We start from the raw sequence: 121,896 nt of genomic DNA, 5'->3' as shown, positions 1-121,896 counted from the left end.
CAACCTGTGGAACTACTTGCCTGTAGTCTGTTGTGAAGGCCAACACTATAACAGGGTTCAAAAAAGAACTAGATAAATTCATGGAGGATAGGTCCAGCAGTGGCTGTTAGCCAGGATGGCCAGGAATGGTGTCCCTAGGCTCTGTTTGCCAGAAGCTGGGAATGGGAGACAGGGGATGGATCACTTGGTTATTACCTGTTCTGTTCCTTCTCTCTGGAGTACGTGGTACTGGCCACTGTTGGAGGACAGGATCCTGGGATAGATTGATGGACCTTTGGTCTGATCCAGTGTGGCCGTTCTTATGTTTGATGCTGCGCCTAGGAGCCAGCAGGACATATGGCTTGCTTCCAGAATCTGCACAGAGCCGGCCCCTGTAGCCAGCTGGACTTTTAGCAGTCTGATCAGCAGTGCTGACCGAAGCCATCAGGGTCCCTTTTCAACCCAGGGTTCCAGTCCAAAACCGGATGCCTGGCAACTCTACCTATAAATGAGAAAGGAGGAGAAGTGATTGAGTAGCCTGCAACTCCCCCTCCTTCACAAATGCAGAGACTATGAACTCAATCCTAGGGCTAGTGAAGTTCCTGGCAGTTTCCCCATAACTATTATTAGGCCTCAAGTACTCATCTGGGCCTGCCCCATGTTGCTTTCCATTTCCCTCTGCGTGCGGGCCCATGAAGACAATTTTTTTCGGAATCCTGCCTGTTGCGCTCTTTCCCGGTGCAGTATGGGAGTTGTAGTTTTCTCACCCCTGCCCGTGCTAGCTCTGAGCGAGTTCGGCGGCAGCGAAAGGACTACAAATCCCGGGATTCCTTGCGCGGGTGGCGGGCGCATCCGCTCGCGCCGGGCGGCGGCCGGGTCGCTGCGCGTTGCTGGGGAGTCAGCTGTTTGCCGGAGAATAAGAGGGCGAGTGGGGTTAACTTGCTACGTTCCTGCTGTCTGTGCGGGAGGGGCGGGGATCCGGCGCGGGCGGGCAGGGAAATGGCTGAGACCATCGCGGACACCAGGCGGCTCATGAGCAAACCGCAGAATCTGAACGACGCCTACGGGCCGCCCAGCAACTTCCTCGAGATCGACGTGAGCAACCCGCAGACCGTGGGGGTCGGCCGGGGCCGCTTCACCACCTACGAGATCAGGGTCAAGGTGAGGGGGGGGGAGGGTCGGTGTCCTGGGGCTGCCAGCGAGCGGGGGTCCTCTTGCTGCCACCCAACGGACCCCTCGCCAGGGTTGCGTCTCCCCCCTCCCCCGCCGTGGGGGTGAGGTAACGTCTTCTCTGCTCCCTCCCACTCCAGGCTGGGACCTTCTCCCCAGCCCCTCTGGGCCGTAACCGTGACACGGCGGGGGGCTGGGCCGTGCTGCCCCCCCCCCCCCGGCAGCGCCGTGTCTCACTTTCACCGTCTTGCGGTTGGGAGGGCCCGTGCTGGCGGGCCTAGGGCCTGGCTACGAGCCCTGCCTGAGCAGCCGAGGTGATGCTGCCTAGATTGGCGCCTCAAACCGCCCCTGTTCCACGGTGTTCGCACCAGCTGTTAAAACTCTGCCTAACCTGTAGTGTAAACCTGCCCTAAGGGGGACACTCGAATCTCCTTTCCCGCCCACCCCACTCTTGTGCGGGCGGCACTGAGAGACCAGCGTGGGGCTTGGCTCCCATGTGAGCCAGTCTGCCTTGGAGGACTGGGGAAAGCTTGATGATGGCCTTTGTATGGCTCAGCTTATCTAACTCTCCGGCTAGTTGGTGTGCGCCGCAGAGGGGTCTTAGTTGTGTTTGTGACAACTTTGCGGTGTTGTAGCTGTGGTGGTCCTGGGATATGTGGGGGAGGGAATATCTTTTATTGGACCAACTTCTGTTGATGAGAGAGAGAGAGACGCTTTCGAGTTTCCCTAGAGCTCTTCAGCTCTGTGTCGCTCCAAGGCTTGTAGTTCTCTCGTCAACAGAAGCTAGTCCAATAAACAATATTACTTCACCCACCTTGTCTCTTTAGTGAGAAGTGACAGGTTTGCTTTAAGGAAGATGTGCAAAACATAAAAATCACATTTTTATTTTTATTTTTTAAGACAAGCAGCTTCTGCTATATAGCTGGGTGTCTGTCAACAGTTTCTCAGGCTATTGAAACTGGAGCTCAGGCCTTAAGTAATCTTCCTGGCTAACACATGCGTATGGATATCTTGTAGGTGTCTGTTTGCCAGGGTGGATAGTAATGACTGAATATGTTGCATTGGTGTAATGGGGCTCAGCCAGTAGAAGCATGGGAATTTATTTTAGATTATAAACTACTCCTGAGAGGCATATGAGAGCTGTGTGATAATGGATCCCATCCTTATGCAAAGCAAAGGCGCTAACCTTTTTTGGGGGGAGCGGGGGGGAAGAGCGAGCTGGATACAGGCTTATTGATGGAAATAAAATACTCTAAATAAAACTGCAACTGGCTTTTTTGCTCTTGACTAAGACAATGAAGAGAATTTGTAAATAAAAAAAATGTTATCTTGTGTCAAAGTTCCTTCCCCACTCTGACTCTAGGGTACAGATGTGGGGACCTGCATGAAAGACCCCCTAAGCTTATTCTTACCAACTTAGGTTAAAAACTTCCCCAAGGTACAAACTTTGCCTTGTCCTTGAACCCTATGCTGCCACCACCAAGTGTGTTAAACAAAGAACAGGGAAAGAGCCCACTTGGAGATGTCTTTCCCCAAGCCCTATACCCCCTTTCCTGGGGAAGGTTGATAAAAATCCTCACCAATTTGTACAGGCGAAAACAGACCCAAACCCTTGGATCTTAAGAACAATGAAAAACAATCAGGTTCTTAGGAGAATTTTAATTAAAGAAAAGATGAGTCACCTCTGTAAAATCAGGATGATAAATACCTTACAGGGTAATCAATTTCAAAACCTAGAGAATCCCTCTAGGCAATACCTTAAGTTACAAAAAGACACAAAAGCAGAAATATACATTCCATTCAGCAGAGTTTATTTTACCAGCCATTAAACAAAAGGAAATCTCTCGCATTTCTAGCTAGATTACTTACTAACAGAAGTTCTGAGACTGCATTCTTGATCTGTTCCCGGCAAAAGCATCACACAGACAGACCCTCTGTTCTCTCCCTCCTTCCCCCTCCCCCCCCCATTTGAAAGTATCTTGTCGTCTCATTGATCATTTTGGTCAGGTGCCAGTGAGGTTATCTTTACAGGTGAAAGGGTTTTGCCTCTGGCCTGGGAGGATTTTATAGCACTATATACAGACAGGTGGTTACCCTTTTTATTTTTATGACATCTTGTAAAGTGTTAATGTAGGTGGATGCTACTCAGATTTTTTTTTTTGCTGCTGCTCTAGTACAGGAGTGGGCAAACTGCAGCTGAGGGCTGCATCCAGCCCTCGAGCTCCTGCCAGGAACTGGGTTCTGGGACTTGCCCTGCTCTGGTGCTCTAGCCGAGGAGTGCGGTCAGGGGCTTTCCCCACTCTGTGTGGCTCCTGGAAGCAGTGGCATGTCCCTTCTCCAGCTCCTATGCATAGGGGTAGCCATGGGGCTCCACATGCTGTCCTCACCCCAAGTGCTGCTCCTGCAGCTCCCACTGGCTGGGAACTGTGGCCAATGGGAGCTGCAGGGGTGGCACCTGCAGACAGGGCAGTGTGCAGAGCCACCTGGCCGCACCTCCACATAGGAGCTGGAGAGGGGACCTGCTGCTGCTTCTGAGAGCTGCTTGAAGTAAGCACCACCTGGAGCCCACACCCTGAGACCCTCCCATGCCCTGACACCTTGCCCCGATCCCCCTCCTGCCCTCCGAACTCCTCAGTCCCAACCCGGAGTACCCTCCTGCACCCTGAACTCCTCATTTCTGGCCCCACCCCAGAACCAACACCCCCAGTCGGAGCCCTCATCCCCTCCTGCACCACAGCCCCCAATTTTGTGAGCATTCATGGCCTGCCATACAAATTCCATACCCAGATATGGACCTCTGGCCAAAAGATTTGCCCATCCCTGCTCTAGTAAATGGAACAGTTGAATTGCACAGTAATGTAATATCAAACTGAAATATATTACCAAACCAAGCGTCTAAAAGTTTCTCTACTTGTACTGTCAAAATAACGGGCTGAAGTAAACTTACATGATATGTTCTTAATCTTCTGAATTACTTAACAAATCCCACGCAGAAATATGCTAACTGAAAATGATGCCCACCTTGACATATGAGCAAAATATTGAATCTTGAACTTACATTTAACTTGCAATTTATCTTTAATGACGAATGGTGTGTATAAAACTGAGTAGGGAGAAACAGAATTTGATACTTCAGTTATCTAGTGTGTATTCTGCATCTCTACTACACTTTCTAAATTGGATTTTAATGGTACTAGAGCCTAAATTCTGAAATGCCTATGAGTTTGGAAGTATCTCATTACTTATTCTTCTATGGAATACCCTCCTTGCTCCCTTTGACTCAGAACTATACGTTAAAACATTGGTCTCACTTGACTTGGATTGGCTAACATACACTTGTGGTAAAATCCTGGCACTAGTGAAGTTGATGGGAGGTAGATTTTTGCCTACAATATTGATGTAGTGCAAGACTTAAAACTGACTAGCTGGTAGCCTAAAATTATTTACAGGAGGGGTGGAATGGGTCCCTCTCGCAAGGCCCAGTGGCAGTGTTCTCCTAAACCCAGCCTTCTGCTGGTTTTGGTGGAGAGGGAAAGGGAGAATGCTGGGAGTTTTACTGGAGTGTTGTTGCTAGACTGTTTTTTGGGCTCAGTTGCTTATAACTGTTTGAGTAGTAAATGGCTAGTGTGTGTCATGTGGAGCTCTACCCCCTCTAGATGCTGGGTGGTAAAAAGAGCCTTGTCTAGTCCTTCCCCTCCATAGCCTCCTGTCTACTGTTAGGGAGGTGGAGGAATAAACCTGTGCTACTGTACTCCTCCCCAGTCTTTCCCCCCCACCCCTGGGGTGGGAGAGAAATCCTCTCTTGTGAATAACTCCAGGTTGCTGCTTGAAGCTGTTCTTGATGGCTTCACTAAGACCCTCAGGGTTATAATTAGAAGTGAAACTAACCATTTCTCTCAATTTTACTCAGCTGCTGTTTGGGTAAGCAGCAATGGTGACACTGGAGTTGCCAGTCTTTAGACAGAGGAAGATAACATTGTCAACCTTGCAAGTGTTAAATGCATGTAAAAGATCTTCACAAACAATGACAAGAAACTTTAACTTTAAATGAAAGCTTTAATTAAGCAGAAGCTGATGGCTTAATTCTCCATAGGCATACAAGAGAGCTTGCTGCCAGTCAGCAGATGAGACCTGATATAGTAGTTTTTGAGGTTTTTAAAGCTTATCTACAGTAGGCCCCTCTTAGAGTTTGGAATCCAAGGTTAAAATTACTCCTGAACTACACTTCATCTGAGAGCTTGGAAGCCTTGGTTGGCAGTGTTTGATATGACTACTTGGTTCTACACAAAAAGAAAAGGAGTACTTATGGCACCTTAGAGACTAACAAATTTATTTGTGCATATGCTTTAGTGAGCTACAGCTCACTTTATCGGATGCATTCGGTGGAAAATACAGTGGGGAGATTTACACACACACACACACACACACACACACACACACACACACACACACACACACACACACACACACACACACACACACACACACACACACACACACACACACACACACACACACACACACACAGAGAACATGAAACAATGGATTTTTATCATACACGCTGAAAGGAGAGTGATCACTTAAGATGAGCTATTACCAGCAGGAAGGGGGGGGGGAGGAAAACCTTTCATGGTGATAATCAAGGTGGCCATTTCTAGCAGTTAACAAGCACATCTGAGGAACTGGGGGGGGGGTGGAGTGGGGGGGAGAAATAACATGGGGAAATAGGTTTAATTTGTGTAATGACCCATCCACTCCCAGTCTCTATTCAAGCCTAAGTTAATTGTATCCAGTTTGCAAATTAATTCCAATTCAGCAGTCTCTCCTTGGAAGCTTTTGAAGCTTTTTTTTTTTTGTTGAAGGATAGCCACTCTCAGGTCTGTAATCGAGTGACTGGAGAGATTGAAGTATTCTCTGACTAGTTTTTGAATGTTATAACTCTTGACGTCTGATTTGTGTCCATTTATTCTTTTACGTAGAGACTGTCCAGTATGGCCAATGTACATGGCAGAGGGGCATTGCTGGCACATGATGGCATATATCACATTGGTAGATGCGCAGGTGAACGAGCCTCTGATAGTGTGGCTGATGTGATTAGGCCCTATGATGGTATCCCCTGAATAGATATGTGGACAGAATTGGCAACGGACTTTGTTGCAAGGATAGGTTCCTGGGTTAGTGGTTCTGTTGTGTGGTGTGTGGTTGCTCGTGAGTATTTGCTTCAGGTTGGGGGGTTGTCTCCCAAGATCTGTGAGAGTGATGGGTCGTCCTTCAGGATAGGTTGTAGATCCTTGATGATACGCTGGAGAGGTTTTAGTTGGGGGCTGAAGGTGATGGCTAGTGGCGTTCTGTTATTTTCTTTGTTGGGCCTGTCCTTTAGTAGGTGACTTCTGGGTACTCTTCTGGCTCTGTCAATCTGTTTCTTCACTTCAGCAGGTGGGTATTGTAGTTGTGAATGCATGATGGAGATCTTGCAGGTGTTTTGCTCCAACCCCTCAGACAGAGGCAATGCAGTTATATCGTTTGTCCTCGTTTTTAAAATGCTTCTCACTTAGCTAGCTAAAAAGTTGGTGGCTGAATTTCAGTTGGAAGGATGAAGTTATTTCTAGCAAGCTTAAACTTCTGATACTTAAGTCATTATGCATTAATCACCCCACTTGCCAATATTAACTTCAAATGTTTCCTAAAGCCTAGAATAAATTCCTCCAGCATCTACAGATTAAAAAAGGAACTGTCTGCAAACACTTGTCAGCTAACAGTTTTATTTGTAAGTTCTCATTCATGGTTTTTTGTGACTAGACAACTCCATAACAGCCTTTCACTTTATCCACTTTTAACATTTCAGTTGCTCTGACCATGACCTTGGAGGCGAATAAGTGGTAGAATTTCATATTTGTTATATTCTTGCAGCATTTCGGTCTTTTCCCCCCTCCTCCCCCCGAAATCCAAACTGGAAAATAATTGACTATACTTGAAGCACATGTCTTTTAATGAGTGTGCTGATATGATGTATACAGCTAGTTGAGCACTTTAGCTTTGAATTTGTGAATGCTTAACCAATGGCTCAGGATGTTTCTTCATGAGCAATCTGCGTTCAGACTCCTGTTGAATCGTACCACTTGATGTTGGGTAAAATATTTAAAAGGGCATAGGTCCCATTGTCAATTGACTTAAAGTGGATAATAATCTGTACTTTTTTTTTAAAGCGTAGGCTTTTTTAGAAAAATAAACTTATTGGAAATTGACCACCTATGGTATGGTCTAAACCAGTGGTTCTCAAACTTTTGTACTGGTGACGCCTTTCAAATAGCAAGCCTCTGAGTGTGAGACCCCCTCCCCCCTATAAATTAAACACACTTTTTTTAATATATATTTAACACCATTATAAATGCTGGATGCAAAGCAGGGTTTGGGATGGAGGCTGACAGCTCATGCATGACCCCCCCCATGTAGTAACCTTGTGACCCCCTGAGGGGTCCAGACCCCCTAGTCTAAATATATTGAGACAATGATTCAGCTTCCAGTACTTCCATTTTTGCAAATGACTTAGGCAAGAAGAGTTTACGTTGTAGACTTGTCAGGAGGATTAAATATGTTGGTACATGTAATATGTCAATAGTTTGAACAATATTTTGGGGATCTGCTCTATGAAATATAGAATTGTAATGTAACTGAGTTCTTTCATAACTAAGCAGTAGTGTTGTCTAGCCTTTATAGTAAAGTACAGATTCTCTGCAAGAGATTGTATCCGAGAATTAGAGAACTCAGTTATACTTGTACAAGGAATGTTTCATGCTGTAAGGGTACATCTACACTACAAAATTAGGTCGAATTTATAGAAGTCGGATTTGTAGAAAGTTTTTAGACAGTCAATTGCCCCCCCCCCCCAAATGCTCTAAGTGCATCTAAGTCAGCAGAGTGTGTCCACAGTACTGAGGCAACTGTCGACTTCCGGAGCTTTGCACTGCGGGTAGCTATCCCACAGTCTCTGCTGCCCATTTGAATTCTGGGTAGAAATCCCAGTGCCTGATGGGGCTAAAACATTGTCGCGGGTGGTTCTGGGTACATATTGTCAGGCCCCCCTTCCCTCCCTCCTTCCGTGAAAGCAAGGGCAGACAATCGTTTTGCGCCTTTTTTTCTCGAGTTACCTGTGCAGATGCCATACCATGGCAAGCATGGAGCCCGCTCAACTAACTGTCACTGTATGTCTCCTGGGTGCTGGCAGACATGGTACTGCATTGCTACACAGCAGCAGTTTATTGCCTTTTGGCAGCAGACAGTGCAGTATGACTGGTAGCCGTCGTCGACGTAGTCCTGGGTGCTCTTTAACTGACCTCAATGAGGTCGGGGCGCCTGGGCAAACATGGGAGTGACTCAGCCAGGTCATTTCCCTTTTAAGTTTTGTCTCATGGAGATTGAGTCCTACCAGCAGTGCACTGTCTTTTAATCAGCAGCCAGCAGAAGATGATGGCCAGCAGTCATACTGCACCATCTTCTGCTGAGCACCCAGGAGATGACTATGGCTAGCAGTTGTACTGCACAGTCTGCTGCCAGCAAGATATATAAAGATAGATGAAGCGGTTCAAAATAAGAAATAGACCAGATTTGTTTTGTATTCATTTTCTCCTCCCTCCCTCCATGAAATCAACGGCCTGCTAAACCCAGTTTTGAGTTCTATCCTTGAGGGGGCCATTCAGTTTCTCACAAAGCCACTCCTTTTGTTGATTTTAATTCCCTGTAAGCCATGTAGTCAGTCACCTCTCCCTCCGTCAGGGCAACGGCAGACAATCATTCCATGCCTTCTCTATGCAGAAGCCATACCACGGCAAGCATGGAGCCCGCTCAGATCACTTTGGCAATTAGGAGAACATTAAACACCACATGCGTTATCCAGCAGTATATGCAGCACCAGAACCTGGCATGGTGAAACTGGGTGAGTAGGTAACATCAGCATGGTGACAAGAGTGATGAGGACACGGACACAGACTTCTCTCAAAGCACAGGCCCTGGCAATGCGGGCATCATGGTGCTAATGGGGCAGGTTCATGCAGTGGAATGCCGATTCTGAGCTCTGGAAACAAGCATAGACTGGTGGGATCGCATAGTGTTGCAGGTGTGGGATGATTCCCAGTAGCTGTGAAACTTTTGCCTGTGTAAGGGCACTTTCATGGAACTTTGACTTGCTTTCCCTTGCCCTGAAGCACAAGAATACCAAGATGAGAGCAGCCTTCACAGTTGAGAAGCGAGTGGCAATAGCCCTGTGGAAGCTTGCAATGCCAGACAGCTACCAGTCAGTTGGGAATCAATTTGGAGTGGGCAAATCTACTGTGGGGGCTGCTGTGATGCAAGTAGCCAACACAATCAAAGATCTGCTGATACCAAAAGTAGTGACCCTGGGAAATGTGCAGGTCATAGTGGATGGCTTTGCTGCAATGGGATTCCCTAACTGTGGTGGGGCCACAGACAGAACCCATATCCCTATTTTGGCACCGGAGCACCAAGCCGGCGAGTACATAAACCGCAAGGGGTACTTTTCAATAGTGTAGCAAGCACTGGTGGATCACAAGGGATGTTTCACCAACATCAATGTGGGATGGCCAGGAAAAGTACATGACGCTCGCATCTTCAGGAACTCTAGTCTATTTCAAAAGCTGCAGGAAGGGATTTTATTCCCAGACCAGAAAATAACTGTTGGGGATGTTGAAATGCCTATAGTTATCTTTGGGGACCCAGCCTACCCCTTAATGCCATGGCTCATGAAGCCATACACAGGCAGCCTGGACAGTAGTCAGGAGCTGTTCAACTACAGGCTGAACAAGTGCAGAAAGGTGGTAGAATGTGCATTTGGACATTTAAAAGTACACTGGCGCAGTTTACTGACTCGGTTAGACCTCAGCGAAACCAATATTCCCACTGTTATTACTGCTTGCTGTGCGCTCCACAATATCTGAGAGCAAGGGGGAGATGTTTATGGTGGGAGGTTGAGGCAAATCACCTGGCTGCTGGTTACGCATAGCCAGACACCAGGGCAGTTAAAGAGCACAGGAGGGTGCGGTGCGCATCAGAGAAGCTTTGAAAACCAGTTTCATGACTTGCCAGGCTACGGTGTGACAGTTCTGTTTTTCTCCTGATGAAACCCCCCACCCCTTGGTTCACTTTACTTCCCTGTAAGCTAATCACTGCTTGCAGAGGCAATAAAGTCACTGATGCTTCACATTCATGCATTCTTAATTAATTCGTCGCACAAATAGGGGGATAACTACCAAGGTAGCCCAGGAGGGGTGGTGGAGGAGGGAAGGACAAGGCCACACAGCATTTTAAAAGTTTAAACCTTATTGAATGCCAGCCTTCTGTTGCTTGGGCAATCCTCTGGGGTGGAGTGGCTGGGTGGCCAGAGCCCCCTCCCCACCGCGTTCTTGGGTGTCTGGGTGAGGAGGCTTTGGAACTTGGGGAAGAGGGCGGTTGGTTACACAGGGGCTGTAGCGGCGGTCTGTGCTCAACCATACGCTGGAGCATATTAGTTTGATCCTCCAGCAGCCTCAGCATTGAATTCTGCCTCCTCTCATCATGCTGCCGCCACGTTTCAGCTTCAGCCCGCCGCCTCTCCTCCAAGTCATTTTGTGCTTTCCTGCACTTTGACATTGTCTGCCTCCATGCATTCATCTGTGCTCTGTCAGTGTGGGAGGACAGCATGAGCTCAGAACACTTCATCACGAGTGGTTGTTTGTTTTTGTTTTTGTTTTTTCACCTTCTGATCTTCGCTCTCCTCTGGGAAGGAGAAGATCCTTGAAACACATGCAGCTGGTGGAGGGGAAAAAAAAAGGGACAGTGGTATCTAAAGACCCATTTGTATAGAACAATGGGTACACTCTTTCACAGTAAACCTTGCTGTTAACATTACATACATAGCACATGTGCTTTCGTTCCAAGGTCACATTTTGCCTCCTGCCCAGCGCATGGCTAGTCCCTCCACCCTCCCCAAGGCTAACGGTGGGGAACATTTCTGTTCAGCCACAGGCAAACAGCCCAGCAGGAATGGGCACCTCTGAATGTCCCCTTAAGAAAAACACCCTATTTCAACCAGGTGACCATGAATGATGTATCACTCTCCTGAGGATAACACAGAGATAAAGAACAGATGTTTGAACGCCAGCAAACATACACTGCAATGCTTTGCTCTACAATGATTCCCAAGTACGTGCTACTGGCCTGGAGTGGTAAAGTGTCCTACCATGGTGGATGGAATAAGGCTGCCCTCCCCAGAAACCTTTTGCAAAGGCTTTGGGAGTACATCCAGGAGAGCCGCGAATGCCAGGGCAAATCATTAATCATGCTTGCTTTTAAACCATGTATAGCATTTTAAAAGGTATGCTCACCAGAGGTCCCTTCTCTGCCTGGCAGGTCCAGGAAGCAGCCTTGAGTGGGTTCAGGGGGTACTGGCTCTAGGTCCAACATGAGAAACAGTTCCTGGCTTTCAGGGAAAACCAGTTTCTCGGCTCACAGCAAGCAAGCAATCTACAACCTCATCATCATCTTCCTTGTCCCCAAAACCTGCTTCCTTGTTGCCTCCATCTCCATTGAAGGAGTCAAACATCATGGCTGGGGTAGTGGTGGCTGAACCCCCTAAAATGGCATGCAGCTCATCATAGAAGCGGCATGTTTTGGACTCTGACCCAGAGCGGCCATTCGCCTCTCTGTTTTTTCTGGTAGGCTTGCCTCAGCTCCTTAAGTTTCACACGGCACTGCTTCGGGTCCCTGTTATGGCCTCTGTCCTTCATGCCCTTGGAGATTTTGACACATGTTTTGGCATTTCAAAAACTGGAACGTAGTTCTGATAGCATGGTTTCCTCTCCCCATACAGCAATCAGATCCAGTACCTCCCATTCAGTCCATGCTGGAGCTCTTTTGCAATTCTGGGACTCCATCATGGTCACCTCTGCTGATGAGCTCTGCATGGTCACCTGCAGCTTGCCACACTGTCCAAACAGGAAATTGAAATTCAAAAGTTTGAGGGCCTTTTGCTGTCTACCTGGCCAGTGCATCCGAGTTGAGAGCGCCGTCCAGAGCGGTCACAATGGAGCACTCTGGGATAGCTCACGGAGGCCAATGTCATCTAATTGTGTCCACAGTACCCCAAATTTGACACAGCAAGGCCGATTTCAGTGCTAATCCCCTTGTTGGGGGTGGAGTCAGGAAATCGATTTTAAGAGCCCTTTAAGTCAAAAGAAAGGGCTTCGTCATGTGGACGGGTGCAGGGTTTAAATCTATTTTATGCTGCTAAATTTGACCTCAACTCCTAGTGTAGATCAGGGTTAAGAATGTTGTCTTTAATTCTAGTTAAGTTACTCCTTTTTTTAATGTGTGTGTGAAAGAGGAAAGCAAAATGTTAACACAATCAGCTGTGGTGGTGGTGATGGTTTACCCTTTTTGTAGGCTTTTCAAAAACACCGATTAGCACAGGAGGAACAAATTTAGTACCTGTTTTTTGAAATTGTGTGACTTCCTTTTATTTCCTGTCTTCTATAGCTTTTTACTTGTAAGTAAAGTTGTAAAACTTTCAATACAACTGCATTCACAACTCTCTCCTAAACTTGTTACAAACATGCTGTTGAAAGGCAAGTGCAGAACTGGAAATGCATTATAGGATACTAGCTTAGGAGAAGTAATTAGAATGTCAACTTCTAAAAGGGGAAGTGGTTTAAGAAATAGTAACTCCTTGTTTCAGGACAACAGGAAGCGGACAAAATATGCCCATCCATTCATTTCTAAATGGTTTGAGTATGAGGAGTCTTCATTAGGAAAATATCTAAATTACTACCTGCATTAAAAATTAGGATATTGAAGTATTGTCCATATTCAGCATAATATAAAATCCAGGCATTCCAAACTTTTAGTTGAATCGCACTTCTTCAATGCCCTTCTATGTGCTCTATCATTATATTGATTGATTTGGTTTACACCAGTTAATGCAGGTCTTAATGGTTTTTTGTGTTCACATAAATACTTCTACTTTGTATGTAAAATGCAGTTTTCTACTCCTAATGTTCTGTGCCATACTGATTAGAACTTAGTAAAATTAATCATTGTTACATTTGTGAGGGTAAGTAGGCATGTGATACCAAAATACTTCAGATCTCTCCTTATTTTAGAGGAGGCTTGCCAAAAACATTCTTGTCAGCTCAAATTTCATACTGTCATATTTCTTTCCCGAAACTCAGAACATCTTATAGAAAATAAGGAAGCCTTGTAATATCAGATGTCCTAGCTAGGACTGCAGCAGTGTCATGATGTGGGGTAGGGAAATGTCATGGATACCATGATTTTCCCATTTGTCCATATCTTATCTGTGTCTATGATTTTAATACTCGCCTTGCAGGCTGGGCCTGGCTCACCACTCTGGGCATTGCCACCTGGCGCATGCGTTCATGGCACAGTTCACACAGATTCAGCCTGGCAATCGCTCAGCCAGGCCAACTTTGAGTGGTGCTGCAACCACTTGTGCCATGTCACGATGCCCAGAGTAGTGAGCCAGGACCAGCCTCGTAGGATGGGAGCCACAGGAGCTGCCCCGAAGGGTAATCTCTTAAAATTTTTAAAAACTAAGTGTTTATGAATACCAAGTAACTTTTACACTAATATAGTTTCTCTAACTCTAGTTAGGAATCTGAGTATCTGAAATGTTCAGCTATGTTTGTAGGTTTATCTTGAATTCAGTAAAGGCATATGAAAATTTCTGACCTGTCTATGACTGACTGGCATAAAACATTGTATAGTTCATAACCTGCAACCAGTGCTCTAGCTTCATATTTAACAGCAATGGGCAGCTGTGTGAAAGCATATATTGTTTGAGCATTATTGAGAATAAAGCATGTCTTGGTTTAGACTGCTGGAGATGCAAACTGCTGCTCCCTTGTGACATAAGTGATGATGATGTCCTTTCAGTCTTTGGATCTCCTGAAAGCTCTTGCTATTTCAATTTATATTTGCCTCATGTAATTGTGCATTGGTGACAATTGTGTATTTTAGAGGAAAAACAAACTTGGAATGAGGCAATAAGAGTAAATGTAGAGTTGATGGACTGAATTCTGCCCTCAGATGTTTGACTTGCACCAGAAAAATAGAGTAGAGTTTGTTCCTCTTTTACTGCACACAATGGTGCTCCCAAAACATACCAAACTATATACAAATAGCTGCTATAAAAGTTTGTTGTTTTCAAATTTGGGGAGCTGATGTAAGCAAAGGACAAACTAAAATAGGAACGAGATGGGTATAATGTATAGATACTCAAGCCTTCTCTTCTGAAGCTAGTGTTGCTAACTCTTTCCTGTGTGGAATAGAGGCAGCTTGTGAGGGGAGACTTCAATCCATGCATATTGGATATGGAGAATGACTTCTTGGCTTGGTGGGTCGTGTGTAACTATGCTATAAAAGCGGCATAACTGCTTTTGTGGCAGCATCGTTAGGACCAGCTTATATGCTTTTGATACTTATCCAGGGCTGAGGAAAAACTTCCAGAAGCCAAACCCACTTGCTATAGGCTTGCACAGAATTCTCATCTGTCAGAGGGAAGTGGTAGGACCTCTAACAGAGGACTATCCCTTCTACCTTCTAGGTGGGCTTCCATCTCCATCCTTCAGTTTCTGGGGAGAAGCTATTTGATAAAATGAAATCATCTGTGAGAACAGTTTTTCTCCTCTAGAGTTCTATTTTACTTCACTGAGCCTCCTTTCTGACCTCTGTGAATACATCAGTGCCTGGCTCTGCTGATCACTCTGCTGCTCCTAAATAAAGTTAAACTGACAATTCTTAGAGTACACTCTCAACAAAGTTCTAATCTAAGTCAGTGTTCTGTTGGTGTTTAAAGCTCAGAGCAGCACCATGGGCACTGAAGTAATCTACAGTCTTAAAGACAACAGTGCATTTGTAAGGTTTATTCTGCAACCAGGTGGACTAGAAGCTTATCTTAAGGGAGTCTCAGTTCTGCAGAAATTGATAGCAAGTAGCTTAAGTCATCAATGGCAAGTTGAAAACTTACCCTGACAATCAGGCGTTGGGTTTTTTCGAGCCCTAGTCCAATGTGCATAGCTTGAAGTATGAAATTCAATAGTAACGTTAGTGGGTGTATTCACAGAATATATTCTTATAAAGTTGAACTCCATATTTGACCTTTTAATTAAAACAAAATGCTTTCAATATAGGAATGTCTTTGTAAGACTACAGCACTGTTTAAAAAAAAAAAAAAAAAAAAAAAAAGTTCTTGTCTGACTTATCGCTTCTCTTTATATCCCATTAAGTGCCAATACAGGGGAAGAAGAGGATGGTGTGATGTAGGTGTGTGTGTGTGTGTGTGTGTGTGTGTGTGTGTGTGTATATAACACTATCTCAGAATGAGCAAGAGCGTGTTCCAAAAAGTATTGAATAGTCTTGCATGCCTTTACTGTACTTGTATCTAACTGTATTTTGGAATCCAAATGCAAGACTTTCTTTTCCAGGGGAGCATATTGTGTAAGGTAACTCAAGTGTAGGGGCAGATCTAAACATCTTGGACAGTAGGGGGGGAACTCCTGGATTTTGAATAACAGTCAATCTACTCTTGAGTTTTTGTTTTGTTTTTTTTTTTCCCAAGGGAGACCTTTTACTGTAGCTTCTGAATTTGATTTAATAACTTGCTAGCTTTGCCTTCCTACTTCAGAACTCTGGTAATGTCAAAATATTCACTAGATGTCTGCCATAACAATGAATGGGCTTTATGTTAAAGCCCTCAATTTTCCAGTTGGCTGGCAGAAGGTAATAAAGGATCACAACTCCAGGCCTGAATGTTACTGCTTTACAGAGTCAGAGCTCCACTGGGATGATGCATGTTTTATTGGGGGACGATGGGAGGCTCTTTTCGTTGTTGAAGACAATGTTCTATTTAGTTTTTACAGGTCTGAATTCAAAGTGCTGATTCACTTGTGTTTTTTCCATAAAATGCAATAAAATCTTTTTGAAAATTAATTGCATTTAAGCTTGGTGCATTTTTATGAAGACCTACTATAGCTTACTTCAAAAGACTGCATCCAAAGAGGTGTTATGGCAACAGGGTAGTTCAATGCTCCTGGCTGTCAAGAGGAGAGTGTACGCAGGGGGACAAGTACTGCAATGTTTTTGAGGAGTTCTATTTGCAGATAGCTTTTACTTTGAATAAAACTGTCCCATACTGAAGGAAATGCAAAATTACTGTTAAGTATCTAACTCATGCAAGTGTGTGGGTGAGCTGCCAGAGCATGCAGAATGATGTACAGATGGAATGTCAGCTTCAGCTTTCCTTCCTCTAAAGTAACCTAAACACTATACAGATTGTCTTAATGTCTTTTGCATGAACATTTTCAAAATGCATACTGGTAATAGGAATGTGAGTGGCTGCTGTGGAAGGGCTTCTTCAGATCAATTGAGTAATTTTAAATACTTTCTAAAAACCATCTAAAGCTTGATTACCTTTACTTCCATAATAAACTTCTATTTACAGGCTAAATGATTAACCCTCTAAATTCAACTCCTACCTGTCTTACCATATGTATAACCTTGGCTAGTGGCTTGCGTTTTTTTTGTTTGTTTTTTGCTTAAAAGCCTGAAGGGGATTAGACCATATTCATGGGCAACAGTTTGCCAAATTTCAGTTTAATGATTAGCCTTTCTAAATTGGTATTCAGCTTTTCATTTACATAACATAAGTATTCTTTTTTTTTTTTTAAAGTGCTTAAATCTTGGGCTGGGCAAAGCTATTACCCAGGGCTAACTTTTTACAACCAAGCTAATGCATCTTGAAAAATTGGGCTCAGAGTATTGTCTTCTCATAACCAAGAGCCAGTTCTGAGATGTGTGGGAGACCTGGAACTCTCATTGAACTTGAAGTTGCAGGTACTTGGAACTCTGTAGGAGTGGGCCAATAAGTCACTGTTTAGTGCATGTGCCGATATCTAGCTTTTTTAAGAGGGGAAATTGATTATTTAAAGTCCACAAACCTGTCCTTGGCCTAAACAAACATTAATCCAGTTCATAGCTATACTCTTCCTACTTGTCATATGCTGCTAGGGAAATGTTTCTGAGCAGTATTAATCTGTTGGAGAATAGGATTTTAGTAAATTCCATTTGACTGTAAACCAGCAGAATGGAGCAATAGCTGACACACAATAGATTGAAATGGGAGAGAGCACTGAAGTGCTAACAATGACAAATCTGATAAATTAAACCCCTTGTTGAGTGAGTGAAACTAAATGATGGTAGCTGGTAGCTAATCTTGGTTATAATGAATTTATTCCCCTTGAAATTCTGTTTGCTCAACCATATCAAACATCAGATTTTTGTTTGTGGTACAAATAAAATTTAATAGGCTTTCCATAAACCCTTCTTGCAACAAAAATGTAAGCACTCTTCATGCTTATGTTGAAACAAAATACAGCAGGTATGACTTACAGCATATTATGTCTTTTTTTTTTATGCGTGGCTTTGAATTTTGTAGCCCTTTCATTGTGTGTAAGTGACTTATTCGTTCTGCAGTTCTCCTAAAGTAATTATGTGTTCCAAATGCTCCAATTGGGACTGGGCATCCAGTGTTCTGAATTCACAACAGTCCTTGACCTCAAAAGTTTACTCTAAATACAGGGTAGATGAAGGTTATGGGAAGGAATGCAGTTTTGTTAATGTACAAAGGACAGTTTGATACCTGAATTAGTGGAGGACAAAGGTGGGAGGGGGCAAATGAATAGGAGTGAAGGATGGGGGAAGTTAGAGCTCAGCAGGGCTATGAGAGTGGATGTTCATACCAATATGATCAGCAAGTAGGAAAATACTCAAGCAAAAAAGTTCCTGAAATTACCTGTTTCTAAAGATGCCTCCATATCTCCCATCATATAGCTCTTAGCTTCCAGCTCCTACCAAGAGGGAGGAGAGTCCTTGTGCCCTGAGGTCAAACTCCACCCTTGGAGCAACATGGGCTAGAGGAGGGGGTATGGGCTACAAGGAGCTGGTTAGGAAAGATCTCCAGAGGCCAAAAATACTGCAGATTTGCATGGATGCAAATTGAAACTCTATTGGTGATAGTTTCTTTAATGGAACTTGTTCCATGAGTTGAAATATAAATTCTTACCATTGTTGCTTTCCTCTTCTAATGGGGGGGGGGGAACAAAGCATTGGCTTGAACAGTCTGATCATTGTGGCAGACACAGGATACTCTGATGGTGTCTTTCTCAAAGTAGATGGATCCAACCAAAATAGACTGGACTCCTTTAGAATCATGAGGGTTAAAATCTTTAGCAGAATAATTCTTGATGCAGTTCTGTTCTGAAGTAACTTGGAGTCCAAAGATGCCTTTGTTTTTCTCCCTCTGTGTTGTCTGATTAACAAGAACTAAAGATGTGGCCGTAGTCTTGCAGAGCCAACATTGCTGTAAAAGAGTGAGCTGGATTACAGTTAGTAACTCCCTCCCTGACTCGAAGTCTGGACAGATTGAAGAATATTTGTTGATTGACCCAGAAAGAATGCATTTGGACTCTGATTCCAAACTGAATTTGTAGGGCTGGCATTTTGCATCTGTATTGTCACTTCAGAAGCATCTGATTACACTTCTAATATTCCAGAATGCTAACTTCAGTTTCTTCTAGAAAACTGTGATGTTCTGTGGAATTGGTCTATAGAATTAATGAATTCTGGCTTCATTGTGATACAGCAATTTTCATAAGAAAATGAATCGTGGAATATCTGTATACCTGTGTATCCACCGCTGTTTGCTCTAAGCTATGCGTGTGTGCACACTCGCACAGATCCTAAACCCTACGCACATAGCGAAACATCACACGCGCACACTTGCATAGAAGCACAACAATTTGCACAGAAGAAATTTTTTGCGCACACAGCCTGTCAAAAATTAGAGGGAACATTGGTATCCACCATTGCTGACGAGCCTGTAACCATGTCTCTGACAGGCTAGATACAGTGGAGAGAAGATACCCTTAATGACTACTCTGGGTTAATAGTTATATTAAGGAGACTGGCTACAGCTGGGAGAAGCCATTTCCTCTAGCTTGCCTGTAAAGGGCTGGGATTTGGAAAGGTGGAAAATTACCAGATGCATGACACAAGGACTCAGCTGTTAGTGGTGGGACTTGAGACTCTCAAAGCCACAAAGGAAATTTAGGGCAGAAGAAGGAATGCTTTTGTAGCAGTAGAGGCTTGACTTAGCTGCAGGATCAACCAAGGTCAAAGCATGCTGGCCGAGAGAGGGGCTCCATAACTAAGAAGAAAACCCATGCGCTGCAGCAGAAGGACCCTAGACAGTCCACAGAGGATCCTGACTGCAGTCCAAATTTTTCAGAGTGGTGAATACTCTGAGTTAGAGAAATGTATGAAGGGGGTATTTCTCATGCTTAAGTAAAGAGCAATGATGTGTTGGATGTCATAACAGACTTTTCACAGGATTCTGTCATATTCCCTGAAGTTAACTATAGACCCTGAACACCCATGTGGATGGGCTCTGGGAGAGGGCGTGTTTAAGCTATGCAGCAGTCTGGGGGGACGAGGGGGGTCAGTACTGATCCTGGGGGCTGGGCAACTAGACCTTGAGGTCTAAACTCTCAGGATTGGGTGCAAGATGGGGAATCTGTCTCTTGAGAATGTGCCTAGGGACCTTAAACTAAACTGTGATCTTCCACTGGTGGTATCTGGACCAGTGATCTGCTAGGTCACTCCAATCCTCAACTCTGGGAGGCAGCCTTACTCTACTCTGCTGTAAGAACCCCCACTCCCAGGCTGTTCATGTACCGCCTCTAGCATGTAAACCGCTCCCAGCTACAGGAGTGAGCACTTCTGGCCAGCCGCTACTTGAATTGTGCAACTGAATGACACTACCCAATATCTCTGGTCCAAGACACAATCCTAGGAACCTCCATCTTGCAGTGTCCAGTTTATGCCTGCTTGACGCTGCAAGCTTATGAGTTTGTCAATTTAACAAAGAAATTGATATCCCAAGGGGAATCTCTGACTCACTTCAAACCAAACGCATACTGCTTCAGGTAGAATAAACAAATGTTTTACTTAATCAACCACAAAAGAGACTTTTTTTATAAGTCAAAGCACAAGAAGTAGATTTTGCTTTTTTCATTTGACCAAAATGCATTCTAAGCTGATCTTAACGCTTTCAGTGCCCTTACAAACTTAGGGCATGGCTACACTGGAAACTTCAAAGCACTGTCTCGGGAGCACTCCCACAGCAGCACTTTGAAGTGCGACAGTAGTTGCACATGAGCGCTGGGAGAGAGAGCTCTTCAGTGCTCCTGGTAATCCACCTCCATGAGGGAATTAGCTGCAAGCACTGGGAGCACAGCTCCCAGTTCTCAGCCTGTTTACACTAGTGCTTTAAAGCACTCTGACCTACTGCACTTAGGGGTGATTTTTCACACCCCTGAGCCAGCAAGTTAGATGGCTATAAAATGTCAGTGTAGCCAAGCCCTTAGATGCTTCTCACCGCAGGCTGGCTGGTTGCCCTTCAGCCATGCTGTCCCCTTTGATCAGCGCTTCAGTCGATTGGTGATGGTATCTGTAGATGGTGGAAGAGAGCATGGCAAACATCTCTCCCTTTCATAATGTTCTTCCCTCTTGGCTTTGATGGGCGGGGGAGGGGGCAGAGTCAGGTGAGCATTACCTCATCACAATCCCAAACTGACCAGCAGAAGGGGGGTGACTCACTCGAGAGTCCAACAGATCCTTTGTTGCTGCCTAGGCCAGTGTCCTTTGTTCCTGTGAGGCTGGGCTGGGTTTGTCCCATCCATGCCCTGATGAGGTGTGAACTGCCCCTCTGCTCCTGGAGAGTTTTTGCCTGGGCTTGTTTTAAGCCATGAGGACGCATTTTCAGCCTCATAACTGTATACGTCAAATTACAACCTATAACATTGCTATAACAATAAAGCTCAGGGCATCATGAGCCTTCCAAAGACACCCGACATTACAAACTTTGCAATGGATACCACACAATCCTATTAGGATGAACATGTGGGTGCAGTGTTTCCCTTAAGTACAGGGTGTCACACAGTGCATGAACCTTGTTCAGACTTTGGAGGAGTAAAACAGATGGAGTGTGATGAGGTGGGTCCCGCTCACAGCAGGCTGGTGAACACTCAAGATGGGGAAGTCTGGTGACTCTGCATTGGATAGCAGTTTGTAAGCAGTAAAGAGCCCCAATAAGTATTTAGTTGACTTTTTGATCCTAGATAGGGAAATAAAACAGTTTAAAAAAGACTTGAATCCCTGAAGTACTTCAGCTCTTGTGGTTCCACTTTTTTAACATGAGCCATAGCCAGCCACCCTTACTGTGCCAGCTTAGACTGAAGCAAAAAAGCTGTTTTCACCTTATTAGACTAAGGTTATTGCTTATTTTGATGAGCTGGCTCACCAGCCTTTATGAAACAACTTAGTGAATTTTTCTTACAGAAATAGTGCAAACTTGTCCTGTAAATAGGAAACAGTTAATTGTAGCTGTAGCTACTGGAATCGGTGGCAATTCTCCCTAATCTCACAGGTCATGATGATCTGTGGCTGTTATGAGTAAGTGAATGAAAGGTTAATCCTGTTGCTGCTCATATTAGCCAGAGACTATTAGGCTTGGTTTGGATCTCTTGCTTGATGGCATTGTTATCTGGTGCCATAGATTATGCCTCCTTGCACTGTCTTAGTAGGATCCCTCTTCATGAGGAATCGATCCCAGCCCTCGCCTGCTGGCAGTTACAGCTTCTGTGTGAATCTTTTGGTACAATAGACAGCTGCCTGGCTAGATCATCTGATGCCTGCTCTTCTTGTTTGTTCATCAGAGGTTGAAAAGGATGCAAAAGCTATTTCACCCCTTCTAATGAGATTCATCTTGGTACTTTGGGTTGCTCGAGCCCCTGTATCAGCTCCTGTAAAGAGGCATATATAGCCCACTTCCACTGGGAATACAAGATAGGTTAACAGAGGCTGTAAAGTGAGAGCAGGATGGGTGAGAAACAGGAAAGCAAAACAATGCTTTCAGTCTGCAGACTTGCTTGAAAGCAGATCCATTTAGATGTATCAAACAGGTGTACTTCTGGGAAATGAATAAGGCTGTATCTGCACTATTTAAAATAGTTGTAACAGCAATGATTCTACTTCAAAAGGAACGCTGCTAGTCCTTTTTCATAGCTTCCTTTAGGTCATGGATTTGAAGTATAGTAAAAGGACACTTTCTGGTCAGTCCACATGACTTCTCCTCATCAATAACTTACATCAAGTATTTCATAACTGAATGTCTAACACATTATGTTTTTCAGGGCTTTGTGAAGTAGATTTAACCAATACCAGTAGATGCTTTCACAAATGCTGAAACTGCATCAATTAGCCACAGGGTATTTCAAAACTGGAGGAACTGATGGAAGTTGGGAGACACAGGAAACAAACGAAGTGCTGAAATAGTTAAACTAATGAGTCAGATTTAATCACGCTTTTGCCAAAAGTTCAAAAGGGAAAATGTGGAAGGTAAAATGAGCTGAACTGGCACTTTTTTACCCCAACATTGTACTTGTAAGCCTGATATGTTGTTTAAAGATTAACTTTATAGACTTCCGTACCCAGAAGTATGAAAAATCTTAGGGAACTCTTTTCATAGGCTTGATCTTAGCATTGAATAAAAGAGCAGCTAATCCCTTTTATTAAGTAACTTGAGAGGAGGGAATCTAAAATGTGAAATCTCACCTGCAGAAAACACTCAATATTGTAAAGGCCTTTCTATCTTTAGACACTTACAAAGACTTAATATTTTAATGCGGAAGGTTGAACTCAGTTAAAAAGCCAATAGGTGAAATCAGAGAGAAATAATCCAGTTCTTTATTTCTGGGAATCCTCATCCTGCACTCTGGGGGACCTAATTTATTCCCTGCTGGGGATAAGAATAGTGTTCTGTACAGAAAGCCAGCATCTTTAAATATAAGCCTGACTTTTAGTATAATAAGAGTCTTGTTAGCTGCATTTTTGCGCTTAGTCATTAGTACAATGAACAATGTTCTTACCTGGGAAAGAACTCAGATGCTTTCAAATGTCCAGTGAGCTCAGATTTAATGTATGAAACATATACAGTGTTATGCACACACCCATCTGTAGAAGGTACATGGGGGTATATGTAAGTAGCATAGTGTAAAAGTTCATACACTTCAGAAAAGCTTAATGCTAAACAGAATTGCTTTACTATATTAGGCATAATACAAGCCCTTATTGACTAGCAGTTACACCTATGTGTGCCGTGACCACTAAATAGGCCTGTTTCTCTTCTATATAGAAGTAGTTTCGTAAGAAGTAGTGCAATTATAGGCAATTAAATTTGTCCTGAGTGGCTTAACTCTTCTTCATTCAACCTCAAAATATCACTTGGGTAGCCATCAAGCTTAATTGCCCCCTTCCTTTCTTAAATGAAGTTGTCTGTCTGAGTTGGGCCCAGAACTTGACCACCGCTTACTAGTTTGTATAGTCAGTAACTGTCAACACACACGTTTCAAAACCAAAATGTTTCATCAGCCCACACTCATCTGTAATTTTATGGTTGCTTATGATGGTGTATGATAGACTAAGGAGTCTCAGCTCTTCCTGTGTAGTAGACCTGTGGGAAGCATACTAGAGGGTCACACGCTTAGTTGCTTGTGTAAGGTGAACTATACATCCAGTTGGAGCAAATTATTAAGGGGGGGGGTACGTGCAGGGATTGCCAGAGAATCTTCTACCTGCAGCGTGGAATAGGCACTCCATGGGCCTGTTTGTTGTGGGTTTTTAAAACTCTTCCTCCCTGTCCCCCATGCCTAGAAGTGGAAATCGGGCTTTTTCCATTGATGCCTAGAACACTCCATGAAATTCTGGGATTGATCAGATGTGTTGCACAAAAAACCTTCAGGCCAAAGCTCATGTGCTTGCTAAGGAGTCAGACTAGATCAAAGATTTCAGAGTAGCTGCTGTGTTAGTCTGTATCTGCCAAAAAAACAGGAGTACTTGTGACACTGTAGACTACATCAAAGATCATTAACAAACTGTTAATGTGTGTTAGCAGGGTGCACGTGGACAGTTGGAGTGCAGCAGGCTAATGGGGCAAAGATACCCAACCATTTAGTTCAAGGCAAGCTAAGGTGTGAATCTCTGCTGGAATGCCCTCCCGTCCCCTAGAGCAGTGCTTCTCATGCTATCTGGTGTGGGGGACCAGCAATCTTTTTTCCAATGTGTGCACAGACTGGCAGCCGATGGCTCGCAGACCGGAACCGGTCTGCAAACCACCACTTTAAGTAGCACTGCCCTAGAGCACCATCCATCTGAGGATATCTAAGCCTGAGAGAATTCACCCTTTCGCTCTCCAGACCAACAAGAGACAGGGGGAAAAAAAGTAAGATTAGTTAGTTCCTGCTGCCTGGATCCCCTCTGCCCCTGAGCTCCCTCCACCCAGGCTTGCAACCTCCACATTGAGTTTTACTCCCCTACCCCCAGAATGCTATTGAATCCTGTTTTCCATCACCACTAAACCCTGGTCCCTTAACTTGGTCATCTCTCTCCGTGATTCCTGTAATTGTTGCCTCTCCGGCCTTGCTCAATCTCCCTTTGCTGCCCCTTGCCCAGCCAAACTGTCACTGCTAAAATTGTCTTCCCCTTTACTCATGTCACTCGCTATTTCAGATCCCTGCACAGCATTCCCCTTGCTTTCTGCATCTAGGGCAGATTTCTCACCTGTAAGGCCCTACCCAGCTCTTCCTGTCTGTCTCCGTCCCCCACTTTGCTCAGCCCAAGCTTCCCTCCACACCATGCCTTTATGCTGCCTTTCATGCCCCTGCCTTCTGTGGGGAACAGTCTCCATCTTTCTGTAGGTCACATCTCAATTCCTCCTTCATATTCCTCCCTACCACAACTTTTGAGATTCCTGCACGTATCGCTTGGTGTGCTCTGTCAGTCTGACCTGCTGACTGGATCTGCACTGGATCATAGTCCTTGGGACAGGAACTTCTGTAGAAGCTGTCACTGGCACACTGCAATTCTGAACTTCTAGTACAAATCTCTCTGCCACTCTGAAATGGAAAATTCTTTATTATGTGGGCTGAGCTGTATACCAATGAGAGAATAGCGTATTAAGCTAAGTGTAGGCAGGAGCAGGGGATGCCAGAGATTCCTGTGTCTAGAGCACCAAATAGGTATTCTGGACCAAACCAGTAGAAATTGGGGTATTCCAATTTGCTAGTTTTTCACAAGAATTCTACCCACTGATGCTTAGAACATTCCCTGAAATTTTGGAATTGAGTGATTGAATGCTATAGTGAAAAGTTATCATCTTAAGCAAAGAGACTGCCATCAGGTTGAGTGTAGGGGGCCTAGCTTTAGTTGGCCAAACCTAGTCATCAGTCAGAGTGACTTATCCAGGGTGGTGGGTGTATGTGAAGTAGCAAAAAGGAGACCAAAATCTCCAGTGTGTAGCTGTCCAGTATCTACTACTGTTCTCAGCAATGAGATGAGCCAGGATTATTGTAGACTATAAAGCAATAGGATTCAGTGAAGTGGAAAGAGCTTTAATTTAACATGTATCTAAATGTTGGCTCTGATCTTGTTGATTGTAATCTCTCGGCATATAAACATACAGAATCTCAAACTGTGAAAGTAGGTTAATAAATTACTCTAATTTAGTAGATCTCAAGCATTGCCAGGTAATATTTCCCTTTGCCAGTTGTGAGCAAGTTGCTCAGTGCATGTTTGTTTGATTAGTCTTGTACATAGACTGTCAAACTTTTCTGCCATGTCCACTCTGTCAAGAGGCCTTAATATGGTAGTGGGAGTCAAGAATTCTCCTTCTGAGGTCTAATCCTTTCTCTGACCCTTACTTGCTATGAGACAGTGTCACACATCTGTCTCTTGTTTCCTCATCTGTAAAATGGATACTAGACTCTGAAGGAATGTCGAGGACTAACATCTCTACAATGATCCAACTATGTAAAGTCCTAAGGGGAAGGTTGTAAGCAGGATGAAGACTTTGGCAGGGGTACCAGAGGAAAAAGTGTCCATTTGCCAACCTTAGAATCAAGCACCTCTTCCTGGGTAAAAATAACTGCACACAGGAAAACCTCTTCATTATCCCTTCTGCCCAAGAGCTGTTGAGAATCCTGATGAACAAATGCATCTTGCTTTTGATCTGAGTTTTGAAAGATGAGGATTCCAGTATTTCATGAAAGTCAGATCTGTAGGTGTGGCATGGCATGCTCTTGAGAAGGCCTAACCAGAGAACCTGTCCTTGGGGCTCACTTTTAGTTTAATGACATATGGAAGTTCTTGACCTAGGAAGTGAGCGCTAATCCTGACCCTCAGTGTCATTGGAAAATATTGCTGAATGTGAACTGATGGAGACCCATTGCTATGTTTTCACATTTCACTGAGCTTAACAATCACAGGTTTATTTATGGTCTTTCCCCCTTCTCTCCTGTCCCTAGGTCACAACAAACTGCCTAAGTGACATTTGCTGCCAAAAAAGTCTTTCATACTAACTAGTAAATTTATGTAGCCTGTTACAGGAGGAGCTGGTGGTGTTGCTTGTAGTTAAGCAACCTTGACTACAAGTATCACAAGACCTTTTCAATTGCTTATAAGATACCAGGCTGAAACATCCCATGCTGGATGTCTGCCTTAGGCTGGATTTTTTTGGGAAAGTTGTGGGGGGTGTGTGTGTGTGGGGTGTGTGTGTTGTGTTTTGGGTTTTTTTAAGCTGAAGCCATCTCGCCATGTATCATATAACTAGGTTTGGGGGGGAATGGAGGAAAATGCCCATGTCAAAAAATCTGTTTCATTGGGAAGCTGTAGTGCTGCCATGCTCTGGTGAAGGGACTTCAGATTTGGCAGGGGTATCACCCTGGAGTCAGATGCACCTCTTTCACATCCCTGTAAAGTCTCTAATTTAGCCAAAGTATAACCCTCTGAAAAATCAGCCGACAAGTGCTTGCAGGCTTGTCAAAAGCTGGCAGCTAAATTCTCTGAAGATTTAGTCTTCACTGAACATGCTTGCTTCCTCCCTCCCCCCACCAGCTTCCACATGTGACTGACTGGTCTGCAAATACTTTATCCCCACAGAGCAGCTGAGCAGGACTTTCCCTGTAATTGCTGCATCTGGCTGAGAGCCATTGTGATGCCAGGCACCAGGACAGAGCAGGGAGACTCTTCTGTTCCTCTTTTAATTTTATTTATTTTAAAGGAATGCTACCGATGTTGCCAAGTTAAGCACTCAAATTTTAGGACATGCTAGATGTAAGGTTCTCTCTGCAATCTTAACTTGTGTGCATTATGATAGTCTCTAATTGGTCACACTTTTTCCACAGGACCACTGCCTCATTCAGTGCACAGGATTGACTCTGCCCACTGAATGGGTAGCTATTTAATATTTTAATTGTTGTCATTCAGTGTGTGGTCCCAGTCCTATTCATGTGCAGAATAGGAAGTTATTAATTGTATCATGGTCCAAAGTATTGATTTGAAACACCCCAAAAAACAGACCCACCTGAAAGGCTTTTGGTTTAAGTGATTTGTCTCGTATTGCATTACAATTCTTTTTTGCAGGGGCACAGATAGAATACAGTGGCATTCAACTGCCTTAACCATGAGATTCCGCTTTCTGTTCCTGGAATCCCCTGTCTCATTCACTACACACCTTCCAATTTCCTGAGGCAGGGGTCATACAAACACAACCGTGATTCTTTCCCAGAGCACAGTCTATCCTGTGCACAAAATGAGACTTGTGTCTTGAGGGGTGGCAGGTGAGGGAAAGTATGTGATCATGTAATTAAAGACTGTATCAATGCATCCAAATTCACAGCTTTAATTCTGGCATTTTCTAACTTGAATGTTTGACTTCGCACATCAGTGGTTAACATTTTTGTTTAACTTAAGAGCAATGATGAGGGAAAAACATTGACTCCTTTCCTCATTTTTAAGGAAGGGTATTGGGGATGTCATGACTCAGAACTTAGCAAGAAACTTCAACCTATTTTTGTCATTTCCCCCCTCCCTTACCCCAACTGCATCAGTTGTTCACTTTGAAAATGTAGTCACTTACAGTGATCGATCTTTGTATTTCAGACAAACCTTCCTATTTTCAAATTGAAAGAGTCTACAGTCAGAAGAAGATACAGTGACTTTGAATGGCTGAGAAGTGAACTTGAAAGAGAAAGCAAGGTGAGTCAAATGCTAAAAAGTAAATATACAAATCTACTTGGGAAAGCTTAATTATCACAACATATTAACCTTTAAATTCTCTACTGGGGTGCTGAAGACCATATAAAAGCTGTAGAGAGGCTTCAGGTTTTAATTCCAAATTTAAATGTTGTAATCTTACTGTCTGACACAAGTATAGAATCGCTTTTTCTATGTGGGTTAACTTTCTTCATTGCTTCAATGTAGGCAAACATTCCTTTTTCACAGCCTAAATGTAGTGTTGCTTATTGAGGTATGTCGGAGGGTGGGTTGGGGGTGTGTGTGTGTGTGTGTGTGTGTGTGTGTGTTGGGGGGGGGGGGGATTAATCTACCTCTACATGCAGTCTGGGGTTATGGGTTACTTTTATTTTTTTCTTTTAAATGGTTTTAGGTTGTGGTACCACCCTTACCTGGAAAAGCTCTCTTCCGTCAGCTTCCTTTTAGAGGAGATGATGGAATATTTGATGATTCATTTATAGAAGAAAGGAAGCAAGGTCTTGAGCAGTTTATAAACAAGTAAGTGTGAGGTTTATTTCTTGGCTTATGAACAAATGAGTTTTATTAGCTCCTTTCCATCTTTTAGTGTTAAAATGTGGCTATATCGTGTTTTAGAACAATAAACAAGAAGCTCAAACCACAAGTTTTAAAACATAAAATGTTAATATCCAATTCTGATGATCATATCCAATATTCAGTATTTACTCATTCAGCCATTCATGTGTGTTGACCAGAGTTCTGTATGTTTTGCTTAGTTAATTTATGCAAATTACTACTGAAATTACAGCATTCAAAGAAGTTCTACTTGCATGATTCTTTTTGGAAAAAGGTACATTCCATCAGACAAACATTTAAGCTTACAGACACTTTGATTGCAGATGTGAGGTATTATCAGCTCATGTCATGGGGCACATTTTTCTTTTATGGTAAAATGTGGTCTTTTGAAGCTGTAAAAACACTACTTGATTGAGACAATCTGATGTATTGTATTTATTAAACTAAATAAATATCAATTTGAAACAATCAGGTTGTCTAAAAGCTAAAATAACCTAAAGGCTTATGCCAGGAAGCAGAGCTGGCCCAACTTACTTTTTTTTTTTCCCCCCCTCTCTCCATGTACTGACCCAAACAAAACTCTTTAAAGTAAATCTAAGCTTTCTAATACCATTTACTGTAAAACTGACTTTCAAAGGCAGTCAAAAGTACTAATTTGTAGGTGGGAGTGCTGTGGGGCTTTTGTAAAGTCTCTCATCTGTTTTCAGAACCAGTGATGACTAAAATTAAAAAAAGTAATCTAGAAGTGATCATTCTGGAAGATGAGCATTTATAAAGGACAACAAACAATTACATTGGCATTTAATGTCACTGAGACCTAAACTGCATGAAACTTTCAATGCTTAGGATTAGCACAAATGTCTGACCCTTTATGGCAGATTGGTTAATGGCTTGGTTTCCTCGGAGGCAAAATGTTGCCCCCCCCACCCCATTGCTGTGTATATATAGATTAGAATACTGCTTTAGAATTTAAACTGCTGAGGCTAGGAACTTTCAAATATGTCCCCTCAGTGAGGATAAAAGCTGAGGTAATGCTTTTGTTAAAGGCATCAAAGTCAAAGATGTATCTGCCAAATTCAGGTGTTCATACTCTCTTTTTTTTTTTTTTTTTTTTTTTTGAAAAGTACAGAACTGAGTCTGTTTTTTAAATCTAGTTGAGACTGAGGCTATCAGAATTTTAAATTTGGGTTTTGACAGATCAAATAACATGTCCAAGATACTTCAGGTTTCTCTTAAGGAAACAGCACTGCTTCTTTTAATCAGGAGACTTTTGGGAATGGGTACTGAAGACCCTCTTTAAAAGCAAAACTATAAATACTTGCATGTCAGACAGGATAAACACATGCTTGCTACACTAGATCTGGACAGTGAAAGGGTGCTTTGTATGTTAGAAATCTGGACTTTAACTTTATGGACATAAACATAACCCTATTAACTATACTACTAGGATAACATGACTTAAAACCTGCAACAACTAGGTTCTTGAGGCAGGCACCCCTACAAAAATTATTCTAAGGATAGCATTGAATAATATAAATAACAACAAGTGCTACTTCCCTGTCCAGGTATCTTGCTACTAAAATGCCTTGCATCATGTCTCGAAGCTCGTTTAAACTGTTTAGCAGAGTGTACCAAGGAAATAGACTTGCAAAGGAGATTGCAAATGGCTTATCTGCAGCTGAATGTTTTTAGCCTTACTAGGTATCCATAGCACAAAGTACCTCTTACACTTTCTTCAACTAACAAAAGTTGAAGAATAGAATTCCATAGCAAGTCACCTGTCTGGAAGAAATGCATTCTAAGTTTGTAAGTGGTGGGTTGAGTGTGATATGTTGAATGTCACATCTAGCTTGTTTTCATTCTAACCTGCTCAAAATGAATTTATTCTTTGCGTTTTTAATTTACAGCCTCTTCCAAAAGTAACATCCAGCTAATTCAACTGCAAGTAGAGTGCACTATTGATGCCCATAAACTTGCTGGAAAAGTTTAAATCCTCTTGAATAGTTAAGAATATATTCTGAAATTGTAGAACAAATTATTCAAGTCAGCTTCCCTTCTTTTGAAAGATAAAAGCAGATTTTTAATGCAGGTATTGATGCCTCTTGAGTACAGCTGGCACAGCAGCCATTACTGTGTAAAACTCCTGATTGCTCTGAACTTGTTGATTCAAGTTTAACATATCCTACTTTAATGAAAAGAGCTGTTTCAGATAATGTGTGCTGTTGCTTGACAGAGAATGACAGTGGTGAACCTTGGGAGTTGGACCCTGGTCCTCTACATTGTAAAGCAGATCCAAATATTAGCATTAGTGTAAAGTACTAAAAAAAACCACCACATTCCCAAATTCTCTTGCAGCTAAGGTTGAGTGTTTCAGGGGAGTCTTGCTAGCACCCAGAGACCACACTTTCCTTACTAGAATTCTATACTTAAGTCTAAATGAGTAGTTAGGGTGTTGGCTTAATGATTATCTACTGGCACCTTCAGCGGGTCACACTACTATCCACACTTTTGACTGCTGGATGTTGAATACAGAGTTTTCTGGTAGCCTGTCTCTGCACAGGTCCATAATTTAAGGAACCAACTAAATGACAGCAGTGTAACTTGACTGAATTACTTCCAGCCATTCAGGATTGTGGCTGGGTTAACCTTGAGGTTGATAGTACCATCTTTTCACAATGCAGTTCTGACACCAATTTGGGACACAGCATTCTGTGCCATACTTGCATCAAGACTGACTAGTTTCACCAGTGTGCACAGTGCAAACATCAACAGTGATGATGCAGCCTGTGCTGATTTAGTGTCTACACAAATTCAAGGGCAAGAACAAAGTGCCTGGTCCAGGTTGCATCTTATTCTGGATGATCTGATGTTGAGCTGTCACACCTTTAACTCTTCCTTGTCCAGCTTGGTGGAAAGACTTTCTCATCCTCCATATAAGAGCAGGGTGACTAAGACTGCTATTACTAAAGAAAGGATTGTCAAATTTCTTGCACAGTGCACCAGAAATGTAAGGCTTGATGCTAGGATTTGTCTGGTAAAGTCTGTGGCCAAACTGAAGCTGCCAAGATAACAGCTTTTGCTGGTAGATTAGCTGACCTACATAGCCAAAGGTCAGTTCAAAATGTAGAAGGATTGCTCTAGTCAAGAATCTTTTCAGAGAACAGAGCCAAGAGCTGTGGAAGGTCTCTTGAGGACATTGACCTCCCATGACATCAAGCTGCTAGCATGCAGTGGAAATGCTGTTATCAAAAGTGTCTAGCTGCATGGGCTGGCAAGTATCTGTCTGGCTTCCGCTCAGATCCAGAAGAAGCTTTGACTAAACTATTTTATTCCAGAAGAACATGTTCAAAAAAAGTACAGGCCGTTTTACAGGAAATGAAAGACTAAGTCCTCTGTAATCTCAAACAATCAATAAAATCCATCTATAATAATCAAAACTCAGATAGGCAAAGTAAGAAATGCTGCCTCACTTATTACTTTGGTATAAGAATATTTACTTTGTATATTTGGACATGTGATGTTGACAATTTGTTTTAACAGTTAGATTCAAAAAGTTAAAGCTTTATAACCTCTATTATTCTGATCCTCCCCATAATTTCCCACACAGTGAAAACTTAATCAATGATGCTTAAAACCCATAATTTTGTGCTATGGTGAAAATGTAAATAGATAATTAAAAATGTTGAAATATTAAAACAAAAAAAAACTTCAGAGCCTAGTCATGTTATAGGTAATCTGCCTTATGCTGGATCTTTTGAATTTCTATCAATTCAAAGAAAAGTTTAAAGATGGTCATTCTGGGGACTCATTCCTTTCCAAGGGAAAAGGGGAATCGGAGCCTTCTGATCCCTGCATGCACGTTCTGATGACAGAATGAATCTCCAATTTTCAGTAGAATAGAACAGCTAATCTTGGTCTGGAGTCCATGCTGCTCAGTAATGGTGGCCTAGTTGCACAGACTCTGAGTAACATGTTCCCGTGACATGAATGATTGGGATGGAGGACGCTATTGTGGAAGGTACCCTAAGATTGACTGATTCTTAGATATGTCTACCCTGCAATAAAATGGCCACAGCTGGCCCATGCCCACTGACTTGGGCTTAGAGGGGTTGAGCTGTGGGACTATAGAATTGCAATATAATCATTCAGGTGTAGGCTAGAGTCTGGGCCTACAACCCCCTCCCTGGGGTCCAGGCTCCAGCCTGAGCCCAAATGTCTACTCTGCAATTCTATAGCCCCACAGCCCAAGTCAGCTGGCATGGGCCAGCCATGGGTGTTTTTATTGCAGTGTAGACTTACCACTGGGATTGGTTGCTATATCAGACACTCTAATCCCTACTGGACTAGAAGAATACCTACATGCTCTGCTAGAATTTACTCCAAATCAAAAAACCTTCCTACATTAGGCTAGGATCAAGTATGTCTAAGGACTTACCTGAGCCAGTGAATCAGTCCTTGTTACAAACTTTGGATTTGGCCTTATTTTTAAGGTACCAGATTGACTGACTGGTCTGTGCAACTGCTGTAATGTGGAGATAATTAATAAAGTAACAAATTAACATGCCTTGCTGTAATCTAGCTGCTTTCCCTCAATGTTTTAAAGACACCTGGCTCACTGGAGAACATCTTGTCATGTGCCTCCAATATATGGTATAAACACACATCCCAGGGGTCAGGATGGGAAATTGAGGAAATACTTGAAGTCTCATTCTTACATAATGTGTTGCATTTTAGACGTATGCATTTCTTATCTGGGGTTGGGGATTTAAGTGTCTTCAGGCTAAGAACCTGAAGGGGGTTTTAGCAAAACATATTAAGCTTTTGTTTCACTATTTGTCTGGAACTAAATTTTTTCTTTTCTTCCTAGAGTTGCTGGCCACCCTCTAGCACAGAATGAACGCTGTCTTCACATGTTTTTACAAGATGAAGTAATAGACAAAAGCTACACGCCATCCAAAATAAGACATGCCTGAATGCTCTAAATATACACCTCAAAATAAATGTTAGCGATTAATACACTTGGTTTAAGAGTTTATAGTTAAGCATGCTGCAGATACTGGCACAATAAGCCTCCACTATACTAATGTGAGTATGCTGCTCAGTCTTTGTGTTAATTTTATGGCAGTAAAGAACTAATTTGTTTTAGCTAAATCACTCAATGAATCTCTTATGATTATACTAGCATTAAAGCTATTTAGACTCCATCCACACTACTGATGGAGTCCTTTCCACTCTTATCTGCAATGACCCTAACACAGTTTACTGAGTTGGCCTTACTTGAACTAGCACTGTTCCAGTGTCACATATTCACTTGCATTTGATTAAATCACTTGACAGTTTCTTGTTACAATAACTGCTATATTATCTGTCCAACTTTTGTGTAGAGACCTGAGGCACTCTGTTTCAAATATCCCCATGTGTAAGATAGACACTTCTGCAATTGTCTTGAAGCTTGTAAAAGACTTTATACTGAAAAATGAGGGAATTATCTTTATATTCTGTAAAAAGTAAAATCAAATTTATATACTAAAATCATTTGTCAAAAGTTGTTTTGAAATAAAAGTGAAAATGCACTTCCAGTGAGTCTATTGCTCTGATGCTGACATTGAGTGGGGGATGGAGAGAGATGCTTAGGAGGTGAAGGAATGTAAGGGAAGAAAACAAGTTGGCTCTGCTCTAATACAGTATAAATTTGATAGTCTTTCCATTTCTGGTGGTATCACATACTGCTAGCCAGTAATAGGTTACAAGTTCTTGCATTACAGTAGTGTACTCATAACAAGGTTGTGGCTCAGAATGCTTCAGCTGTATGAAAGTGAGTAAAAGGTCACATAGAAAACCTAGCCAACTTGAATTGTAGAGTTGGTCACTGGCTCTAGATGGGATCTCTACATTGCATCTGCTGCTTACAGGAGAATGGGAGGGAGCAATGTTTCTACAAGGTTTTCACTATTGCTGAACTTTCCTTGGAAAGGAGGATGAGTTGTGATCAAACTGAAGATGGAAGCCAGTTCATAGTTGGATACAAATAGCATGCTTACTCCTTGTACTGAAAACTTGCCCAGAAAATTTTTTTTTTCAAACCAGTTCCTTTTACATTACTAAGGGAACTAACAGAACTGTATGATAGAAATATATTTAACAAGTTAATGACATGTAAGCTGGTGAATCATGAGTTCTTAAACCCTGCAGTTCTTTGACAGGCTCAAAAATACTGCAATATCTTACCTATCTTGGCAACTTGGACTAGAGTAGGGGCTGGTTCCTACAATCTAGGAATAAATCTGAATTTTGTATACTAAGAATTGCCTATTAGGGAGTCATTTGACAGAATGTCATTGGTGGTTCTCATTCTTTAAGTGTTCCACAAATTCCATTTTAATGTAAATGAATTCTTAATCTTGGTTTGCTGAAGACTGAGTCCAAGAAAAGCTATGAGCTTCAAGTAATACTGTGGACAGTTGCAATGGAATGAGAATACTGAAACAACTGTACATAGTTGACTTTGTTAGTATAAAAACCCAATTTGTGTAAATACAATCAAACTGCAACGCTTGTTGAAAACACTCAATATCAATCCAAATGCTAACACCTGCAGTCAAACATACCTCAGTGTTCTAAGAACACCGAATTGGTTTGTGGTGGCTTTAATTTAACAAAAAAAAAAAAAATCTGCCTAATTGCTGTTCCTTATGCTCCCTCTCTGAAGCTCCTGGACATTCTTTTAGTTGCAGAGTCATTTGTCTATAGAGCATTGTACAAGTTGGGCTGCTTATGAACAGCTATTGTATTACTACATTATAGAGCCCCTTACTGGGAGTGAGTTGCATTAGTCTCGCATTCCCCTCCCCATCCTTCCAAGATGCTGAGGGCCCTTGTCTGACATTGCTCAAGAATTTGGAGCCTAAGAGGCTGAATCCATAGAATGTGTCACTCAAAGCAGTTGCTTCCTTGCTTACAAGTTGTTTGTACATGTAGATCACTGGTAGTAGTCTTTAATATTGGATGCATATTACTAGTAGCTGTCAAACCTTGTTTTCCAATATGGTCAGTTGAGATCCCAAAGGAGTTTAGCTGAACTTCTATTCAGTGTAGTAAAATTATTACTCTTAAGCTGTTAAAGATGCATGTTAAGATGTCAGTATTTAAACTTTAACAGTTTAAGGTGAGTATGTGTTGCTCGCCCAAGGGGGCTGTTCATAGATAATGTCTAAAAGCCCCTCAACACACTTGTGCCCATCTAAGGGATCTTTAGGGAGCTGTTGAAAGCTCTGTCTTGTTCTCCTTGCTGCACAAAGGTCTTCCTAAAGCTTTGCAGTGCTCTCCCAGTGGTTTAGGGGGCCAGCCTGTTAGAGCAGAGCCTCTATATTCTGTCTCTATTCCCTTCTTTTATTGGGGATCTGCTTGCCTTACATATGGAAGGAAACTGGGATGGAATTGATGTATTGGGCTTGTCTGAGACCAGAAGAAAGAGCTGGAGGCTTGAGCTGAAATAAGAGCAGAGGCAAAGTGACTCCTATGATCTCATGGAAATGCTAACTGAATCTCTACCCTTTCTATCCCAGCCCCCTGGTGCTTTAAGTCTCTCAGCACTCTCATCTGGGACCTGCCAAGGCCACTGCCCCCAATCCAAAGGATGGGAGATGGTCTCATTTTCAAAGAAGGACCTTGTCCATCCCATGCCTACCATCATTTTAAAGCCCATCTATATATGAGGGCCCTGGCCATGTTTCATGCCCAGAAGTATGGTGTTTCTCTGGGCTATATAATCCCAAATATAGCCAGGGGAAAAGTCCATCCTTGTCTCCATCTCCTGGCACATAAGGTCTTCTGGGGTGGAGGAAAACCCCTTTACTCTGAGCATGGTAGCTGAACCCCTTTCCCTAATGCCTGAGAGGGTGCAGGAAGTAATAGGGAAGGTGACTGAGTTTGAGCTTTGGCTAAACCTACTTCCTTAGAGGTGACTGGAGGCAGTGCCTCTGCAATAGCTACCTGCCCTGCAAGTTGTTGTTTAGAGGCGCGCTGCCCTAAGAGCTGAGTTAATTTGTTGTGGCCCCTGCAATGTTCAGTACTGCCTCACCTTCCCATCTACTCTGCCTGAAGCTGCATCATTCCCAAGGCAGTCACTTCGTTCTGGGGCCACCATCTCTTCTTCCAGCCTGTGTGTGTGGATTCCACTGCCCTCACATGGAGTGTCTCCTGGCTAAGGGCCTCCTGGTCCCCAAGAGAATCATCAGGGTCACAACAGAGAAGGGGGAAGCACTGATTGATTTGGGGTTGGGAAAGAGTAAAGAAGCCCTTGAGTGGGAGGAAAGACACTTTCCTTATGTGCCCCAGAACTCCACAATTAACCAGGTTTTATGTACAAAAATAAGCAAGGGCCAAATTCAGCTCTCCTTTACAATTGCATTGTTAATGCTATTGCACAGGTTTATGTGCAAATGGAATTTTGTCCCTTAAGTATTTTTATACACCAAACCTGGTGAATTGATGAGTTAGAGTACAAATGTATGATAATGTGGCATTGAGAGTGCCATTCTGTCATCTAAACACTTCTGAATATTGCAATACAGATATAAACATAATTATGAGGTGCAAGACCATAGCCATCTTAAAATACAAACAATACTTGGGGGAAAATCACAACTGATTTTCCTCAATGACCATAACATTTTTACAAAGAAGGATCTCAGGAGGAGTTGTAATGAAAGCAGACTGGGTTTGGGTAAGCTGCTGCTGTGCTTCTTTGGGTTTGGACTCTGGTAAGTTGCATTGTTTTTCTTTTCAAAGGGGAGTTGTTCGTTGCTTTCCTCTAAAAGCGTTAATGAACATAATGTATAGAACTGCAGCTCCTTTTCATGCATATTGTTTAGATACTTCTTACAAATTAGGAGCATGACTTTCTGAATACTTTATATTAAAAAAAAAAAGTTACTTGTGCATGAGTCCCTGCTCGGTTTTCTGTTGCACAATTATTCTAAAATATCATTTAGAAGTTGCAGTAAAACATGCCTATTTTTTTCTCCAATACTATGAAACCGTAACTCAGTAAACCAATGTGTAGGTGCTTTATTATTTAAATAGCACATAGAAGACTTTGTAAATTTCCTTTAGTTTTTCAAAACTTCATTTAACATTAGTTACGGTTGCTCTGATCAATAAACTATACCATAAATTAGGAAATGCAAAGTCAAGGATTTAAAGGTTGCAAAGTCAAGCATGCTCAAGCTAGGAAATGCCAGAATGAATGTTGCTCATGCAACCGTAACTCTCCGCCCTCCCCCCGCCACCTTTTGTATTCATTATGATACAGTCTTTAATTACATGATCCCATATTATCGTTACAAAGGAACACTGGTTCAGTCAGGTTTCAGAGTAGCAGCTGTGTTGGTCTGTATTCGCAAAAAGAAAAGGAGTACTTGTGGCACCTTAGAGACTAACAAATTTATTTGAGCATAAGCTTTCGTGAGCTACAAGTGAGCTGTTGCTCACGAAAGCTTATGCTCAAATTTGTTAGTCTCTAAGGTGCCACAAGTACTCCTTTTCTTTGGTTCAGTCAGTGCATTGGATCAATCTGCTCTGGGGATGAATCAAGATTTTGTATTTATTTGTGTGTGTAAGATTCTTGTCTAGCTTATTGTAGAAGTTGAAACATTTGTAGTAAATGAGATGGGACTGCAGGGAGAAAGGGTGGTCTCATAGTTAGGGCACTTACATGCCACCCTAGAAACTTGGATTCTATCCTTGCTTCTGCTCAGAGTTCCTATGTGACATTGGATAATTCACTTACACCATACCTTTCACAGATGCACTTCTGCATGTAATTTAAAGGATATATTGTAATGCATACTCACAACAGAGCCAAATTAAGGTTGCATGGGCAACATTAATTCTGGCACTTCCAAATTTGGGAGTACTTGACTTTGCCATCTTTAATTCTTAACTCTTTATTTCCTATTTTTATGGTTTAGTTTATTGATGAAAGAAACCTAATTTAAAAAAAAAAGTTTGTAAGTTCAGAGTGCAATTCCAAAATTTTTGGATCCTTCTATCTCCCTAATTACTAGAAAACTAATACTATAGAGCTGGAAAGCCTGAACACCCCCAAATGGAGAACTAGTCTTGTATGCTTCGATTAGGCTGCCATGCAAAAAAAACTTAGACTGAACATCTGGGAAACAGATGAAATCCTAGCACCACTGAAGTCAACGGGTGTTTTTGCCAGGATTTCACCTGTGGTCTTTATTCCTTGACATAGTTTATGTAAACCTCTATATCACATTTCTAATGTATATTCTCTTCATTCACTGATCACCATATGGCCACAGTGCTGTGCCTTCATGTCTACGTTTCTGCCTTTTCTGTTCCCATGCCAGTTTCTTTCTTGCACTCTGGGAATTATGTTATCTGAGCTTTGGATTGTTGATATAATTGCACACCCAAAACTAATTTTAATTGGGGGGGGGGGAAAGTGGTGTGCCCCTCCATCCCATCCACAGTGCCTTGTTAGCTGTCTGGTTGGTTGGTTGGTTAGTTATTGACCATTTTAACATAGGAACATAAGAATTGTCCAGCTAGCTTAGACCCATGATCCATTGAGTCCAGTACTCCTGTCTTCAGAAGAGGTCCATACCAGCTGCTTCAAAGAAAGATTAAAGAAACTCTGCAGTAGGCAGATGCATATTTGAGGAATGTTTCTGTTCTCTGGCAAGCAGTATACAGTTTTACCTGGAGGAAACTAATCCAGGAACTGAGGGAGAGAAGTGAAAGAAACAAAGGAAGGATAATTTAAATTCAATATATTTTTATTTTGTAAATACAATGAGTACAACTTTTTAACTTCACAAATGAGTTAATCCACTTTGTACAAGAAAAGTTTTACTCATTCTATGATAGTTCAAGTGCTGATTTTTCTCAGTGCTAGTTCCTAATAACAAATCAAAATTTGAAAAGTACAGCAGCTATCTTTAAACGTTTTTTCTACATTTTTCATAAGTAGTCATATCAAATAAGCAGCTTATAATGTGTCTGTGTGAGAGAGAGAGAGATCAAAGCTTTAATTAAACCAGAAGTTTTCTAAAAAAGCATTGGAGAGTCTTGGAGACTATTAGCATTGTATCATTGACCATCTTTATTTCTTCATAATTAAGTTCTTTTCATTGTCTTTTGTAAGTTGTTTCACCTTTCTGCATCTCATTGACAGAGTTTGGCCACCATTGCCTTTGGTTTCAGCACTATGCCAATGGGACAGCGATCAGCTCACTGAATCAATCATCTCCATTTTATTTGGTTTTGCTGTTTTAGTCTCTTACTTGACTTGTATTCATTTGTTTGTGTGTGTGTGCACACAAAGCTCTTCTGTCTTTGAGATGTTAACCAAATTACAAGTCATCAGAATTTCATCAAAGTTTACCAGTTCATTTTACAGGAAGGCCTGGTCTGCTGAATCCAAAACATAACTGCCATCATTTAAAATCAGTTCTGAAGGCCACTTTATGATGTATTACAACAGAAGCAATATTTTGGTAACCTGTTTTAGATGTCTAGAATATTATGAACATATTCACCAATATAAGCTACTTTTAAAACCGAACTGAAGGCCACCTCATGACACATTATAACAGATGCAATGTTTAGTTACCAAATGTTCCAAATGAAAGAACTAAAGTACCTTCTTTTTCTCAGATCTGCCAGTTAAATGACAGAATTGCACAGTCTTTCTAACTATGACTGACAAATTAATTGTCACCACCCTGGAGAAAGAGGAGCAGCAAAATTCCATCCAATTCACTTTTTCTGTAGAGCAAAACACTCTGTGCTCTAAATCACTCTGTTCAAGGCAGCAAAATCATATCTAATGGGATTTTTTTTAAAAAATTTCTCAATGAATTTAAAAGTTAAACATTCCCAGGTTTATGCTTCCTGTAGATTTTGTTAGTTGAGGTTTATTCTCCATAGATAAAAGTTCTTATCAAACTGTCCATCCTGATTGTTTTTGTTTTTTTTAAGGTAGTTTATATGTCACTGGATTTGTACATATCTGAAAGCAGTCTTGTAATTGGCACATTCCCAATGGTCTTTTTGAAAAAGACTTCTTCTATTGTAGATGGACTAATTGAACGCAAAGCTGGCAAAAGCAATAAGAGTTTTCCAAAACGGCAGGGTTGTGTGGGGTACCTAGAATACAAAACGAAAAAGAATGTTGTTAAGGTGTTTGTACGTTTCTCCAAACAGCAAAATCACTTCCCTTAATGAGCAACAAAACCCAAATTAAGCAAATTGTAGGGTTTAGTTCTGACTGAGTGAAATCCTACTTGCCTTCTCATAAAAGTAGACATGTTGACTTTATGGGAATGCTGATGTGAGTGAGGTAAGCAGGCTTTGGGCTAATGTTTCCACATTTTGTTTGTTTGATCTCTCAGATGAATAACTTATAGAAGGTCAAACTCTGCCCTGACTTACACCTCAAACAATGACCTTGAATTGGGTGTAACTCAGAAGAATTTGGCCCATGTTCAATAAACTGGGTTTATTAGATTGAACTTGCAATCTACCCAGTATGTTGCAGATGTTTGAGTGCAGCATCACTTTTAATAATTGACATTTTGAATACAAAATTCTGAGTGAGAAGCAACATTTCCTTCCCCCTGAAAATATACATCTATAAAAGGCTATCTTCCATCCTCGTTAGCCACAGAATTCTTCACAATTTCTAAAGATAAAACAGTATGGGCCTAATTCTGATCTTGCTGGTGCTGACTTTTTCACTAGTATAACTCTGCTGACTTTGGAGGCATTCCTCGGGATTTTGCACTGCTGTAAGTAAAACAAGAAATAGGCTCATTATCAGAAACATTTGGAGCCCAATTCTCCAATCTTCTATCACTTTCACTAATGTAAATCTGGAATCACCTTATTGAAATCAAAGGACTTGCACTAGCGTAAAACTAGAATGAGAGCAGAATCAGACCTCTTTCTTCACATGTCACATAATACAAGATGAAATCCTGACTCTGTTGAAGTCAACAGGGAGTTTTCTCTTTGACTTCAGTGGGGCTAGGTTTCATCTACAAAATTTCCAACACTCTTATGAAAATACATCGTACAATGGAAACTTCTAAGATGTTCCAAGGCTATTGCGTTGACAAAAGAAAATAAATCTCCTATGATGGGTCCTAGCTCCATCAAACATGGCCAACAATATTTTTTGTATGTTCACCTTTCCAGAAAAGTGGCATAGACTTTGATATACCTAAAACTGCAGGGGAGGAGGGGAATTATGCTGTTCCTAATTGCTGGCTTTATTTAGACTGCAAGATTTATTTATGGTGTATAGTCATTCACTGCTCTTTACCCTTGTGGTGCAGAGCTAACCATTCCACTCCTGTACAAATACCCATGGAAAAATACTATCTACCTAGTCTGTAGTATTGCTTTGGCATCCATGCTGACAGGCAGCCTCTCTATATTGCTCCACTGCTCTGTGCCTTTTTGTTTACCTCAGAAACATGGATCACTCTGGAACCAGGAGACTATAGATCCCCAGTTCATGCCTGTTCTCACAACCCGTTTGTTGGTTCTCACAAGGCTGGATTCTCCTTTCACGCCAGTGTAAATCACTGATGTAAATAGTTATACTGGTGTAAGTTAGAGGACTTCCAGAGCATTGACTAGTGGGAAAGCTGCTGAGTTTGGAAAGAGGACCATTCCATGTAAAGCAGCTGCTTCCTGGCTTTTTTTTCTCACTGGCTGGCCATGTAACCCTAACTCCCACTGAGCTTCAGTGGCACACTATTCATGTGGAGGGGCTTCAATGTGGGTGGAGAGAGCATGCCACACAGCTGCTGCTTTTTCCTTTTAGTATGTACTGGCTCGTATTTTTATGTTTGCTCAAATCTGCAGTGAAAGATTCTATCTATAGTCTAAACAAAGGATGTCAAAGATTTCTGCCAGTGAGCATCATTGTTTTTTAGAGTAGGCAATTTTTTAATATGTCCTTAGATTTGCAAAATAATTGCAGTCAGTGGTGGAACTTCAGTATAGCTTATAGCTAAGCTTGGCAGAATTCAGTTTTCCCTTACAATGTCAACTGATGATATTAATGTTTGTTTGTCAGTACTTTTTATTTTTATATACTTAAATTTTCACAGTTGCGTGAAATTATGGGGGCCGGGCTCAAAATACAAAGTAAACATCCCTAAGTTAAACTTTGATAAGTTCTCAAGCAGCATTGTTCTTACTTTGCCTATCTGTAAATTTTGGTGGTTATCAATGGAAATATTTTTTCATCGGTTTGTGTGTGTACGGTGAAATGGATATTTATCAATATTTATAGATTAAAAACCTAATCCTTTCAAGGCTAGTTACAGCAGTACTTGGTGCTGATAGGGGGGATTTCCCTAGAGTACATTGTCATCTGGATTGACATGTGTAACTCTCAGATCATTGAATTATGTCCTCTACTGGAGATTTTATTTTATTCTATATAGGTTCTTATACCATGCTCATCACCATAGTATTTGAGTGTGTTAAGCAGTGTGACTAATGTCTGTCATTGTATGTGTGTGTTCTCTCATCTTCTCACCAGGGGCAGAAGTGTGTGCAATGGAGTGTTTTGTTTTGTTTTGGATTTTATTTTTAAATGATACACAACATATACACACAGACATGTTGCTATGTGTTTGTTAGAGAAGGCAAGGTCAAAGAAATGTGCCTTGCACATGGAGCAGAAGGTGATGAGATTTGTGATGCTCCTTAGTTTTTGGGAAAGTTCATACCACAGTCTTGGGTTAGCCCGTGAGAAAGCCCTGTTTCCCACACAGACAGGCTTTACCCTTATTTGTACAGAGTTCCATTGTGCCAGAGGAGAAAAGTTGTTAGTGGAAGTTGTAGCTTTTATAAAATGAGTTAGGTCAAGAAATAAATAGAAATTAGGCTTTGGCTTTACTTAGGCTAAGTATAGAGGAGTTTGGGAAATTGAGTTTGTTAGTGTGAATAAAAGTTAGACAGTAAGATGGGAAAATTGAAATCAACAAGGACATGACCCAGGGTTATTTTGTGGCTGTGTTGGTTAGAACTGGTTTTGGAATGGTTTTTAATGAGCATTTTTGAGAATTAGGAATGTTTTTACTAAAATGCTATGAACACTGATAGCATGGAAAGAACATTGGTGCAAATGTTAATTTAAAGGTGTAATGTGAAGAGCCAATGTAGAGGTAGAAGAAATGTGACAATGGTAATGGATAGGTTTAATGTTAATTAGTATTATCATGTGTTGTAAAAGGAGTAGCCTTTTAAATTGGATGAAGCTCCAATGCTGTGGCTTGCATTGTGCAGGAGGTCAGACTAGATGATCATAATGAGTCTATGAGAACACCGAAAGGGTACTGTTAGGTTATACGATTTATAAGGCTGTACTTTATCTGGTTGTCACTGGACTGATCATCTATTGATACACCATTCCACCTTCAACTGTGAATATAATTGTAGTACTGTGTAAATGCTAATTGTATGCCTGTTTGCTTAACTAATCATTTTTCTCTTTTTAAAAAAGTTTGGTTCTATCATTCAAAGTGTCATCTAGGATCCTCTACTAAATTAAATTGTCTGTAAGTGACCTTGAGGCTCGAAAACTAAGTTTGGTTTATTATATTCTTAACTTTAGTGAATTAACATTTAATTGACAACGTTTAAAATTCAAGGTTACAAAAGTGAGGGGAAGCCCAGATTGACAGCAGTGAGTCTAAGTATTGCCCCTTTTCAGAATAATCATTTAAGAGGAGGCAGTCTGGTGATATAGATCAGATGTACTTCCTTCAATGACCCTAGACAAAATCTAGCTAAAAAGTTTAATATTTCAAGCCGACATTTTGGAAGGGACAGGTGAGAATAGGTGACAAAAAAGAATAGGTATATGGAAATGCAAGACTGGAGGTTAGACCTTTTTTTCTTTTGGGTGTATCTCCATGTCCACTATGGAACCCTGAAGATTCTCCCTTCTCCCCCACTCTTGTGCCTCTACTAAAATTCCACCTGCTCCAGGCCTTGCATTACAGCCAGTTTATTTCTGGCTAAGGACTGGACAAGATGCCTTTCAGAGCTCATCACAATAGCTCCTGAAATGACTGGAGGAATCACTATTGAAGGGTGTGCTTTGCATCTCATTCCTCTCAAAAAAAAAAAAAAAAAAAAAAAAAAAAAAAAAAAAAAAAAAAAAAGAGGAGTACTTGTGGCACCTTAGAGACTAACAAATTTATTTGAGCATAAGCTTTCGTGAGCTACAGCTCACTTCATCGGATGCATCCGATGAAGTGAGCTGTAGCTCACAAAAGCTTATGCTCAAATAAATTTGTTAGTCTCTAAGGTGCCACAAGTACTCCTTTTCTTTTTTGCAAATACAGACTAACACAGCTGCTACTCTGAAACCTGTCATTCCTCTCAGTCTCCTTTCCTCCCCACCCAATTGCCTAATGAATTGCTTTGGTAATAGTCCTCCTAGCCCTTGTGCTCCAAGACTGGAGGATAGTTTTAAAAAGTATTCAAAGCATGATGCTCTAAACTGTGGTCACATTAAGACAACTGCTCACATAGTGAAAATAACAGTGGTTTTCTACATAGCACAATTCACATATTCCTAGTTTTACCCTTGTTAGTTTCACAAGGTGGCGACTACAGCTTTTATAGTTGGTATAAAGGTTTCTGTATCTCATGTTTTATGCCGAACAAGATATATGGAAAACCTCATTTCAAAACTATTATTCTCATCATTCTGGTTAAGATGTACTGAGCTAGGAGTCACAAGATCTGGGTTTTTCTATTTCCAGCTCTGCCATGACTCACACTACAGACTTGGACAAGTCACTGCCTCTGTTTCCTTATCTAAAAAGCGGGAATAATACAATAAAAGATTCTGAGATTCTAAAATTTAAAGCACTGTATGTGATGTTGTTGTTTGTTTAATACAGTAAAAGACATACAAAAACTCCAGTTTTCTGAATGTATTATGTTCCTTTTCAGGTTTCACATACCATGAAAAACTCCCTCTTTTTCATTTTCTCACTTATTTGAATACATTCTATGTCCCTCATTCTGTTTGGATAACCCAAGTTCTACTACAGGCATATGTAGTCACTGTGAACACTGTATGAAATCCTGGCTCCACTGAAGTCAATGGACATTTTGCCATTTACTTCACTGAGGTCAGAATTTCACCCAGAGTGTTTGAAAAAAGTATTCAAAGAAAATACTGATCACCTGGTGTGGATGTAACTGTTCAGAGTGAGCTGAGCTTCATCTTGAAGAGCTGCAATGGCAGCAGCATTTCGAAAACTTCTCAGTTCAGAACCACTGTGTGTAGGTACTGGAAAGCAGATCAGTAACTAGTCAGGTAGACTCTTAAGAAGGTCAAAATATTTAAGATTTAACATAAAAATAAAGATGCATTTTTAAACATTTAATTTGTAATAGTTAAAGTGTAACACTGCCCATCAGAATTCAACAGCAGAAAACCTACTAGCTGATATAATCACATCACTGTTTTAAAATGTCAGTGTAGACTCTGAAGTGGCCAACCAGCAAAATGGCTAGTTATCTTTAAAAAAAAAAAAAAAAAATTCTGCTTACCAGCTTTAAAAGTGACAATGCATTTGAGACAGGCAAATTCAGTAGCATCTAGCCGAAGTTGTCTAAATCTAGCCACAACCTCCTGTAAAGCCTGTATTTCTGAAATAATTTTATTCAGCTTCTGAGAATCTGTATTGTCACCATTCATGCCTAGAATAGAAACATATGAAAAATATTCTATATTAAGGCATTTGCATTAATGTATATTGATTTCTGACAAAATCCTCTGTATCAATATCTATTCAATTGTCACTTAGATATCCAATTCCATGTAAACTGACTATATTGTATGAAAGTTAATATAAAATCTTCTCTTGGATGATAACAAACACAGTAATTTGCATTTAAATGACAATGCAAGCAGTCATGAATACAGCAAAACAACATTATTTGCATTTAAATATAGATTTATAAATGACAGGTATGCTCTATTGTTCAGCGGGAATTTGTTATTCTTTACATGTTGTTCTTTTTTCAGTAATGTATTTTTATGGTAATTTTTATAACAAAGTCATTAAATTGTGCAATTCTTACCAGATACAGCCAGTAGAGTGTTAGCATCAACTGGAATGGCCCATTGTGCTATTCCTAGAACAAACAGTTCTCTCCAAGCATCTTCCAAAAGCATCAGCTGCCATACAATAGATGTACAATATAACATGGTGTATAATTTATAGATTTATAAACATTTTCAATATGTTAATTTCTGTTGTTTTAAAAACTGCTTTAAATGCCCGCCTTTGTATTTTCCCCTCTGAATGTTTTAGCTCTTTTTCTTTCTTTTTGATAAGGTATATGGATAAGAATAGCCCTGGAAGAAATATTAGTATTAATTATTTCTATTACTGTAGAAACTGGAGTCCCCATCCATGCTCAGAGCCCATTGTGCTAGGTGCTGTGCAAACACAGAGAGGGAGAAAGATGGTCCCTACACCAAAGAGCTTACACTCTTCTTAAATATCTACTAATATTTCAAAAGCAGGCTTGCTCAATAAGCGCTCTCTTCTCCTCCTCAGTGTTAATAGACACGTGTATTGAGAGCAGAATGGATGCCTGACCGTTCTTTTAATGATTTCTGTACTATTAGACCTTTTTTACTCTGCAAATATGTGATTTGTGAAATGAGTGGCAGATTACTAGATGGTGGCCTGAACTGACACCACTTGATAGAGAGTCAATTCAAAGCACTATTACACAATGACAGACATCCTCTTATGTACATTTAATCCACTGTTGGTTAAACAAATCTATAGTCTGTTAAAAGACAATATCAAGGTATATTAAAATCTTTCTTGTTTTCCTACTTTTGCTGAAAAGAGCCCTTGAAAGCTGGATACTGAAATCTGGTTACTTTAGAATGTCACTGAACTTTGGGGAAGTTCGAATTCAGGTCCAAACACCTTAGATTGTCCCTCTTCAACAAGGGACGAACCCCAACTCCACAGCAAAACATGTTTGGAGGCTGGAGCCCCTCTGATTTGGATCCAGATATTGCAGCTCTCCATAATCTTTCATCCTGATTTGTTTTTGTAGATTTTTTTTTTCCTTGCGAGGGCTGAGTGGCAGACTCTGTGCCCAGTTTGCTTCTCTGTTTGCACTGGGGCAATCCCATTGATTTTAAGTACAAATACACTGTTAGGCATGAGAGGAAAATTAGGCTCCTTAGGATTTATAGTGGCAAAGCCAGCAAAGAATAATTTAAGTGCACATATGACATTTTGGCTTAGCACACCTCCTTTGCATGGACATGGAGCGTCCTACATTCAGCTGAATCTCATCAGTTCCACAGCATGGTTTGAGGGGCACACCACAGAGAGTACACACAGTAGGGACTTGATGCCTCTTTGTGGTCCACAACAAGGTGGAGGTGACTTTGTGAACAGAGCAGGACAAGGCTCAGGAGGTACTGTCTGGTGGCTCTAGGATGATACATTGCTCAAAACTCCTACAAAGAAGGGAGGCATCACACAAGGGCCTATGGCTGCTACTGTCACCCTAAGACTTCAGTAGCAGTTGCAAAGACACTTCACTGTTATGCAATTGTCAGGAAAAGAGAAGGGATCCCATCCTCAAGCCTCAGGATAACACACGCTTAGATTTATCGTGTTGGTCAAAGATTTTGCTGGGAAAACACTACATGGATTTTGGAAATGCAGGGTATACTGGGAACAAGGGAAGAACACGTTTTGGAGCTATTACGTTTAGTGATGTCACTTTATAACATTAAAAATAGAATCCTTTCAATAGAATTTTGTTTTTCTGACACATCTGAATGTAAGAGATGCATTTCAGTTGCACTGAAATCATCCAACAATTGGAAATTTCTTATCCAAGTTCTAATTTTTAATACCCAGTGTTTTAAGCCATATTGGTTTCAAGTCATTACAGCACTACTAGAGAGACAAGGTGGGGGAGCAGTGAAAGAGGCATCATTTATACTGAAAGAGGTGCTGAGGCTCAAGCAATTTTTTTACATTATAACTGATGCAGCAAGCCCAGGGGTGCTGAAGCTATGACCTGCCAAGCCTAGAAGTGCCAGGGCTGAGCCCTGGCACAAATTAAGCACTGTGGATGAGGTAGTATATTTTACTGGACTTAAAAGGTATTACCCCATCCACTTTGTCTCTCTAATATCCGAGGACCAACACAGCTACAACACCACTGCATTACAGAACTATGACCATCATAACATCAGTTACTTTTCTGTACCATCTACTTAGACTTTGCAGAGCTTTTATTCAACTCTAATAAAGAAATTGTGATTGAAATGGAAATGTGTCTGCACATAATATGGGTTTTAATTAATTGCATTGGCTTTTATAGTAACAAAAACTTCCCAGAGAGATGAAATTATCTGAAGTACCATATCCATCTCAGGTTTCTGGTGAGAGAAACAGAACTTGCACTACTAACCAGCCATTCCCCGTGCCTTATAAAGAACTGATGTTTCATTTAGATATGCAGGTTTCTATGTGGTATAAAGAAATTGATTCTTAGCCATTAATTGGCTTTTGTAAAACTTTTTGTCACTTGTTCATGCAGATGGCAATGAACAATGCTTCCTAGATATCAACACCATGCAGTTAAAGTCAGAAGACTTTAGAAATTAAAGGAACTTTCTCCTCCAACTTGCTAAGGCTCTCCTGGTTCTGATGAATATGTCTTTAAAGCCTCCATGGAATAGCTCATGCTGACCTTAGTGAGGGCTTATAAATGGTCTTCATTCCTCAAAGGAATTAGAAAATCCCAGGCTTTCTAAATGACCTACTTCTGCTTCAGAATCAGGCACTATCTATAAAGATAACCTGCTGTTGATTACTTGTGTTTGTCAACGGATGGGGTTCCACATTTTTCAAGACAGAAAAGTGCCACATAGTTATAGAATTGTAATGTTTTAATTTTTCTAGAGGTGCCCAAAACAAAAGCAGATCCTAGGAAAAGATTTTTGACTCTTTAGCTAGATGTCAAAAGACATCCAGAGGAAATTCAGACATTTTTATCTGTGCCACTATGAAATGAAATGAAACAGTAGTACTATTGTAAGGATCATCTGTCTGATTCTCTAACTATGGAAAAAGGCTATTAAAACAAGAGTTATTTCCTTTGAGATTCTCCTGAATGTGAGAGGAAGCTGAGGAATCATGCTAGAGAGAGGTTCAAACCATAGTTACATATCTGAACCTCTCTGAATTTTGAGAAATGTGGATCCAGGTCTAAAGTTTATAACTCAGACGCACTCTTACAACCTGGAGGGAAAAATGGTGAAATTGACATTAAAACAGATTCAATTGATGTTGCAATTTGCTAACACTTGCCTTTCATTTTAAATGTAAGCTATGTCGATGGCTCATTTAAGATGACAGGATAAACTGATTTCTGTGAGGAATTTAATGGGAAATATTCAACGATATGGAATGTGCATTAGCCATTTCTACTGTATTGATGAGCCTCTCTCTTGAAAGATGTTTCCTTCCTCCCACTCCCTTCACTCCATTCTTCCTGGAGGGATGATCTCTTGGGGAATTTTTACATATTAGACCAAACTGAGCCCTGGCCTAGGTGGATGCAACTGCTGTTGATGTCAATAGTCCATGGCTGAATGTGATCGTTGTGGCGTTATGACAGAGATTGTTTTCTTTGAAATGGCAGTAGTTTTCAAAGCAAAAACCATTTTCTATGATGTCTGTGTAATGAAGTACGCTCTAGGTCTGATTCTACAGGTCCTTCATAAGCCGGATCCAGCTTCCCGATCCACAGAAGCAACTGTATTTGAAGTTGACAGAAATGGCTTGCATGCAGCAGCTGATGAACTAGGCCCACTCCTATTATCTTCCTGTCAGTTGTTCCCTGTTGACTGTTAAGCCTTTGGCTTATGGCAGTTCTGCAGCCTCTTTAAGATCCTACTCATCCAGTGGCCCTGAATGTATATACCTGATTTGCTGGTGAAAATACATAGAGGGAGGTGAATGAGGCTCCACATATCTAACCTCACAAAAGGGCTCTCAAAATCTGGGACTAGCTCTAGAAAAGGGACCTTTCAGTTTATCTAAGCAAAAGTCTTTTTGTGCTACATGTGATATGTAGATCTAGGTAGAAAACTCTATCGTCATCCTGAAAATCTTTTTCTGTTCACAATATGCATTTGTTTATGTACTTACACTAACATGCCACAGACCAACTATTGTATTTTATTTGGTGACTATTGTAAGAGTCTAATACAATTAGTTGTAATATTTAAGATATGACCTTTTTCTTTCTAGTTATTGTATTGCAAAATTAAACTCAATGATATCAAAATATTAGATACATTTTTGTGGTTGGAGCTTGTATAGTTTTTTCCTTTTATTATTGTCTGATTAATTTTCAGAACTAATGCATTATATTAAATAGATCAAGTCCTCATCAAAAATCAAGTCATTACAAAATTGCTTTAGCTACTGTGGTTCACTCACAAATCACTTGAGGCAAAGGCAAGTTGTCACAGAGGAAAACAAGACAAATTAAGGAGGATTTTAATTAGGATTAAAAAAAAGAGTAGGCTGAATTCTGCTCTGAGTCAGATCAGTGTAAATGTGGAATAACTTCATTGAAGTCAGCGTGACTCAGAGAACCATTTGGCCATTGTACACTAGTAGGATTAAATGGTAAAAATGTTTACTGAGAGTGCACTTTTCATCCAGAGAGCTCAAACCACTTTACAAAGGAGAATAAATACCAGTATATTCAGTTTGCAATTGGAGAAGCTGAGGCACACAGAGATTAAATGACTTGCAAAAGTTCAGACAGAAGGTCAAGGGAAGAACTAAGAATAGAACTTGGAGGCGAACTTTTAGCCCCATTTAAGCTGATATGAGCTTTGCCATTGACTTCAGTGGGGCCAGGATTTCATCCCCCATTTCTTTATTTCCAGCCCTGTGCTCTGTCCACTACAACATGCTGCCTCATAATATTTGTCTTATAGCAACATCTGTTTCTTATCGGAGTTTCACCTACACTATAAAATATCCATTTCAGACTGATGAAAATTGCTGTTAAAACAATATATTATTTTAGAGATGGGCCAGATCAAAAACTATGAGGGCCAATTCCTTTGGAAGGGTGAAAAATCTGATCTAGATCTGAATTTTGTGGATCATCTTTAATATGGTTGCCAGGCTAAGGACAATTACTTGTATAAGTCTTACCTGATCTTGTAACGACAGAGTAGAAAAGGCTGGAACGCTCTTGGCCCATTTGATGCTCATAAAGAGAAGCCTGGCAGCAGATTCACAAACAGATTCAGTGGCCACTTCATAGAGGTACATAGGTGTACCATTGACTTCGTGTGGATACTAATATAAAAAGTAAAATAAGGAATAATAATAAAAAGTGACTAAGATAGCCATAGAGTTTAAGATCGGAAGGAACCACCAGATCATCTTGTCTGACCTCCTGTATATCCTAGGCCACCACCCATGCATTAAACCCAGCAACTAAATGAGACCAAAATATCAGCCTCCAGAAGACTAGACTATTATGTGCCACAGGCAGAGAATAGGAGGGACTGAGATCCAGCAGTATCTGAAGCCCCGGCAAGGGCAGGGAAATGATTAAGTGAGATATCCCCAGATAATCCTGGCAAGTGACCCACATGCACATGTTGCAGAGGAAGGTAACTCTTTCCCCCCATCTCTCCAGATCACTGCCAGTTTAACCTTCTCAACTTATAAAAATTCCTTCCCAAACCAGCATATGATCATTAGACCCTGAGAATGTGAGCAAGAACTAGCCAGCCAAGACCCTAAAAGAGAGAATACTCTTGGCCACCTCCGAACCCTGGCTCACCCCAGCCAATGTCCCATCTCCAGCAATGAGCATCCTGATGCTTCAGAGGAAGGATATAAAAACAAAAAATAAAATAAACAACAAAACTAAACCCCCCACCCAAACAAACAACAGTATACATTGGGGAGAGGGAGAATCCTCCCTGCAGGTGGCTGGCTGAAACCCTGAAATGAGCTTTCAGGAACATAAACATAAAACAAAAACCAGAAGTGAGACCTCTGGCTGCTAAACCATTCCCTCTTTTTATTCTTCATCTCAGATATGCCTACACTTCACTAGTCATTCCTGTATATAGATAATTGATGCAATCCCCCATCCTGCACCCACTGAAATTAATAGCAAAACTTCCATTGGCTTCTGTGGGCCCTTTATAAAGCAGGCTATTTGCTTTGCTATCCATGGGGATGAATGGGACCATATAAGCATAAGATCACAGTATGGCAGAATGAAATTCCAACAGTAGAAGAAACCTATTAAAAATGTATCTTGATTCCCGGACCCTGTCTCATTACTTTATTCAGTGTTCCCTGCTTTCAGAGCAGATATAGATATATGTTTGAATCAGTATTTTATTTTGTCACCCCTAATCCACACCCAGATTCAACAGTATATCCCTATTCCTCAAAGCACTTACGCAGGTGCTTAGCCTTAGTCACATACTTAAGTCCCATTGAGTTCAGTTGGATTTGAACATGCGCTTAAGTGGTTTGCAGCAAGCACAGAGTAAAATGCATTTTCTTTCTAAAAAATTTCTGGTTTAATATTTTTGAATTTACATTTATAAAAATAGAAATATGATTCTTACAAGCAAGTTCACAGTGGGTTTCACCAAGCTATAGACCAGGGTTGATTTACAAACAATTTTTCTGTAATTTGTTGTGTACTCTACATACAAATGTGCTTATGAATATTTTGGAAAGGAGAGCATGAAAATATTTGAGTTATCAATTTAAATAACTCATAGATAAGCCTCATCCACCAAGTTATGACAGCAATTTCCTATGCTGCTTATTAAATGTCAAAGTCCAGAAATAAAAAGATAAATATACTTGTGTACCTAGATATTTGGATAGGCTGCGATAATTTGCTCAGTACGTTACAGTACATTGTGGGCTCAATCATTATATTTTATTGTCCAGAACATCAATGATTCTCCAATCTTGGGTCATTTTAATAATACTGTGTCCAAGACTGAAACATGTAGGTTGGTGGGTAGTCTGCAGGTGGCAGTATTTCTGAACTGTTCCACTGTGTGTAGGTCTTTCCAGGGAATGCATATTTATACGTATACTAGAAAAGCTCACAAATGGTGTGTGCTTATGTCTAAAATGCATTGGTGTGTATTTATCTCCATATAGTGAGAATGATTTTAACTTGCAGACCATCGTTCTCTTACTCTCCACCAAAATAGTTTTTTTAAGTATTGAGGGGGCCAATCATAAAGTTCTTATTCAAACACAATTCTCCTTAAAATCAATAGGAGCATTTACACTTCATAGTATTGGGTCTGAATTTGTATTCTGTCATAGAACTGACTGGATCTCACACAAACACACCCTGTGGAGACACTTAACAACCCCAGCTCTAAAACAAGACTTGCCAACCCCTGATTTCAGGACCAAATATTTTTGCCATAATCTCTGAACACTCTCTTAGTGCACTTCATTAGAACACGGAAGGCAGCTCTGACCTTTGGTGTTGGTTGTGCCAGGCCCACCAACGTCTGCCGTTCAGGGGTAGTCGATACAGCAGCCAGCTCTAGATTGTGGGGTTCCAGCTGTGAGACAGCTGTAAAGAAGGTCGGAGCAGGTAAAGCTGCAGAGGGAAAGTGAGGAGTAGCTCCATTCTCGTCCTTATGTCCTCTGAAATACAGCGCAACTTGCTTCCTTATTGTGGATGTCCTTGGGCCTCTTTCGTGTTGCACAGCTGGGAACAAAGGGCTCATTTAGTGAATACATTACCCAGTTGCAGCCTGATCCCAAAGCCCATTGAAATCAATGGAAAGACTTCCATTAACAGCAAAGGGCTTTGGAACAGGCCTCACTGACTTACTCTACTTCATTGTCCTTGGTTATTTACTGGTGCATGTGGAATTAAGTGCCTGATATTGCATACCATATCATTACTTTCAGTGCCTAATATTAGGTGGTTGACCTTAAATGCAACATAAACCTCCAGATTTCCCCCCCAAAAGAAAAGAAAATAGTTATCTGAAAGTTTGTCTGGATTTCATGTATAGGCATTAGTAGCCATCTCTTCAGCATGACAATGTTATTCATTTAGTGGCACAGGCATTTTATAGCCTTGATTTTCTTTTCCTGTGATGTCTTGTTTAGGATTTCTGTGGGGTTCTTTGAGGGGTAGTGTGGTAACTAGTTACTGGGTCATATTATGTTGAGGAGCAAATCTGTAGGCTGCTAAAGTCCTGTTTTATTAGGTCAAGATATTCCACAACTTTGATTGTGCTGTTCCACAGGAAGTGTCTAAAATACAGGTTCAGTTTTGTAATCTGCAGTCAGAAATGCATTAGCCTTGCCTAGATTTTGTTGCCTAAGGTATTATGGGCAGCTCTAGCGAATCTGCAAGGAAATATTTGCTTGTCCCATCAGCAATAGGGTTGCCAATTTTGGTTGGATGTATTCCTGGAGGTTTCATCACATAATCTTTAATTATCTTTAATACCTGGAGACTTCAGGGCCATCCTGGAGGGTTGGCAACCCTAGTCAGCAATGACAACACAATACTTTCCAGACTAACTCTCGCAGGCATTAGAACCCAGCCATTAGAAAACAAACAAACAAAAAGTTTACTTCAGAATTATAACGGGAAATAGCCAAGACTCGATAAGATTTCAACCCAGTGAGTCACTTGGAGTGTTTGCCCGATTAAATTCTGTTGCTGGTCTCCATAGGATCGGAATCGGATTCAAGTCGAGAAAAGTTATGCCAATAACTGTGGCAAGCGCATCAGGAAATCTCGCTGTCTCGGCATCTTCAATGTAGAATCATTGTCTTACATGTGCTAATAAAACAATCTGAGTGTGAAATCTTGACCCCATCGAGGTCAAGCGGAGCTTTGCCCAGGACTTCCCAGGAGCCAGGATTTCACTGTCCTTGTTTCGGACCGAAATGTGTTGAAAGGTTTATTGGGCACTAGAAGACAGTAGACGGTTGCACACGAGGTATATTGAATGAATGCCAAGCCAGGCTGACTGCTCGTGGATTATCAATCGAAAAATTCGTCATTGTTTCGGGCTACTGTTTCCTCCACAGAGACGATCTGTGGCTCATCATATCGTTTATTGTAGGGAAATCTTACAGCTCACAGTTTGCTGACCTATGCCAGGCCTCGCGGCTTCCAAGAGAGGGACTTTAATTGATAGTCTAATTGATTCTTAATTCTAGTATTAATAGCATCTCGAAAAAGTGAAGATGAAAGGCTAATTTTAACAGCAAGGTTCTTAATTCTCTGAATAAAGCACGGGGTTCCTGTCTCCACTGATGGCAGTGGCAAAACTCCCGTTGCCTTCAATAAGCTGAGGGTTTCACCCACTGCCTACACTTCATTAAATTGTTATAGAGCGACTTTTTTTTTTTTTGGTCTGATTGAGACGTTACAACAAGGGACTCGATTGTGTCTAACCCGATCAGCGCCTAGGGCTGTGCAATAACTGGGTCATTCTTACTCGGAGCTCTATGACATTTCTGTTCCCTGCACAAAAATCCTGCAGCTCCTTACCACACGTTGGATCTGGACATTATGGGTCAAATCCATCCCTGGCATAGCTCCGCTAACTCCCATGGATCCACGCCAAGGGCTGGATTTGGCTGAAATACATTAATTGGTGGTTTCATTGCGCTTGTTTCACTGTTTTAGTTGCTTTTGTCATCAACCCAAACAATTTGCCCGGCCCTGGCTTTGGGTCCATTGTACACAGCTGAATAGCAGACGTTCCGATGGGAACGGGTCGGCTCCGAATTGGGTGCATGGGCAAGGGCAGGAGGGCTAAAGGCAGTGGCGTTAATTGCTGGGGCAGGAAAGGGTGCTGGGGCAGGGCGTTGATTGCTCGTTGGCAGGAAGGGGTCATTGAGCTGAGCCAGGCACGGTGGAAGGGAAGGGAGAATTTTGCGGACAGGTGGAGGGCAGCTGGGAGGGAATACTCCAAGCCGTGGGATCCGGGCGCTTACATTAACGATGCGCTTTTCCCATACATGCGATTCATGGTTCATATTACTCAGCCACAAGGAGAAGGGTAAAAGGATGTGCAAATACCATCTTTGTTCATGTTGACTTCCAAGCATTTCTTCAGTCGACACGCCCTGCATTGGTTCCTGTGTGTCTTATCCACGGGGCAACCTCCCTAAAACAGAGAAACTCCTTTCGTTAAGAGATGGGCTTGCACAGGGCATGGGGTGGGGAACTGACAAGCGAACGGCGGGGCAGCTAAGAACCTGCTCAGCGATCACAGCATTAGGGAGTACTAACCTTCCCCCCCCCAAGCACGTGGCTGGTGCCCTTTCTGCTTGTTGTCCGCCTAAGAAGGATTTGTGAATGGAGGGATTTATGTGCCAACGATTTTCCAACCGGAACATCATCCCGAAACCAGTGGGGAGTTCTGCTTTTAAACAGATGCCACCATATGGCCCTGTGTATTTACACTGCGTAACCTTCCCTGGGTCACCTGTGTACACGGCCCTTCCTCAGACAAAACTTCCTGCGACGCCAAAGAGGAGTTTGGCCTGAGCAAGCAGCTCAGACTTGGGCCCTTGGTCAACGAAGCCTGTAGCTGGAGAGGACAGGGGTAGAGTCATTTGGGTTTGCAGGATCCCTTCGCTTCAGCGGTTGGGTTGTAGGCTGTGCAGAAACGAGTTACTTCTACACAAACAGACAAATGAGGGGGAGACTATAGCGTGTGCCGAAGTGTCCCGGTGAGAAACGGAAGAAAGGGCTCGTTTGGCGGGTGTGAGTCCATCCGATCTAGTCACAAAGGGGTTCCTTCCTGGGGAGACTATACCGAGGGTTATACGACTGTGTATGTAGGGTTTAACGAGGCCAAATCCTGTTGGCCTCACTCCTGGGACAGCTCAGGGGAAATCAATAAAGCAGAATCTGATCTCAGTCACATAGAGGGGAAAACCGGAGTCACTCCACAGTGACTCCAAATGGAGCTACCAAGGATTTCCACCGGTGTAAATAAGATTAGAATCTGGCCCAATAGGGCTACTGGAGTGAGTAAGGCGAACAGGATTTGGCCCCTAATAAATGAGTGGGCAGGTGGTTATGGACAAATCTGTTTCAGCACCTCAGACAGCTCCCCACCCCCAGAGGCTCCAGCTGCGCCCCGGAATAACAGAGCTCCCGAGGCCTGCAGGTGCAGCAGGAGCCCCTATCCGAAGAGGAATAGTATAGACTTAGAGCCATCCAGAGTCCCAGAAAGTCACATACAGCCCTCGGCTCAATAAACCAGAAATATCTAGCCACAAAGCCAAACTTCAGCCAATACTGAGGTAGTGGACATGGAGACCTTAAGACGATGGGACAAGATGGATGGGGGTTGGTGGAATTTGTAAATAAGTGTAAATGCTGCTGACAGATATCAGAATTATAAAAAAGTCACGGAACCAGACACACTATGTGTGTGTGTCTGTCTGTGTTTATACTCTAGCATCGGCTATATTCATTTAGCCCCGGAGCCTCAGATAACTTGACTTATGCATGCAAAAGTTAATGGTCCTTCAGTCTGCCCCTTATCCTTTGGTAGTAACTCCGGGCACCATGTGTGGTTATACCGCCATCCCCCCACGCCTCCTGTGCCCTGTGAGACATGATAATGAAGGAAACCCCCTTCTCAGAAAGTTGGGAGCCTGGTATAAATTGTTAGTGTTCATTGTTCAGAAACAATTTGGCTGTAACTCTGCCGTTCTGGCTTGCGGTGTGAGCTGGAAACCAGTTCGCACCTGCCGAGACCCCGTAGAAGTTACACTCCTGCATGCATCCGATGAAGTGGGCTGTAGCTCACGAAAGCTTATGCTCTAATAAATTTGTTAGTCTCCAAGGTGCCACAGGTACTCCTGTTCTTTTTACTCCTCCTCGATCAATGGAAACTCGCCTTTCCCAGAAGTCAGGTTGCAAAGCGAAACTTATTCCGGACTCTTCCGGGGGTCTCCAGCTCCCACTGAAGTAAAATGCACCCACAGACTTAGGTTCGGGCCTGGATTGATGCGCTCTCTTCTCTAGCTCTTCCAAGTGCACTCAAACAAAAGTGCTTCCCACCTAAAACACCTTCCGAAACAGTCCAATGAACAGAAGCAGAGGGCGCCTAACGCAATATTGTTCTGAGTAAGGGGGATTTATAGATGCTTCGGAAAAATCTATTTACTCTCCCTGCACGGTTCCCTTGTGTAGAAGTACAAAGCTGACGCTCTCTGATCAATTTACTTCAATATTCTCTTTGCCATCCGCCTTTTGACTTGACAGCCCTTCCCTTTTTTACTGTTATATATTAGACGATCTTTAAATGTGTGATGGTGAGTGGAGGTGACACAAGTTTCACAACACCCTTGTGGATGCGCTATATAATTGTTGATTCACTGCTGTCCTTGCTCGGACATAGTTCACAGTGAAGTCAGTGGGAAGTCGCCGGAGACAGGATCGTGTTTGTAAACACACAGAGGAGACAAGGAGTAAAGTGAAAATTCTTTTCCGCAGTGAGTGAACGGTTCAAATACTCCGGAAAGGGGAAACCTCGATTCATTATCCTAGAGCTAATCCTTCAGGTATGATACTAAATGCTGTCATATTATTTCCCACCACTCCTTATTCTATTTACAACACAGGCAATGAACCCTCTACTTGAATCTACTAGTTGCCTTTATTATAATATGTTTGCAGCGTTGCTGTAGCCTTTTGGTCCCAGGATATTAGAGATCACAAGGTGGGTGAGGTCATCTCTTTTATTGGGCCAACTTCTGTTGGTGAAAAAGACACGTCTTTGAGCTCCACTGTTCTGAAGGAGAGCTATGCGGAGCTTGAAAGCTTGTCCCTTTCACTAACAGAAGTCGGTCCAGTCAAAGATATTACTTTACCCGTCTTGTCTCTTTTATTATAATAGGTATTTATTAGACAGTTGGTGGGAGCTGGAATTTTTACTGTCCTAAATTTCATAGTGACCTGGAAAAGAAACTCTAGCGAGAGAAGCTTGTTCAAAAAGTTTGTACAAATGTCTTTTCCAGTGAGATGGGCGGGAGGACGGGGTTGTTTTCAAGAAATCTTCCCTGTAACTATGGTATTGGCTTGGCTTGAAGTCATCAGTTCCTCCGTTCACCCCCTCCCTCTCTCCATAACTGCGCTTTTATTTTAATTAAGGGGGGCTAGAGGTAGGGGAGACAAATCAAAAGCTGGGGGGTTGATTTTTCTCCGACTTGGTTATATTTTAATAGCAAAGTTTATATCTGAACATTGTCTTAAAATATTTGGGAGTCTTTGTCCTCTTTTATGCTTAAATAATCTTGGTAGAAGTACGCAGAGTTGGTCTGACCTGCACCGTTATGTAGCGAGGACAAACAGAACCTGTAGCAAGAAAAGGCCACACCAATTTATGTCACTGTAGTTAAGGTAAATTGGTTTAGAGTTTGAATCTATTTTGTCTCTGTGCTGCTGAACAGAGTATTTATATACCTATACGCTTCCACATATGCGCACAACCAGAAAGTAGACTGGGGCATTGGCCCCGGAAAACTGCCCAACCTCATGCTAATATACATTGTGTTAATTGACACATAACAATTTACTCTAATTTTGAACTCCTCTTGCTTTAAGAGGAAAGATCTGACGTGTGGAATCAGACTCTTGGTCCATGAAATCCCTTATCCTACCTCAGTCCAACATCTAACGCTTCAGAGACGGTTCGGTGGCCAGTATATCTGGCGAAACTCCGCCACAATGCAGAGGATGGGGTAGGCATTTCTTCCTGACCACCGCAGGCGATCATTTGGTCCTGAAGCATGAGATTTGATTTTTGATTTGCTGTTTAAATCCAAAATCCCCCCCCCCCGGAAGCTGACTCCTATTCTATTATAATACGTGTCCGGAAGAAGCTTGCGTTAAACATACTGTTAAAATGTGAACATCCTTAAAATGTTTAGCAAACATCCTGAGCTGCTTAAATCTATCACAAGCAAATTCTAGTCCCCCAGCACCACATTTCCAGACTGTATTAAGCTGGGATGGCATCCAGTTGGCAGGATGCATATTAGATTTTGATTCATATTTCGGCATGCCGGAGGGAACTCCGGAGCGACAGTACAATAAATAACTCGTTGGAAGTGGAAGGGAAATGAGCCGGTGCTGTCACTAGTACCTGATTTCCAGATTTGCAGACGTACGTCCTGTTCCTCCTGATGCTCCGTTTGAAAAATCCTGAGCATCCATCGCAAGCGTAAACCCCATAGTGCTTGCCGGAGCTGCGGTCCCCACACACTTTACAAGGGATGTCTAATATACGACCTGAAAAAGCAGAGGCAAGGGAAGGGGGGAGGGAGAGAGAGAGAGAGAGAGAACTAAGCAATCTGACCTCTGAAGGGATTAGCACCAGAGCTGCGATAAAAGCAAATAATGAAGTGGTTTTATAGGCAACCTTCTTTTCCTTGAGCAAGTGTCAGTTTTCTACAATGAGAATTATTCATGCACCGCTACTTTTATTTGGATCTTCTATAATCGCCAAGACCCATTTTGGAACGAAAGATTACAGCAGCAGCAATAGTAAAAACCTTCCTGCTAGGAGAGATAAGTTTTTGCTGGGTCTGTAGTGCCCTTCAAACAGGGGGGAAACTACGTTCTGTGTGTAGGGAGTGGCGAGAACCAAGTCACAAAACCAGCTCACGGTTGGGTTTGTTCCCGCCATTAACTTGGATGTGTTTCCATTACCCTAAAATTTAAGCAAAACTTTCTGCATTAACTGTGGGAAAGTGCAATTTATGTACTATCGAACGTATTTGAAATGCCTGGTTGTTTCTTTCTTCTATCTAATATATCAATCAGTCACACAGTCTGAATTGTGTTTACTTTTCAGAGACTTTTACTGTAAATGCAAATGCACTGAAAGTCATATAAAATGTATAGAGATTATTAAACCCCATTTCAATGAACGCACCACAAAACCCCTACTAGCTCCTTTCTTTTCTTTTTGTTAGCATCAGTTCAAACAGCCTCCTTTCCCCCCCAAAAGGAACTCAAGCTAAAAGTGCAGCTCTCTCACAAAACCTGGCTTTGAGAAACCTGGCCGATTTGGTTTATAGCAATTTGCTTTGCTTTGAGTTAGCTCAGTAAGAGTGTCTTAAGTGTGGTGGTGGTGGGGAGGGAGGTAGGGGTAGAAGAGGGATGGGGGAAGGGGTTGGAAGCTGGATTCAGAGAAGTCTCTTCTGCTCCCTAGAGAATTTAGGAGCCCGGGATGCTTTCAGACATGTTTATCCGGAGGCTCTAAAACAATGCCTCCTGGCAGACAATAGGGACATTAGATAAAGTGTTAACTTAATGATTTTCCCCATTGAAACTCGTTTGACTGCCTCCAATCAGCACAAGCTGCCAGCTTCTCCCCTAAATGAAACTCGACAGCTGCTATATACAACACGGCTAGAGGAATGGGGATTAGGTTAGGGACTGGGGAAGGGAGGGGGCTGAGGAGGGAGGGTAGAGGGGTTAAAGAATAGAAAACTTTTACGCAATTAATAACAAGTCCAGCTAGGAGAGCCACCCGCACCCCTCCCCCTAAAGCCCGTAACGTAAATTGTGGCTCTGGATCTGCAGGTAGGAGATCGCGAGGAGGGTTTGGGGACAAGGGAGTGATTACAAGCCCTCCTTGCCACCTGCCTATTGGGTCACCAGTGACCCGTCAAAAAGAGTAGCCTGGGAATTCGGATATCACACAATGCCAACAGGGGCGAGCACTCGACTCCCCCCACCCCCTTCAGCTTCAGCGTCCACTGATAGACTTTTACACACACACACACATGAAGAGGAGGAGGGTGAAGAAAAGACAGTGAAATTCTACATGCATCTGTGCCATCCCCTGGCATGTAATGTCACCGCCAAACTAAATGCAGCGTTCACAGGCACTTTTGAGTTTGATTTTAGCTATGCAAATCCCAGACTTTCTTCCCCTGGCTGGAGCTTGCAGATAAATTGGAGCTTCCCGCTCCAAATAAACCCGAACTTTGTTTTCAATCACAGCAAGAAATTTTTGAAACCAACCTCAGACTAGGCAGTGAACCAGTGAAATGAAAGAGTGCGTTTATTCTCTTTTTTGAACATAAATAATCCTGATCGGTAGCAGTATATGTATAACATCAGAGCGGGACTTTTATGTAGTGTGAAAGACCGTTTTAATACGGCGCGGTTTCTATTTTGTGTTTTATTTCACCAATTTTTCTTGTGTTATTATTTCATCTAGAGATGATAAAATAATATTTTAAATCCTCTAGACCTAGAGCTAGTAAAAAATGCTAGATTCAGCATTCGTCACTGTAATTGTAAAAGGAGGGGGGTGGTGATGCAAATTGCAGCCAGATGTATAGTAATTTATGTAAAATATAGTTCTATCAGTCGATTTCCCCACTCTCCATTCAATACCTAACTAAACTTACTTCTTCTCCCAGTCCCAACTGTGTCCGTCTCATCTGATCACTTTTGCAATTATTCTGACTCTCCTCCGACTAATCAACACCTTTAGTGAGTGTCAGCCCCTCAGACTATTGTAGACGTAGCTGTTGTTATGAGAAAATTCTTGGGCAGAACAAATATGAAAGAAAGAAAAAAAAGCGAGCGAGACAGAAATGTTAACATGACACGGGGTCATGAGATAACTGATTCCCCCTGTTTAAAAAAGCTCCCCTTTGACGAAGCAGAGCTTGGTCTCCGAAGTCCAACGTTAAGAAAATTGAATTTTGTTGATCTGGGAAACCGTTTTTTAACATCCCTCGACAGGGGGTCCTGTGCAGCTTTTTGTGTGTCATAATTGCTTAAAGATATATGGCAGCTTCGATTACTGTAATTACCATCAGAGGCTGTTGAAAGAAGTTAGTCTGGGTTTGAGGGACTGCGGGATGGGGTCTTGTTGCCACCCAGGCAGAGATCACGTTTGACATAACTATACACTCACTGGAGGGGAAGTGGAGCAAGATCCACACTGCAAACTCAGGCCCAGGAGAAAAGCCACAGTGAAAAAACAAAACAACCTCCCCTCCCCCCCAAAAAAACAAAACCAAAAAAACCCCACCTCGTGCCTGCATCTCCCCGGGCTATACTATCACCAGTGGCTGAGCCTGCCGTAGGTCTTCAGCCGTAGACCGTAGTCCTTGAATGGCTCCAGCAGGCGCTAGCACTCATCCTTTCGGGAACAGTTTGCAGATTTCCCTTTAGATCTCTCTTTCTCTCTCCTGATCTCTCTAAACTAACTTCTCGCAAGAGACCCTTGGATAAAATCTTATAATTTAGACCAACTTGAAGAAAGTGCCAAGAAACCGCGCGGGCTCCTGTCAAACCTTTAACCACACCAGTTACAAGATTATGGTTGGTTTCCTGAAATCATGGGATGCCCCTTTTTGAGCTTTCCTTCTTTACTAACCACCAGCCTCGTGCGCGCATATGGAACAATCCATCCGTTTCCCATGCAATGGTCCCGCGTCCACGCAGCAAATCAAGGGCACAGAAACAGCCCTAGATCTAAATTAAAATGTTGTTTGCTTCCCTGCGCCCCAGAACTGAAAGAGGAAACGGAAAATCTGTCCCAATTTTGGGAAACGAGCTGTTGGGGAGGGGTGCAGCTGGTAACAAATCTATTTCAAACGGCAATCGGTGCAGCCAGCTCTCGCGGGAGGCAAACTGAGCAAGTAACAAGGTTCATTTGAATGGGCTCCAGGGAGTATCGGAGCCAGAAGTCAAAGTGCTATTGATTTCCCGGTGTCAGAAATGAGAAAGGTGATGTGAAAAGGACACAACGATGGGGAAGCTGGCCCAGAACTAAGGTTCTAGATGCGTTGGGTTTTCTCTCCCCCAAAATGTTTTCTATCCCTTCAACCATTTTTAGGGGCACTGGGCTTTTTTCCTGCACGCCTCCCCGGTTTTATTTTATCCTTATCTTTAGAAAAATATGCCAGGAAACTATTTAATTTGCTGCTTTCGCTCCCTCATCCTTTGCTACCCAATTCCCTGGGGATGTGGGCTTCAGCGGGAGTTTTGGGTGCGCCAGAAATGCAAGATCAAGTCCTTATATCTTCTTTTTTTTTTTTTTTTTTTTTGCTCGGCTTTTGTTAGTGACACAAATCAAGTTCCTTAGGGAGAAAAAAAGCCTTAACGCATCTGCAGGAAAATACTTAACGCAACTCTCTGTACATAGACAGAAATCAACTTCACCCGCTCGCTTTTCCAAAAGAAACCCCTACATTCAAGACAGTATTAATTGAAGCAACAACGGCAAAACTCCGAACGAGAATGGCCAGGCCACCAGCAAAAACAGCGGCTTCTCCCTGGATGGATTCAAACCTCCAAGGGACAAAGGAGGATGGGAGGGGGGATAATAGAGGCTAGAGGCAAAGATAACCATCATGTGTGAGTCAGATGTACATGCATGAGTGTGAATGTAGCAGTTATGTACATATTGTCACAAACTCACGTGTACACCCACCTTTCAGGCGCCTGTTTAAATTGCACTCCACCACCATGATCCTGCTCTGCACAGTGCTATTAAATAGCAAGGAATATAAATGTCCAGTCACTTGTCATACATTAAATTGGATTGCGTATTTTTTTCTTTTGTTACTGACTTCATCCACATTATAAACTCCAAAAGTGCCAGCTGGGATTAGACCGATTGAGCCGCTCTTCGCAAGAGCGGTTAGTCATACTTTAAATTCTCCAGTTATGAGGTACACGGATTTAGGATTAAGGAAAATGTGACTTTTAAGTTGTTTCTGCTTTCCTCTTTGCAGGATTATTTGGTATGACTGGAAATGGTGTGCAAAGTATTGCATTTAAATCCTCTTTCAACAGAGTTGTTTAATTTAATGATCTGAGTTTTAAACTCTTTTTTTAAAAATAAAAATATTGTCCTGTAGAAAAAGGTTGAGTGAGGCCCATGAGAGAAGCAGCACGTTTCAGCTCTTTAATGCTGTTTTAAAACCAAACACCCCCCACCCACAAAATCACGCAGACCTCCACACAAATGCTCACCTCCAGGTGGAATATAACTAACACTCGCTGCACGTATAACTGCATTTCAGACATGCTCGACATCAAAAGTGGAGCAAGATTTCATTAGAGAGCTGTACGATCAAAACAAGCTGTTGGAAATGACAAACCCAGCATTTTGCAAGAACTTGTCCCAATCTCCCCAAATTCCATCTGGGGCCTGACTGTGTATTAACTGCCGCTACAGATGGAAATATAACATGCTTTTGCAAAACACCCAGGCTGAGCCAGTTCTTCTAAAGGCAGTTAGAAACCTGCATCAGATATTACCCACTTGTTGATCCTGCCGGCTTGCTCATGCTCGAATCCCTTTGGAAATCGCTAACTCTGGCTAAAGTCTTGCTGCTTTGGGGAGATCTCTATTCTCCCCTTCCTTGTTTTTCTCTCTCAGTGACAGGTGTTTCCCAAGCAGTCAGAAGTCCTTGTCCGTTGGGAATCGACACATCCTCGCGTCTCTTCCCAGCTCTGGCAGCTTCTTGGGAAGGTTTCTTGAGACAGAGACAAGTTTGCTGCGGTTTGTTGTTCCTGCAAGAAAATCCTTCCCGGAGCCGAGGAGAACCCAAACGGCTTAGACGGGGGCTCGCTAGTATTGTCCTAGAAGAAAAATAATACCAGCAGCAATGAAAGGAGAAGGTAGGATTTGTGAGCTGGATTCTGTGCTGAGTGCCTCAGTGCAGCTAGGAGAGATCAGAGCCTGGAAAATAATAGAAGGGGGGGGGGGAGCGTCAGAGAAGGCAGTCTCTGGCTCTCACAAGCTGAATGGCACAAAAAGGGAAAGGTTTCCAGAAGTTCATTACATTGGATGACTTTGTGCTTTGAGCTCCAGGCTGAAGCCCCTATAATATCCCCCGAGAAGCTCTGACAGGCAGGCAGGGAGGAGAATAGGACGCCCCTTGCCCACTTAGCTTCTCCTTGCTCCCCCCAACTCCTGGAGGGCTGTGACGTCAGCCCTGCGCTGGGCAGGGAGTGGGTTAAATGCTAATAATATTAATGAACCCCCAAGCGGCTTCCATAGAAAACGCAGGCGTTTGCCAAGCTGATTTTCCCTTTGGTGTGTGTGTGCATTGCGCCTTTCCTGTAATAAAAGCGGGTTTTTACAAGTGAGATTGGGTTTTTCTCAAAATCCGATTTCCCCTTATTCCCTTCGCCCGGCTGCTGGAGTGTGAGTGTGTGTTGGGGGGGGGGAGGCCTTGCATTGAAGAAAGAGGTGGGATCACTTTCTGAATATAAAGGTGTCAACTGAAGGCCCGTCCCTGGGGATAAAACTTGGCTCGAACACAAGGTAAGTGGACGATCCTTTGCAAGCTATGCACTGGGCCGTGTTTATGGGCGAGAGACGGGCCCGAGAAGGACGAGTGAGTTGGTGGGGTGGGTGGAGGCCCAGTTGTCTTTAAAACCAGCGCGTCCCGCAGCGTGTGCATCCCGCACCTGCCAAGGGCGGGGCTGGCTAAAGCCATCCTTCTCGGGCCTCTCCTGATCTGTTACGAGATTAATACGGGTTTAAATCAAAATCGGAGGCTCTCGCAGCTCCTTGAACTTGTTGCACAAGATCCTGTGAACCTCTGCCAGGTGTGTGGTTTTGTTTGGCGGTTTAGGTCATTCCTTCTCCCGGGCTATCATCCTTCACCCCACGGGAGCTGGGAGATTTAAAGGGCTCCTAACATTGTTTTATTTGCTTGTAGGGGGATGTTCTTTGCCCTGGGCGCCACAGATCTTGCTGTGTATCAGCAGTCAACAAATTCAATTAAATCTGCGACAGTGCCCTAACGACAGAACGAGAGGGGTCGCTGGCTGTACCAAATTGGTCATGGCGTATTCATTCCCCCGGCTTTGGAGCAAGTCCCTTGCTTGGAAGGGGAAAGTTTGGTTTGTGATCAACTCCTTAGGTGATTCAGGTTACTTAATTTCTGCCGGTTCTAGTGGCAGGAATGCAAAGCCCAGGTCATTAGCCCATCGGTGGGTATCTATAGTACACCAAACACGTGACAACGCCTTTCTTTACATAGCCGTCTGGGGAAACCCACGAGAAACGGGTAGAAAGGAACCAGCATCAGACAACTGCTGACATTGTCACACATGTGCAGAAGAGTCACTGAACCTGCTGTTCTGGGGATCACAGCTCGATTTTACATGTGGGGTTGAGTGGGCAGCCTGAAAGGCACAAGCTAAAATCCCAGATTTCAGCATGATCAAACCTACTTTTGTTAAAGTGTCAATAGTTTGCATTTGACTTGGGACCACAGCTTTATTATTGTGAAACCGAGTCAGATTAGCAAGGAGACTAAAGAAGTGGGGGTGGGGCACACAAGCCCCCACCAGCCCTGGATAAGGAACCTAAAAAGGCACCTAGATTTAGTGTAGAAGAAAGGAGGAAGCTGAGAAATGCAAACCAAGGCAGCATGGTTTTAACCTAGCAACTATATTGATTCAAAGTGTGACTTAAAAGCCCTTCCTTCTGTGTTGAAAATTCTTGGTCAAGGTCAAAGCAGAAACTCCACAACGGCAAATGGGCAGAAGGATCCGCCAGAAAAGTTGGGAGGACAGTGTGTATTCAGGCAGGGGAATCAGATCGCAAATCATTTTGATTTAGGTTTGATGTTCGGTAGGAGCCAAGGCCAGATTCTGAAATCGCCAAGCAGTTCTGAAATCTATGTAATGTTACCGAGCAGCACCCTGTTTTCTCCTTCGTGTAACTTTCCGTGGTTTTCTTACTGTTATTGATATTTCATTTGTTAACAGCAGACTATCTTGAGAATGTGATAGCTAAATAAATCGTCCCAAAGCCTAACTGAGGTATTCTGTTTCCAGGCCTTACATGGCACGCGCACACACACACACACACACATCGTATTTTCTCCCTTTACGTCTAGCAATAATTATTTCCCAGTTTTGCATAAATCCCGATGACAATACTGAAATCATAGTCATCACTTTCTGCTCTCTGTTTTTGTACCTGATATGTCAATAACAGGGAGACGCATCCAACAGCGATAAACCAAAAATGACACTTTGTACTATTTAGAGACACCCAAATGGGAATGTTAAGTGAATTGAATCATATGGGGAAGGTATTAGGAGAGACCCAAAACAACAAACAGATCGATCAAGTCATTTAAAGCAAGACTTTCATTCCAGCCCCACACCGTTATTAATTCCGTGCAGTAGGAGTTTCAACCACTTATGTTCTGTCTGAATAGCATATAAGAATAAGCATGCAGGTCCCCAGTTCTATCCACACGTGACCCCAGTGGGGTTACCTGAGTGCAAGCCAGGGTAGAATGTAGTTCAAGGTAGACAGAGAATCTAGGAGTTACAGATTGGAATACAAAAGGTTGGAGTAGCTGCAGATGTCTGATACAAATGAAGTCGAATAGCTTGGAACTCTTCCTCCCTCAGACATCAATAGCAGACGGCACCTACACTATACTCGTCTATTATGAGCAAGCCATAAGCACTCCTACCTCCTGCCTGCCTAGTTAAGCACATTAAAGCAGGATTTTCACTTTACTGATTGTTCATATTCCTTAGAATGCCACCCAAGGCATTTCAGCTAGATTGACATTGTTCGTTTAAATTGGAAACATTGAAATTACAGGCAAAGGCCTTTGCCTAATTCTGCCTATCTGAAACCATGCATAGTCGCAGACATTTACATTTTCGGAATGGGGTTTCTTACAGTTTATATAACCCTACTTGGCAGATACAATAAAATCAACTTTTTCATCTTTGCCAGGTTCACAGCACCCAGCCTTATGGGGCTGAAGGTGTCTTGATCATTGTGTTGTGATCATGAGATGGTAGAACACAAATTGCAGGCAACAACAGAAAAAGTGTTAACCCCTTTAAAAAAATATGCAGAAGCCATTGTACCATAGGTGCAAGCGGGTGAGCGAGCCCCCTCGATGACCTGTAAAGTTCGATCACTTCTCAATGCTACTTACTAATCTTTCAGTCATGGTCACTGGAAATTCCAATAGCTGATATCAATTAAATAATTTAACTTTTCTGTTGTCTGGGGATTCTTTATTGTTTCTCTTATACATTTCAGGGTAGTGCTCAGAAAGATTTAGAGTGCGAGTCTGCTGGCTTTGAAGGTAAAGGCCAAACTCCAATTATTTCAGCCTGAGCAGGATTGGTAGTTATCCTCAGAGAAGTCCCTGGGTGAGATCTCTCTGTTTACCTCCAGTTACTTTGTCTTGACTGCACCAACAGGAGGTAAAGAGAGTTGTCAAAGATCGCAGACAATAGTGTGAATTTTTGACTGAAATGGGAATGGAATAAAGCACTTAAATCTTTAACCCTTAAAATACTAATGTATTTCATCCTTATTCTTTAACTGGATATTTTATTTAGGAGGAAGATAAGCAAAACTGACCACAGCGAGATTACTTCACAACCCTCTAGGCAGGAATATTCAACAAATAGCCTACATTCCTTGCATTGCCTTCCTATATATGATAGTGCCAAAGTTACCTGTGGAAGATGTGTCACTACTATAGAAAACAGCTGCACTCACTAGAGCAAGTTTATGGCTGTAACTGCATATGTGAAAATGTATAAATTCAATTTCATTACATTGCTCTATTAGCAGAGAACTTGTTTACTTTAGTTAAGATTTTAAAAATTGTGTGTGTAATCTCTTGATCTAAAATAATGTAACTGAATGAGTAACAGCTCTTTTAAACCATAAGAAGAATGTGCCGATACTCTAGTTATTCATACAGGCAGAATTGTGCATCCTTGAACACTTACACTAAAATTGTGAGCAATCACAGAAGAAAGACTTGCTAATTAAAGAATCTGGAAATCTTATTGAATCAAGCAATTTTCTGTAACACATGTATCCCTTTTCCTCATCTTTGGTCTGAATTTATTAATACATTGAATGATATTTTAATAGCAAACCATGCTTTTGATAAGTAAATTCGGTACATATCCAGATCACTTCCCATCATTCTTGGAGGGGGTGGGGAAATCAAGAAGAAATTAGAAGAAAAGTTGAGTATCAGATAAAATTGTCATTCTTGTGGATCCTCATGTCACTGCTTGGAGCTATTCCTCTTGTGCAATTATTATTTAGTACATTATTTGGCACAAAAAGCTGTTGTTGTTGGAGGGGCCAATTTTGCAAACTTTTGGGTCAAGTCCCATTGAAATGAATAGGACTGGGAATGGGTGACAGGAGATGGACCCACTTGGTGATTTCCTGTTCTGTTCATTCCCTCTGGGGCACCTGGCATTGGCCATTGTCGGCAGACAGAATACTGGGCTGGATGGACCTTTGGTCTGACCCAGTACAGCCGTTCTTATGTTGTAAGAAAAGATTTGCAGTAATGGGCATTTTTAATGGGTTATATTGAACTATTTGTATAGGTATCATATTGCAGTTTCTGCTTGGGGAGTATAAACAAATAGCTATTATAGCATGAAATTGGGGTTAATAAAGTTTTCATCAAACGTCTTATTGGCCTTCAGCAAAATATAGTTCTTATAAAAGTGATTTCTGACTCTGCTGATCTATAACACCAGATACAAGGCTCTCTGTTATTTGTCAGCAATACTCTTTCCTCTGATGGGGTCGAAGAGCAACTCGTTAAAATCAAGTGCCCTCCTCTAGCCCCCCTGAGCTTATCCGTATTTGCTATTAATTTGAAATGAGTCTTCAACATCTGGAGTGAAAACAGTTCTATTGCTGGGGAGAGGAGTATGGAGGAAAGAGGTTCAGGTTACAACAGGTAGTTTTTCTACTTTTCTTTTCCATTGAGGAAGGGCATGATTAGGCCATGAGAATCTGCCTTCATGGGTGGCTGTGTTTGTGTGTGGTAGACTTGACTGGAAAGTCAGGCTCTTGTTTCTCTTTCTGGGGCAAATAGGAAGGATCAGGCAAGTATAACCTACCCCTTCTCCTTTTTATGGAGGTGATGAGGAAAAAGACTGAGCCATTTTCTGCAGTGGAGGAAGCCAGAACTTCTTTAACAATGGATTAGCCCATGGGAAGCCACACACAGTTCACTTCTTCCTTGGGGGTGTTAAATGGAGAGGGCTACCCCACATCTCCCATAGGACTGAGATCTGTGCATGCAGGGAAAGTTGCTTATAAAAGGGAGCTGGTACCTAGAGGGATGATATTAAGGTCTTCTGGATTCCTATGTGCACTCTGAAGGTTGTGGCTACTTCCACCCACCAGCCTCCCTTCCATTTACACCTCAACCCTAAATTACTCCACCAACAATCCCCATTCATTTTACTATGTGGGAAAGGAATTTGATCATTCATTCCTTTCATGTTCTTTCCAAACATTTTGTAAGAATTTCCCAAAGGTGAGTGGATTATGACAAGAAAACCCCAATATAAGTCCGGACCAAAGGAAAAATATGCAGCAACCCTCAAACAACATTCCACACAGTCACTTACCAATTGTAGTAAACGGCTCATGCAAGGGCTGATAATGATTTGAATGGTGACCATTGCAAAAGTGTCACCCTGGACTGAGTAAGGAGTTTTGTGAGCAGACTGTTCATTTATATCTTCAGCAATTATGGCAGGCCAAAGTACAGATTCTCCAGGACACAGCAGAGTGTTGTTGTATTGGCAGAGGTTATAACTTCAGCCTCTGCAACTGGAGGCACATGCTTTCTCTGACATTTTTCCTCACTGTACTCCAGAACTTCTGTAGCTCAGTTCACTTCCTATGTTCCATACTTGGCTGAATTTGATGTCCTTCTTAGTCTTCAATTTTTGTCCTTTAGTCATATTTTGCTTTAGCTGTGGAGTGGCAACAATGCTTTTCATCTTGAGTCCTGTTATAGTTTTAAAGCTTCTTTCTGCTCCCTTCTTTTTGAAAGCCCCTGCCCCATGATGACAGATATTCATTTTGGAGGATTATACTTTGTATGTTCAGCGTAATACACTAGCTCTGCAACTCACACTGAACAATAACTATTTTAATCTTCCCAACACTCCAGTAGAAATTATCTCATCCAATATGGCTGCCACCTAGGGAGGTCAAGGTGTTGCCTAGCAACACACCCATGTGACCATTTTCAACCTTCTTGAAGTTTTCCTGTGGGTGGGTTATTGAGGAAACTTTGGCTTCTCTTAGGCAATGGCCAGCTTGGAGCCCTGAAGAGCCCCAGTAAGTTGCCTGATGGTTTTAAAAAAAACAAACCCAAAACCATGTAGTGCCTCGTGTTGCAGAATTTCTTTTATTATTTTAAAATGCTTGTGCTATTGTGCAGGGCAAACGTCTTCCTCTTACTTTCCTGCTTTCTATTTTTGCTGGTTTTCTTATCAGTTTTTAGGGTACCTCAAATTTTGTGGCTGAAATCTGAGCCTGGGCCTTACTCTGGCACAAGACTAGGTGTATTATGGAACATTGGTGGCAAAATGAAATCCAAGTGTCTCATGGAGGGAGAGGAGTGCAAGAGAGGGCTGGATATCTCACAGAGCAGAGTCTGGAGTGGGTTGGACTGATCAGCTATTGGGATGTGAAAGTGTTATTTTATTCCTTTCTATGTAGATTCTTATACCGTTCTTATTGCCATAGTATCTGAATGTCCTCCAGTGGTGCATTAAGCAACGTGACTAATATCTGTCATGTGTTTGTTTTCTCATCCTCTCTCCAGTGGGAGAAAGGTGTGCAATGAACCGATCTGTTTTGGAATTTATACGCACATTGGGGTATGTTTATGTTAGAGGAGGCAAATTCAAAGAGCTGCACATTGCGCTTGGAGCAGAAGGATTGGCCTCAATTCCTCTGGAAGTTCCTTCTACAGTCTTGGGCCAGCCACCTTCAAGCCCAAATAACTAGACAGTACAACAGGCTGTGTTTCTCACAGGGGGGACATATGCCTTGCAATGGAAGGAGCCATGTGTCTCAAAGGGAATGCGCATGCTGGAGTATGTTAGAGAAACAGGCATGTGAGGGATGAATACTTAGAGGGTGGGATGTTTACTGTGGGAAGAATGGGTGTCTCTGCTGTATGACAGTGCACAGGGGAGTAGCACGAAGTGGAGGTGTATGAGTCTAAATGGGACAAAAGGCCATCAGCAGCCTCCTCATTATGGTCATGCTTTCTCCATTCTTGGTGGGCAGGGAAGCTGGCTATCAGCTGCCTCCCATTAAATATTCTCTCAAGCAGAGCCTGGTAGTGACCATCACTTCCTGTATTCCTTGCTGGCCAGTAATTATGCTTCTAGGCAAAATCATAACAAGTTAAAGTGAACTGTTATTAATGTGAACAGGAATCATTAGGTCAAATTCTATGACCTGTGCTATGTGGGAAATCAGATTAGATGATCGTGAATTAAATAAAACTTGATTTTTCACATTTAGTTAATCACCCCTGCGACATGTCCAGAATAGCTGACCAAAAGTCTTTTGATGCAAGCCAAGTTTTTTCTTCAGCTGAGAAAAAAAAAATTCTGAGTGGAAAAATAAGTGGATGTGTTGCTTAAGGTTGCCCTGTAAATACTATGCCTGCCCACAGAATATACAAAATTTAATCTTATTTATTATTACATTTGTAAAATTGACACAATGTTCTTGTTGATACCTCTCTGTTTCGATCTGTGGTTGATGACTTTTTTCATTTTCGTGGTTGCAGTGACTATATCACAATATCTTTGCTCATTCTTTTACTTCACTTGTAGTCAGTGAACACATTCCATCTGGTTATCCATCAATCAATAAGCTAAAAACACAAGGTTATACGTATCTGAGACCATTTCCAGTCGCTGCCAATGATAAGGTATTAAAAATTCATAATTCTCTACTGTGCACGCTCAGTTGAATTAATTGATGACCATATTAGATGATCATATATCCTATAAGTATGATCATTGTATATATTATCTGTATATCCTATAAGTGTATGTTTATAGTGACTGAGGGTATATAATATACTGTGCATAAAGGGGGGGGAGTGATATCTAGGGAAAAGACTGGCCACTAACAAAGTTTTCTAGTCATTGAACATTCTCTCATTCTCTTTATTCATAGATGAAGCAGTGCAGGCAATTCAGCCCAAGTTCACTTGCATCAATGAAATGCCTTTATAAAAGGAAATGCCAGGGTTGGCTTTTATGCCCACGTTGGTACCTGACCCCATCAGGACAACGTGAAGCAAAAATCACTAGCAAAGCTGTTCTAATTACAATCTTGATTTACTTGTTAATGAGTTAGAAGTAAATACAAGTATTTTAGTAATCTAATAGTTCCGTTCACTTTGGAGAGAATGGGCCTAATTTTGACCTGGCACTGGTACCTAAATCAGGAATAACTCAACTGAAGTCAGTGGAGTTACACTGGTGTAAAACGAGTGTGAGATCAGGATCAGGCCTAATGCACTCTGATATGGGAAAAGTTAAAATACTATACTTTTAAACTGTGAAGGAACGATAACTGACGACAAGTGGTCCATGTGGTTTGCAACCACACTTCAGCTTTTCAAAAATCATTGTACAAATGTGTTAAAGCAACAACCATCGCTAAGCCCTGAGTTCTTTTTTTGGTGTTGGTAGAGGAGGGGGTTGTGTCAAATATGGCCCTGTTTAATATAGGTTAGCCTGGGATTTTTCCATCTTGTGGACTGGTTTCACAGCGTTGGTTGCAGAACCATATTAATAATTGGATCTCCTAGGCAATCACATAATACACGGCATAATGCCAACAGTGAAGGTCCTTCCAAAGGGCCAGATCCCTAGCTGTTGCAAATAGGTGCAACTACATTGATTTCAACAGAGCTGTGTCTATTTACAGTAGCTGAGGATGTGGCCCAAAGTGTCTAGTTAGGACAGTGAATTTAGAACCAACACACATAAATATTCCCTTAGGAAGCACAGAGCCAGCGTATGGCATTCTCTGCTGCTCAAACAGATTAAGTCAATTTCTGTGTCTGGAGTTTAGAAAGGGTTGTACACTTGTGTGATCGTTAGCAATGTTTACAGCTATGCAGGCTAAAATACAGGTGATCACTCGCTTCACAGAACACAAATTACATACTTCAGGGTATAAAGTGATCGCCTGCAAGGCCAGGAAGAAAATAGCACCATGTACTGCATTGCAGTATTGGTTGGGTGCTTTATGAGGTCACGCAGGGTTTGCCTTCTCCTGAAATCTTGGACACTGCTTCTTTGTATTTGTGATCTGTTTCGGGGCTCTCAAACTGTGGTTCTTGGAGGACTTGCTGGTGGACTGCAGAGAGTTGGCTGATCGCATGGTGCTAATGTTCTAGGATTTCACCTGCTAAATTGCTTTAAAAGAAGCTACAGATATATATTAACGACTTTCCCAGTGTTACTTTTCCATGTGCACAGTTTATTGTAGCTATCACAGGGATATTTTGTGATTACAAACACAAGGAAAGGAGCTCTAGGGGATTAGGAATGGGAGGGAAGATGGTGCATGAGACAATCTCTTTAGCAAGATGTGGCTCACATGATAAAGGCTGAGAACCTTTGACCAGGTAAATTCAAATATTTGATATCTTTGTTGGGAGAGATCCTTCTAGTGAAACACAGATCAGTGTAAGTGGTGCTGGGAATCATGGGATAGTTCTTTCTCTTATGTCATGATTCTGTGAATGGCAATATACAGTATATTTAAACATCCTCTCAGGGTTAGTGTGGATGGTGTAATGGCAATAACTATGGTGTAATGTAATATGATGACGTACATCTAGAGAGTATTTTATAAATATTAATACTAATATTTTTAGTGTTGACCATTTTTGATTATTTATTCTGCTTTGGGGTAGTGATACCAGGGTGAAAACACAGTTGCCTGGCACTATAATATATAGCTATTACTTTACAGTTAGTTACAAGGAGTCAAAATTGGAGATGACGTGTTTTTTGTTCTAACAAATACTTTTTGTTCCAACTAGAAAAGATGGTTCAGAGGGGACTGTTCTAAATATTAAATAATGGTTTATAAAAACCATTTTAATAATGGACAAAATACTCGCAAAAAGAAAAGGAGTACTTGTGGCACCTTAGAGACTAACAAATTTATTTGAGCATAAGCTTTCGTGAACTACAGCTCACTTCATCGGATGCATCCTTTTCTTTTTGCGAATACAGACTAACACGGTTGCTACTCTGAAACTGGACAAAATACTGCACATTTACAGGGAGAATTAACTACAAAGCCACTGCCTGGTAATTAACCAATTTTCTGTTGTCAAGTACATTTGTTTAAATACTATTGACTTTTTGTATGTATTGTCATCTGCCACAAGTAATGGCTCACATTGCTGAAGTCTTGTTAGAGGCCACCTAGAGTTTTTCCCTATATGAGGTTAAGTACCTAATCACCTGATGGATGAGCAAAGAAAAAGTTCTTTCCTTTCACCTTTCACATCATACACATGAGTGTCAAGCTACCCTGCAGTGGCGTAAGATCCTGCATACCAATCTCAGGGCAGACTGTTCGGAAACAGGGCACAAACTCCAAATTGGCTGCAAGTTCTATTTTCAGATTTTACCAACTATAAACTCTTCAGGTACTATAACAACTTTAACATGGAGTCACAGACAATCCTCTTGGGTACTCTGATCTATCTCGCCAACCAGGCAAACTGCCTTTGTGATAAATTCAGATTACTCCCAGTCCCAAAAGCCCAATCACTTAACCCACCTCAGTTGCATGCTAGATCTTACACCAAAGACAATTATTGTAGCCAATCCTATAATAAACTATCTAAAGCTTTATTAACTAGGAAAAGGAAACAAGAGTATTATTTACAAAGTTAAAGCAGGTAAACATATACACACAAATGACAGGTTTCAGAGTAGCAGCCGTATTAGTCTGTATTCGCAAAAAGAAAAGGAGTACTTGTGGCACCTTAGAGACTAACAAATTTATTAGAGCATAAGCTTTCGTGAGCTACAGCTCACTTCATCAGATGCATTTGGTGGAAAAAATGAGTTAGTCTTAATTTTCAAAAGGCGATAGAAGCTTCTCTAATAAGCAAGCTGTATATGTCCCTTAGGGCTAACCCAGGCTAAGCGCTGGGGATATTTTGCTTATGTTTAGTAATCCTTGCCTCTCACAGTCCAAGCGGTATAAAGATATAGTTCCTCACTGTTAGGGCTTTTTATTCCTTTCCCCCTTCTGCTCCAAGTTGCAGATACTGGCACATTGCCTCTTCATGGGGGCTGGGAGTGGGGAGAGCACTCAACAAAGTCTTTTGTCCTGTCATGTTCCACAATAGTTTGTCTGGTGTGGAAGGGCTTTTTTCGTCTGGCAGGACCTAACACCTTCTGTTGGAGACTAGTGTTTCACACTCATTCCTGCTTCTTGCCTATCTGGTGACTTACACAGTTATAGAGGCTTATAATGCAAACCCTCACCTTACAATATGAGATACAGATGTTATCTGTGAGATTAATGCATGGGGCAACATACAAGCATTCAATACAGACTAAAGACTAAGCACATTTCTATAACTCTAATACCTGTTTTGACAATACTAACACACAGGTGAGCCAGGCTAATTCTAGCTCTGTATTTGTCAGTGTTTAGTTGAGACATGGGGCCCTTGACATGAGCTGCCACCTGGTTTGCCAGCGTCACAATGAGTGGAATTGCACACTGTAAAACCACCTGTTTGTATTTCTGGTTTGTAAGAGAACATAAGCAAAGCCATCACCTGATGAGCAAAGTACAGCTCTGCTTATGTTAACTTCATGAGCTTGATTTCCCCTCACGGAGGCAGGGGCTGCTTTCCAGTGCTCTGCCAGGGGAAGACGGCTTTAATTTACCATTGGACTTCCATAGGAATCCCACTGGTGGAGGTTCCCCATTAGAGATGTTGAATAAGCATCTCTCCTGGGTGCCCTGACTGCATTTGGAGTTGTGTTAGCTAGTGCCAGGCCAACTAGCAGAGCTTGCGGATGCCTTGGACCACTGCAACCTCCCTGGACCCCATCCTTAGGTGGATTTTCCATGTCTAGAGGCCCAAAGTCCAGGTCTCTCCAGGAGACATAGCCCCATATTGTCATGATTTTAACCAAAACAATATCTGAAAACACAGGACTTGCTATTAAATGCAAAAGGGCCAGTATTTGCTTTTAACAGTGAAGTCACAGGGTCTTTTTTCAGAGGGTGAGCGAAGTGTTTTAAGGCCTGATACTCTGAGATACTTGGTGCCCTGGGAGTTGAGGGCACTTCTCACCTGTCAGGAAATGCTCAGCATCTCACCGGATTGAGCCCAAGTGAGGTCAGTGTGGGCAGACTGGTTTAAAAAATCAACCCTCCCATCCACACCAACCAAACAACAACAATAAAACTGAAGATAACCACCCCAAGGTGGATATGCCTAAATTGAGCGACCACATGATTGCACTGCTGGGTAACGCTTGCCCTTCCTCAGCTTGTCCCCTTCCTACCTTTTGTCACCCTCCCATTTTGTCATCTCTAGTATTTAGACTGTTCGCTTTTGGGGACAGGTGCTGTGGACCAAATTCACAATCATAAGGAGGTCTAAGTTAGACACACACCCATGCTTACTCTGAGAGCCATATTTTCACTTAAACCTGCTCTACTGATATGCACAAGGCTTTAAAGCAGTGGCTTTGCACCTTTCCAGACTACTGTGCCCCTTTCAGGAGTCTGATTTCTCTTGCATACCCCTAAGTTTCACCTCACTTAAAAACTATATGCTTACAAAATCAAACATGAAAATACAAAAGTGTCACAGCACACTGTTACTGAAAAATTGCTTCTCATTTTTACCATATCATATAAAATCAATTGGACGATAAATATTGTATTTACATTTCAGTGTATAGTATATAGAGCAGTATAAACAAGTAATTGTCTAGATGAAATTTTAGTTTGCACTGACTTTGCTAGTGCTTTTTAATGTAGCCTGATGTAAAACTAGGCAAATATCTAGATGAGTTGATGTACCCCTTGGAAGACCTCTGTGTAATCCCATGGGTACGGGCACCCCGGTTGAGAACGACTGCTTTGAAGGAGTGGAACTTTCCCATTGTGGAGACAGAAGAAGGAGTTAGTTAAAGCTGTCCCAAACATCATCTAACACCTCACTTTATAAGTTACACCCACTGACATTCTATTACCCACCAAAAGAGCAGGCAAAAGCAGGGCTACATGATCTTAAGTGAGTGTCCACCCCTTTACACTCATCTTACACATCACTCTGAACTTGGTCCCAAATTTTTCAGTCTTCTGTGAAGTTCTTAGTAAATTTTTGAGTGCTATAAAATAGCTAATAAGTCAAGCAATGCACAAGTGATGATGGTCTCGAATTAAGTAGATTGTCTTGCCTTATCTCTAGTAGATTTAAAGTGGTCCCACAGAAGAGCCATACCTGTTATCTCCCAATGATGTAATTTCATTTGCTCCCCACAAAAGTGTAGGGCCAAGATAGCTGGGTTAGATACATTTCTACTGCCCCCTCTTTGGTAGGCAGCCTGCCATGGGCCTGTCTCAGAGATCTCTGGTTTTCTTGGCTTGGTTTGTGACACAGAACCCCCCTCCCTCACCTGCCCCCGTGACCCAGTCCACTTTAAGGGCTGTGGATATGGGCTCCTATTACAAAAGAACTACTTACTATTCAATGAATTGGGCATCTTTGCTGAGGATGAGCTCCTGGAATTGGGCAAACTCCATGTACATTTGCCTAATCCTGGGTTTGATACAGTTCCTTGGCATATACAAGGCTGATCCTATGAGTCAGGCCACTGAACCCCTCCCAGCAGTTTCTGGATAAATAGAGGGCTTTAATTTCCAGCATCACAGAGCTTACATAAATGTCACATCCACCCACATCCTATCTGCACAGGAAAGGGTATTATGGGAAGGGAGGTGGAGTCATTGGTGAGATCAATCATGTGTTTCACACTCTCTCAAACTGTTGCTCTAAACTGAGCTTATTGAAACTTTATCCTTGTGATAGCTCTACTTCCTGTAGCGTGTGCATTTCTGTGTGCTCAATATGGTGACACCGCTCCTAAACGCTACCCTCCAGCGGGTCTGTACTCCTGAGCTAAGCTGTGTGCGTGAGTATACTCCTCTGCTTGCATGGCCAGGTGCAAATAGCTGTGTTTTGCAGCCCTAGGGGGCAGATCCTCAGCTGGTATAAATTGACTACAAGGGAGCAATGACAATTTATACTAGCTGCTGAAGACCTGCCCTAGTACAGTGAAGCAGCCCTGCTCCTGAAAAAGACTGCAAGGCTGCTTTGCCCTGGCCCTGCCCCTTGGGCATTCGTTTGCACCAGAGCACTGCATGTGTGAAGTGTTCCCATTCCGGTGCGGTAGCATTTTAAGTCCAATTGGCGCTGGTGTAAATGACAAGCCCGGGGCTGGGCACTGGAGAACTGGGCCAAGCCTGTTGCTCCAGCCCTGCCAGTGGCTTTTCTGGAGTCAGTAAAGCCTGCTTGGCCTAACGCAATGCTGTGGAGCAAGCATGCCAATGGCATGTCAAAGAACACCCTCTCCTGAAGGCTTTCAGAACTCAGCAGCCATACTGAGTGACCTGAGAGCGTGTTAGCTTCCCTGTTATATCCGTCAGGAGATGAATAAGAGCCCCATCCAATCCATTTACCCTTCCCTTGATCTGTCTTGAGGCAAACAAGAGCCCCATCCAGGCCACTTAGCTCTCCCCTACCTCAGAGCCAGACTGCGTCCCTCGCTCACCTCGCCAGGCCAGAGCCACAGTCAGAGGGATGCACCTTTTTTTTTTTTTCCCCTGGTGTGGCTTTTTGCTTTTAGAGGTTGCTGCTGACAAATCTATCTATCTGGGGCAAATTGTCAGTGAGAAACTTCCGCTCGAGCTCTTTGGGACAAAACTGGCTCTTTGAAAGGGCAAATCCCCATTGCACGAAGGGCCGAACAATGGGCAAAAGTGTTGCTGCTGCCGCCGCCACTGCCACTGCTGCTGCTGAGGCCGGGGCTGTGACAAAGAGCGGATTAATTGGTGCCGCGGCTGACTGGTTCGAGATGGCTCCACTCAGCCTGCGCCGCAGGGAGCCCCATTGACTGGGCCCCGAGTCCCACTTCTCACAAACTCCAAACAAAAGTCAATTTCTTTTTTATAAGGGCCGGGGAAGAAAAAAAAATCAGTTCGTGTTTGAGCTCGGGAAGTTGACTTGCTGGATTATAGGGCGTCATGCTCTCTCTGTCTGTCTCTCCCATGCTTTAAAGTTACTTCTCCCCTAAGACAAGAGTGAGGGAAAAAAACAAATGAAAAGACAAACAAACCATCCACACTGGTGTATGTGTGCATGCCAGCAAACCAACTGGGTCCTAGGGCCCTGAGTGTGCGTTCTTGTGCATGGGGGATTTAACATAAGCTCTTGTTTAATGGTGATAAACTTTTCCATAGATTATAAGGCCATTCCTGCAGTTTTCTCTAATGCTTTATGCTCTTTGGATGCAAGGCACTGTATGACGATCATGAATAATAACATGTTCATAGAGGACATCATGGCCTACTAATACTTCTACCATTCTTCCTTTCAGTTATGGAGGTTTTCCCATGTGGAAATGGGCAACAAGCGTTGATTACTTTGTGTCTGACTTTGGTGGTCTCTCTGGCTCACCTCAAAGTCCCACTGACTTCAAGGTGAGATTTGAATGTACAAAGAATGCAGGTTAAGTCCCATACTTGGTTGATTTAATGCATGCATGAAAACTTTGCAACTTATAAAGGAGCAGTCAGAAAGAAAAAGAGAGAGAGAGAGAGGTGATGTATCCTTTTCAAATATCAAGCTACATACAGATCTTTCTAGACATTTCAGATTCCTGCAGTCATTGAGGTTGAGTTCCTCTGTGGCTGAGGTTCTCTGGGAATATTTTGGGGGTAATTAATCACTTTAATGGTTGTGATGATCTCATGACACTTGATACATCATTTCATCATATTCCTTCTTTCAGAAAAGGTGATCCTTATAATACCACACATGAAGAAGAGAGACTCTTATCAGATGGTGTTCTCCTCATTAGAGTGGTATAATAGTATGATATATGCACACAAATATCAACAAAGTTACCTGCAGTTCATTTTCATGTATTTTTTTCTTGTAAGGGAAAATCAGAAATTCGGGTTCCCCCCACCCCATTTGACCTAGTAATCTGCTTTTCAACCTATTTGTGTGCATTGCCTTGACATATAGAGGAAGGCATACTACAACTCAAAATTAGAATTATTCCATTTAAGAGTATTTAAAATAATATTTTAGACATAATTATTAGTAATCTAAATATTAACTTTTATGATAAAATATGTATTAGCTATGCTAATAAATTAGTATTATTAGCTTTGTAACTGATTACAGAGTAGGAAAACAGAACATGAAATAAGGCTTAAGAGTATGAATTGCAGTGATTTTGATTTTTCATGTTGATCTGAAGCTTAAGATGATTCCCATATATTATGTGTTTATATGCTCTGGGCATGAAGTTGTAATTTAAGGTCCACATAACTTACTATAGATTTTATTACATACACTCTTCCAGCAGAAGTAAGGTGTTCTAAAAATGATTACAATTAGGGTTGAATGTTGCATATAACTAAGAGCACTCTATTTTCCAACTTGAAAAGAGCCTTCTAATGAGAGAAGGTAACTAACTTCATCGCTGAATCAGAGGGTGGAATGAAAACCTCTTGAACCTTCTATTCTAACCCATCTATGTGGCAGGATCTGCTTCTACTAAATAGTAAAGCCTTTACTGAGAGTGGCTCCATTGCGTCCACTGCCTGATCCTCTTACTAGTATATTCCCCCCAACCCTATAGGTATCCTGAATTGCTTCATGATTAGTTATAGTTATTGACAACTGAACTCCCAGGCTCAGATAATAATGAGTCTGGGGCAGTAGACAATTAGATTATAATCACAAAAGATTATTTACTGTTTTCTTTTTCCTTAATAGAACCCACTTAGGAGACTGTGAAGATTTTAAAGACTATTTTTTTCACAAGTCTAAAAGAGGTAGGCCTGGCCTTCCCCAACCTGGATCTTCCTGACAGCTGGATTTTGCTCTTAAAATCTTCATGTGGAGCCCATTTAGAGGGCAGAAGACAATATAATAACGAGTCTTATTCATTCTGCCCCTTTATTATCATGATTCTGTCTATTCCGTTACCACTAACTAAACCTAAACATTTTCAGGAGAGCACCCAAACTGAGGAAGGCCAGGCCAGCTCCAAGAGCAGGAATTATCTTTTTTTTTTTTTTTCAAAGGTTTTGGAAAAATCAAAGAGAAAAAGGCTGGGGCATTTAGATCTGACTAAAAGTCATTGGTGGCTTTAGCGAGAGCAGCTGCAGTGGAGTGAAGTGGCTAAAAACCAGATTGGAGAGTATCAGAGAGAAATAGAAGAGTATGGAAGTAAATGAGTCACTTTAAGAGATGAGAGGAGAAAAATGTACTGGAACAACTAGATCATCAAGTCTGACCTCCTGTATATCACAGACCACCACCTGCACCCTAAGCGAAACAATGGAAATGAGACCAAAGTAAATGAGATCCACGCATACAGAATAAGAGAGACCAATCAGTACTCAAGGCCCTGAGATGGCAGAGAAAGAATTAAATGAGATATACTGAGATAATCCTGGCCAGGGACCTGCAGCTCTGTGCTGCAGAAGAAGGTGGAAAAACTCCCAAGGTCACTGCCAATCACAAGAATTGTGAAGTGGATAAGAAAGTGGCTAATGAGGAGAAGGCAATGGATTGTGCTGAAAGGTGAGTTATTGGACTGGAGGGAGGTCACTAGTGGAGTTCCTCAAGGATCTGTTTTGGAGAAAATCATATTTTGATGAATGATTTTGGCAGAAAAAGTAGGCGTGTGCTAGTAAAATTTGCTGATACAAAGTTGTGGCATCATCAGTACAGAAGAGGATTGGAATATTATACAGGAAGATCTGTATGGCCTTAATGACTGGAGTTACAGAAATGGGATGAAATTCAGTAGTGCAAAATTATGCAATTAGGGTCTAATAATAAGAATTAGGGCTGTTGATTAATTGCAGTTAACTCACGCAATTAACTCAAAAATTAATCGCAATTAAAAAAATTAATCACAGTTTTAATTGCACTGTTAAACAAGAGACTACCAATTGAAATGTATTAAATATTTTGGATGTTTTTGTACATTTTCATATATATCTTGTATTCTGTGTTGTAATTGAAATCAAAGTGTATATTTTGATTACAAATATTTGCACTGTAAAAATGAGAAACAGAAGAAATAGTATTTTTCAATTCATCTTATACAAGTACTGTAGTGCAATCTCTTTGTCCTGAAAATGCAACTTACAAATGTAGATTTTTTTTTGTTGCATAACTGCACTCAAAAACAAAACAATGTAAAACTTCAGAGGTTACAAGTCCACTCAGTCCTACTTCTTGTTCAGCCAATTGCTAAGATAAACAAGTTTGTTTACATTTCCAGGAGATAATGCTGCCCTCTTCTTATTTACAAGGTCACCAGAAAGTGAGAACAGGCATTTGCATGGCACTTTTGTAGCCAGCATTGCAAAGTATTTACGTGTCAGGTATGCTAAACATTTGTATGCCCCTTCATGCTTCGCCCACCATTCCAGAGGATATGCTTCCATGCTCATGATGCTCGTTAAAAAAATAATACATTCATTAAATTGGTGACTGAACTCTTGGGGGAGAATTGTACGTCCCATGCTCTGTTTTACCTGCATTCTGCCATATATTTCATGTTACTGCAGTCTTGATGATGACCCAGCACATGTTGTTCATTTTAAGAACACTTTCACTGCAGATTTGACAAAATGCAAAGAAGGTACCGATGTGAGATAGCTACAGCACTTGCCCCAAGATTTAAGAATCTGAAGTGCCTTCCAAAATCTGAGGGAGACGAGGTGTGGAACATGCTTTCAGAAGTCTTAAAAGAGCAACACTCTGATGCAGAAACTACGGAACCCGAACCACCGAAAAAGAAAATCAACCTTCTGCTGGTGGCATCTGACTCAGATAATGAAAATGAACATGCGTTGGTCCATACTGCTTTCAACAGTTATCCAGCAGAACCCATCATCAACATGGAATGTTGTGTGTCCCCTGGAATGGTGGTTGAAGCATGCGCATCTGGCACGTAAATATCTTGTGATGCCGGCTACAACAGTGCCATGAGAACACCTGTTCTCACTTTCAGGTGACATTGTGAACAAGAAGTGGGCAGCATTATCTCCTGCAAAGTAAACAAACTTGTTTGTCTGAGTGATTGGCTGAACAAGAAGTAGGACTAAATAGACTTGCAAGCTCTAAAATTTTACATTGTTTTATTTTTGAATGCAGTATTTTTGTACGTAATTCTATATTTGTAAGTTCAGCTTTCATGATAAAGAGATTGCACTACAGTGCTTGTATTAAGTGAATTGAAAAATACTATTTCTTTTGTCTTTTTACAGTGCAAACACTTGTAATCAAAAATAAATGTAAAGTGAACACTGTACACTTTGTATTCTGCATTGTAATTGAAATCAATATATTTGAAAATGTAGAAAACATCCAAAAATATTTAAATAAATGGTATTCTCTTATTGTTTAGCAGTGCAATTAATCGTGATTATTTTTTTTAATCACTTGACAGCCCTAATGAGAATTTCTGCTACAAACTGGGGGCTCATCAGCTGGAAGCAACAGAGGAGGAGAAGAGACCTGGGTATGTGGGACAAGCTCAGGATGACTATGAGCCACTAATGTGATGCCTTAACTTTGTATCAGCACATTTTATTAGTATACTCCTATTTTTTGTGCCAAAGTCATTAATAACAATATTAAATAAGCTTGGTCCCAATACAGATCCTTGAGGGACTCCACTAATAACTTCTCTCCAGTCCAATAACTCATATTTCAGTACAATCCATTGCCTTCTCCTCTTTATCCACTTTCTTATCCACTTCACAATTCTTGCACTGATCCCCATCTTTCCTAATTTAATTCCTATTTGGTACCATGTCAAATGCTTTACTGAAGTCCGGGTATATTAAATCTACTGCATTTCCCTTATCTAAAAGGACCCATTATTTTCTCAAAGAAGGAAATCAGGTTAGATTCTCATGATGAACCTTCAGTAAACCCAAGTTGCATTACATTCCCGTTACCATTTATCTCAGTGAATTTAATTATTCTTTCCTTCACAATTTGTTCTAAAGCCTTGCATACTTCTGAGGTCAGACTAACAAGTTTATAATTGCCCAGATCACTTTTTTCCTTTTCCTGAATATAGGTACACCATTAACTAATCTCCAGTCATCTGGTACCACCCCATACAGATTATTACAAATTCTTGCTAGCAGATTAGCACTCTCATGTGCCAGTTCTTTCAGTATTCTGGGATGGAAATTATCGGTTCCCACCCATTTGAGTGCATTACACTCTTTAAGATTTTCCTCCCCCTCAAAGGTGGTCATTTCCACTTCTAGACACTAATTTCCATCAGCCATACTGCCTTCAGGGCTATGTTCCCTATTATCATCCTTATTGAAAATTGAGGCCAAGTATTCATTTAGTTTTGGGGTCATACCTAGATATCTTTAATCTCTTTCCCATCAACACTGCATAGAAACCCAACCTCATCTGTCCTTATTTTCTTATTATTTTATAACTAAAAAAACCCCTTATTATTTATTTTAATTTCTTTGGCAGGAGCTAATTCAGCTTGACTTTTAGCAATTCTCACTTTATTCCTACATTTTCTAACCTCGGCAATGAAGCTTTCTTTGCTGATCAACCCCTTTTCCCATTCCCTATAGGCTCTCTGCTTACTCCTAATAACCTTTTTGAGTGGATATTCATCCAGTTGGGTCTGGAGCCTTTCCCTACATGTCTTTTCCCCTTGCTTGGGATGCAAATTTCAGATAGTTTTTTTGTATAGTTGGTTTAAAGAAATTCCAAGCTTCCTCCACATTTAAGTCCTTAAGCTCTTCAGTCCATATCACTTCTTAGATTAATTCTCCAAAATCTTCCCTCTTTGAAATAAAAATATCATAGCTGATGATCCGGTTTGACTTATCCTTCCATTATCCTATAGAGATATAAGTGGAGCTGGAGAGAGGGATGCATTTTTATGGAGGATGCAGGGAGATGATTGAAAACAAAAAGAAAAGGAGCCCAAGGCAAGAGTGAAAGTAGAGAGGAGAAGATAGTCCAAAGCTTAGTGGTTAGTGGGGACGAATAGCCAACAGGTGTCAAGTGTTGAGGAGAGCATGAAGTTATAGATAAATACAATGGAATCCAATGGATTGGAGGGAGGGTGGAGAGAGTCCAAGTCTGCAGCAAAATTGGAGAGGTGAATGAATAGGAAGTCACAAACGGGGTGAGGGGAAGATCAACGGGGAGCGGAACAGGCAAGACTGAAGGAGTGGAGATAGTGGTGAGAGAAGAAATGTGGAGACAGAGATGTTAGAACCTGAGGATAAATTGGCAAGTCAGCCAATGGGAGAGCTGGTCCATTGCTGGAGCCCAAAACAGAGAAGGTGAGAGGTGCTGGGCTTGACTAGATCGTCAAGGTGCTGGCACAAATCCCAGGAATCTCCAAGTGGAGACTAACACTAGAAGAAGAGAGAGAGGAAGCCAAGCAACAAAAATGCAGCAGAGGGGGAGGAGGAGGTGCCAGGGAGATTGTAGATGGCAGGGAGAGAAAAGACTTGGGCATCAGGTGTGAGTCCCAGTTAGGATTATACTGAGATGAAGGGGAATGAAGGAGAGACTGGATGCCTTTCAGAACAGGAGATTTGAGACAAGAATAAATCTAGTCCCAGATATGGGATTATATTTACCAAACACTGTGTGCATCATGAATCCAACTCTGTTCTGTTGTATTGTTCCATTTCTTACCTGCATGTGCCAAGACTGTTAAATCCCTGGGACAAGGACCCTGGTTATTTATTTGCTACACCTCCCTCACTCTACGGCCCCATGTACACTTACAGGGTTGACTAGACAATAACATGTATTATGCTGAATAACATAGGTCACAGCAGTTGACCCATAAGGTTCCAGAAACGTGTGCCCAAAGTGTACATATAACATAAAAGGCAAACATCATACAGTTCCTCTGCTGGATCCTCAGTCAAATCCATACTATCTGTTACTCAGAGTTTAGTCTGGAAAAGAGTCTGTAGTATTTTATAGGAAGTTGCAAAAACTGGCCCATAGGGGTTCACAAAGCCCAGGGTTGGGGGGGTCTCCCTTTGTTTGGACGACAACGAGATGTAAAGGAGAATCTCAGCTTTCATTCAAAAACGTAAACCTAAATCCTCACCCTCCTTGCAGAGGCAGCCTTGAAACTATAACCAAAGCAAACTGACCTCTCCGGTTGAAAAGTCGTCACCGATCCTGGATTATTCGCTATCCCATCATAGCCACTCAGAGCTGGCCTTTTGGTCCAGAAAATCTTGCGTCATGAGTCTCTTAAAAGCTCTAGATCCAATATTTTGTGATTATCCAGGGTGAGAAATGAGAGTTTTATACAACTGGGAAAGGGACAATCCCAACTTCCCAATGGGACACATGTAACTCACCTTTAGCCCTGAAAGGCCCTGTGGCATTGGATTTTTAATTATGACATTTGTAAGGCTAAAAAGATTCTTTAGGTTAATTTTTGAGGTGTTTTGAATGGCTTAGTTTAATTTTTTTCTGCCTCTGAACCTCAAACAGCAGTACAAGAAATCCTCCTTCCTTGAGTACTTTGTACTCACATGTGTAGTCCCATTGACTTCAGTGGAGCGACTCATGTGAACAAGGACAGCCTGCTTGAGTAAGGCAGCTGTTCTCCATCACTGGGAAATCTGAGGAGACTGAGGACATCTGAGGAGACTTCCCCCAAGGCCTGACCTCCACCCCACCTCTTCCCGTCCCCATTCTTCCTGGAAAGGAGGGGGAGGAGTTAATCAGTGGGATGGGCAGCCCCAGATATGACTCCAGGGGGTCCATGGACCCCAGTTTGAGAAACCCTAAATTAGAATGTTCACTCAGGTGATCTGCTCCCTGTGTGTATTGTATTTAAAGTCATATCTGCTGACGTGTTACAAAAATTAGTTTTATTCCTTCTGTTAGCCCTGCAGAGCCAAAAGAGCTAAGAAAGCATAAGCTGGAGTCTATTCCATTTTGTTCATCATCAGCGGAACTGTTTACCAAGTTCCCATTAGTTACTCCATGTGCAGATCCCATATTATCCCTCGGAATCCATAAAGCCAGTGCAACATGGCCTTCTTGTGAAGGCATGTCAAGATGGAATTTTTAGTCAAAGAAGTAACTCTGCTAAAGTTTCAGAGTAGCAGCTGTGTTAGTCTGTATCCACAAAAAGAAAAGGAAGACTTGTGGTACCTTAGAGACGAACAAATTTATTTGAGCATTAGCTTTCGTGCGCTTAGTCTCTAAGTTGCCACAAGTAGTCCTTTTCTTTCTGCTAAAGTTGTAATGTTTACAAGGCCTGCGCCCAAATTTGCAGCACTTCAGAAGTCATGTGATAAAATGAGCACACTGTCGGCCACAGTTTCATTGCTGGCTTCATCTTAAACCATTCAGATAGAGAGGTTGGCACATGGTGAGTCAGGAGCAGAGCTAAGAATAGAACACAGGAGTCCTAATTTCCAGTCCCCCACTATAATCACTTGCAGTGGTTACTTGTGCTAAATTGTTATTGATTCTGTACAGCCATTGAGTACAATTGAATTTAATTGTATACTACAAGGTTCTGCAACTGTAAAATAGTTGTGTTCAACCAAAATGTGATAGAGTGAGATGAAAAGGTGTGACCAAATTTTAGCTGGTGCATTGATCCTTGCTTGTGAAGTCTGATTTAACTAAATAGGTTCAGCTAACTAAATCAGACCCTCGTGTGTATAAAACCATGTCTAGATTATGAGAGATGCCAAGAAAAGAGATAATAAATGTCTCAAACGCTGTGAAATATTGTCACAAATAATCCGTTCAGTCTGACAAATGTCTAAGTTTAAAGCATTTGTTGCATGTTATTAAAGAATAGACGTTATGTTTTACTGTAATGTTTATCTTAACTAAATATACAGAATTAATTAGCCATGTCAAATCATTACCAAAAATGTGTTCTCACTCAGTTATAAGATTAAAGCAGGCCAAGTTCTGTCCTTCTGAAGATCTGTGACCAACACTTGTAAATGTGAGGGCCATATACTGTCCTAGATCTGTACATACAGTTTCTACTGAGATTAGTGGAAGCTCAATATAGGGCTTAGAAGCAGTATATGGCCTGGGTAGGCCCACAGACAGAGGACAGTTTAAAGGGCTCTGTCTTGTTCCTGTTGAAATCAGTGGCAAACTCCCATTGACTTAAATAATTGCAGGATCTGGCAAGTGACAGAGCAACAGGATTGATGCCTTCTGTTTGATATATATCAGTCAGTGTTGGTGTATCTGGCTGTGGATATGATTGTTCAAAGCAATATTTCTCTAAAACATGGTCAGTGTTTAATCCTTGCATTGATCCAGAGAAATGTGTCAATCTGAACAAGTTTATGTCTATTATATGCATCATTTTGACTGTCCAGTTCAGAACAGGCTCCCTAGTCGTATCTTAATTTTGATTTCTACGGTTACAAAATACTTATAGTTCAGCACCACAGCATGTCTTGCACTAATTTTTGTGAAAACAGCTTCAATTTTTTCATATTCTCTCACACATGGTGTTCTTAAGTAAAGGAAGACAATTTTAAACCATATCACTGACTTGATTATACCTGGAGTACAGCAGAACCTCAGGGTTACGAACTGACCAGTCAACCACACACTTCATTTGGAACACGAAGTACGCAATCAGGCAGCAGCAGAGACTAAAAAAAAAGCAAATACAGTCCAGTACTGTGTTAAACGTAAACTACTAAAAAATAAAGGGAAAGCAGCATTTTTCTTCTGCATAGTAAAGTTTGAAAGCTCTATTAAGTCAATGTTCAGTTGTAAACTTTTGAAAGAACAGCCATAACATTTTGTTCAGAGTTACAATCATTTCAGAGTTACAAACAACCTCCATTCCTGAGATGCTCATAACTCTGAGGTTCTACTGTAATAATTAAATGAACAATATTATAAACCTCTATCTGTTGCAGTCACATAATAGAATCATAGAATCATAGGACTGGAAGGGACCTTGAGAGGTCACCTAGTCCAGTCCCCTGCACTCAAGGCAGGACTAAATAATAACTAGACCACCCCTGACAGGTGTTTGTCTAACCTGCTCTTTAAAACCTCCAATGATGCAGATTCTACAACCTCCCTAGGCAATTTGTTCCAGCGTTTTAACTACCCTGACAATTAGGAAGTTTTTGCTAATGTCCAACCTAAACAGCCCTGGCTGCAATTTAAGCCCATTGCTTCTTGACCTATCCTCAGAGATTAATAAGAACAATTTTTCTCCCTCCTTCTTGTGACAACCTTTCATGTACTTGAAAACTCTTATCATGTCCCCTATCGGTCTTCTCTTTTCCAGACTAAACAAACCCAATATTTTCAATTTTCCCTCATAGGTCATGTTTTCTAGACCTTTAATCATTTTTTTTGCTCTCATCTAGACTTTCTCCAATCTGTCCACATCTTTCCTGAAATGTGGTGCCCAGAACTGGACACTGTACTGCAGTTGAGGCCTAATCAGCGCAGAGTAGAGCTGAAGAATTACTTGTCGTGTCTTGCTTACAATACTCCTGCTAATACATCCCAGAATGATGTAGGTTTTTTTTTTTTGCAAATGTTACACTGTTGACTCACATTAAGCTTGTGGTCCACTGTGACCTCCAGATCCCTTTCCACAGTACTCCTAGGTAGTCATTTCCCATTTTGTATGTGTACAACTGATTGTTCCTTCCTAAGTGGAGTACTTTGCATTTGTCCTTATTGAATTTCATCCAGTTAACTTCAGACCATTTCTCCAGTTTGCCCAGATCATTTTGAATTTTAAGCCTATCCTAAAATCCTATCCTCCAAGCTTGGTATCATCCGCAAACTTTCTATGCCATTCTACTCTCTATGCCATTATCTAAATCATTGATGAAAATATTGAACAGAACTGGACCCTGAACCGATCCCTGTGGGACCCCACTTGATATGCCCTTTCAGCATGACTGTGAACCACTGATAACTACTCTCTGGGAACAGTTTTCCAACCAGTTATGCACCTACTTTACAGTAGCGCCATCTAGGTTGTATTTCTCTAGTTTGTTTATGAGTCGGTCATGCGAGACAGTATCAAAAGCCTTACTGCTCCCCTGGAATTCACCAGGAGCAGGAGCTGGCCTGTGTTGCCCCTGGGTCCCAGATATTTCATCTGAATCTTTGGTTTAGGTCAGAGAGATGGAAAAACTCACAAAGCCGAATAGCTGCTTATTGCCTACACAGTTGGAGAGTATCAAGATATATGTTATTCTCAGTTAAACTCAGTGGCAATTTATGCTCAATGAATTCACACCACAGTCACCAGTTTCAGACAGTAGTTGAAAAAAAGTATGGGCCAAATTAGCCCCAGTTACACTGGGGAGTTACGTTAGGGATGACTTTGACCTGACCCTATATACCTGATTCCCTCTTACTCCTTTTATGTGATGAATACAGGAAAGTATATGTGTGTGGAGGTGGAAAGAGGGGAATAAGATGGGCAAAAGTTGTTTGTCACCTCTGTGTCTCCTGAATTCTGGCCTGGATTAGGGCCTCCTTGTCCCTTCCCACTGCAACCTAGAGCAACCCAGCTGCTCTAAATTGCACTGGCTTCTATGATTCATTCAGACTAGGACAGAATATCTGTGCTGTGCTGTAGGGACTCCTACGCTGTCCCTAACCCTTCCCACCTCTGGCCCATCCCCTACACTGCAGGCTGTGAGAGTGGCTGGTATAAAGCCATTACTTGGGTTCTATGCAAGCCCAGGAACCTCCTGAGACAAAGGGATTCTGAGGGTACCATTCTGTTTCCATTGCAGCCCTTTTATGTTACCTCAGCACAATTCTCAGTCTAGCTCTATGTGTATAGGGGATAGCCAAGCCATCCCCTTCTTAGTAAACTATAGCTCCTGTTGGGCTTTGCCAGCACAAATGCAGAAGACATATCAAACCAAAGTAAATTTTAGAAAGAAGATGGAATTCTAGTGTATCAAAAGTTAAGCAACCAGGGCCATGTACGTCCCTGGATTTGCACAGGGAATGCCTGTTGGTGACCCTGGGAGTTCTCTATATGAAGTGAGGACAGGATATAACAAAGAGGGTGCAGGCCAGAGCTTACACTTGACCTATTACAAAATTCAGAGCTATGCAACGTGCACACAGCAGCAGAATCGAACCACTGTAATAAAAGACTTAACTATTTGAAAACCTAGAGCGTTTGATTTGTTGCTTAATATTTGGCACTGCTATTGTGCTTCCCATCTGAGGATCTCAACGTACTTTGCAGACATTACGTTATTGGCACCCCTACCACAGAGATGGAGAAACCGAATCAAAGAGAATCCAGGGCTATCTCTTCACTAGAAATGCGGCAGCAGCACATCAGTGTAGACACTCACTACAGTGACCGAGAGGTAGCTAGGTTGATGGAAGGGGTTAGGTCGGCTTAACTAAGTCGCTCAGGTGGGTGGATATTTCACACCACTGAATGACGTAGCTGGGTTGACCTAACTTTTTTAGTGTAGACCTGGCTTAAGTGGCTTGCCTAATATCCCACTACAAGTCAGTAGCTGATCCAGGAATAGAACACAGGTAGCCTGATTTCCAGCCCTGTGTTTTAATCACCAGATCAGACTTCCTCTTACTCAATGCAAAAAGTGCTCTAAATTATCTCTCCCCAGGCGACATTTTTGAACAAGTAAATTGTTGGGGCTCTGTATTCCTGTTTATGTAAGAGAAAGGAGCTGTATGTGAGTTTGTGTGTGTGTGTGCATATATGTGTTGTATTGAGAGAACTATTATTATCCTCTTCTGTACTATTTTATTACTATTCTACATTAGTTAGAGAACTGTTAATTCCATGTGTTTTCCCAAAGCCACAGAAACACTCATATTCATTACTTTTCAAGATACCATTCATTTCAGGTTTATTAACTTCAGGTTGCCACCATGAAGTTTTATTTTTCATCCTACACCATGGACTTTAATAGCAACTTCTGAAAAGAATCCACTTGACTTCAGTAGGGCTGCATGGGTGTGAAGGAGAGCAGAATTTCACTGAAAACATTGTAGACACAGGAAAAGGCCACCCAAATGCCTTCTGCCCACCCTTTTTTTGGTTGCATCAGTCTGTTTGAAAGGGAACTGTGTTGCTCATCTTTGATGTCTGCACTTCAATGGTAGGTCCATATTAGATTCCACAAAAGGCAGTGGGCCAAATTTAGTCTGACACTATTCCATTGCTTTCAGTGGTTTTACCCAGGATAAATCTGGCCCAATATTATAATATTAGGTGTTGTGTGTGTATACTATTAGCCCATACTCTTTGCCTGAGATCATTCAGTAAAAAGACTGATTGTTATTGCTGTTGCAATTTGCACAGTAAATCTGAATCCTTTTGTTGACCTGCCCAAGTTCACATTCTAAAAAAGTGTGCATCTGAATTTAGATGCATTTTGCAAATTTGTTTTATTATGCTTGGAAATATTCGTATAAATGGTGTTTCAATTATTTTCTAAGGCAGGGACCTATGCATTCTCTGTAGTCACAAAGACTTTAAATGGAGTTATTTTTCTCTGCCTATAATCATTCCCCCTTTTAAGTATCCAGGCAGAAAAAGTAAGTTTACTGCTCCTAGCACAATGGCCCTCTTCACTTTTAGGTTTGGGAGACCTGGGTGACCTATGAAAGTTAATTAGAAGGTTAACAAAGACTAAGGCAGAGTAGAATACATCGCCTCTCCTCCAGCCAAAGATGTCATCCATTAATTAGGGAAATCGTTAAGGTGGCCTTTATTGAATCCATAGAAAATCGGCAGTTGGCGGTCGACAGTTTTGATCAGATTTTCCTCTCCCCAATAATGCTCCCCTTAATAATACGAAAAGCAGAGGACTTGGGGTGGGATGGGGAGGCTGGCCAGGGGGAAAGTGGGGGATGGAAAGTATGTGTTTCAGCGACATTACAGTTAAACAGCCGCCAATTGTGATGGCTTTGAGTCTCAGGCTACATTGCATACTTTCTCCATGATGTAATCTTTATTGAACCTGGAAGATGGGGCTGGGGGGGAGGGTGGGGAGAGGAGCAAGAGAAACTCATTGCTGCTGCTGCTGCCTCTCAGCCCTGGGAGTTAATATCCCAGTCTTCCTGGGAAGAACTCATTTCTTTTGCATGGAAAAATGCTATCCATCCCCCTTTCCTTCCTAACATTAAACCAGTCTGTTAAGCAATTGTCAGTGAACATGCATCTGTGCTGCAAACATTTCATCCTACACTCATACATTCAATTTAGCATTGAGGAGCCTCGATGGAGACTATGGCTTTTTTGCCCTTTTTGAACCGCTGCAGTTCCGCAGTGTTGTTGCTGTGGAAAATGCCAGGTGAAACATTATAGAATCTCCGCATTTTAAAATGGGACTATTTTCTTTTGCCTACCATGAGCAAGGGGCGGGGACATGATTTTTGTGACTATTTTATTTATAACTTTGCACTTCACATTTTGAACAGATGGGGTGCTTTTCTGTACATGTGTCTCTACATATCTACCGTAGCAGTTATGGAAAATCCGATGTGCAGTCATTGCCCCTTAAGTCCCATTGCACGTCTCTCTCTCTCTCACTGTCTCTCTCTCTCTCCAGTTGCCCTCTCAATGTATTGCTCATCACCATAATCTCTGAGCAACACTTCACACAGACATGAGGGGCTGTTGTTTTCCAGAGACTGAAGGCAGGGACAACAGTTACCCCAAAATGACATATTTATGTTTAAAGCCCCAACCCTCCGTCCATTACATCTGATGACCACAGTGAGAGTTCTGAGTACTTCAAAAATATAGGAGCTAACCGTATATGAATGTACAGATACCTTCAATGATGCCAAATGATAGAAAACGTATTAGTAACATTTAAAAAATAAAGTAGTTGCATGAAAAGCACTTTATTTCATTGGCTTTCTCCATGATAAACAACAAATGTATGCAATTTTTCAGGCTATAAAATATTACCAGGACATTGAAAGGATGTTGTGCCTATGCTGGCAATTCTAACTCAGACAAAACTTCTCCCGCCATCAACAGGAATTTTGCTACTATTCCATTATACCATGAAATAGTCTAACATTAATAATCTATCACTACATTTTAGAAGTAAACATTAAATAAGACACATGCAGGATAACACTGCTTTACTGTCTATATTTGTTATATTCTATAGCAAAAGTCAATACTATATTTTGTATCACATCTTTCATGCAAACGGTACCTTAAAACGTTTTAGAGTTAAATACCATTACCATAGAAAGCAATTTGCCCAGTTGAAAAGGAACTGACAACATCTCTTCCATATAAATGGTGTAGAAATCTCAATATACTCACTAGAAGCTCTTCACTGTAACCTCCACTCATGTGAGTAGTTGCCTTGCTTTCAAAGGAACCACTTGGTGAATAAGGATTACTTGATGAGTAAGGGCTGTAAGTCTCGGGGCCTCTGAATGGACATTTTAAAATGTGATCCCAGACCTAAGCACACCTTGCTCTATAGCTGTATTTCTCTCCTGTGGAGTGTGATCTGAAAGGAGGTTACACACCTCTTCTGTTTGGGTCCTGGCTAGAGCTGATCATAAATTATTATAGAGCTCATGGACCACATGTTGTGAAGCAAGAGGGGAATATGGGAGTAATGTAGGCCAGTGGATAGAGCACAGGTGGTGGGGAATATCTTGGTTCTATTCCTGTTTCTGTCAATAACTCACCATAGGCCAAACTTTTCAAAAGTGTCATCTGATTTTGAGCATCTCAACTGGGATATGTAGACCCTGACTTCCAGAGGGGCTGAGGATCCACAACTCCAGTTTTGGTCCTCATTGTTTTGTGTCTTTGTTTCTCACCCTGTACAATGGAACAGATACCTCTCCACCATCATAAAGCACGTTAAGAGAGGAAAAGTGCTATATAAATGCTCAGTATTATTATAGTATTATGTAGCAGCAGTAGGTTCCACAGCAGTAAATGAAGATTAATAGATTTATAGATTTTAAACCCACAAGGGACCATTATGATCATCTAATCCCACCTCCTGCATAACACAGGCCATGGAATGTTTCCCAGAGATTCCTGCATCATGGCCATAACATTGGGTGGAGCTCGAGCTTCTTCTTTAGAAAGACATCCAATCTTGATTTAATGACTTCAAGTGATGGGAAATCAACCGCAGCTCTGGGTAGGTTGTTCCAATGGTTAATTATTCCCACTTAAAAATTAGCATTTTATTTGTAGTGTGAACTTGTCTAGTCACTGGATTTTGTTTATGCCTTTGTCTGCTAACCAGATTTTCAACCCCTACCCTTAACTTCTCCCGAAAGAACCAAATTCCTCTGCGACTTCCCAACTGAAAGGAGAATTTTTTCTGGGAAGACTGGAAAAAAATTGGAAAGCAGTTTTAAAATGACGGGGTGGGGAAGGATTCCTCTTCTGGCTACATGGGCTGTGAAAGCCCCTTAGCTAGCTGGGGAAAGTTTCCCTCGGGGTGTAATCCCTGTGTAGGCTGCCGTATCCTGGCTGCTCTTACTTATGCTGGGAGGCTGCAGTAGCTCCAGGAGGAATCCAAAATAGGGAGGACAAAAAGATGGCCCAAGACTGTGCTCTTCTGTGCTGCTCCTCCTGGGACTGCGTCCCAGAATCCTACCCTTCACGTTTAAACCGTTTCCTTGGCTTTTCACTTTTTGAAAAACGTCCTAATTTTTGTTGGTTTTGGCTCATCCTAGCTCCAGAAGGGTTGGTCTAGAGCCACCACCTGCTTTCTGTTTTGCTAACCTTGCTGAGGAAAAGTAGTGTTTTGAGTGGCTGTGGTGGAGTGTATGCATCCCACGCTATGATAGGCTAGAAAGGAGTTTATTAGGGACACATTAGATCAGGGATCTAAAAAGGAGACACAGCTAAAGCACCTTCTTTCTCTCACTCTGCCGCCCCACCTTCACCAAGCCCAGGTAACAAACAGAGTCAGGGAGTTCCCAGGTCCAGGCAACAAGGAAAATTGGCCATCTTGCTATGCACAGGTAAGGACTGCAGGGCAAATCATCAGCCGGGCTAAATCAGTATGGCTCCATCTACTTCTATGGAACTATGCTCATCTACCTCAGCTGAAGATCTGGCCCTCTCTGCTCTTTTCGTTTGGCTGAAGCAAGCCACCCTTTCCTGGCAGTTTTTCTTTTTTGTCTGGTTTTGGTCAGGATCCCAGTCCTGATTCCCCATAAGTGGGGAGAAATGCTTTGAGCAGACAAGTGTGTTCTGTAAAGACAATCTAGGGGTGGGTTACCAATATAATTCTTCAGACACACTTTTTGTGCAGTAAATCGTGTGTGTGTGTGCACGTGCACGAACAGCTGGCTGATCCAGAAAGGGAGCCCAGATGTTTGCATCTTTCAGCCACTGCAATTGGTTTACATCAGTTTATCTTTTGAAGGCTACTTTCAAAAGGAAAGGGCTAGAAATTACATTGATATGCTTTTTCAAACTGAAAGCTGAGATTCTCTTTCCTGGGGCCCAAAGGTTGCCTCTGCTATCAAGGAGCCCCCTCCTGCTTTTTAGTGACGCAGAGCAATGGATACAATTATTTGATAATGTTAAAAACTGTAAATTGACCTGCTGCGGACTGACTCAATGCTATGCTTCTGCAGTTGCGGGGAAGGGAAATGGATGAAGGGTAGAAGAGCAGGGGAAGCTCTGGAGGGGTTGAAGTCAAGATGGGGATATGAATGAGGGGGATAAAGAAGGAGCAGAGGATGGCAGGGACTTTCTGTTTGTATTGTGTTTGTACAATACCTAGCACAACGAGGGACTGGTTCATGACTGGGGATATGTCTACACTGCAATTAGACACTAGCGACTGGCCCGTGTCAGCTGACTTGGGCTCATGGGGCTCAGGCTAAGGGGCTGTCTAATCGTAGTGTTGCTATTAAGGTGTGGGACCCTCCCACCTCACAGGGTCCTAGAATCCAGGCTCCAGCCCAAGCCCAAAGGGCTATACCTCAGTTAAAGAGCCCCTTAGCCTGAGCCCCATGAGCCCAAGTCAGCTGGTACAGGCCAGTCATGGGTTTTTAATTGCAGTGTAGATATACCCTCCTAGGTGCTACTACAATACAAATAAATACAAGCACAATTAATAATAAACTACAGGTAGGGATTCTGGGGGCATGCAGAGGGAAGATATGAGGTTCTGTTCCCCATTCTTGGAATGAGGAGATCCAGGGGGTAGGAAGCTGACATGCAGGGACTATAAAGGGGGGTGCTGGGAGCTGGGGGATCATAGGAAGAGGACATGGAAAGCAGAGGAGATAGGGAGTGGGGAAATGGACAACTTGGCAGAGATGCAGAAGCCAGAGGGATGGAGAAGGTTGCAGGAAATTGGAGAGCATAGAGATGGGGACAAAGGGACCAGAAGAGGTAGAGAATAAAACAGGGAAAGGCAGAGTTTCTTTCCATGTTAAAGTTTACACACTTAAAATTTCTAGATCTAAAAATGTATTTGGTTCATGCCTCCCTCCACTGTCCACCTGCTTTCTGTTTTACCTGCCTGTCCCCACCTGTCTTCTAAGGACTCACTAACATTTTCAGGAGAGAAGCCCTGCTTTGATGGGCATTCTGAGATCTGCCAGGCAAGGCTTCCCTCTTGTAGACTATAGACATGTATGCTACGCTAATTTAAGCCTTTCCTGTTCATGAGAAAACAGGCAAATTCACAAACAAAACACTATGTTCAGAAGAGTTGAGGTTGTGAGTGTGTGTCAGTAAAGCCCAGCTAACACACCAAAGCAATGTTCATTTTCTCTGTATAGAGTACTACACCTTTATAAAGTGTGGAAATTAATAGTGAAGGGATCCAGCCAGGTTCCAAGTGCCATATAATGCACTATCCCCCATCTCATTTACTCTCCCCTCCCAATCTGAAAGTTGCCTCCTCAAGTTTGTAAAAATAGATGCAATGGTCCAAATAGCTAATTGTTATGGGCTCAACTGTGCCTTTTTCATAAGAGCTGAATAAGAAGCAGCACAACTACAGTGAAGACCTGAAACCAAATTGTGACCCAGAGGGTCTGGTGCCTGGTTCCTTCCTTGTCCCAGAGGGGAAATGATCTTTGCCAGCCCTGTATCTGGTGCAGATTGCTTCCCGTTCCACACCAGCAGCCCAGCTGTGTGTTCTGGTGCATGGGGGTAGGTGGGCAGAGCCAAAATTTCACCTCCTCCCCCCTCCTGGCTGCCCACCTGTGTGGGATGGGGACTAACGGCCTCAGGGAGGCTATTGTCTACCAACATTGACATCCATCACACAGAGGAGTTACAATCTCAGCCTATATTAACATTATCGTTTTTATTATACAATAATGCCCAGGGGCCCCAGCCAAGAGTGGAGCACCATTGTGCCTGGCACTGTACAAATGCAGGATGAGAGACAGTTCCTGCCCTAAGGAGTTTACAGTTCAAATAGACAGGACAACAAAGGGTGGGAATTCTAAACTTCTAATCAAAGGCTCTCTTTCCAGTAAAAAAGAAAAGGAGTACTTGTGGCACCTTAGAGACTAACAAATTTATTTGAGCATAAGCTTTCATGAGCTACAGCTCACTTCATTGGACGCAAGTACTCCTTTTCTTTTTTGCAAATACAGACTAACACGTCTGCTACTCTGAAATCTCTTTCCAGTGTACTGTAAAATTAATAATAATACTTACACCACAATATTACTTACTACAAAAAATTACTACCCAACACAGCAAATATATTTAAAATACAAACTTTCCAGGTCATTTACTTTAACACTATAGAACCAACACACTTCATAACACCAAACACAGCAATCATTCCAAGTGTATTCATTAAGATATTCCTCTACTCCACCATCACATTGTGCTCTGGAGAAACTGATAGAACACTGAGGTTGCTTAACACACTATCCAAAGTCTACTGAAGTCATTGAGACTCTTCCATGGACTTGGGTAGGCTGTGAATAAGGTCCCGTGTTCCTTTTGAAATCTTTATAAACAAGTTTACATAGGCAGGTGTAATCAGAAACCAAAATTAAATTAAGAGGTCACCTGCCAGCAGCATAAACAAAACAAGGGAAATATTTCTTAACCTGAAACCACCATGGAATAAGAGTTTTGACATAATAGCAAAATCAGGGTTTGGATAACTGGTATTCTTCAACCAACTTTGTAGAAATATTCCCTGGAACAAGCCCCAGAAAAGAATCCTAATTTAGGCTATTCTTTTTCAAATGTAATTGAATTCACTTGCTTAGCTTTCTGCCTTCCCCCACCTTTTCATTCAGTGGTAATGTGAATTCTGCTAATCTCTCTGCACAACAGTTAGTCTCCTCTACTTTTACCAATGATCATTCACAGAGCCAGTAATGTAAAACAGCTTTAATCTGCCTCTCCCTGCCCGCCCTTTACTGCAGCTCCAAAAAATAGCCTTGTGTAAAAAAAACCTTTCCTTCATAAAATCTATCATTTGAAGTGATCTCTAGCTAATTTAGTATGTTTTTTCCTCTGCACTGAGTTATTTGTGACATTCTGAGACATTCTAAGAAAACCACACAAAGGTCCCAGAGCTGTGGGATTAGGTAAAAAGTGTTCTGATATAGGTGGCAAATGATTACACATACCATGAAATGATATATAGAGGAGGTAGGGGGAAATAGTGAACATTTAGGAAGCAGATTACTTTTGGAATGTCTTTGGATACGCTGCTTATCAATAAATCTCTCTTTGTCACCAACCTTTCACACACATCAGAGTGCAGAGTGCAACAAAAGTGCTATTGCATGCAACTACCCGGTATTCATAATATTCATAAGATGTTAGTCCTGATAAATTGGCCAGTGTTTCTGATATCTATAAAGTGAAGATACTTGAAAACCATCTCCACAGGAGAAAACATTACTTGCCAATCAAATATACGCTAACCAGTCTGGACACTGCCACCACATTGGATCAGGGTTACTTGTTGGCAACCTACATGTCCTTATTTGATGCATTTTTCCACAAAGTTATTTTAAAATATTAATTTTACATCTTCTCAGTCAGGTTAAAGTATTTTCAGGGGGCAGGGAGGACACACACACACACACACGAAGGTCTCTACTCTATGCTTTTTCTTGAGTAAAGAATAGAGTTGCAGAAATTGTTAGAACTTTTATTTTTGTCATACAAATGAATCATTCCCCCCTATTTTCTCAGAATCCAAAGAAGCTACGTTTTTACAAAAAGAGCCAGTACTTTACTTTTAAAAGTAGATGAAAATTCCCATCTCCTCTGCATGTCATATAACACACAACTAATTTTATAAGCTATGAGGGTGCACTACTTCTGCAGTGAACCCTTGCAGTCCAAGAGTGTATTTTTTGCGGGATGATTTCATGGTAAATATTATTTTAATTTTCAGATCTTGGGATCCCATTGTGTTCTGGTGAATAACATATTTTCTAACCCATGGGAAAAGTGTTATTATACATTTTTGAACTTACATAGTACTCTTCAACCAAGACTCACAGAGCATAGTGCAAAGATTAACTAATAAAGCCCCATAAGACCCTTACGATACAGCTAAAGCCAGGAGAATACTATGGATAAATAATTTCATCAACTGACATACAAATATATTTATATACACATACAAATGTGTGTGTATGTGTCCTTTTATTTTTCATAGACAAATTGGTTTTGGTAGCTTAACCATTGTCATCTTCTGGCCCTGTGCTTTATGCATGCATTATCTGTGGCAAGGGCTGTCACTGAAGAACTGGCCTTCTTAGCCATTTGTGATGCTGCAGCAAGACACATAGAAACTGAATGGCTTTGGCACTTACACCATTGTCTTTCTAGATGACCAGTTGCCAGTCAGAATTACATACTGCAGCATCAGTGGCATGCAGAATTCTTCACTTCCTGTCCTAAATTGTTGTGTGCAGCTAAACAGCTGCTGTGTGGTTGATGTAAATAAATTTCAACAAAATAGCTGGTGATATAAATTTTTTTGGCATGTATTTAGGATGGACATATTACTCACAACTGGCAAAACAGTGAGTGGGTTACGCAGCTCCTCCCAGATGAGACTCACTAAAATCTGTCTACCATACCATATCCTTATGTACTTTGCACATGCCACATACATTATAGAAATGCTAACTGAGATATGTTTCAGAATTTAAAGACCTTTCATTAGGATTATTTCTTGTATCCCTCCAGCCATAAAGTGAAGTGGCTTAGTTATCATGGGCCAAATCATCCTCTTCCTTGTCAATACCCAACGGGGGGTGGGGGGCTAAAAGAAGGAAACTTGCCAAGAAGTCCCTCAAAGAGATTCCTCACATCATGCCACCAGTGGAAGTCAGGTTTACCCCTCCTGGTGTAGGACACAGGACTGAAGCCCCTGTGCTCCTTTGCCCCTTTGTATGTTTATCACATGATTTTGCAATGTATTGCATGGATATTACACAGGTGCAAATCTGGTGGTGATAGCCATCACCTGCAGGGTCATGTGATTTACAGCACTTATTGTTCCCCTTTGATTGCCTTACCTAATTAGTCCTTCTCGGCAGCTTCAAACAGATACCTTTTTAAAACAACCTTTCTCCCCAGTGGTTCCTTCCATTTGCACCCAAAAATGACACTGGTCCAAGGCCCAGGGTGGACAACATACAGGCCTGCACCGATCGCAGATGTAAGAGCTGCTAAGCTGAGGCCCTGCAGAATTTGTGTAATACACTTTTGTTTATAAGTTAGCACACACATTTTTTTATTTGCTGATATCTTCAATTGGGAGTTAAAGGGTTCAGCTGGGATTCACATATTCATTAATTTGCAGCAGTGACATACAGAGTTTAGAGCATAGAGTAGTCTTATTAATAATGTAAACAACATTCTGCATCACAAAGCTGTTGCAGAAATTAGGTCCCATTGTACTGAGCCGAAGGGAATGAGTTAGGAAATATTTCCTTTGCAAAGCAAACTGTGCCCTCAGAGCGACAATATCATTACACTGAAGTAATCTTGGATGTTCTCCACCTGGCGAGCCGAAGGATTTCTGCAGTACCGCATGCATTTAGCATCTGTTAGCAGAGACTTGAAGAAGTCCTTGACTTACGACGAAATTCCTATGGAAATAGATAGGGCATCTGTAGGTATACAAAATAATATACTGATTCAAGGGCAACGCCAATTGAAATGTTACTCAGTGAAGAGGGAATGGGCCATGGCCTTGGGAGGGTTTCTTCTGGAGGAAATTGTCACAAGCACATGCTCTTGGGGATCCCCTCAAGGCCAATTGGTGGGATTTGTCTATTTGTGGAAGAGGCCAGAGAACAGCCCCATACAGTAGGTCCCTTGGGACTTGAGAGGACAGGGCTATTTGCACCAAAGCCCTTTGCCTCTGCCTGGCTCCTGGCTCCCTGAGACTGGTTATTGGAGCTAGTGTGCTTCTCTCAGCCCATCCCTCTCCTTTGCCCAATGAGACAGGTCTCCCCTGCACAGAACTCACTGATCTGAGAGGCTTTCCAGGTCCCCAAGGGAAGCGAAGATGGTTCAGGGGAAATGGTTGAACCCTCCTTCCATGACAGTGCCTCCAATTAGGAAGGGATGGAGGGGGAGTGAACGACCCCCCTCCCAAATGTTTTATGCTCAGAGTGCCATAGGCTGCAGAGTTAGGGGATGGGGGTCTGGGCCTGACCATGTTTAAGCAGTGGTCCCATCAGTCGCAATGCCACTGAGATTGGACCCAGCTGCCCCTCTGAAATTATCCCCAGTGCAACTTAAGCAGCTCAAGTTGCTGCTCAAAGTTGCAGCAGCACTTGCCTGGGCTGCGTATAGCCATCTCTACAACCCAGAGATACCCAGAATGGCTGCAGTGGCATGGCCTATGCCCCCTTCCCTGGCATTCCCTTGGAGAGGCCCTGCACGGAACAACCTGTGGCTGTCTAAGGTAGTTCCTGCACTGGGTGTTTTCTTCCTCAGCCAACTAAGAGGCTTTTACTGGGCAGTAATGGAGGGCCAAATCCCTCTCAGTGACTCTAGAGCCATTCTAGAAGGGAGCTATAGGATGTGTTTGCTGTTCCGTTATCCTAAACAGACTGTACTGTCACAATTCCCTTATGTGACCTGTGCCCTGTGTTTATTGTGAAGCTACAGAACTTCAGAAAAATTACTACACAGGCATGGCTCCACTTTACTTAATTACAGTGTAGTAAGATCCCTGTAACATACTGTACGCAAGCCTATCAGAATACATTCTCCATGACTTTAGCAGTGGAAACAGCTAAAGGAACTCTCCCACGTTCACGAGGAAAGCCGTCTTCTCTTCTTCCTGCTTTTCATTGCCTAGGCTTGCTCAGCAGACAGCTGTTGCAATTTTGTATCACATACAGATTCCTGTAAAAATCCAACTCACAGTACACTCAGTTTCATGGACACCCTGACCCGTCCAGGAAGGGCCGTTTCAGAGCAAGACAAGAACGCTCCTGCTTGGTTGAGACAAGGCCAGATTTTTTTTGCCCCCCTCCTCCCTCCATCAGTTTGGGGAGCACCTGACCCATTCCAAGTGACTCAGAGTGCAGAATCCACCCTCAGAGTTTGGAAATGCTTTGGCCTGCTTCTCTTGAGCTCAGGGGGAGTTTTGTCATTGAGACCATAGGAACAGGATCAGACCCATAGGAAGGCAGAGGGTGAAGGATCCTTTTAGGCTCTTGCTGATGCTTTCAGCGCCTTTGAGGGAGGCAGTGTGTACAGATCTGATTAGCGTTTGTACCATAGGAAATAAAGTCAGAAGCACCTAGACTGCAAGCTCTCTGGGGCGGGGAATGCCTTTCCTGTTCCCTGTCTTCAGTGTGCCTAGTGTAATGGGACCTTGGGTCCTTTAGCGGAGTTCCTGGGTGCTGCCACAATAGACATAATCAGAGAGTATAAACACTACTTCAGCTAGGTGATTATTAAATCAAAGCCTCACATAAGTTTATGAGTAAAGATGATGGATGGGCAGCTCTGTAAAGGAGGCTGGCATGTTTAATATCATGAAGTGGCTTGATTGTTATCTTTTTTCTAAATAACAAGACAGGGCCATCAGCGTTTGCCTCCTCCTCCCTTCTCCCTCCCAGTCACTCCCCTCTTCAGACATGCTGCTTGTTTCTTCTTTTTGGAGGGGGGGAGGAGGGGTTGAGAGAGAGAGACATTTTCTTTCACACGAGCCCTCAGAATTACAGTTCATGAACTATTCAGTAAACTGACCGGCGTGAACCTCCCCTTCAACGGCCTAATCTAAGGGGTGGATCTATGTGTTTTGTTGCTTGTCAAAAACAATCACTCCTCGGCCCATTACATTTACAGCACGTCGTCCTTTAATTGGTGTAACACACTGAGGGCTGAAAGGAAGAAAGTCCCACAAAAGAGCCGGAGTGAATGAACCCTGACTCACACAAAAATACTCTTCAGAAGTTCAGAGCTGGGCACTAACAAGGAGGTAGAGAGTTAGCTTGAAAAGGGGTTAAGTTCAGAAATGTGCCACCTTGAAGACCCTCCCATCAAAGCCATGATAGCATTGACAAGATGCAAGGGGGGGAAAGGTTAATATTCCCGGCTTGGGAGGGTGGGGGGTTAGTATAAGGGATCGAGGATCCCTCTATGCCCCCGACCCCGATCTCTTCATTTTCATTGTACACTTCCACCGTGCATAAGGGGGAGAAAACCCACCCTGTGCCTGTAAAGCATTAAAAATGGCCCAGATGAACAAAGCCTCCTAAAGCTGCTTGTATGTTTCATCCCCCTCGGAATATAATCTCCCTTTCTCTTCCTCGCCTCTCCCCAGAGCCGCTTTCCCTGGTCCTTAATGATTCGACTAATTCAACAACATGGGGGTTTAAACATCTCAAGCCACACTTCATGCGGGGAGGGGGGAGTCCGGTGCAAGCCGAATGCCAAGGGCCAGAGGGAAGGGCGGTCTCCTGCACCTTTAACGCTAGGAAAGCGAAACTGGACGTGATCCGAGGAAGGCAAATAAATAGCAGAGGCTGGGGGCGGAGGGAGGAAAGTCGAGGCCTTTCTCTGACAAGTTTGATTAGTGTGATCTGCGTGGAATAATTACAACATATCTTCTGTGTCACAACGTTCTGGGGCAAGACTTTTCCTTCTGCGAGCTCCCAGCCATCGCTTTGGGTTAGCGGCTGTCAGTGATGCGGCGGGCGGAGGGGGGGGGGGGGAGAACCCGTTGCTTTTAGCCTTCGGTGCAACAGAGCTGAAAAAAAGTCAGATTCCTACATTCTGCTCGTCTGTTCCTAATTTCCCACTGGGTGTCCCTGATTTTCCTTAAACACTCACACACTCTTGGCCTTCGGGGGCTCTGGGCTTTCGGGGTTCTGCAGCGGCAGCCGAGTTACTGCTCTGCCCCCGATACATCTAAGCCTGCTGTATTCATTAGTAATAGTATTTTGTTTACCAGCGTGGGTGAATTGCAAACTCCCTGAAGTCACTGAGGAGTCTGGCCTGAGTGAGGACTGCAGAATGGGATCTACAGCTGAGAGAGAGAGAGGGAGAGAGATCTGTAAGGCAGTTCAGGGTGGGAGGAGCGGGCGGGGGTAATCAGTGTCTTCTTGTGTAACTCTGTCCTTACTGGGGACGAAGTCAACTTCCCTTTCTCCCCAGCCTTAATGAACCTTCCCAGAAACTTGCACACTCAATGCATCTAAATCCCTGTCCAGAGCTCAGATTGCTGGTTTTCTTTCTTCCTTTTCTTTTCTCCGAGCTTTTACACGGAGTTTTGCTGCTGTGGGATTTTTCTGTCTAAAGCTACAATAACTATTTTGATGTAAATGGCAGGCTTTGGGTGGGTGCCTGGGGTAGGGAGTTAATGATTCTTCTTACACTGGACTGTTCTTTCACTTTCCTGTGTGCACCATGTTAATAAATTAATGCACCTTTCATTACTCCTACATGCATCAAACCTCAGCTTTGTGTTTTCGGGACTGACCCTCGTTCCTATACTTTTGTGAGTAAGCTGCCCCCGTGCTAAGGCTGGGGCACTTTTAAATGCAGCGCCATAGTTCTGTCAAGGTTTGTAATCCGTCAAAAAGCCGTTGATTGCTGCAAGCGTTACTTTTCATTAAGAAAACTTAGAAGCAATTTGGGAGAACCCTTCTCAATGAATACATTTACCCCCAAATGCTTTTTATTCTTCGCCTATACTTGATGAGTTTCTCTGGCACAAATCAGTTCTTACCGGCACAGAATGGACAATCCCTTGATCCCCATCAATTGTCATCCCGAGTTTGGGCCACTTTGACCGCCAATAGTGGGGAAGTCAGAGCTAATCCGCAGAAGGAATCACGGGAAAAGAAAAGCAACAATAACCAAGTCAAGCGTAAAAAATGAAAGAGAAATCTCTATTATCACTCACTACATTTCCCAGCGATGTACTGAAAAAATCAGCTCGTTTGTCATTCGAGTCAGACACCCGGAGAAGAATATGGGGTCGTGGTGGGTTGGTAGACTCACACGACGTAAGGAGCAATATTTTAGAGCAAAAGGGCCTCTTCATGTGCCAAATCCTCCTCACATCCGCCATAACCATTAAATACAGACTGACTTTATTCTGTATGGGAAGAACAAGGAGGAAAGGAGCCCTCAGCCACAGATCTAGACAAAAAGTCCAAAGAGCGAGGGCTAGGGAGGCGAGGCAGAAGAAATAGGCAAGTCTGTAGCCTCCGCACAGAGGGGTGTGTGTGTGTGTGTCACAGAGAGAAATGATGCATGTGCTTCAGAGAGAAACTGTCTGGGAGAGGAAATATGTGCGAGTGTGCATCAAAGAATAAGTGTGAGCGTGAGAAAGGGAATGAGGGTGTGTGTAAGGAGGTGTGTATGTGAGGAGAGAATGTGTGTGTGTGAGACAGTGTGTGTGACATGCCTGGCTGTGTTTTCACGGACCCCAGAGAAAGAAAATGAGAGGGACTGAGGCTGTGTGTGTGGAAGGAGGGAGTGTGTATATGGGTAACTGTGCATATGACAGGTCTCAGAGTAGCAGCCGTGTTAGTCTGTAGTCGCAAAAAGAAAAGGAGGACTTGTGGCACCTTAGAGACTAACACATTTATTTGAGCATAAGCTTTCGTGAGCTACAGCTCACTTCATCGGATGCATCCACAGAATGCACCCGATGAAGTGAGCTGTAGCTCACGAAAGCTTATGCTCAAATAAATGTGTTAGTCTCTAAGGTGCCACAAGTCCTCCTTTTCTTTTTGTGCATATGAGACAGAGTGAGAAAGTCTGTGGTCTGAGCGCTCCTCTTTCTGCCTGTAATCTCAACCTGATCTGACCTTTCTCGACCCCCCCCCCCACACAAACGGTGCATCTAGACGAGGAAGGGGCGCGGCACTGCTAGTGGCGGGAGCTGTTAAGGGGAAGAGAGACAGGGAGACTTTTGCGAGCCCCTTTCCCCGCTGACACCCGCAATTGCCCCGAATAAGGCCAGGAGTCCTTCCCTCCGCAGCCAAGTGAGGGGCAAAGTCAGCCCCAGAGACCTGGCTGCCCGGGCCAAGCGCTCCTGGGAATGATTGGGTTTACACAAGAAAACAACTTGACAGCTCTGGAAATCACTGTTGCACGCGTTCAGTTTTCCTCACCCGCTACTGATTTCCCCCCGCAGGTCACCTCAGTGTTTGTTTGTGGTTTGCGCGGAACCCGCATGATTTGTTTCCTTTGAACGTCCGGAATAGAATCATAGAATCATAGAATATCAGGGTTGGAAGGGACCCCAGAAGGTCATCTAGTCCAACCCCCTGCTCAAAGCAGGACCAAGTCCCAGTTAAATCATCCCAGCCAGGGCTTTGTCAAGCCTGACCTTAAAAACCTCTAAGGAAGGAGATTCTACCACCTCCCTAGGTAACGCATTCCAGTGTTTCACCACCCTCTTAGTGAAAAAGTTTTTCCTAATATCCAATCTAAACCTCCCCCATTGCAACTTGAGACCATTACTCCTCGTTCTGTCATCTGCTATAGATGAATAGTTTTAATGAAATCTTCGGGAAAGCCACGAGAGCGGGCACATGTGCTGTGATCAGGCTGTGGGAGCCGGAGCTGCTAGAAGACGGGGCTTTTATGTAACGGAAGCCGACGAACAGGAGTCTGATTGGGTGGGGAGAAAATCAGACTCGTGAGGCCAGCCTGCTGTTCCAGGACATTTCTTCCTCGCTGGGGCCACAAGGGCGGGCACCCTCCTCGCCTTCTCCGCCCGCCTTCAGGATGGACACTTGCTGAAATGCAGCCCCACTTCGCGGCCCCGGTTAGCACAACGATCTCTGGAGGGTGGACACAAAACCTGCTAGCCCTTTCTCCTTCAGCAGCCCGGAACATTTCCCAGCGAAAGCAACCCTACCCCCCAAACAAACCAACCCGGGGAAACTCCAAGTTCAGCCCCCTTCGCTAACGATTGTTTGCATGCCGTCTACTGATCATTAATATTGGCGTGTGCGGGACGGTTTTTATAGTGTTAAGGACCTGGAGGGGGAAATCTCCTGCCTGGAAAACAGCTACGGTAAATGTAGCAACTTGTTAGACCTGGCTAACTAATCAAAGAATCAGAGTCCGCAAGCCCGGCTTTGAATTGGCATCTCCCTGTGAGTTTCTAGTACCAGAATCTTTTGTCTAAGTCATTATAGGCGTCTATACGTGTGTATACACCCCCCCATGTGTTATATAGACACAGACACACACGTGGATAGGCACACAGACTCTCACACACTCCTATTCGCACACATAGCTATGCATCTAAAAGGGCGCCTATCTATCTATCTATCTATCTATCTATCTATCTATCTATCTATCTATCTATCTATCTATCGATCTATCTCTAGTTTTGAAATGCTGTCAACATAATCATTTAGGTCTAGTTTCAAAAAGCTATCTGCTAACAATAGATTCACTTTTTTTTACTTCCTTTACTACTCTTTTCTCTCAACAACCTCGAGGAATATAATTCTTTTTAAAGTCGGATCGAAATGAAATTGTTAATGAAAATAGCTGCCCTGGGAACCCTCGCTGACAGGGCAGTGTTAGGTCCAGGGTATAGAGGGAATTCACCAAACTGTAGCATGGGAAGCCTTCCAGCGTATCCGACATGAGTAAGCCCCCGCTCTCCTCGCTGTCTCCCCCTCATTCAGTTTGGTGTCTGATAGCGTCCTGGAATCTCTGGCGCAGGCCTGATCAAGGGGCAGGGCATTCTGCTAGAAAGAAACGGTTTGGTAATTGACAGACGCATGCAGAAGACAGAGGACATTTCAAACAGGGCAACGAGTGAGACAGACCACTCGCAATTTTTAACACAACGAAATGCTCTCTCCAGACCTTCCCAGCTCTCTCCCGGTCCCTTTTGCAACGCAGATCTGGTCCATAGCGCTAGAACTGCGCATCTCTCTCTCTCTCTCTTCCCCACAGGGCTATAAAACCGCTGTCCTTTGGGGCTGTCAGGCGTACTCAAATAATCGCTGCTTATAAGCAACATTTCCACTGCGATGTGCTGCCCCAGATTTCCATAAAAGTGCGATCTTCGCATCATCTCTCATCTCCAAAGGGTGCTTGAAGAGCTGGAGACACTCTGCAATCCTAATTAGTGATTTTTGTCCTCTTGTTACTGGGCTCAGCAGCTCATGCAAATGAGCTCTTCAGCGCAGGCACCATTACCCCAGCTCCAGAATTAACTGACTCTTATCTTTAATGATATGCCGCCGAACTCCTCGGAGCCCGGCTAGCTTTTTATCTTGATTACTCTAATCAATAAGAAATGATAGAGTAGAATTATAAACTCTATTGGCTTTTAAATGTTGCCGACAAGCCCTCGAGGTGCACGTCCCTGTCATTGTTATTTATTAAAATGATCTTCAGCTAACGGCGGATGCAAATAGGAAAATGAACCAGGGGAAATTACCCGGGGGCTCCTCCCCCCCCCCCGCCGAGATCCCCGCTGGTTGTTGGTTTAGGGCTGGGTAGGTGTGAGACGGGAGCGCTTTGGAAACCAATTGCTCTTTTATAAGGTACAAGAAAAACAAAACAACAAATTAGGCAGAGCCGGCCGCCCCCCGCCCCCCAGGCCATCCGACCCCAGCCCAGCGTGCGCCCGGGCACCAGCTCCATTTGGTGGGTGTGTAACCGAGGAACACGCTCAGTCGTGCCCGATGTGCAAGGCCAGGTACGGCGGAGGCGGAGGGCAGGGGCGGGGAAGGCGATCCGCGCCCGCCCGCCTCCGTGGCGGGGAGTGGGAGGCAGACGGGCCGCTGCAACTTGTCGGTTTCATTTCAGGGGCCCGAGCCTCGCCTTCTTTCTCCGGCGAAACCGCTGGGAAGCAGGGGGCGAATTTGCCTCCCCGCGCGGGATCGGGCCCCGATCTATGAGTCTTACCGCTGTGGAGTGTCGCGAAAGCAATGGCATTTGGAACAGCCACGTGCTCTCTAACGATGGGGCCGAACCCACATAACGGGCCAGATCCCGCAGTCCTCACTCAGGCTCCCCTCTTGACTTTCCCGGGAGGTGAGTCTGGTGGCTCGGAGGGCAGGGAACGCCTCCCTCCCTCTGCTCCTCCTGTCCCACCGCCTCCTGGGGCAGACGGAAAAGGTCTTTTCTGCTCTGGCACTAGTAATTAGCGGCCCCTCCCTCGTGCCACCCAGATCCACAGCACCAGCTACTTTGTTTCAGGGAACTTGTTGGCGGGGGTGGGGGGCGAGGAATCTAATCCAAAAATATATATATAGCCAGCAAATGTCACCGTGTCTTTCATTACAGAGCCGCAGAGAGCGTCCAGCAGCGGGTTCCTGTTGGAAATCGACAAGTGAGGCACAGGATGGAGCGAATTTCAGTTACACCGAATGTCTGATTCCCAGGCAAACTCTGTATTTTCCACCAAATGCATCCGATGAAGTGAGCTGTAGCTCACGAAAGCTTATGCTCTAATAAATTTGTTAGTCTCTAGGGTGCCACAAGTCCTCCTTTTCTTTATAAGTGCTGGCGTAACTATGAATTTGTGGTCTCATGAGAAAATGCGTGCACTGGATGGAATACGGAAACATCCGGTCCCAGTAGCCCACTGGCATCCCCCTAAAAGCATTCCAGTCTCTTCTGGCGCACTCTTTGCTTGCATTTAGGGGTGTGCTTTATATGAATACTTGAAATGTATCTACATTGTTAGCTGGTTAAAAGTAGATTATTTTACATGCAAATTCTCAGCGAGGACAAATAGAAATGATCCGATTTAATTAGCTGTACACAAGTGGAATTCCCCTGAAACGAATTCCTGGTAGATAAACACTTTGGGGAAAGGGCTTGAGGTCCCATCTTAGGGGATTCCATAGTATTTCCAAAACACAGGGCTGAAGATATTTAAAACAAGGACTGGTTTCAGAGTAGCAGCCGTGTTATTCTGTATTCGCAAAAAGAAAAGGAGGACTTGTGGCACCTTAGAGACTAACAAATTGCTTAGAGCATAAGTACTTGTATGACTCTGCAGGTATCGCCATTTGTAATCACGAATAGGAAAAGCACTCCACATTTATATCGTTTCATAGTATTTTAACTCCCTATATTAAATAAACTCTTGCAGCAAATACTTTTTCATATAATTTTAATTACCTTTCATGCATGTCTTTATATCATTCTGTGTTAAATACAAGGGTATTCTCTTATGCATATAATTAATAAAAGATTTTAAACAGTTAAAAGGCTAAAAAGAGTTTGATAGAAAAATAAAAAATACAATTCCATGCCCAATAACGTATTGTTTGTCTAGTGGTATGCCAGATCTATCTATCTAATCTATCTATCTATCTATCTATCTATTGTAATTGGCATATAACAGAGTAGTCTGCAGGGCATGATTAACAAAGTAGTCGCAGGCACGAAGACAGAAGCTGTGTACCACAAAGACAGACTCTTTTATGGGGGAAGGGCTGCACGTAGCAAAATCTTGTCAAATCGCTGTTCTTAGTAACATGCTCGTTATTAGGAATGATGACTAAACCGCCAGTATTATTCTGGACTGTAAGTTATCAAGAGCCCACTAATTTCACATTAAAACCCATTGACTGCAAGCGCGTGATTGAAGGGTTTTTAACAATTAACCTAATCAGAAAATGAGCGGAGATAATTTTTATTCAACTCATTACTTTTTAATCATGTATTCCTTTTAATTAATATCTTCTCTGGGAAAATAACTGCAATCGGAGTCGGAGCGCCTGTCCGGGCAGTGCGAGGCAAGTGAAAGTGACAAGTAAACATTTCACCGCAGCATGACAAATGGGCTCCGGAGTCAGACTGGAGCGGGGGGAGGGGAGGGGGGGACGAGAAGGGGGGAGCGGGAGCCACACAAACACCCGTCCCCCAAAGTCACAAGCTTGTTTTGAAACGCAACCGATTTCAAAACGCGTGGAATTCCGGTGTGTGTGTGAGAGAGAGAGTGTGTGTGCGTGTGTGTGTGTGTGCGTGTGTGTGTGCGTGTGGGCCATAGGAAGCTCACATCCGATTTCCCCTTTAGCAGAGGAGTCGCTTAGGTCCCTTGAGCCGGGGCTCTGAGCGGAGGAGAACGTGTCAGCCTGGTGCGGGGGGCTCGGGGCGCGCCACGGGGGCAGCAGGGGAGCTCCCGGGATTTCACCTGCACGGCAATCCCTGAGACCCAGCCGCGGTTCCGCTCGCCCGCCGCCCCCGGCAGGGACACAGCCCAAGTCCCAGGAGGAGTTTTGTCCATTGAGCCAAAGTCCCCGCTGAGCCCAGCGGCGGGCGCGAGGCCTGTGGAGAGACACCCCCGGGAGCCGATGCCTCCCCGGCAGCATCAGATCATTCCCGAGAGGGGGCCGCGGTGCGGGACAGCGTGTGTCGAGCTCAGCCGGACAAAGAGCCCGTGCTGCTGCCTCACAAATCTACCTGCCCCATGCCACTCCCCTTCCCTTCCCTAGACTGGCTCCCAGATGCTGCTTGCCGCGGCTCCTCAGCCGCCAGCTAGATCCCTCCGGCCCCTCACCCTCCCGCATAAACCCCGGGCATCTCTGCCGCCTTGGGTTGTTTTAATTCTTGCTGCCTGGGAGCAACCTGGCCCGGAGCTGCCGCCAGGGCTTGAACTAGAACCACACAATCTCAGGGTTGGAAGGGACCTCGGGAGGTCATCTAGTCCCCCCCCCTGCTCAAAGCAGGACCAAGCCCCCGTTTTGGCCCCAGATCCCTAAGTGGCCCCCCCCAAGGATTGAACTCCCAACCCTGGGTTTAGCAGGCCAACGCTCAAACCACGGGGCTCTCCCTCCCCCCCACGCAGGACACAGCGGCGGGGCGGCATCGAAGTGCTCCAAAGAGCTTAGCGGAAGGAGGGAGGCACGTCGGCCGGGAGGAAAAAAGAAGCAAAGTCGACCCCTGGTGGCAGAACCTGGAAATCGGAATCTGCCACGGACCAAGACCAAAGAAGTCAGCTAGTAAAACGCCCCCGGGACCGTAGCTGTCTGCCCCGCCCCCGAGAGCTGGCGAGGGGCGTTTGTCACGGAGTCACTTTCGGAGCAAAAGCTCGATCCTGCCCCCGGAATCGGCCGCCGAGGCCGCCCACGAAATGCTGGCGCCCTCTCAATCCTTTTTATTGGCGGAAAGGAGTCGGACTCTTGTGAGAAAGACCATTGGGCATCACAGACTCCGCTCCAATCCCCTTCATGCCCGCGGCGGTTCAGGGCTTCACCGCGCCACCCCAAAATGAGGGGGCAGAGTAACTGGGGCAGCAAGAGCAAAGGGATTTGGGCATTCAGGAGCACTCGATCCTTAGTGTTTTTAATATATATCGCCCTGAATTGTCTAAACAATTTACCGGTGTTACCCATTTACAATAAAGGCTCCGTTTTAGGACCGGCCATACCCCTACCCAGAAGGTGGGGTTTCAGTCTAGGGCTGCCCTGGTTTGGAAACAGGGCCTTCTCAAATGTTATCCAGGGTTGCAGGTTTAATCCGTGCAGCGCAACACAAAAATGCGGAGCTGTGGTTCAACATTCAAGACCAAGTATGATACACACTGAACTCCATGTAGACAGAGATCACAGTGAAATGCTGAGCTTCCATTGTGCAGTTCAGGGAGGAAATCTCCACTGTATGGAAGTTCCACTGAGCTCAATGCTTTACATTTATCACCTGTTCTATTTGTATTGTATTGCTCAAGCCATGCTCCCTTTCCTCTTCTGTTCCTTCTCTCATTAACACATACCAGCTCAGACCCTTCGTCCCTCCTTCCTGCCTCCTCTCAGCAGTCATAACGAGATCATGACACATTAACCTGGTCTCGAACATTTCAGCAGCTCCACTGCCTCCTATGCTGACAACAGGTTGAATTTCCCACCAGCATGGTGGTGTGATTTGCAGCATTTCTTTGTAAAACCCTTGCTCTTCACTGAAAGCTTCTCCGGCACATTCGAGGCTTGTGACGGACAGGGCTCCCGGGGTGAATGGCAGTAACAAACCAAGGCTCACAGCTTCGAAGGGCTTGTTGTTCTCCAGGTTTCACAGCTTTGCTTAAAAGTTCACTGCAGTTCTTTATATAGTCAAAATATTTGTGTATATTCATGCAAGAGTGATAGAACACAGCAAAACTTAAAAAAAAAATCTCTTCCCCAAAGATTTTGTTATGGTTCTGTGTCAGAAAGGCAAGATCAATTTACAGTATGGATTAAAGGAGCAGAAATTCTAGAGAGGTCAGAAGGGACAGTACTTGAAAAAAGTTTGGTTGAGAATTGGATTAATGTGGGGCACAGATGTAAGAGGGTTGGAGGTTTTGTTTGTTTGTTTGCTTGTTTTTTTGCTTGCTAGTGTTAAAGCAAAACTAGACTAAAATAAAGACTGCATGCAGAACTCCCACTTCAACACAATGGAAGTTTTGTCATTCTAAGAAATCCAGGTTTGGGACCAGTGATAGTCATTAATTCTGAAATTAAGCACAGCAGGGAGGAAGATCTTTCTTTCTTTCTTTCTTTCTTTCTTTCTTTTCTTTCTTTCTTATTGAATTTTCCTTCCCTCCCCAAAATAAGGGAAAACAGAGAAAAAGACAAAAGAACAAAAGGAATGGGAAAGGAGGGAAAGGAAAGAAAGAAAGAGGGGCAGGAGAGGGAAGGAGAGCAACATCTTGCTTTCAATCTCATAGAGATTAATCCAAAATTAAAATATTAAAAATTTAAAATAAAAAATTAGACCAAATTGTCTCAAATTTGTCCGAGGTCTCTCTTCTCCAAAACGTTATCCATTCTTTAGTTGCCAGGTCAGCCAAGTCACTGTGCCAAACTTCTGCCCATGGAGGCAGTCTAATCTTCCACCAAAACACTATGAGTCATTTGGGGACAAGCACTGCTTCAGAGAACTATGCTTTCCATGAGATGGAGTTGATGGGAAAGATCCCCAAACAGTGCTGGGAAGTAATTTTAAGGAGGTATCCACTGTTATATTAATCCTCCTACCTACTTCCAGCCAGAGGCATTGTATCCTGGGACAGTCCCAAAACATGTGAGCCAGTGTGGCTCTGGGATCCCCACATAATCTGGCCTGTGCACTGTAATGAGGGCTTCTGATTTTAGATTTTAACTGCTTGACACTGATAAAATACCCCCAACGCAAACAAAGAAGAAGAAGAAAAAAATGAAATCAGTGTTTATCCAACAAATATAGGAAAAACACCAGCAACGGTTACTTGTATCAATGAGTTTACTTACATGGAGCAGTAATGCAGACTATGGGGGTGTGATTTCTAAAGTGCACTAAAGTGTGGAGTACTAATTGGTCCACATAGACCCTGCTGGTGTGCACTAAAGGTTCCCTAGTGTGCTTTAATGTAGTACTGTTTGAAACAGTACTCCTTAAAGCACTACGAAGAGATTACTCATTATAGTATATATTACTTTAAGGAGTAATGTATGTCATACACATTACTCATTATGGTATATGCAAACAGAAAGCTCTGACAAACGCTGATTTTTGGAAATCTACATAAAACTCAAAAAATGCTAAAAAATAAACCCTGAAAATTGAAATGAATAAACCCTGAAAAGCAGAAGCCCTAACTGTAACCTATGTGGGGACCAGTGTGAATGAAATATAATGTTCAGTTGGATTAGTCTTAATTGTAGATCAGTAGTAGAGTTTTCAATGCTTTTCAAGGCACTTCCGCATTGGCTAGGGTTCAAAGATTACAAAACGCTTTGTTCCAGGCCTGACTCAGGTAATCTAAGGCTATGTCTACGCTTGGAGCCACAGGGTTGATGCCAAGCTCACGTAAGCATAAGCACGCTAACTCTCATGGAGCTAGCATGCTAAAAATGGTAGTATGGCCATGATAGCATGGTAGAGACAAGTGGTGGCATGAACTAGCTGCCCCCGAGTACAACCCTTTCTAGGCCCTGGGACATGTACTCAGGGTGGCTATGCTAAATTCGGAAGGAAGTCATAACAGACTCCAGCTGGTTGGATGAACCTATGGAGCTCTTTCCACATCCAAAAAATGTCTGGAGTCTCTGGTGCGCCCAGTGCATTTGGACCAAATATGTCCTTCAAAAGATGCTTAAGCTGCAGATAATGACATGCAAGTTGGACCAGGTAGGTTGTATTGCTTGTGTTGAAGAGCTTGGGATGGCAGAAACTGATCCTTTGAGATCAACTGAGAGACTCAAATTATCCCATTATCCATCCACTCTCTTTGTTGATTTTTCATAATGGGATGCCTTAAAGTACAGAATCAATGTGTGAGAAGGGATGCAGTTCAAAACTGCTAGCCAAACTGACCTATGTTTGCCTGGTAGCCAATATTGCAGGGGACATTTTATGATCAAAAGGCTGAGCCCAGTATTCCTGCCAATGGGAGGGGATGGACAAACCCCCTTCCAGTAGCAGCCGGGTAGGAGTCTGCAGCAGTGTAGGAGTCTGTTCTGGAGCCACAGAGCTGCCTGGCTAAGGATAAGGGCGGTTTGATGATGCAGCCATTTGAGGAAATGGAAGCCTCCAGATTTGATTGGGAGGTTGAGTTTACACAAAGCCAGTTGTGGCCACCCACTCAGAGAACTATTTTAAAAATGTCATTAACTTTCCTAACATAAAATGGAGGAACAATAACTGGGAGACCTCTCAGGATATACAGCATTCTGTGGAGCACATTCGTTTTGATAAATATTCAGTTTGCCCCAAAGGCTGAGTGGAAGGATTCGCTATCTGCCCAAATCTCTCACTACCTGGGCTCAGGTGGGCTCTCGATTAATTTTGACCAGACCTGCATAGCTGTCTCATCATATCAAACATCTGGGTACCAATGAATGCTGTTTTAAAATAAAAGAAGAAATACTGATTTATTTAAATGTTGGCTTTCTCCTGTGAGGTGCTGAATACCCCCCACTCCCACTGACATCCCATTGACTCTCAGCATTACTGCAGCCTTCAGTTTTATCATTTTGAAGACAGATTTTATGGAGCACATCCAGATCCTCAGTATTGTGCACCTCTGATATGATATGAGATCAAGTCATGTCATATTAGTTTGCTGTCCAAGAAGATACCAAGTTTTGATATCTATTTGTATTGAGTGTGCATTCTCAATAAATAGCCTTCCTCAACAATTTTAGTTAAATGCTATATGAATTGGCAATCACTGTGCAGATCAGAAGATACAAACACACAAAATCAAGTAAGAGTATTAAAATAGAACATCATCTTGCTGTAGAATAGCATAGCTAACTAATTTATCCTTCAGGCCTAATTCTGCATTCTGTACCCAGCAAAACTCCCATTGGATTGGATCCTGAAATGCTTTCTTCGCAAGAGAAATATTTGCTCACATGAGTAGTCCCAAGGAACTAGCCAATGGGACTGCTCATTTGAGTAAGGATTACTCCTATGAGTAAGGGTTTGCCTATTGATTGGAATGGAAATATTGTCCGAGTAGTCTAGATAGTTGCTCATTTGAAAAGTTGGTTTTTTATAATTCATCTGTGCATAGAAAAGATTAAACAAAGATTTTCTGTTCAGAATTTAAAATTGGGAATGATCTGGGTTTTTTTAGAGATCTAGTGCAGTGTTGAAAAATATCCTGAAGGTGAAAAAAAGAGAGAGGGAGAGAGAGAATTAAAAATATGTAGTGCAAAAAATTCTATCCCATCAGGAAACACAGCTTTGATTCACTGGTTGTGTTACCTAATAATTGTGAATCCTTGAAAAGTGCTGAATGAATTTAAGATTTTAACAAACAGTATGGGATCAAAATGATGCCACTGCGATTATTTTTAATTTTTCATTCACCACATTCAACCATCTGTAGTCTCTAGAAGGCTCCTTTTTTGGCTCACGCAAAGCACAAAGAAAGTCATCTGATATCCAATATGATATTTATACTCAAATTCAAATGAATCTGAATCAAATTCTGATTACCTTAATTTATGAAAGTAGTTCCACTGAAGTCAACAGACGTACTTACATGAATAAGATAAGCAGATTTGGCCCTTAGCGGCAAACGACTCTAGAACAATGTTTGTAAAATATGCTGTAATGTTGAATAATACTTAGAACCTTTCATTCAAATATCTCAAGGCATCGAACAAATATTAATTAATCACGCCACACAACACTCCTGTGAGTAGGAAA

General features: G+C 42.5%; 2 protein-coding genes and 1 long non-coding RNA gene across 3 annotated transcripts; 2 read left to right on the top strand and 1 right to left on the bottom strand.

The window, feature by feature from the left end:
- The first annotated feature begins 723 nt into the window (after nt 1-723).
- SNX3 (sorting nexin 3) lies at nt 724-34,514 on the top strand. The gene is made up of 4 exons (XM_038397616.2): nt 724-1,140; nt 28,270-28,365; nt 28,775-28,899; nt 33,803-34,514. The coding sequence occupies exons 1-4, from the start codon at nt 979-981 to the stop codon at nt 33,906-33,908; spliced, it is 489 nt and encodes a 162-aa protein (XP_038253544.1). The 5' UTR covers nt 724-978; the 3' UTR covers nt 33,909-34,514.
- Nucleotides 34,515-39,697: 5,183 nt separating this feature from the next.
- On the bottom strand, nt 39,698-66,919 carry NR2E1 (nuclear receptor subfamily 2 group E member 1). Its single transcript, XM_038397768.2, has 9 exons — nt 66,398-66,919; nt 61,241-61,386; nt 57,154-57,241; nt 54,572-54,807; nt 52,242-52,388; nt 47,092-47,188; nt 46,558-46,707; nt 46,189-46,294; nt 39,698-41,112 (listed from the first exon to the last, which is right to left on the bottom strand). Exons 1-9 carry the CDS (start codon nt 66,420-66,422, stop codon nt 40,950-40,952), a joined length of 1,158 nt encoding a protein of 385 aa, XP_038253696.1. The 5' UTR covers nt 66,423-66,919; the 3' UTR covers nt 39,698-40,949.
- A 264-nt stretch (nt 66,920-67,183) lies between these two features.
- Nucleotides 67,184-73,804, top strand: LOC122459307. The gene is made up of 3 exons (XR_006279900.1): nt 67,184-67,405; nt 71,064-71,120; nt 73,749-73,804. It is a non-coding gene; the product is annotated as an uncharacterized LOC122459307 (long non-coding RNA).
- Nucleotides 73,805-121,896: the final 48,092 nt, after the last annotated feature.

Source organism: Dermochelys coriacea, chromosome 3 (genome assembly GCF_009764565.3).
Source record: "Dermochelys coriacea isolate rDerCor1 chromosome 3, rDerCor1.pri.v4, whole genome shotgun sequence".
NCBI classification, from domain to species: domain Eukaryota; kingdom Metazoa; phylum Chordata; order Testudines; family Dermochelyidae; genus Dermochelys; species Dermochelys coriacea.
The sequence above is the reverse complement of the archived record's forward strand: the minus strand, read 5'-3'. Positions and strand labels throughout refer to the sequence as shown.

Excerpts from the sequence above, each read along its gene's own strand:
- SNX3 (XM_038397616.2), top strand. The coding sequence starts at position 979 with ATGGCTGAGACCATCGCGGACACCAGGCGGCTCATGAGCAAACCGCAG. Across the intron at positions 1,141-28,269 it reads CCTACGAGATCAGGGTCAAG|ACAAACCTTCCTATTTTCAA; the intron begins GTGAGGGGGGGG and ends TTTGTATTTCAG. Across the intron at positions 28,900-33,802 it reads CTTGAGCAGTTTATAAACAA|AGTTGCTGGCCACCCTCTAG; the intron begins GTAAGTGTGAGG and ends TTTTCTTCCTAG.
- NR2E1 (XM_038397768.2), bottom strand. The coding sequence starts at position 66,422 with ATGAGCAAGCCGGCAGGATCAACAA. Across the intron at positions 57,242-61,240 it reads TCTGCAAATCTGGAAATCAG|GGAGGTTGCCCCGTGGATAA; the intron begins GTACTAGTGACA and ends TCTCTGTTTTAG. Across the intron at positions 47,189-52,241 it reads CTCTGTCGTTACAAGATCAG|CTGATGCTTTTGGAAGATGC; the intron begins GTAAGACTTATA and ends ATTGTATGGCAG.